At 43.8% G+C, this 144,179-nt stretch overlaps 2 protein-coding genes, 2 long non-coding RNA genes and 1 pseudogene across 7 annotated transcripts; 2 read left to right on the top strand and 3 right to left on the bottom strand.

Annotated features, from left to right (window-relative positions):
• The first annotated feature begins 28,231 nt into the window (after positions 1–28,231).
• On the top strand, positions 28,232–101,786 carry LOC138915083 (uncharacterized). Of its 3 annotated transcripts, XR_011439615.1 has the most exons (13): positions 28,232–28,382; positions 29,468–29,639; positions 29,787–29,991; positions 30,545–30,600; positions 45,052–53,388; positions 56,538–56,632; positions 56,776–56,981; positions 66,080–66,339; positions 67,047–67,189; positions 91,586–91,741; positions 92,989–93,109; positions 99,701–99,750; positions 101,679–101,786. It is a non-coding gene; the product is annotated as an uncharacterized lncRNA (long non-coding RNA). The 3 variants fall into 3 exon arrangements; XR_011439614.1 differs by lacking the exons at positions 67,047–67,189; positions 99,701–99,750; positions 101,679–101,786 and having other exon boundaries at positions 92,989–93,152; XR_011439616.1 differs by lacking the exons at positions 66,080–66,339; positions 67,047–67,189; positions 91,586–91,741; ... (1 more) ...; positions 99,701–99,750; positions 101,679–101,786 and adding an exon at positions 58,829–58,916.
• Positions 84,054–90,346, bottom strand: LOC138924620 (spermatogenesis-associated protein 31D4-like). Its single transcript, XM_070269700.1, has 4 exons — positions 90,118–90,346; positions 89,326–89,371; positions 88,678–88,738; positions 84,054–88,399 (listed from the first exon to the last, which is right to left on the bottom strand). Exons 1-4 carry the CDS (start codon positions 90,313–90,315, stop codon positions 84,193–84,195), a joined length of 4,512 nt encoding a protein of 1,503 aa, XP_070125801.1. The 5' UTR covers positions 90,316–90,346; the 3' UTR covers positions 84,054–84,192.
• Positions 98,981–102,638, bottom strand: LOC138924623 (uncharacterized). The gene is made up of 4 exons (XR_011439617.1): positions 102,509–102,638; positions 101,665–101,733; positions 100,941–101,080; positions 98,981–99,730 (listed from the first exon to the last, which is right to left on the bottom strand). It is a non-coding gene; the product is annotated as an uncharacterized lncRNA (long non-coding RNA).
• LOC138924621 (heparan sulfate glucosamine 3-O-sulfotransferase 4-like) lies at positions 102,166–124,293 on the top strand (annotated as a pseudogene).
• Positions 111,970–140,329, bottom strand: LOC138924622 (leucine carboxyl methyltransferase 1-like). Of its 2 annotated transcripts, XM_070269701.1 has the most exons (7): positions 139,976–140,329; positions 123,360–123,451; positions 121,341–121,462; positions 116,604–116,680; positions 114,794–114,855; positions 112,966–113,094; positions 111,970–112,139 (listed from the first exon to the last, which is right to left on the bottom strand). In XM_070269701.1, the coding sequence occupies exons 1-6, from the start codon at positions 140,083–140,085 to the stop codon at positions 113,087–113,089; spliced, it is 471 nt and encodes a 156-aa protein (XP_070125802.1). In that variant the 5' UTR covers positions 140,086–140,329; the 3' UTR covers positions 111,970–112,139; positions 112,966–113,086. The 2 variants fall into 2 exon arrangements, with proteins under 2 accessions (XP_070125802.1, XP_070125803.1); XM_070269702.1 differs by lacking the exons at positions 111,970–112,139; positions 112,966–113,094 and having other exon boundaries at positions 114,792–114,855; positions 116,604–120,699.
• Positions 140,330–144,179: the final 3,850 nt, after the last annotated feature.

Here is a 144,179-nt window from a genome sequence, read left to right as displayed (position 1 = left end):
CTTTAAAGGATAAAAATCTTCAGCCAAGAATGCTCTATCCAGCAAGAATTTCCTTCAGATATGAGGGAGAAATTAAATCTTTTCCAGACAAACAAAAGTTAAGGGAATTTGTAACTAAAAGCCCTCCATTACAAGAAATCCTCAAGAAGGCTCTCATACCTGAAAAAAGAAAAAAGGGAGAAAGGGGACACAATACACAGACTAGGGAGACCAATGGATAGAACCAGAACAGGATAGCAAATATTCAATTATAGCATTAGAGTAAAGGTAAGGAAACTACCAAAGCAAGGACGATCTTAGCACTCTAACTACAAATTAGTAAGACGAGTTGGAATAAAAAATGAAAATAATTATTTAGGAGGGGAAGAGCAAAGGGTCTAAATCAGTATTGGTCAAGTAGGTAAGAGACCACCAGAGAATAGACTATATTATACACGAGATTCTAAATACAAACTTCAAGGTAGACACTAAAATAAAGTACAGAACAGAGTCACAAATCATAAATAAGGAAAAATCTAAGAAACCCAGCATAAGAAATTGCAGTATTAAATGGGTAGTCTAAAGCAAACAGGAAAAGAAACACAGGAAAACAAGATAATGAGCGACAGATTAACAGCATTAAGTCCACATGCATCAATAATCACTCTCAATGTAAAAGGATTGAACTCTCCAATAAAAAGACACAGAGTGGCAAAATGGATTAAAGAGCACGACCCAACAATTTGTTGCCTCCAGGAAACACACCTCAGCCCCAAGGACAAACACAGACTCAGGGTGAAGGGCTGGAGGACAATACTTCAAGCAAATAGCAAGGAAAAAAAGGCAGGTGTTGCAATTCTCATATCAGGCCAAGTGGATTTCAAAATAAGACAGGTAAAGAGAGACACAGAGGGACAGTATATAATGATCAAAGGGACACTTCATCAAGAAGAAATAATGCTTATAAATATCTATGCACCCAAGACAGGAGCACCAAGATTCATAAAGCAACTATTAACAGACATAAAGGAAGATGTTAAAAACAACACAATAATAGTAGGGGACCTCAACACGCCACTCACATCAATGGACAGATCATCCAGACAGAAAATCAACAAGGAAATAGTGGAGCTAAACGAAAAACTAAAACAATTGGACTTAATAGACATATATAGATCACTCCACCCTGAAAGAGCTGAATACGCATTCTTCTCAAGTGCACATGGAACATTCTCTAGGATAGACCATACGTTGGGAAACCAGGCAAGCCTCTACAAATTTAAAAAAATTGAAATAATAACAAGCATCTTCTCAGATCATAGTGCTATAAGGCTAGAAATTAATTACAAGAAAAAAGCTGAGACAGGCACAAAGATTTGGAGACTAAACAACACACTACTGAACAAGCAATGGATCATTGAAGAAATTAAAGAAGAAATAAAAAAATACCTGGAAACAAGTGAAAATGATAGCATGCCATACCAACTCATATGGGATACAGCAAAAGCTGTGTTAAGAGGAAAATTCATCGCAATACAGGCACATCTTAACAAACAAGAAAAATCCCAAATAAGCAACCTTAAAGCACACCTAACTGAACTAGAGAAAAAAGAACAAATGAAGCCCAAAGTCAGCAGAAGGAGAGAAATAGTAAAAATCAGAACAGAAATAAACACTATTGAAACGAAAAAGGCAGTAGAAAGGATCAATGAGACACAAAGAGCTGGTTTTTTGAGAAGATAAATAAAATTGACAAACCACTAGCCAGACTTACAAAGAAAAAAAGGGAGAAAGCTCAAATAAACAGAATCAGAAATGAGCGAGGAGAAATAACAACAGACTCTGCAGAAATACAACAGATTATAAGAGAATACTACAAAAAACTATATGCCAACAGAATGGATAACCTAGAGGAAATGGATAAATTCTTGGACTCCTACAATCTCCCAAAGCTCACTCAAGAAGAGGCAGACAATTTGAACAGACCAATCACAAGGAAAAAGATTGAAACAGTAATCAAAAACATCCCAAAGTATAAAACCCCAGGACCAGATGGCTTTCCTGGGGAATTCTACCAAACTTTCAGAGAGGATTTAATACCTATCCTTTTCAAGCTATTCCAAAAAATTAGGGAGGATGGAACACTTCCTAACACATTCTATGAGGCCAACATCACGCTGATATCAAAACCTGACAAGGACACCACGGAAAAAGAGAACTACAAGCCAATATCACTGATGAACATAGATGCAAAAATTCTAAACAAAATTTTGGCAACCAGAATTCAGCAATTCATCAAAAGAATCATACATCAGGATCAGGTGGGATTCATACCAGGGACACAGGGATGGTTCAACATCCGCAAATCAATCAACGTGATACACCACATCAACAAACTGAAGAATAAAAACCACATGATCATCTCAATAGATGCAGAGAAGGCATTTGACAAGATCCAACAGCCATTTGTGATAAAAACTCTGAACTAAATGGGCATAGAAGGAAACTACCTCAACATAATAAAGGCCATATACGACAAACCCATAGCCAACCTCATACTCAATGGGCAAAAACTGAACGCCATCCCCCTGAAAACAGGAACGAGACAAGGATGCCCACTATCACCACTCTTACTCAACATAGTACTGGAGGTCCTGGCCAGAGCAATCAGGCAAGTAAAAGGAATAAAAGGAATCCAAATAGGGAGGGAAGAAGTGAAACTCTCGCTGTTTGCAGACGACATGATCTTATATATAGAAAACCCCAAAGAATCCATTGGAAAACTGTTAGAAGTAATCAACAACTACAGCAAGGTTGCAGGGTATAAAATCAATTTGCATAAATCAAGCCTGACTTCTAAACAGTGATAGGAATGTCCAGGGGTCCTGTGGTCTTCACACATCCCTCCATCCCCAGATCCCGAAGCACGGCGTTGGTGTGTGAGGAAGGGCACCATCATTTTTATATCCTAATCCTTCTGGTCTCTAAGTTCATTCATTATGTATGCAAAAATGGTAATATGCTGGTACTTTAATGCTCTTAAGCATAAATATTATTAAAACAAGTGCCTTTTTTTCATCCCTAATTGAATGGTTTGCTTTATTATTGCTTTATAGTGGTGACTTTCCATTTCCATTTTCTATAGAGTGCCTGATTTTACCAGGAGGGCACCCAGAATCAGGAGGGCTGGCTGTACTAATTGCCTTCATTATAAGAGCAGCTAGCATTCAGGCACCAGAGCGATAATGTTCCTGGGACCAGAGTGAAAACACACACGGAGGGAGGTGGATCCCTCTGGCTCCTGGGGATCCAGTATGCCATTTCTTATCAAAACAGATCCTGGATCTGAAAAATGTAACCTCTTTTCCTCAGTGGTGACAGTTTGAACATTAACATGGATCGAGGGTTATTTATATCAGTTTGTACATTTAATCAGTTTTTTTTTTTGCAGTTTTCAGCAAGATGTGAACTCTATCTCTGTCCAAGGCGTTTGGTTCAAATCAGCTGAGACAGAGAATAATCAAGATTTATGATTCTCATTCTGACTCCCACCACACAGTCACTGCAATTGCTACTTGCCAGCTGTACCCTCCCCCCGCCATCCCCAGTCTGACTGACACCCACTTCACTTTCTCTCCAGCAAGTGATTTAATGTCCATCTTGAAAACTGTCAAAACACTTCTGGTGCTCCAGATAACAGCTGTGTGGTTTCTGTGGTCCCCTGACACCCTGCCTCCAGTTACACCCAGCTCCCACCAATCTTCCCTTCCGAAGGCTATAGACATCTGAAGCCAGGGCATGGGGGCTTCTGAGAGGGAGTGTCAAGCCCAGAGCACACGGTGGCAGTCACCTTTGACAGGTGGTAGTGGAATCAAACAGGTGACTTGAGTCAAACCAGGATAATTTCCTCTGGCTTTATCTTGGCCTGAGTGGAGGGTAAATGTGCAAAACAGAGACATTCTAAGGCCACAGCCCCTGCTTCTATTTAAAGAAGTGCTGCTCTTCATGAGGCGTCAGGAATTATAGATACACTAAGAGCCATTGGCACCCTCTGCTGTGTCTGCGCTACCCAGGCGAGAGTCAAGGTCCTAAGAGAGGGAGATCTGACACGGGTTACTTCCACAGGCAAGCTGGGCTCATCTGAAAGGGTGGGGCTGTGGGAGCCCTATGACTGAGGCTTTGCATTTCTAAGCGCTCCAGCTTGCATTAGAACCATCTGGAGGGCGTGGCAAACAGATTGCTGGGCCCCACCCCAAAACTTCAGGTCTGGGGTGGGACCTGATGAATTGCATTTCTAAGGGGCTCTCAGGGGATGTTGGTGCTGCTGTCTGGGCATCACCTTTGAGAACCCCTGGTGAAGTGGTTAGGGGCTTTCCTATGCTAAGTGTGGTTCATGGACTGGTGGCATCAGCATTGCCTGGGAGCTTGTTAGAAATGACCCACAAGCCCCACCCCAGACCTCCTGAAGCGGAATCTGCGCTTAACTAGATCTTCAAATGATCCATGTCCACATTAAACGGGGAGAGTTTCGGCTAAGAACACAAAGTCTGGACCCACGTTGCCTGGGTTCACACCCTATCTCTACACTTAGGGGTTTTGTTATCTTTGGTGAATTACTTAACCTGTCTATGCATCAGTTTCCATGTCTGTACAATGGTGTTGGTGAAGATGGCCCTTGCGTCATAAAGGAATAGATTTGTTCACATATGTAAAGCTCTTACAACAGCGCCCAGCATGTGACAAGCACTCATTAAACATAGTTTTTAATATTTATCTGAGTGTGTGGAGCTTTAATACTTTGAAGTAGACCTTGTGTAAGGACGTGAGTATCCATCAGATATTCAAATCTATGTCTGTCAGGTATACGTCTGAGATCGTTGCGAACTTAATCGTTGTGAATTTAATTTTAGCAGACTTGGACAACTTTTCAGCCTACAGACCAAACTGGTCTGGCAAATTTCTATTGTTCCATGTGGTGATTTAAAAAAATAGTTGCCAACTTTTGAATATGGGGAGATTTTATGTCGCCTAATATCTGGATTTTCAGCTTCCTTAGAAACATTAAAAGATCTGGCCACTCTGGCTCTTCATTCCCACCGAGCAGTGACCAGCCGAGGGTGGGCAGCAGCCTCCGTCATTAGACGGATGGGATGGGCTTTTTTCCCCATTCACTTCTGTGTCTATCACTGCCTGTTGTCTTACAAGCAGCCCACTTTCCTCATTTGCATGATGTGTCTAGCGCCTATAGACATTTGAGTTAGCAATGCCTGCACTTTATTATATGAGTTTCACTGACAGTGATATAAAGTGGCCATTCCTGAGTCTGCAGCAGAAACCCACAGAGCTGCAAGGCAGTGCTCGAGGCCTCTGAACACGACCCATGGAGGTTCTCATCTCAGTAAAACTGGGAATACACAACTCACGGGTGAATCTCGGCTGGATTCAAGAAAGCCAAATCTAAATGTGTTAGTGGGAGGTGATTTCTAACGGTACTGATTTCTACTCTTTATCTGCTGTTCCCACAGGACTAATACTGAGCAATGGGCAAGGGGACATGTTTTAATTGCAGCCCTCTAAGTCTGGGGTCAGCACACGTTTTCTGGAAAGCACAGATAGTAAAGATTTTTAGGCTTTAGGGGCTAAGAGGCCTCCTGCTCTAAACCTTTGTAGCATGAAGGCAGTGACAGAGTATACATAAAGGAAGGCGTGTGGCTGCATTCGCACGCTCTACGAAACAGGCAGCACGTCAGACCTGGCCTGTGGATCTCAGTTTGTTCATCCGCTCTAAGTCGATAAGAAGGCCCTGTTTGCAGAGTTCTTTCTAGTCTATGAAAATGCTTTCTAAATCACTGTGACCATTTCAGTGCACATACCTCTTGGTATTTTTTCTTTTTCGTTATCTCACTTTATTTCTCAAGCATTTTCCTATGTTTTTAAAACATCTTAATGATTTTCATGGTTTACAGCTACAGATTATATCATATTGATGTAAGATTTGTGCCACGTGCTTCCCTATAAAGACAATGTATATCCATGGGTCATATGTATGGGGACCAGATATATATATGTGGGTTTTTCTCCTGCCTCAAACATTGGCACAGCTGTTTTGATAAGAGGAAAGGTATTTAAAGGAACAGAAGGACAGAATTTTAAAAACAATTTTTTTTAAGATTTTATTTTTTTTCCTTTTTCTCCCCAAAGCCCTCCAGTACATAGTTGTATATTCTTCATTGTGGGTCCTTCTAGTTGTGGCATGTGGGACGCTGCCTCAGCGTGGTTTGATGAGCAGTGCCATGTCCACGCCCAGGATTCGAGCCAATGAAACACTGGGCTGCCTGCAGCGGAGTGCGTGAACTTAACCACTCGGCCACTGTTCCAGCCCCTAAAAAACAATTTTGATTGCATTGAAAGTCTAATATGCGTAATAAAGGAGCCATCGGACTTCCTAGCTGATATAGCTCAATAGAGCAGAATGAACATGAGGTTTGCAGCCGGACATGTAAAAGTCTGCACCCTGGCTTTGTCACTTACAAGTCGTGTGATCTCAGCCAGTTGTTCAATCTGAGTCTCCATGTCTTCATCTGAAAATGCTTTTCCTGCAAGGTCATTCTTGGTATTAGAGACAGTGTATAGAAGACACTTGGCTCAGTGCATGGTATCCAGAAGGTGTCTATAAATGAGATCTCTGAGTATTGTCATAGGCCGCTCAGTGTTATATCATGACCCAATTTAATAGTCTATCTTCCCTTTAGAACTATGACACAGTCACATGTAAGAAGAGCGCCCTAGAACTATTTTGTCTGTTTGTGTTTTTTTAAAACAAGTCTTCTTTCACATAGTGCTTCATGGTTTATAAAACACTCTCAATACCTCTTTAATTGATCTTCGTGTAATCCTAGCCTTAGCCAATTGACAGAATATAATCTATCACAGGCCGCGAGTCAAGTGCAGCATTCCCATTTTTGTGGGTATACCAAAGGCCAGATTATCTTAGTGACCTGCTTAGAGTTGTGTGGCCAGCTAGGAGCTTATCTGTAGGATACGACTTATCTTGATTTTATGGACCCCCCTTTCCCCTTCCATTACTAGTAAAGTTGCTAATGGGTAAGATTCTAATTTTATTTTTTTACTTAATTCCATCCTATCCATTCCAGACCGTGGGGTTCATGTTGCTCTTTTATAGATTTGCAGAGAATAAAAATTACACTCCTAAGCCACCTCTGATATAAGAAGCTATGTATAGTATTGCTTTTTAACAAAAAGGTCAAATTTTTCCAACAGGAAAGTACTACCCCATCACCTGGTGTTCAGATCGACCCCACTTGTGGGTGTGGTTGGTCACCAGGTTTCTCTGATTGTCTCACTACCTGTCACTATTTCAATCTTACCCCGAGTTCCCCATCTAATATCCAAAATTCTCCCCAGGACTCAAAGTGGTCTTTGGTCACCTGGCGATGTGCCATTGGGTCTTCAACTGTTAGCTAGCAAAGAGAGGGTGGTGAAGTCAACTCTTTAGCAAGAGTTGAAGGCTAGGATTGACTACTACTGCCACTGTAGTATGGATGGATGTCACATGCAGGATGGGCAATCACAGGGAATCAAGTTTCCTAAGTAATGAAAGGCTTAGAAACAACAGTTTTTGTTGATAAACTTCCTTATCTCTCCTTACGTTTATAGCCAGGACCAATTCTTTGATTTCAAAAGCCGCTATATTAGAGCTTCATCAGAAAGTGTGCTTTTAGCCACACGTAACAAAGAGCTTTGATTCTTTCAGGTTATCCAATAAGAACAGTTCGTTGCTGCACGTAAGGAGAAGTTTGGAAGGTAGGGTGGCGCCAAGGTTGGATAATTCAGCAGCTCAATGATGTCACGGGTGATCTGGTTATTCTTGGCTTTCTCCTCTCCTGTTGTGATAGGTCAGTTTTCTGTACAAGCTAGCTTTTCTTCATGGTTGTGAAGTAGATTCAGCAATATTAGGCATCACACCCAGAATCAACACCATCCAAAAGAACAAGAACGTGAAAAACAAGATATGACACCACATTTCTGGTGCCTTTTTTTTTTTTTATCAGAGAGGAAACCTTTCTCGGAAGCCGCCCAGCTGATTTCTGCTCAAGTCTGTTCTCCAGAATTGGGTCACATAGCCTCCCCTGCATGAATCACTGGCAAGAGAAATGGGATCATCATAATTGTTTTGGATTAATCAGATGTGTCCTCTAAGGCCGATGGGGAAATGGACACTGGTGCTCAAGCCATCAAAGAAGGAGCCACGAGAACCTGCTGCCACAGGGCAAAGGGGAGAGTAGATGTCGTTATGGGTCACTTAAATGATAAATGACAAACCTTTTTATGTGCATACATCTGTGGGCTAAGCATTTAGAAAATATCCTGCGACACATGATAGAATCCTTACTCCTAAGTCATTGTCTTCCCTCCTCGTTCAAAGGGCCCCTGTTTATAAATTTCTACTGCCTAAGTCCCAACTGTAGACCTTTGGAATATGAAAAAATACCCTTTTTAATTTCAGAAGTAAAATCTGTTTTACCTTTTCAAAAGTGAAAGTCAAACTCTGAGCTGGAGAATATTTGCATGCAGCCATGCCGTCTGGGAACTATAGAGAGGTCCATTCTTAAGAGGTAATGTGGCTTTCATTGGCCGGTAATTGAAACACTACCTACTGAGTGCTTACTGTTCAGTCTAACAGCCCAGCTTAATATTTCCTCTTCCAAGAAGACTTCCTTAGTTCACCCAGTCTGAGGTCCTGTTTCCAGTTCTCTGTGAACATTGTTTTCTCTGTAGTCTAGTTATTTAGGTCCACATTTACTTCCTCCTTGCTGACTAGTCTGTGAGCTCCTCCGGATCTGGGCCTCAATCTCAATCTGTTTCTCCAAACTGTGGTACAGAGCTGGACATAGGAAGTATGCAGCAATATTTCTATATGTTGATAAATGAATGAATATGTGACTGAACCAGCAGAGGAGTTAGCTGAGAACAACTTAATAACACTACTGCCAATCACACCACTACTAATTGTTAACACCCATGAAGCACGTTACCAATATGCTGGGCGCTTAAGAGTCACAACCTTATGAACTGGGCATTCCTTTATTACATGATGAAGAAACTGAGGCTCAGGAGAGGTTTGATACTTGCTCGAGTTGACACATCTGGTAACACGAGGGGCTGGGCCTAAACTCAGTTATGCCTGTCTCCACGGTCTTAAGCACTTTGCACATCTAAGGATGTGGTTGGATTATGTTCCATCACACGGGAAAGAAATGACCTGGATAACAGAGTCTTCTTAATTTTGGTCTAAATGGACTAAATATGGTAAAAGAGTGAGTGGGTGTGAACTTGGGGTTCTGTTTTTAAACCCCCTTAAAATTTGTGATAATTGAATAGAAAACTCTGTTGCCTTGAATGGATGTGTTTGGTTATCAAGGAGAGAAGCTTCTCGATCTGATTGTTGAGTGCAGCGTGGAGGCCTGGTCCCTGGGATAGCCCAGGGATGAGGTGGCCTCGGCAGCAACAACAGTTTGTTAAGAAGTTCAGGCTACCCGGCGTCTCCACTTGGGTTTCCTCTCTAGGCTTTGGGAAGATGTTCATGGCACTGGACAGTTGTTGACATGTGTTGATTCCATCTCCCGGCAAAGCCTAACTGGTCCAGGCCCTTTTTACAATCCAGGCGCAAAACCATCTGAAGTCGGGATTAGACACAGAAGCCCTGAGCTGTGGGCAGGAGGCACAGTAGTAGACTGTGTAAGAACACGGGCTTTGGCGTCAGAGGATCTCAGCTTTGAGCCCCGGGACTCCACAAATGTTATGCATTAGTTGTCATTTCATTATTATTCTGATCTTGACATGGTTACTAATTCCGAGAACTTGATCAAGTCATTCTTGGCCTTACAGATTTAGTTTCCTCAGCTGGAACTTGGGCATGACAATACTCAGTTCCCAGAATTGTCATGAAGAAAAAATGAGATAAGGGAGGTGACGTTGTAGCTCAGGGAGACCAGGGGCAGGCCTGGATTTGTGGGCATGTGGCCTGTGCAGTTGCACAGGGCCCTGTGCTTAGGAGAGCTCCATGCTTGGTTTAATGATCTACTGTCGCCATCTTGAAATTCTTAATAATTTCTGAACAGGGGTCCTCACGTTTTCATTTTGCACTGGGCCCCACAAAATCTGTAGCTGCTCTGCCTGGAGATCCCCTGGACATGTTACAGCACCAGTCCCAGGAGGAGAAAGATGCTCCCCGGAAGGAGCTGGCCAGGGAGGGGCTCTTCCTGGTTGGGAGAGCACCGTTTCCACATCTGGTGTCAAAAGGAGTTAGTGATCATCTGGCCCTTTTTTGGGGGAACCAGGATGTGCTCTTCCTTACCCCTGGACCTTTGCACACCCTTTCCTCTTGCCAGTAACACTTTTCCCCTGCATGCCTGTCAAGACTGAACTCCTAGTCCTCCACATCTTTTGCTCTTTATGAGAAAAGACCTTTCAAACTTGCGAGCAAGTGGCATGATAGTATAGCCCTGGGGACATTTGGGAATCTAGGCTTCCTTTAATGCAAGATCAATTTGTATCTCATCTTTGAGGAGTGAGTAGACATAGTGGGGAGGAATTAGACCCGGCACCAGCCAGCCTGGGTTCACATCCCAGCTCTGCCCCTTCCTAGCTCCATGACTTTGGGGGAGTTTCATAAACACTCAATCCTTTAGTCTCCTCATCTGTAAGAAAGAAATAATACTAAAATTACCTACATTCACAGGTCAGCTAGGAGGAGCAGATGAACCCATGCAGACACAGCAGCTGGAGCCATGCCTTTGCAGAGTGGGTACTCTTGTCCATAAGCTAGAATTATGATGCTTTTCCACGCTCTGTGATCTGATTAACTGAAAGACCTTTAGAATCAGTAAGAACCAGTTTGCAACTGCCCCTGGGAACTTGCTAGCTGTGTGAACCCAGGCACAAGCTGTTATATCTTGATCTTACCCCTTCAATCATAGGAATTCTGGGAGTAAGACCTGCGATCAGCTGCAAGAGGTAGGATGTAAGGGAAGGAGCATAGGTTCGGGTCTTAGAAGCCAGCGCTTACATTTCATCTCTTCTCTTTACCAGCTGTGTGAAATTCCAAGTTATGAAAACTCCCAGAACCTTATTTTTCTCTTTAAAAATGGGGGTAGCAGTACCATTTAGAGAGGTGCTCCTCCACAAAAGAACACGAGTTCCACAAGGAGAGGGGTTTGCTTGCTTTGTTCTTTGCTGCATCCCTCGGACAGTGCCTAGCACTCAAGAAATGCAAAATAAACATTTGAAGGAAGGGATTGTTGAGAGAATTAAATAGCATGATTTATGTAAAGTACCTAGCATGGAGACAGGCCCCTACATAGCAGACGCTCAGGAAAGCAATGGCTGTGGATATTTTCAAGTCAGGTGGGTGGGAACACTGTGGGTCTAGCCAAGGGCTCCATTCGGAGCAGGACTGCCTGTCCCTGCTCCTGCCCAGGCATGCTGCTGGGATTGAGAAGAGGGATCTGCCACAGCAAGGATGAGCAGAGTTGCTGAAGTGAAAACGAGGTGCATGGACCTCTCCAGTAGAACGAGGGGAAGGAGATGGCTGTAGGTCACGTGGCAGTTTCCACTTACGCAGCAGCAGGAAGAATGCCCCGCGACTCCCTCAGGCAGAGATGAGGCTCTCATCTCACTCTTTTCTACCAGAGTAAGCTTAGAATCGTGGTAGAGCTTAGCTTACCTGAGGAAGGTGTTTGTATTCCAGCCAGGGAGGGGCTGGGGAAGGCTGGCACCCACTGCAACACGCTGCACAAAAGTAAGCTCTGATTATCACTCCATTTGTTTTGACTAGGCAAGTGTTAGATCCTAATCAAGCAGAGAGGAGCAAATTGGTTCCAAATTTAAAAAATGAAAGAGAAGAATGATCATTTAGAAAGCGTGTCAACAAGGGACACTGGCCTGATTCACCGGCTGCATGGCCCAGCGGAGAGTAAGGTGTGGTTTGAGTTCTGATTTCGACTCTAAGCCAGAGTATCCTCATAATACATTAGAATAAAGTGGCTCTAGCTGAGGTGTTCTCTTTACACTCACTGGAGAGTGTGTATGAGGTGAGACTCCCTCATTAAGACCTTGAAGAGAGGCTGTGAAGTTGAGTGGAATGAACACAGGCTGTGGAATTGGGCTGGTCTGGATTTGGTGCATGCTCCACTGCTTGCAGGCTGGACAATCTCAGCCTCTCTGAGCCTCAGTTCCCTCATCTCTAAGCAAAAGTAATAAGAACGCCAGTGTGCAGTGAGAATTAAGTGGACATTACATATAGTCTTGCTTAATAAATGTTCCCTGGGTCCATACCCCCGCAATCCAGAATCCCAGGTTCCACAGTCAGATTTCAGCTCTGGCTGATTCTAGGAAAGCCAATGAGAGCTGCAATAAATTATTGAGAGAGTCTCACCCCTGATCGCCTCTTCTCTAGGACCTTCCTGGAGTCTCTGCTGTCTGACTCAATTCCACAGGTTCTTGGGAGGAGGGTAGGGTGAGGGAGGGACGGCGGGAGGCAGGCCCATGGATATCTTGATATCAGGGGCAAGACTCTGCTGGGTTCTAAGTGCAGATGCCCAACCACCGAGGCAGCACTTAAGGGTAATATATGCCAGGATGTCTGAATGACGTCTTCAGCATCCTCAGCCAGGCCTCATCACTGCTCCGTATATTCATCATCTGCAGAGTTAACACACATTTATTGAAGCCCGCTTTGTAACAGGCCTGTCCTGGCCCAAGAACAAAAGAGGTGTAAGTCATGGATCCTGCCCTTATTCTTGGGACCACATGGAATAAGTCAGATAATATCCCCAAGTTACCTTGCTCCCCATCCTGCATGGCTTCCAGCCTGCTCTTTGTGCTGGATCCTTGTCCACAGGACATAAACTAGTTCATCCATTCCTGTCCTAATGTGTAATCTCCCAAACTGGAGATGCTTCATGAAGTATGGAATAGGAGGTCTGGACGCATAGAGTACAGGGTTTCAGATTCCAGATGCCTGGTGTCTCCATTTCAAGAACCAATAAAAGACAAAGTAGAATTAGCCTCATCGTCTGCCCAGATCTCTTTTGCCATCTCTATGCAAGGCGTTGCTATGATTCTGCCATGAAAAATATTTAACAAAGTCAAAATACCATCTGCAGAAATTAGCAGGGGCGGGGAAGATTGGGTTTAAGTAGGAACAAGTCATGGGTGCATGCATTTTGAGAGGGAGAAAAACCAAGAGCATAAATGTAAGATGGAAAGAGTTGTCGGAGGGAACACAGAGGGGACAGTTATGAGGTTGGTCTCTGGCTCGCTCTTCTCCTCTCACTGATATAATTCACGTCTTTGGCTTTCTACGTAGACTGGCAAGTTAATATCTCCAACTCAGATACATCCTCTGTGTTCCATATTTGTATATCCAATTGCCTCTTAACACTTTCTCTTAGGTATTTCAAAATACTCCAAACTGAAGCCATGCTCTTCATGACTCCCTTCCTCGAGTCTGCTTCTCTTTCTGATTTCCCTCTATCGGTGAAGTCACCGTGATCCATTCACTTGCACAAAGCGCAAACTTAGGAATCATTTGTGACGTCTCTTTCTCCCTCCGTCCCCCATATCCAATTCATCACCAGCCTGTTGACTTTAATTCCTAAAAGTCACTCAAGTCGATCTACTTCTCTTCCACCTCCTGCCAATATGCTAGTCCAAACTGCCATTTCTTTCCTCAAAACTCCCCACAGTCTTCCAGCTGGTCTTCTTGCATGCAGTTTCTTCCTCACCCTGCACCCAGAGGGATTCTCCCCAGATGCGTCTCTGATCACATCATCCTGCCATTGACTCTGTCCTCATAGGGACATACTAAAACTCTTCAGTGGTGGCTCCTTGCTCATATGATAAAGATATGCTCTAGAGCTGGAGACAAAGTGAGCTCTCCCCAGCTGAGCACGGAAGTGGGAGTGGAGGAAGGGTTCTTTATCAAGGCCAGGTACGAAGCTGTTACAGCACAAGGGGAAGTGGATGCTGGTCATGGAGAGACAGCAGACATCCACCACAAGGACAGTCTCTCAAGGGAGAGTTTTCTCAAGGAAGAACTTTGCAAGGGATTAACAGGATTTCAAGACCCTGTACAGGAGGGCTGAGATAATGGTTTCAGCAAGAGACTAAGAGACCTTATAGGCTTAGGGAAAAGCTGACTGAGTGGAATCAGGGCATGTATATCAAGTTTAGGGCAGCGTTAGTAAGACCGCACTAGTGGTGAGGCCAAGGCACCTAATATGCATCTGACTGCTGAAGACTTCCAGTTCATGGAGCTATACAGGAGCAGGCTGGGGCTGACAGGAGTCTGGCATGACTTGGTCATACTGAACCTCCGTTGGCTTCTCCCTGCTCAGAAACCATCTGTTCTATAATGTCTTCTAGAATTGAACTGGGATTTGATGTTGTACTGCCCGATCTCTAATTCCTGGGAGTCAGCCTTGAATCTTTGTTCTTGCCTGAAAATGAGCTCAATTGCTCATCGCCAGTCTCCTGGTGTCTCTCTCACCTACCTACCCTGAAGATTTCTTCTTTCTTTCTTGAAGTTGAACTTATATTTCATAATAGGTGCCTCTGCTTAATCCACCGTTTGAAGTGCTGGAGGAGCAAGAAAGGCCAGACGAGTTTCTTCCCTTTCAGCCCATCTTCTGTGTCTCTCTAGAGACATTAAAAAAAAAAAAAAAAGCCAGCTCTCTGTTTAAAAGCCTCCAATTTTCTGCAGACTAAAGTTCAGCCGCTCTAATGTGGCACATGGAATTCTTTGTAACACGGCCTGCATCTTGTAGGGTTTCTTGGTTACAGGCACAGTAACTATCTCTGAATGGTGCAAGCCTTAGAAAGCTCATGGAATGGAAGGCATAGCTGATCAAAGAAGCCTAAGAAAGGACTGGAACCAGGAGACCTCCAATAATCCAGAGAATAGGACTTAAGCGACAATCTCTTCAAGACCCTGTGGCTGGTACAAACCAGTTCCAAGACATTTCCCTCAGCCCATCCGTTCATGATTTAAAATCCTAAGAACCACCTCCCACCACCACTGTGTAGCTTCTTAGAGGAAATACCAACCAAGGTGTCCCATGTCCCTTGGGTAAGGAGCAGTGACCTAAGCTCAGCCAGCTTGATTGAGGAGGGAAGCGCCATTCTTAAGCCCATGCAGAAAACATCCCTGCACTGAGTCATCCGCCATAGAAGTCTCCACTCTAGTCCTTCTCCCATCACATCTTCCCAGGGGATAAGGAGGCCACAGGCCAAGGGCACTTGCCCACCTCAACCTGCACCCTCCCTTCTGGACCATTCTCTTGGTCACGGAGACCCTGGACTTCCCTGCCCAAGTTGGCTCTTTCCTGGATCTGTCCTCCCGAGGGCACATGGCACATGAAAGCCAGAGGGGATGTAAAGACTGCTGTCCACCCATTTTCACTGTGCAGGTTATGATGTACTCACACACGTACAAAAAGCCACTACAGTGATGGGCAGAGCTGGGAGTAGGAAGAGAAGTGGGGAACAGGCTGAGGGTAGGGATCCAGGAGCCATAAGCCAGGAGCCAGCTCTCCCTATGCTGCTATATTTTGGCAAGAAAATCTGAGAAGTCAGAGGATTCCAAATTTGAACTTGGCCTTCCAGGTCATTATGAAGATAGGAGGATAGTACATATTTTAAATGACACTTTAATAGATTGCTTTATAACTTTCAAATCCCTGGGCATGTGGTATATGGCCCTTCATTTGTACTCTTCCTCTGGGTCCTGCAAGGGTATAGGCAGGTCGGTCAAAGAGCATCAGGATGCTGCTACCCGAGGAAGAGGCCAGTGATGTCCACGTGCTGTTGAGATTCCGTGTTCCCACCCCTGTATGTAGTGACCCAGCACCCCGTGACTCAGCTGCCCAGGCCCTGAGCAGACCCTGCAAATGCCGGAGGCTCCCAACTGTCTCCCTGCCTCCACGTTAGCCCCCTGGAGTCTTCTCAGTCAAGCATCCAGAGGTATCTTTGAAACATATAATGAATCAAGCCACTTCCCAGTTTAAAAGCCTACGGTGACCGCTCCCCACCCCCACCTACCCCGCCCAGAGGAAAAGTCAAAATCCTTTCCACATTTCACAAAGCTTTGCACGACACCTCCCAGCCTCCATCCACCGTCTCTCTGTCCTCTTGCTGACCCACTCCAGCCATGCTGTCCTTCTGGTGGTCGCTGGGACACGTCAAGCTCAGCCCTGCATGGGGTCCTCTGCACCTGCTGTCCTTGTGGCTGGAACATTCTTCCCTTGGTTGTCCCCATGGCTAGCTCTTTCAGCTCCTTCAGCTCTCTGTTTATGCTACTTCCTAGCACAATCTTCTCTGGTGACCCCAACTAAAGTAGGGGACCCCGTTCCCACCGCAGCATCTCCCACTTCCTTTCCCTGCATTATTCTCCGCACAGCACTCCCCGTCACACTATGCATCTTGATTGTTTCTTGCATGTTATCTATCTAGACAGACTAGAAGAGAAGCAACGTGCGGGCAGGGACCTTTGTCTGTCTGTTCCCTGCTGTCTCTCCAGCACCTGAAACACTCCTGAGCTCAGAGGTGACACTCCACAAATGTTTGTTGAGTGAATAATGGGATGAATGAATGAAAGCATACATGCCATGCCCCTGAGCCCCTGCATATGGTCCCCTCTCTGTCTGGGACGCCACCATCATCTTCTCCTTCAAGGCCTAGCTCAGCTTTACCCTATCTCTGCGGCACCTCCTCCTCTCCATCCCACCCCAGCAGCATTGTTTTTCGTTCCCCCATCATACTTTACACATACTTCTCTAATAATACTCACTACATTCAATTATTGTCTGTTGGTCTTTTTTCTTTTAAAAGATGTACATAAGCAGTACATGAATACATTCACTTTATTAAATATTCAGACAATATAGTAAGTGAAAGATCTCCTCTAGGCTACTCTCAAAATCTACCTTTCCTTTCCAGAAGTAATCTTGTCTGGGAATTTACATACACATACATGGATAAAAAAGTAAAGTTTTGTTTTGAGTATGCATGTGTGTGCTTTATTATACCCATGTGCTGGCATTTTCTATGATTTGCATCTTTGACACAGAGTACTTTGTGTGATTGTCCATTTTGTACCTGTATGCATTTAAATCACTTTAAAAAATACTTTAGCATTGAATTAGATAGAATGGAGGCATGAAGATTTAGTTGGCCATTCCCCATCTTATGGGTATTTAGATGGTTCACATTGCTGCAGCCATGCCACAGTGAAAGTTCCTACACAGGTCTGTTAGAGCATATGTGTTTCTCCAGACTACATACCTAGAAGGGAAATAGAGGATTTGAAAAGTGTGCAGATTTTAACCTGCCAATTCACCCTTTAAAAAGCCTGTAAAAATTATGCTTCTGTGAAGGTGGGATATTTTTAATATTTGCCTATTTGCTGGGAGAAAATGTCTCATTCGAGTTTTGTTTTTCATTTCCCTGATTATTGCTGAAGTTTACATGTTTGTCTATATTTATTAGAATTTAGTTTCTCTTTTGTGACTCGTTTTTCCATCTTCTTGGCCCGTTTTTCTTTTCTCTTGCTGTCACTATCTTACGTGCCTGTTTGTTTTACTTGACTGTGAGCTCCTTCAGGTGGTCATCACATCTTATTTATCAAGGTTTCCCCTTCCAGAGCACACAGACAGTGCTTAATGAATGTATATCCAATTGCATTATTGAAGCCATAGGCATTACCCTCTATCATGGTTATCATCATTATCATCCTCCTCATCACTGCCAGTACCATTTATTTAGTCTCACAGGATGCTAAGCCCTGTCTCGGGAGGTGTGCGTATATTGTCTCTCATCTTCCTAATACCTCGCCCAACAAAGTGACTATTGGTAGCTCTGTTTTACAGATAAAGCAGTTGAGACTCACGCAAGTTACACTGGCTGCCCAAGGACACTCAGCCGGATTATGAAGGGAGGGATTATGGAGCAGAGTCTTTTCAGCCTGGTTCCAAAGTATGTGCAGTCTCCCTTAGAGCAATTGGCCTCTTCCTGGCCACGCATTAGAATCACCTGAACAGGCTTTTAAATGATAGCTATATCCAGTCCTACCCCAGGCCAATTGATTCAGAAACTCTGGGACTAGGTCTGGGGAAGTGGTGTTATAAAAATCCCTACATGATTTTGATGTGCAGAAATGGTTGAAACCCTTTGGTCTACATTGGGAGTGAACCAGCTTTTTTTGTAAAGTGCCAGATAGTAAATATTTTAGACTTTGCCTGCCATACAGTCTCTGTGGCAACTATCCACCTTTGCTGTTGTAGGGTCAAAACAGCCAAACACAAAAATGAACGAACATGACTGTGTTCCAATTAAAACCCATTTACAAAAACAAATGGCAGCCAAATTCGGTCCATGGGCTGTAGTTTGTGGACCCCTAGTCTATATCATAATACTTCGAAGATCTTGGAATTTCGGATTGTCCCAGTCAAACCACGACATCTGGTCACATTAATTACCATGCTAAGTCTCAAGGACAGTGGCATGAGAATCCTTGCCCCACCTCAAGAGATTCTGCTTCAGTAGGTTGGGGCCTGGGCGTCTGCATTTCAACAAGGGATGCAGCTGATTCTGATGTAAGCAGACTTCGTGGGTCCTTACTGCAAGAATCACTGGGCTACCGAAGTATAATGTTCTTGGCAAGTAGCGAAAGCTTGGCTGGAGAAGCAGAAGTGGTTCTTATCCAAAAATTCTTTAAGCTCACGGATAGACATTTTGTGCGTCCCTGCCTTCCTTATGTTCCAGCATCCTGCCTCCAAGGTTCTGGAACCTTTGGTGCCCCAGCATCAAATCTTCCCAGTCTGCATGTTGGCAGAGAAGGAAGCCGTCCTGCCTCTTCAACTCTGAAATTAGTAGAAGACCAAAGTCCTTGTATATTTCAAAATATTGAAGAAGAAAGTGACTGTTTAACCACCTACGTGATAAAACTGATACTGGCATTTATCAGTCTGTGTGTGTGTGTGTGTGTGTGTGTGTGTTTTAATAGTTCAGTAGTTAGAAAATGGAGCCTCCATTTTCCCCTCATCCGCTTTGAAGCTATGTAGTGTGTGAATGCCATCATTTCTGTTTCTGACCTCTTTAGCATCCATTATTTCTCTGTTGTCTACATCTAATAGTCTGGATCCTTTTAGTTGTTGATGGCACAGCGATTACTGGGGCTGCTGCTTTAGGATGACATCCAAATGCCTCTGAACAGTTGAATTTACTTACTGCTTCCCTCCTGAAAGCTTTTTAGCATGATCCAGCTGGGGTGGTTTCATCGGGAAAACCATTATTTGTGGCTCTCTTTTTTTGAGGGGTAGAAATAAATTTCCCAAAAGATGAAAGTGGACGCTGTTCATTGTGGATCTGCAATCTTACTTTTTCTTCTCTCTCCTTCTTACATTTCATTTGCACAGTTTTCCTCAGGAATGACTTCTTTCTGGGGAAATGGAATGTTCTAACTTGTACAATTGAGTCAAATCAATGTTTAGAGTGGTTTGGACTTTTAAGCCTTTTGCTGGATTTTGGCAGTATCATTTTATACTGTAAAACCCCTTTTTCCCAGGTAACCTATAATATTCATATTGAAAATTATTCACAGCTTTCTAACACCCCCTCATTTCACTTAGCTATCAGCTAAGCAAATAGTGCTCAAGAGTTAAAAATATGCTATTCTTCCTCTACAGCACATGCACTTTTATGTGAAAGGGGAACCGCTCTGTGTTCCTAATCTCTATATACATATCTATCTGTGCATGTAGTAGCTTTCAACACTGTAATTAGACACAGAAACCACACCGTGCCAACACAGTGCACACATGCAGGTTTATAGAGCAGTTGTGACAAATATATAATATGGTAAAACAACTTTTCACTAGCTGGGACAAATTCTAGAGTATACAAGGAGAGTTTCAAATGAAAATTAGGTAGAAGAATCTGAACTATTTCATGCAGGAGGACTGCACAGATGAAAATATCTAGGACGCCTCTCTGGAAGAGTGTATTTGAGAGGCAGTGTGCAATACTGGAAGGCTGATAGCTCAAGGAGTCCAATCCTCTTGGATTTAAATCCCAGCCAAGGTGCTGTGTGATCTTGGGCAAGTTGCTTTACCTCTCTGAGACTCAAGTACCCTGTTACATCACAGAGATAATAGCAGCACGTTTACCTCATGGGGCTCATGTGAGGATTAAGTGAGGTAACAAATGTCAGGCTGCAGACACACTTTCGTCATCTGAGGATCGGAACCACAGTGTGGTGATGAAAATGAAAGGAGATATGTCATCATTACAACAGAACTCTCTGGAATATGCCCCTCCCTGCCACACACACAGCAAATATGAGTCTCTTTTGTGAACTGTCAATGTTAATAGCATCCACATTTACTCAGCTACCCTCATAAAAAAAATTAGGAGCTACGCTTAAATGGTTTCTCTCTCCTCCTACCTGTCCTCTTCTTCTCGTGCCTGATCCCCCATGGTCACTTGGTACCAAATTGTGCCATTCAGCCTCTGAAATAACTTTCTAATTCGGTCTCCTCAGCTTCATCCTCCCTGTCACTGCCTCAGTTCAGACCCTTATTGTCTTTTGTCTGGATTAATGCAAGAACCTCTTAACCAGTTTCAGTATCTTCGGCTTGGATCCTCCATGATCCATTAGTAGCCCCATTTTACAGATTAGAAAATTGAGACAGAGAGAGGTTCAATCAAGAGCCCCAAATCACACAGCTAGTAAGTGGTGTTATAGGGATTCCAACCTCAGCAGCCTGGCTCTAGGATCTCTGCCCTTTCCTACCTTGGAGCTTGGTGCAGTGCATTATTTGGTTGTGGAAATCGGCAGTACCTCCTACGTCTGGTAATTGCCTCGAGTGAGTCCTGTTTCCCCCTCACCAGATGTTTCCTTAGAGCTGCTCTAACTGATACATCGATCCTGCAGGAGCTCCAAGGAGCAGCCAAGCCATTCTGCAGGAAGAGAGCGGGTGAAGGAGGAACAGGCAGAAATGTACAAATGAGTTCTGGTGGGAGACCATTAGTGCATCGTGGATGCTGTCCAGAGGCTGACGTGGGCCACGTATAAAAAGAGGAGGCTGAACTAGGGATGGAGAAAGTAGGGATTCAGGTCCATTTCAGCATTTCAGGAGTCTGGTCCAGTGGGTGGGGCCTGGCATGAAGAACTGCCAGGGGGGATGATGCTCGGATTCTGGCAGTAACAGAGGCTGCTGGTTTAGAGCAGGATCGCAGGCAGACGTGATGCTGTGGTACCACAGGGACAGATCATCCATGTTCCCGTGAAGCCACAGCCACTCTGAAGCCAGGGCCAGGGCTTTCCCATGCCCTGTGGTCATAGGCACTAGAGTGGCAGGAAAAGTAAACTGAGAAACTACAAGTTTCTCCTTGTAGAAACCTTACTCATTCTTTAAAGCTCACTTAAAAATTAATATTTATCTAAGGAATCCATACTTGTGCCTTTAAAATCAAATAGTACTGAAGGCTTTATAAAGGACCGTGACAGGCCCTCCCCAACCTCACAACCCCAGTCCTTTCTATCCCCCCAGTTCCATTCCCCATGGAAACCACTTGAGCCATTTCTATCATAGCTGTTCTTGTGTTTACCTCCATTTATATAACTAGTACAAATACTTGTATTTAAAAGTAATTTTAAAATATTAGATGCTAACTTCTTGCCGTGGTAGATAAAATTTGAGTAGGTAAAATTGCAGGTGGATGAAATTTGGTCGACACCCCATTCCCCTCTTCACTCTTCTCAGTCTGTCCTCACTTAAATCTTTATTCATGAAAGTTCATCTTGGCATGGAAGGTGACCCCTTTCCTGGAACGTGTTCAGAGACTGCTCCTCCCCTGCTCCCACAGAGCTGTGTATCTCTCTTAGTGCACTGTTCCCCTTGCCCTTCCACGTTGGGGTTATCTATAGAACAGGTCACACAACTGTGGTCTTTACTGCTGTGTGCCCGATATTGGTAAACCCTGCTCTTCTTCCCTGTCCCTAGCCATCTGTATATCTCTCTGCTTTGCCAGTCTCTGGGTGGGGGGAAACCAAAGTGGGTACTTCATGTGTGCCCTGAAAGGCTGGGACACTGGTCGTTCACTCTGCTCTCTCTTTCCCTGAAAGGAGAGCTCTTTCTAGCTGAGGAGTTCCCTCTTAGCACTGAGTAATGCCAGCTTAAAGGATGGGGTGATGCAGGCAAAATGAAGCTGTTCTTCTTTCTCTTTATGTGTGGTTATTCTCACATTTTTTGTTCTGCTATGTTGCTAAAGTTTCTTAAGAGGGCTTTAGAGCTCTCCCAGAACTCTTTTTGATCATGGGTAGGTAGCAGTCTAATTGTTGATCTTTCTGGGAGGACAGAGGCTAAGATCTCCTACTGCCCCATCTTGGTGACATCACTCACTAACACATCGTTAAGGAATTTTCATTTATATTCATGAGGGATAGTGGTCTTGTCTTTGCATGTGATGTCTTCACTTGCCATTGAAATCAAGGTAACTCTGGCCTAATAGAATGATGTGAGACCAGCTCTCTCCTTCGATATTTTCTGAAATAGATGGTGGGAGATTGGGATTATTTTCTCCATTAATAGTCAATGGAATTCACCAGTTGAGTCATCCGAATCTGGGCTTTTCTTCCCTGAAAGGGTTTTAATTACTAATTTAATTTTCTTGTTTGTTACAGATCTATGGAGATTTTCTATTTCTCTTTGAGTCAGTTTTGGAAATTTGGATCTAAGAATTTGCCAATATCTTATAAATTGTCTAATTTGTGTCATAAAGTTCATAATATTCTCTTATAATCCTTTAATTTCTCTGTGGGTGGCCCTTTATAATTTCTGATTTTGGTAAATTCTATCTTCTCTCTTCCTTGGGGATGCTAGCTAAGGGATTGTCAACTTTATCTGGTAAACAGCCAATTTCTGGTTTTATTGATCTTTGTGTTTTGTATTTCACAGACATGTGTTCTAATCTTTTGTATTTCCTTTCTTTTGCTTGTTTTCAGTTTGGTTTATTTTCCTTTCTTTCCTTTCTTAGGGTAGGAACTTAAATTATTGATTTGAGACTTTCCTGTCTTCCACTATAGGTGTTTAATACTATAAATTTCTCTCTAAGTACTGCTTTAGGCACATCCCATAGACTTTGATATTCTATTTTTAAATTTTCATTCACTTCAAAGTACTTTCAAATTTTGTTCCCAATTTATTCTTTGACTCATGTGTTATTCAGATGGGTGTCATTTAAGTTCCAAATGTTTGTGGATATCCCAGATATATTCCATTCTTGATAGCTCACATTCCATTGTGGTTGGAGAACATATTTTATATTATTTCATTCTTGCTAAATCTGTTGAATTTATTTTATGGCTGAGTACACGGTCTATCCTGGAGCATGTTCCATGTGCTATTGAAAAGAATGTGTATTTTGTAGTCATTGAGTGCAGTGATCTATACACGTCACTTAATTTAATTTGGTTGATAGTGCTGTTCAAGTCTTTTATAACCTTGCTGATTGTCTTTCCTCTTTTTAATCCATTATGGGCAGGAGGTAGTTGAAATTTCCAAGTATTGTTGTTGAATTGTCTCTTTCTCCTTTCATTTCTGTCAAATTTTACTTCATGTATCTTGAAGCTCTGTTGTTACATTTGTAAGCATTGGTAATTTTTATATCTTTCTGATGTATTGACATTTTGTCATTTGGATATGTCCCTCTTTGCTTCTAATAATATTTCTTGTTTTAAAATCTACATTGTCCAGTATTAATACAACCCTCTAGCAATCTTTTGGTAACTATTTGTATGATATGTCTTTTCCATCCTTCTAGTTTCAACTTCTGTTTGTCTTTGAATCTAAGTGTGTCTTTTGTAGATCACATATAGTTGGATCTTGCTTTATTATTCATTTTCCCAATCTCTGTCTTCTAATTGTTTTTTTTAGACCATTCACATTTAGTGCAGTTATTGATAGGATCAGAGTTACATTTGCCATTTTGCTATTTGTTTTCTATGTCTTCAGGCATTTTTGTTCTCTGTCCTTCCTTTATTAACTTCTTTTGTGCTAAATAAATCTTTCAGTATATCATTTTAATTCCTCTATTGAATATTTTTTACTGTTTTTGAGCTATTTTCCTAGTGTCTGTGCTAGGGATTCCAATATGCATTTTAACTGACTATGGTCTATTTCAAACGAATATTAACTTAATTCCTATGAAATATAGAATGTTTCCTCCAATGTAACTCTATTACTTTCCCCTCTTGTGCTATTATTTTTATATATATTATATCTATATATGTTACAAAACCAATACTAGAATGTTACAATTATTTCTTTGTACAATCTCATGTCTTTTAAAGAATTTAACAGAAGAAATGAGAAAATATATTTATAGATTCTTTTTTTAAACCCAGAAATTTATTACTTCTGGCTCTCTTAATTTCTTCCAGCTGATTCGAGGTACTGTCTGATGTCATTTTCTTCCAGCCCAAAGAATTTCCTTTAGTATTTCTCACAATTCAGTTCTGATATCAAGAAATTCTTCCAGTCTTTTTAAATTTAAAAATGTCCTTATTTTACCTTTATAATTAGTGGATAGTCTTGCTGGATAAAAAAATTCTTCTTTACCATTTTTTCTTTCAGTATTTTGAATATGCCATTTCTCTGCCTTCTAGGGTCTATTTTCTCTGATGAGCAGTTAGATATTATTTATGTTGATGCTCTCCTGTACATGTTCAGTTGTTTTTCTCTTTCTTCTTTTAAGATTTTCTCTTTGTGTGTGGCTTCCAACAGTTTGACTATGATGTGTCTAGGTAAAAATATATCTTTGTATTTATCCTACTTGGAGTTCAGTAAGCTTCTTGGATGTGTAAATTAACATTGTTTCATCAACTTTGGGAAGTTTTGGACATTATTTCTTCAAAAAATTACAACTATTAGATCCACAATTTGAGGAGGTGTATTAGATGGGATTTGGGACATTTACTGGGAAAGTCTAGGAACCTGGAAATTGGAATGATTACATGTATTTGGATTCAGTTATAGCTGAACTCATTGGGCACAATGAATCTCCCTTGATTTCATAAGCAGTTGTTTCTCCCTGTGTGAGGCTGTTCCTTCATTGCTGGTATTCAACTATAGGATGAATCTCAAAATCATTATCCTGAGTGAAAAAAAAAAGCCACACAAAAATACACTGTATGATTCCTTTTGCATGAAACCCTAAAAAGATAAAACTAGTCTAATATTGACAGGCATAGAGAGAAACAGTTCCCAGATGGAGGTGTCTGAACAGTTTGAAAAGTGATCCAATATACTGGGGCTCTCAATAGATTGCCTCAATTACTCACTCAGATAAGGTTTGAATACAAGAATATCTTCAAGAGGGACATTATGTTCCTCAGTATTTTATAAAATGATCACTACCCATATGAGGGTGAATGCCAGGTAAGTACACCTCCCCCAGTTACTGCTAGGATGGACTCAGTGTGAGGTCAAGATTAAGGTGAAGAAATTGTATTCCTTCACTTACATGGATTTACCGAGCATCTAGGAAGCCCAAAGTTATTATCAGAGGAGAAGGATATGGTCAAACATATACTACTACTTGGTCAGAACAGATATTCTATACTCTGTGCACTTTGCCTGGCAGGTGTACACTTGCCTCTGCACAGCTTTGAGGCTTATTAGACAGTTCAAGTTTGTTGTACCTGCCACACTCTCTGCAATTTTAAGGCCTTTAAGGTATACTAAAAGTCACTGCTTTGAGGAGCTTAGAAAAAGAAGTGAAGAGTAACTGAATTCTGACAGTGTCTCTCTCACTTCTCTCTCTCTCTCTCCAAATCCTAAGGGGTGATCCTAGTATAAGTTATCCCTGAAGGAGATACACACTATCCTCAGGCCCTGTCCGAACTGCCTTACTGGGTCCAGGCCCATAATGGGAATAAAAAAACAGCTATGTTCAGAGTAAAATTGCAAGAAATCCAGAAATTAAAAAACCAAAAACACAAAAGTAACTCAAGATCTTGCCCAATAAAGCAGAAACTAGGTAGCATATAAGCGGGTGGATCTTACCATATTAGATTAGGAAGGATGAATTATGTTTGGATAGGCTCAAATTAATCAATATGAGTATACTCCCTGTGGACTCAGGAGCAGCCCATGTTGCATTTCAAAGCAATGAAATATGTATTTTCTCTAATGGGATACTGACAAATGTTTTTTAAAACTCTTAGAGTGTTTCTCATGTGCAGCCATCTTTTGTGGTGACATGAAGGGATAAGTGGTGGTGGCTCTTTGATCATGACGTTCATTGAAATGAAATAGATGGGTATTCTACCTTGATGCTTCTTGAGATATATATCTATATACATGTGAAATTCTGGATCTTGTGGGCAGAAAATGAACACAAATCACCACAACAGGGATTCAGATTCTCTGTCTAAATCCTTGATATATCCTACTTTATAGACAGGAGGCTTTGACTAAAGGGAAGGCTGGGTCCCTTTGACAAAATTCCTCATAACTTGGTCACAAGAATATACAATTAAGCATTTCCCAAAAGTCCCCAAGGGAGACCTGTGGCCACATACCCATCAACTCTCCTTCAAACTGGGTTTACAGTGTATGGTGGCATCATTGGAAATTATGGCTGCTACAATTACAGTCTCACTTAGGGGTGGTTCTGAAACATGTGGTGAAAAAAATCTTCCCAGTGGGTAGAGTTTAAGGAGGTATATTTAGTTCACTTTGTGAAGAACTGACATGTACTTGAGTTTCAATTTATACTGATTTATGTCCAGTAGCTCAGTGAGTTGACAGGTAGTAGGGGGCTAAACAAGAATAAGACTGGAAAATTGGTGACAAAAAGGTCTAGAAGAGACATATGTGGATGGAATTCTAAGAATAGGTATTGAATGGGGTTTATAAATGCTTAACAGAGGATAGGATATCAGAGGGAAGAGAACAAGTGAGGTGTTGGGTATTTATTCCTTTGGCTCTCCGTGCTGAGCCATGTAATGGGCATTCACAATATTTCTCTTCCTAAGACCACAGCTCTCGTAAGGGTGGCCTTTTGTGCTAAGTTCTGATAGTGTTACCTACTCTCACTACAGCCCTGGGGGTGATAATAACTCTCTACCAACACTAGTTACAGGATGCTTCACTAACCCTACCCACATTTTTAGAACCCTATTTTATTAGACTCTCCTCAAGTGTCCCATGGTTTCTTGACAACTGACACCTGTTTCTTGAGGGGACCCTGACTAATAGGCCCCACAACAACCCTGATCATAAACTCCATGGCGGTAGGGAATTTACTCTCTTTTATTTGATGTTGCTATCCCAGCACCTAGAATGATGTCGACTGTACAGTCAGTTTTCAATAAATGTTTGTTAAATGACATATGTTGTGACCACTTTCTCTCCTTCGTGATCTTTATGTTAAAGTCTATTATGATTGATTTAATATAGTTTAACCAGCATTCTTGTGCTTTTATCTGTAATTTGCTAAAGAATGACAAAGAATTATAAACGTCAGCAAAAAGCAAGCAAACTTGTCGTTATGTGCATGGCAATCCAAGATATTTAACACAAAAATTTATGAAACAATAAGAGGATTTAGCAAGAAGCAATGTTAATGTATAAAACCCAACAGATTTCCTATAAACATCCACCCCTGGAGCACCTGTGCAGACCCTCAGTAGAATCTGCACACTGGGCCCCAGGCGCGCCAGGATGGGGCTCAGGGGTTGGTGGGTCCGGCGGCTGTAAAGGAACAGGGTGGAGGTCCCAGGTTGAAAAATTGTAAAATTATAATTTTACAGCTATATAATTTAACTACTTCAGTCGTCATGTCTTTTTCTTTTTACAAAGTCAATTTTCCTACATAACTCCAAATTTTTTTCACACCATCTAAGTAATATTTTAATATTTTCCATATCCAATCCGTATTCAAATTTCCCCAATTACCTCCAAATGACTTATGAAAAAAAATGCTATTTTAATCGGGAGCCAATAGCGGATTACTCTTTGCATTTGACAGCAGAGTTCAGGCTTAACCCTTAACCTCTTCGGGCTCGGAGGACCCTGGGCAGGAGTGATTTAAGAACATCGTCCTCCCGCTTTCGCGGAAAGGCCAAGAGTGACTTGAAATGTAGACGCGGAGGCCTATGGGAAATGTAGTTTTAAATTGGTGAGGTTCACGGCCTGGACTCTGGGAAGGGGACGCCACGCTCCTTCTGCGCATGTGCAGCCGTAGCCTCCTCGTTTGTCTTCTCAGGACTCCAGAGAACCGTTGGGGAACTTTGGGGTGTGCTCGGAAAATGCAGGGTGCGCACCTAGGGCGAGGGACTAGCTGGGAAGGGTGTGCCTGTGCTTGGGGATGGGAGCAGGAAGTGTCTGGGACCTCGTCGCCCCCCGCGGCGGTGTATAAACCCGGGCGGGCCGTCAGATCGGGTAAGGTCGATGGGGGAGACCCCGGCCCTCGGGCTCCCGGGGCGCAGGTGTTCGGGGCGGTCCGGGGTGCTCGAGGATCGTGTGACCAGCCCGCCTGCAGCCCGACCGGAGAGAAGCCGTGTCGGCGGCGGTGGGTGCGGGAGGGAGGAGTGCGTTTATCAGGCGGACGGTGACCGTGGGTCTGCGGTGGAGCCCAAGCTCTGGAGAACTACAGGCCCGGTCAGTGCCAGCTCTGTCACCTGTAAGCAGGGGCGACAGAAGGAACCTGGGCGAGAGTCAGGGTTCTCATCTATAACTATTAATAATGATTGTTTCACGGCGGCGTTTGGAAACATAGATCACTATTTTAGACAAGTGCCAGGTAGGAAGCCTTAAGTAAGTGACAACTGCTCTTATAGTTAGAGGACGCTTTGTTTTTTTACTGGATAGTTTAATGTACCCTGACAACCACTTCACCAGAAACCGAGGCTCGGGTCGGTGGCCCGATGTGCTCGAGTCAGGAGCTCCCAGCCAGGGAATTTGGATTCGAGGGCAGGTGTGCTTCGCTTCAGTCTCAGGCTTTGTCTGATGTCACACCTGCCCAAGACTGGCATTACAGCCTTCACAGCACTTAGGAACATGGCCTGTCCCTGCGTCCCCAAGGATGTAAAGGAAAGGATGTGGATGGAATCCCACCGTGTGTCACATGTATCCTGGGATTTCTAGTGTCTCTTCAGGTCCCTTGGGTCAGACAGAGGTGCCTGGCCCCCTCTGCATTGTCAGGCTTTCTGTCCTTGAAGTCTAATGTTATAATGAATTCCAAGAGTCAGGCTTTTTGCCCCTAAAATGAATTTATTTCTCAGATCCATGTCCCAGTTGCCTTGAAACAAACCAGCCCTTGTGAGGCAGGAAGCAGGGGGCCTCTGTGAGGGAGTCTTACCTGGAAGAGAGCGCCCCTCTGACCTTAGACCTCTCTCCAGAGCTTCAGAGCAGAGACAAGAGCCCAGAAAGGAGCAGATGCTAGATTTGCAAGATCAGAAGCAGGTCTTGATCCTCCTGCCCAGAATGAACCAGACTTGATGATGATGCCACCTTCAGGAGCCACCACACTGTGTGACAGTGGGGCATTTGGGCCGTCCCTGGGAAGTACAGGTGAGCTGGGGTGGCCCAGGGGCGGGCTGCTCAGGAAAGGCTGCTTTGTTGGAGAGCTGTGAGGGCAAGGTCTGGGGGTAAGGGACAACCAGGCAGAGGGAGGAAGTTCTGTCTCCAGTCCCCTTAAATGGCCCCCGCTATTTACAGATGCGCTGCTGTCACACATGTCCACCACCACATGTGACATTAGTGACGTTATCCTGACGTCACAGGATCCAAGAATGATGATCTGTGAAGAGTTTTCCAAGGTCACCTACTTCTAACTCTTTTGAAAGATTTAAAGACATTGGGCCTGAAAATTTCAGTGACTTGTCCAGGGAAACGCAGTTTGTGACAGTTCACTCTCTCACAGGTAAGTTACCAAAAGCATCTATCAAAAGGGCCTTTTGAGAAATACTTCCCATCTGAAATGAACAATTAAAAATTCCTGCCTTAAATCCTCCCATCTCTTTTACTAGGCTTTCCGTGGATTGTGTATACCAGGGGTTAAATAATATTACTGAGAAAAATAGATAAATGATGCATACTGAGTATTTTTCTGCTAAGTTAACTTTAATGAAGGAATAGTGTCTTGTCGTTTGGCGTACTTTAATTCAACTAATCGGTTGTTTTTATTTCTTTCTGTTATTCAGAAGGACACATGCGTTATTGTTAAATCAATCGAGTAAAGTTTATGTTCACTCAGTAAAAAACTGCAGATTTCAGCTCCATGGTCATTTCAGAATCACACAAAGAGAGGTGTTGCTGCCTGTCCATGATCCTTCTTGTGCCTTTTCAAGGCCCAGAGGGCCCTGTGCCTATGGGGAGGATGATCCCCAACTGGGGTGCTGAGATTTGAGGAGCTGAATCTAAGAGCTGTAAGACAGCTAAATCTCAGGACCCCTGTCTTCTCTCTGTCCCCTCAGCTGAACCACAGTCCTCTGTACTCGCCCAGGAGCCACAGAAAGTGAACATCCCTCAGGTGAGCTCTTTATTCATTCCCCACTTTATGTTGTAATGGATTTATAAGGTTTAGCAGGATCCATGCATTAAAGGAAAAGGAGAAGTAGAAATAGTAGAAATCAAGTCAGTCTTAAGGAAAAATATACCGTGTTTTACTATTAATTGTGATGTTGGCTGTTAGCTTTGAGTGGGTAACTTTGTCAGGGTAAGTAGTTTCCCACTAAGCTACCTGTTTCAATCTCTTTACTTGTGATTGGGCTATTCAGATTCTGTGTTTCTTCTTGATTCAGTTTTGGAAAGTTGTATGAGTCTTAGAATTTATCTGTTTCTTCTAGATTGTCCAGTTTGTTGCTATATAGTTTTTCATAGTATTCTCTTATAATCCTTTATATTTCTGTGGTATCTGTTGTAATTTCTCCTCTTTCATTTCTAATTTTATTTATTTGAGCCTTCTCTCTTTTTTTCTTAGCGAGTCAGGCTAAGGGTTTGTCAATTTTGCATATCTTCTCAAAGAACCAGTTCTTTGTTTCACTGATCTTTTCTACTATTCTTTTTTCTTTTTTGGTTTCAATTTCATTTATTTCTGCTCTGATTTTTATTATTTCCCTCCTTCAGCTGACTTTGGGCTTTGTTGGTTCATTTTCTAACTGTATTTTAAGATTGCTTATGTGAGATCTTTCTTGTTTTTTAAGCTGGGCCTGTATTGCTATGAATTTCCCTCATAGGACCACTTTTTCTGCATCCCATATGAGTTGGTGTGGTGTATTTTCATTTTCATTTGTCTCCAGATATTTTTTGATTTCTCTTTTAATTTCTTCAATGATCCATTGGTTGTTCAGTAGCATGTTGTGTAGTCTCCACATATTTGTCACTTCCCAGCTTTTCTCCTGTAGCTGATTTCTAGTCTCCTAGCATTTTGGTCAGAAAAGATGCTTGATGTGATTTCAATCTTCTTAAATTTATCAAGGCCTGTCTTGTTTCAAAACATATGGTCTGTCCTTTGAATGCTCCATGTGCACTTGAGAAGAATGTGTATTCTGCTGTTTTTGGATAGAATGTTCCATATATATCTATTAAGTCCATCTCGTCTCGTTTTTCATTTAATTCCACTATTTCCTTGTTAATTTTCTGTCTGGATGATCTATCCATCGATGTAAGTAGAGTGTTGGGGCCCCCTACTATTATTATGTTGTTGTTAATATCTCTTTTTAGGTCTGTTAATAGTTGCTTTATGTACTTTGGTACTCCTTTGTTGGGTACACGTATATTTATAAGTGTTATGTCTTCTTGTTGGAGTGTCCCTTTTATCATTATATACTGCCCCTCTTTGTCTCTCATTGCCTTTTTTATCTTGAAGTCTACAGTGTCTGATGTAAGTATTGCAATAACTGCTTTCTTTTGTTTGCCATTAGCTTAGAGTATCATCTTCCGTCCCTTCACTCTGAGCCTGTGTTTGCCTTTAGAGCTAAGAGTGTTTCCTGAAGGCAGCATATTGATGAGTCTTGTTTTTCAATCCATCCCACAACTCTGTCTTTTGATTGGAGAATCCAATCTATTTACATTTAGAGTGATTATTTATATATAAGGGCTTAATGCTGCCATTTTATCACTTGTTTTCCAGTTCTGTATTTCCCTTGTTTCTTGTCTTGTGTATTTTGGACTGCCAGTTCAGTTTGGTAGTTCTCTATGATGGTTTTCTCAGTTTTCTCTTTTTTGTGTGTGAGGAAGACTGACCCTGAGCTAACATCTGTAAGCAATCTTCCTCTCTTTTAGCTTGAGGAAGATTGTTGCTGAGCTAACATCTGTGGCAATCTTCCTCTGTTTTTTGTATGTGGGATGCCAGCACAGCAGGGCTTGATGAGAGATGCATAGGTCTGTGCCTGGGACCTGAAGCTGCAAACCCTGGGTGGCTGAAGCAGAGCATGAGAACTTAACCATTATGCCACTGGGACAGCCCCTCAGTTTTCTTTTTTTTGTATCATTTGTGTCTCTGTTCTGATTATTTGTTTAGTGGTTACCATCAGGTTTGTATAAAAAATCTCGTAGATGAGCTATACCATTTTCTGATAGCCTCTTATTTCCTTGGTCTAAGCCAGTTCCATCCTTTTCCTCTTCCTCTGATTTGTTGGTCATAACATATTCTGTTTTGTGTTGTGATTTTGTGGTTAAAATCACAAGATTATAGTCATTTTTGATGTTTTCCTTCCCTTTATTTTTAAGGTCATAATTAAGTTTTTGCTAACCTGTTCTGGTAGAGAGCTGCAATTTTCTGACTTTGGCTGCCTATTTGTCTCCTTGCTCAAGGCTTTGTGAACTCTTTTTGTTCTTTTTCAGGTATGAAGGTCTTCTTGAGCATTTCCTGTTTGGGGTGTCTTGTGGCGATGAACTACCTCAGCTTTTGTTTATGTGGGAAAGTTTTTATTTCTCCACCATATCTGTAGGATATTTTTCCCTGGATAGAGTATTCTTGGCTGAAGGGTTTTGTCTTTCAGAATTTTGAATATCTCATTCTACCTTCTCGTAGCCTGTAAAGATTCTGCTGAGAAATCTCCTGAAAGTTTGGTATGGTCTTTGTAAGTTATTTTCTTCTGCCTTGCTGCCTTTAAAAATATTTCTTCTTTGTCACTGACTTTTGCCAGTTTTACTACTCTGTGCCTTGGAGTAGGTCTTTTTACATTGATGTAATCAGAAGTTCTGTTAGCGTCTTTTACTTGTAATTCCAGCTCCTTTCCCAGGTTTGAACAGACTTTCTGCTCCTTTCTCCCTCCCTTCTCCCTCTATAATACCCATAGTTTTTATGTTGCATTTCCTAATTGAATCAGATATTTCTCAGAGAATTTCTTCGTTTCTTTTTAGTCTCAATTCTCTCTCCTCCTCCATCTGAAGCCTTTCTATATTTCAGTCCTCCAGATTGCTAATTCCGTCTTCCATAACGTCAGCTCTGTAATTCAGGGTATCCAGATTTTTCTTTATCTCATTGTGTTTTTCATCTCCAACATTTCTGATTGGTTTCTCTTTATAGGGTCAATCTCTTTTGTGAAGTATTCCCTCTGTTTATTAATTTTATTCCTGATTTAATTGAACTATCTGAATTTTCTTGTAACTCGTTGAGTTTTTTAATGTTAGCTATTTTGAGTTCTCTGTCGTTTACATTGTAAATTTGTGTGCCTTCAGGATTGATTTCTAGGTGCTTTTCATTTTCCTTCTGGTCTGGACTATTAATATATTTCTTCATACTATTTGATGGGGTTGGTTTGTGCCTTCACATAGATAGTATCTGGTTTCAGATTCCACCTGCCACCACTGGAGGAGGTTCAGGAGCTGTGTATTCTGAGCCTGCTGTGATCCCTGGTGTCTGTGCTTGTCCTTTGGAATCTATGCTGACAGGACCCATCTGCGATTGCCTGCTTGTAGCTGCTGCTTTGCTAATGTATGCACGGGCACTCTAGATGGGGTCCCTTGCTCTGGCTGACTGCCTGAGCTTGTGAGCCCAGCAGGGGGAGGGGCACTTCTTTTGCATGTGCCATCCGGTGGGTGTTCTCTCTTTGCCCTCGCTGTCTGTCCTCCTGGCATGCTGGCTTCATGAAGACAGCCCCACAATAGCTTAGCCTCCTCTGTGGAGCTTTCCTATGGGATGTGAGGGAACTTGGAGAGCGAAGGCATTCCCACAGAGTCTCCCCCCCAGGCCCCTCTTTTCTCAGAGCTGTGCATGGTCCTGTGCCCTAGGTCATTGCTGGGGAGGGAGAGGAGATCCCCTTACTTCCTCCTTCTTCCTCCTGGGGGGTCCAGCACCTCCACCTTCAGACATATGGCTGCATGGGTCTCTCAGATGTCTTTTGTGTTCTGTGCCTGTCCTCTGTTGGTTTATGAATGTCCTTTTCATTGTTTCTTAGGGAGGAGAGTCTAAGGGAAGAGCTCACTCTGCCATGATGCTGATGTCATGCCTGGTCATTCTATTTTTAAGTTTTTGACGAATCTCTGTACTGTTTTCCACAGTGGCTGCACCAATTTACATTCCCACCAGCAGTGTATTTCTCCTATCCTCTCCAACACTTCTGTTTTCTTTGTAAAGATTGGCACCTGAGCTAACATCTGTTGTCTATCTTTTTTTCCTTCTTGTTCTCCCCAAACCCTCCCAGTACATAGTTGTATATTCTAGTTGTATGTCCTTCTGGCTGTGCTGTGTGGGATGCCACCTCAGCATAGCTTGATGAGTGGTGCCATGTCCAGGCCCAGGATCCAAACCGGCAAAACCCTGGGCTGCTGAAGTAGCGCACACGAACTTAACCACTCGGCCATGGCACTGGCCCCTCTCCAACACTTCTTATTTCTTGCCTTTTAATAATAGCCATTCTGATGGGCATGAGGTGATATCTCATTGTGGTTTTGATTTGTATTTCTCTAATAATTAGTGATGTTGAACATCTTTTCATGTGCCTGTTGGCCATCTGTATATCTTTGGGAAAATGTCTGTTCAAATCCTCTGCCCATTTCTTGACTAAGTTTGTTCTTTTGTTGTTGAGTTCTTCATATATTTTGGATAGCAACCCCTTATTGGATAAATGATTTGCAGATATCTTCTTCCAATTGCTAGGTTGTCTTTTCATTTTATTGATGTTTCCTTTGCCATACAGACACTTTTTAGTTTGATGTAGTCCCATTAGCTTATTTTTTCTTTTGTTTCCCTTTCCTGAGGAGACATATTCAAAAACATACTGCTAAGAATGATAGCAAAGAGCTTACTGCCTACGTTTTCTTCTTTGGAGTTTTATGGTTTCAGGTCTTACATTCAAGTCTTTAATCCATTTTGAGTTAATTTTTGTGCATGGTGTAAGAAAATGGTCTACTTTCATTCTTTTGTGTGCGGCTGTCCGTTTTCCCAACAGTGTTTATTGAAGAGACTTTCCCTTCTCCATTGTATGTTCTTAGCTCCTTTGTTGAAAATTGGCTGTTCCTAAATGTATGGGTTTATTTCTTGGCTATCAATTCTGTTCCATTGATCTGTGTCTGCTTTTCTGCCAGTATCGTGCTGTTTTGATTAATACAGCTTTGTAGTATACTTTGAAATTAGGGAATGTGATGCCTCCAGCTTTGTTCTTTTTTCTCTGGAGTGCTGTGGATCTTTGGGGACTTTTGTTGTTTCCAATAAATTTTAGAATTCTTCTATTTCTGTGAAAAATGTCATTGGGGTTTTGATAGGGATTACATTGAATCTGTAGATTGCTTTAGGTAATATGGACTTTTTCACTATGTTAATTCTTCTAATCCATGAGCACAGAATATCCTTCTATTTCTTTATGTCTTTAATTTCTTTCAACAATGTCTTATAGTCTTCAGTGTATAGGTCTTTCACCTCATTGGTTAAATTTATTCCTACCCACTTAATTCTTTTTGTTGTGATTGTAAATAGGATTGTATTCTTGATTTTTTATTTCTGCTAGTTTGTTTTTAGTTTTTTGATGGATTCTTTAGCGTTTTCTATATGTAAAATCTCATCATCCACAAGTAGTGACAGTTTTACTTCTTCCTTTCCAGTTTGAATATGTTTTATTTATTTTTCTTACTTGATTGCTCTGGCTAGGACTAAGAAGGGTGAGTGTGGGCATCCTTGTCTTGTTCCTGCTCTTAGAGGGATAGCTATCAGTTTACACCATTGAGTATAATGTTAGCTGTTGGTTTGTCATATATGGCCTTTATTATGTTGAGGTACTTTCCTTCTATAATTATTTTATTGAGAGTTATTATCATAAATATGTGGTGAATCTTGTCAAATGCTTTCTCTGCATCTGTTGAGATGATCATGTGATTTTTATTCTTCATTTTGTTAATGTAGTTTATAACATTGATAAAGAATACTGTTGTAATCCTTTGTATTTCTGTTATATTGCTTGTGATTTCTTCTCTTTCTGATTTTATTTATTTGAGGCTTCTCTCTTTTTGTCTTATTCTACCTAAAGGTTTGTCAATTTTGTTTATATTTTCAAAGAACTAGCTCTTAGTTTCGCTGATCTTTTCTATTTTCTTTTTACTCTCCATGTCATTTATTTCAGCTCTGATTTCTAGTAGTTCCTTTGCTCTCCTGACTTTGGGCACTTCATTTTTCTGATTCTTTTGGATGTATTGTTAGATTGTTTATTTGAGATTTTTCCTGTTTCTCAAGGTAGGCCTGTGTTGCTAGGAACTTCCCTCTTAGAACTGCTTTTGCTGTATCCAATAGATTTTGGTACACTGTATTTTCCTTTTCATTTGTCTCCAGATATTTTTCCATTTCTCCTTTAATTTTGTTGTTGTTCCAATAGTTAATGAATAGCACGTTGTTTAGGCTCCACATATTTGTGACTTTTCCAGCTTTCTCCTTGTGGTTGATTTCTAGTTTCATACCATTGTGGTTGGAAAAGATGCTTGATATCTTTTCAGTCTTCTTAAGTTTATTGGGAGTTGTTTTGTTTCCCAACAAACAGTGTATCTTTGAGAATGTTTCATGTGTACTTGAGAGAAAATGTATATCCTGCTGCTTTTGGATTGAATATTATATATGTATCTGTTCAATTCATCTGGTCTAGTGTTTCATTTAAGGTCAACGTTTCTTTGTTGATTTTTCTCTCTAGAAGACCTATCCGTTGATGTAAGTGGGGTATTAAAGTTCCCTACTCTTATGGTGTTGCTGTCAGTTTCTCCCTTTAGATCTGTTAATAGTTGTTTTATAGACTTTGGTGCTTCTACGTTAGGTGCATATATATTAATAAATGTTATGTCTTCTTGATGGATTATCCCCTTTATCATTATATAATGCCCATCTTTGTCTCCTGTCTTTTTTGGCTTGAAGTCTATTTTGTCTGATAGAATTATGGCTACACTCACTTTCTTTTGGTTGTCATTTGGTTGGAGTATCATCTTCCACCCCTTCACTCTGAGCCTATGTTTTTCTTTAGAGCTGAGATGGGTCTCCTGGAGGCAGCACATTTTTGGGTCTTTTTCTTAACCTGTCCAGCCTCTCTGTCTTTTCATTGGTGCATTCAATCCATTTACATTTAGGATGATTATGGATATATAGGGACTTATTATTGCCATCTTATCTTTTGTTTTATGGTTGCTCTATATTTCCTTTGTTTCTTTTTCCTTGTGTTTCTCACTACAATTTCAGCTTGACGGTTTTTGGTGATGTGTTTTTCAGTTTCCTCTTTTTTTATGTTTCGTGACTCTGCCTTAATTTTTGTTTTGTGGTTACCATGAGGTTTGTATAAAAGGTCTCACAGATGAGATAGTTCTTTTTCTGCTGATAGCATTTTTGCTTCATTTGACTAGGCAAGTTCTGTCCTTTTCTTCTTCCCTTGCTATTTTTGTTGTCAAAATTATTTCCTTCTGTATTGTGAATTTGTTACCAAATTGGAATGGTTAATGTTATTTTTAATGCTTTCTTTCCCTTTAACCTTTGCATCATAATTGTTTACTAACATGTTCTGATACAGAGTTGCAGTTTTCTGATTTTATCTATTTATCAACTTGTTTAAAGCTTTGTATCCTTTGCCTTTTCATTTCAGACAGGAGAGCTCTTTTTGACATTTCTTATAAGGCAGGTCTAGTGGCGATGGACTCCCTCAGTTTTTGTTTCTTCCTCACACTTTATTTCTCAGCTGCGGCAGTGGACCCCCAGCTGTCGCAGCACCCAAGGACACAGAGCTGATTATTACAGTGTTGATTAATACAGTCCCTAAGTAGCTCTCAAATACTTGTACTTTTCTGCATCCTTTCTGAAACCACCCTAGTCGAAGTAAGCAACTAAGTAACTGGATGACTTTAATGACCTCATGTCTCTTCTCCTCAATTTCTTGGTTTGTGAAATGAGGCAGTTAGAAGGAACACCAAGTTTCTTCCTTCTCTATATTCTGTGATTATCAGAATCTACAACTATGGAGAGACTCAGGGAAAAATCAATTCCAGTGTTTTGGGAAACCATCTCATTTTCTCCATTTAAATTAACTCTTGGGGTGACTGAAATTGTGCCTCATATCCTCTCATAACACTGCTCTTAAGGACAGTCTCAGAATCTTCAAGACAACTTAAAAGAAGGCCCTTTCTCTTAAATAGGAATCTGCCTTATGCCATGTTTTGAGCTGTAGAAAATATTTTAGAATGAGATTCTAGTGTTGGTAACAAATTTATCTACATTGTTAATTCATCTGAAAGCTCCTATTCTTGAAAATGTCCCATGTGGGGGTAAAGAAGTTCCATGTAAAGGTTTAGTCCATTTTTGTTGACAATCTCTTGAGTGTATGTTAAAAACCTGGATAACAGGATAATGTTAATGGAGATTGGGGGGAGGGACAGTGATGAATGAGTTTGGTTGACTTTCAGCAGTAGTAAGGTCAAAATGAAAGCATTATAAAAGAAGAGTAGAGATTTAGGTCAGGGCTTTCTATGAAAAAATAGTAAAAACCATAAGCAGATGGAAAAAGTTTAAGTGACACAGTATGGCAGATTCCACTGATGAGTTTAATAGGCAGCCATTTTAGTGGCAGAGAGAGTAGACTGAAAAGTGAGGAGAAGTTTGGAAAATTCAAGGGACAAGAACCAGAAAAGCAAGGGGTCCCATCCTGCCCTGAGGATTCTTTTGTTCTGAAGTGTGTTAGCCCAGCTGAGTGAAGACCTGGGGAGGATGTTGTAGATCCTCTAAAAGGGGCATCCATCAGCTGCAGGAAGATGTGCCATCTCTCCCCAAAGCTCATTAGCAGATTGGAAGTGGGATGCTGCATTACTCTGATTAGCATTAATTTTATAATTCTAGGCAGAGAACTTTCCTCCACATGAGTCAGCCTTCACACAAAAACACAGACTCACATGGTGTAGATAAAACACAAGTAACCTTACTGCTGCTTCCCATCTTCCAAGGACCCAGTGGGAAGGAAAATGTGGTTCCCTAGCAAAGAGGGGAGTTAAGGGCTGGAGTTTTCTAGCTCTCCAAGCTGGGTGCAGGTCCCACAAATCGGGGAGAAGTGCAATGCCATCTTTCTGGCAGATCAAGACTTTGGGAAAACTGGGTCCTTCTGATCTGGTTAGGGAAGACGCAGTACTTCCAACAGCCACTGCAGCAGGGCAACGACAGCATTACAAGTGAGATGAGGAACGTTACCTCAGAGCCTCCCAGGGAGGGAGCATTTAGGCCCCTACCGTTTATTGGGATAACTGGTTCCTGGCCCTTTGGAAAATACCCAGTCATCCCAGGGCTAGACTTCTCAGGAAAAGTAACTTGCCAGTCCCTTTAAAATTTGCAACTAAAACCTATCTACACTTTTATTTGTTACATATATTGTTGGGGCTTCATTTCAAACTGCTATATTACAAAACTGTTTCAGATAACTTTAAACCCATGGCAGTGACTTTCAAGTTCTTTTGATGGCAACTCACAAAATAAATCTATAAATTATTTTTTATCATAAATCAGTATATACGCACACACACCAAAAGAATATAAAAATTTTATGAAACTGTTGTTACCTTTTTACGTATAATACACTCTAATATTATCTATTCCATTTTGTTTCATTGTTTTTTAAGTGCTTGTCACAACCTCTAGAATTATTTCATAATCCACTAGTGGGTCAGGACCTGCAGTTTGAAAAACACTATTTTAAAATTATTGGCTCCAGGTACCCTAGCCGGTAGTCTGGTATCCAGATTTTTTAAAGGCTTATTAAAATGCATCATCAAAAAGCAATATTTGCTAAAGGACACTCAGTTTCTATTAAGAGCACTGTCTTGGGGATTCCAACCATAAGTTACCAGATAAATAACCAGCTTTCCTTTGCAGAACTGAGATGTGAGCTCAACACCAAGTAAAAATGACATAAAATCAGAACAAAGTTGGAAAAGGAGGACCACCTCCAAATGCAATGTGTGGTGCTTCTGGGAAACATGCAGCAGCCTAGAGTGAGGTGAGGGGGACAAAACAGAAAAAAACATTAATGGAGAAAAATCAAGCTCGTAACTGCTGTCTCCAGGCTTCACAAGGTGCACTTGTACTTCCAACCCTAAGAGACAGAGTGATGTTCAGCATGACTCCATAATCCTGTGGCCTTGAGAACCTCAGCAGACATCAGTTAAGTCATTTAAGGATAACTGCAAATTAAATTAGTTCATCCTAATTATGCAAAAATGATAAATTCAAATAAGCAAGGTAATTCAATTCTGAATTAAAAATTTTTTAATCACTTGACATCTCAAATCAAAGCAAATGGGTAATGTTACCAATTATATCAATTCGACTCTATATTTCAATACATAAACATATGATGAACAATTAAAATTCTTATGTGATATGCATTTAACTTGTTAACATTTATGCTACAGTAGGGAACCACACTCGAGAAACAGAGTCATGTCCTTGAAAACCAAAGAAGGTTATCACAAAAGAGTCTTTGTAAGAATCCAGCAACAGAATGAGTCCCCAAAATCTATTAAGTAAACTATCCCACAGGAAAAGTGAGGCAGATCACACTAGTAAAGGCAAGACTATAGAAGCTTATGAAATAGTTATCAAGGGAAATATTTGATACATAATAAAAATATTTAGTTTTAGGAAGCAGTATGATAGGCTCTGATATGGTTGCACTTATGAGTACAGGACTTTCATAGGAAGGAAAGAAATGGAAATTCACTGAATGTCTGTGTTTTGTCATGCATCACTAAATACCTTCGATTACATTATAGCATTGGAAACTAGGAAGCAGAAATGTTAAATAACTTGTTGTAGGCCACACCGTAATAAATGACAGAACTAGGACTTAAACTCCATCTTCTAATTACACATCCATTATTCTTGTCACATCAATACCACTTTATCCTGAACTAGTACTCAAAATATGATAGTGCTTAAAATATTTGCTTAAGCATTTCTTAGGATTTCTGATCAAGGTGGATTCAAATTCCAATTTCAAGGCTAATGAATAAGAAAGTGACCTTTATTTTTTTTTTTTTAGCTTCATGGAATCTGTTTTTTAATAATGATAAAATAAAACAATACTTAGTATACAATTATTATTGTAGAACTGAAATATATTTTAGTGTCCTGATCCGCTCGGCATTCATCTTCCCCTCCGCTAATACATGCTGACTGTCATCGGCTGCCTCTGCACTCCTGGTTCATATGAACCAGCCCCTGGCACACTGGGTGAGCACATGCCCCAGGCTGACCAATGGGAGTGCCACACCTCCACATCCCCAGAGACACACCCCCACACCACAGGGTGGGTGCTTGACCCTAGCCAGGCCAGCAAGAGCCCAGCCCAGAACCAAGAAAGTGACCTTTAAAAGGAAAAAAATACGTAAAAAATATACATGCATTCCGGGTGGCATTATGAATCTTCAAACTTTCGATATTCTTTGTGTCTCGTGTAAGGATGAAAAGAGTTATCTATTGCTGTATAACAAACCACAACAAAGTGGAGTAGCTTGAAACAGTAACTTATTCTTGTCTCTTATTGTTCTGTGGATTGGCTGGGATTCGCTGGGCAGTTCTTGCTTGGGGTCTCCTAGGAAGTACAGTCAGATGTCTGCTTGGGCTGAAATCCTCTTTGCCTCTGTTGTGCTGGATGTCAAGATGGTTCATTTCTGTGTTTGCTGAGGATGCTGGCTGTTATCTTATTCGGGGCTGCCAACTGGAGGGCCTGCATGTGGCCTCTTCATGTGACTTGGGCATCTCTCAAAGTGGTGGCTGGGTTCCAAAAGAAAGCATCCCGAGAGGAAATATTCCAAAAGACCAGGCTTCTTACAGCCTAGCCTCAGAAGTCCCAGAAAGTCACCTCCACAGCATCCTATTGGTTGAGCCAGTCACTGAGACCTAGGGGGAGGGATGTAGATTCCATCTTTTGATATGAGAAGCAGCAGGCAATAAGGGAGGGAGGGAGACTGCCCATCTCACCTTAGTCTTTAGCCTCCCATCTGGCATCTCTACTTTACCCAACTGAGTTAGAAGGGGAAATAGATGATACAACTACAATAACACAAATTATTGTGTGGTGTTTTCTCTATCTCTTTGGCACTCTCTCTTTCTCTGGAAACACAGCACTTCTTGAATGAATGGATAAATGAGTCTCTCCCTTTTCCTCTCTACTCCTTTTTTGCCTCCTCACCTTTCTTTTCTTCTTTTTAACTGCAGATGAAAGGTTAAAAAAAATGTTTTAAGCAGCAACATACTCTAATTAGTAAATCTTATAGTTAGTTTCTACTCAGATCTCCCATTTGATGTCTACCTGCCTAATTCAGTCATCGTCCTATCAGGGAAGGTGATAAGAATGCAAGCAAAGGAGAGAAGAGAGGGAAAAATAGGAAAGCAAAAGTAGATTATCAAGGGAAGAAGGAAAATATAAAGGGGAAGGGAAATAAATCAGGAGCACTGAACACCGTTAAGCCCAAATGGCTGAAAAGACAAAGGGAAAGAAGCAATTTTTTCCCTTATGATGCTGCATCCATCCTTCCTTCCTTTCCAATCCATGGCCGCCATCGCCAGCCTAGTCTAACCTTATTTCTTAATGCCTGAATTTTTGCTATATCATCTTACCTAATCTCCCTGCCTAGTTTTTACCCCTTAGAAATCATCAAAAATGGGGCCAGCCAGGTGGTGTAGTGGTTAAGATTGTGTGCTCCTCTTTGGCGGCCTGCGGTTTGTAGGTTCCCATTCTGGCACAGACCTATACACTGCTTATCAGGCCATGCTGTGGCAGGCAAGCCACGGATGAAATGGAGGAAGATGGGCACGGATGTTAGCTCAGGGCCAATCTTCCTCCAAGAAAAGAGAAAGAAATAAAATAAAATAGATCATCAAAAACACGCCTTTCCTCATGGTGCTCTCATTTACAAAAAAAAGAAAAGAGAACACTAAATGACTTCTGAAGGATTAAGTCCAATATAAACATTTTAAGAATTTTCATAATCTGACCTAACTTTCCTTGCCACTCTTGTTTCTCAAGTCTCCCATACGTGAAACTCTTTACTCAGCCAGAGCACTCTACTCAATGTATCCAAATACACAGAAAAATGAGACTAGATCTCACTACTACATCATGAAAAATACAAAACCTGAATCAAGGAAAATAACAGACAACAAAAATATTACATTACAGAAAGCAGTGTGGTGACATTATAAGCTTATAATTATAGCGGTTATGGTCCAGCTCACTTCTCACGAATACAGCTTTCTCCTTTTGTCTTCTGTCCTTTGCTCTAAGGATCCTATCACCAGGAGCATTCCCTGCCGCTCTCTGCCTTCCTAAATCCTGTCTCATCAGGACCCACAACATTAACTGACTAATTTAGAAGAAGTGTGATTAACAGAATTATTCTGGACCTGAAGTCCCTTGTTAACACTACAGCATCAGATTTGATTCTCGATGGACACCAAGTCACTCAAATTCCATCTCAGTTTTTACTCTGTAGATTTGTTCAGTATACGGTTGATTAAAGGACCATTCACCCCAGTTTGGTAGATAATTCAACCAGCCTCCAATCCAAAGTTTGTACAACTTTGATTTGTAGTAATTACAAACAGTAATTACAGAAACAGTTAAAACATTCATTGCTAATATTTTAACTCTTTGGGAACCTGATATAAATGCAGTTTTTAAAAAACAGGATATTTGAAGATAGTAACGTACACTGTGATTAACAAGATTTTGTGGTGAGAGTAGTTTATTGTCAGGTATAATTAAAGCTGTAGATGCTATTCTGAAAGTACAGACTTTAGGGGGCAAGGGAAGAGAGTTTTTGAAGCAAAGTACAAATTAGGAATAATTACAATGATGGTTATGGAATGTCAACATCCATTTCATCATGATGAGCTCAGTCTCCTTCAAAATTCACTTGAGTCCGGGAAAGCATTAGTGTAAGACAAAAGGCAGCTTTGGGAAAAATACCTTTGAAGTATTAAGGAGTAGAGTGATTGGCAGTCAGCAAACATAAAAATGGACAAAAGAGTAAATGTCTTGATCACCTACGGAAAGTGTACACTTCAAGTATCTTATTAAAAAACCAGTGTTCTTTTTCATGTCCAATGTTGAATGCACCTGCAATTGTTGTTTTTTAATCTATTTTGATCCCCAAACTGGATATAACTAAATGTTTTATGGGAGTTTATAAAGGTGATGAAATTATAAAGAAAAGTAAGTGAAAGATTATCAGACAGGAGAGTGGAGGCTTCTGGGGTGATATCAACATTGTATGATTTGACATGAGTGGTGGGTCTGTGGGTGCTCACTTCATTCTCCTTGTTTATGGTTTATGCGTGTCGCTGTTTACAAAGCAGTTATGTAGAAAATCCGCTGACACTAATACCTTCGACAGTTCATTAGCCCAAGGGTGTCTGTTATGCTTTAACCAGGGCTTTGCTGACGTTCCCTTTTGCCCACATGAAGCCAGTTGTGCATTAAGAGATGACACAAACATCTCTTGAAACAAGAGATTTCTTCTTGTTTTCTAGAAGAAATAGCGAAGCTGGTCTAGCGCTTGGTGATATTTCCAAACAGTCCTTTTGTGAATGGCCATGAGAAGATGTCCTTCTTCAGCCAAGGATGAAGCCTTATACTTTGTATTATTTAAAGTACCTGATGCCATGCTACACAACTAGTGTGTGTGCATCCATTCATCTGACAGATATTTATTGTGACAAATAAAAATGGCAAGCATTAGGATATATTGGAGTATATAAGGAAGCCATTTGGTATAAAACTAATTCGGCCTGATTCTTTTTTTCAAAAGGGCCTGACTGTGGCTATTGAGCACGCATTGCATATCTACTTAGACATTTCCTATGGCCAGAACAAAGGCCCTTGAGATAAAGGTGCAACTTTCCCCCACATTAGCATTTCCTTAGGGATAAGCATTTTTCCTTAGGCTAGGAATTGATTGCTGCACTCACCTCCCAGCTCACCTGTGACCACCCAGCTGGAGACAACAGACTGCCACCCTGCTGTGTTCACCGAGACAGCAGACCTACCTGCTATTTCCATCAATCGCTGTGCCGACAGAGCAGTCTCGCGACTATTGTAAAAGGGACATTTCAATCCTATGTGAAACATTCTCTTTGAGGGTATATAACCACCCTTATACCCCGACTTCTTTGGAGTGCTCTGTTCCTTTGTGGAAAGACTCTCCCGGGTTATAATCCTCAGATTTAAGCTCAGAATAAACTCACCCAAATTTTCATTTATAGATTGGATATGGATTATTTTCGTCGACAGTTCTTGGCGTAGTTGCGGCAGGATTTCAGAGACACCCACCGGAGGCCACCTGGAATCTACACTGAACCGGCATTCGGTACCAATAAGGGCCCATTGAGCCCTCCGGATCACTGCATTCTTCAGGTGACCTTGGTGAGTTCTCCTGAAACCCGGACCTCCTTATTTTAAGTCGATGGTCCAAGAGTTTATATGAGCTGGGTAAGGTCTTAAGACTAGAGGTTTTGAGGGGTACCGGTACAGTTCCTAGGTGGAGAAAAACCTAGAGAGAATTCCTAAGCCTCAGGGGCTTAGAGGAGCTTGGAGTGAGCTGGGTTGGTTGTCCATTTAATTTGGCTTTGAATTGGAAAGAATTGTATTTATAAAGTCTGAACAAACTGCTTGATAGAGAAATGAGAGACTGAATGTCTTCAGCTCCGAAGAAAAGGGACACTTGCTCCTCCCGGCCTTTACCAAAAGGCGCCCTTAGGTGACTAAGGACCTCAGCGGGAGTGTCAGAGGATCAATCCTCGGACATGCAGCGGTCCCATAGGGAACTCCACTCTCATTCACGGTAATTAATTACAGGCTCGTCCGGGGACGCGCACATAAGGGCTGGTCACCTGCGCTCCGAGCTCCCACGGCAGTATTAGGCGGCCGGAGGGAAAAACCGAGGCACGTAAGAGAGTGTTTACGACCTTTCTATGGGGAGTAACACTCACAAGCAGCACACTTCTGACCCACTACACTGTCCTTAGAAGTTGTTCAGACTTTATCAAAAAAAAAAAACAGACAAGCAAAAAGAAAATGGGAAAACCGTGCTTTTTAAAGCCGGCCAGCTCCCGGATGGACGACCTCCCAATGGAACTCCAGCTGGTTTGCTGTATGGAAACAATGCTTGCAAGTATCTAACAAAATGGGAAGGATTAACTAAGAATGACTTAAGTGGCCAAAGTGGGGAACGTTCGATATCTCAAAGCTACTCTATTTGTGCGCACAAGTAGAAAGAGCCGGCTCTAAAACTAAAGCAAAAGAATGTGAAGCTTATTATGATTGGCATTTAGAGGCTTCAAAACGTAATAATGATAAAGTGAATTCTTTACAGGAGACTAACCGTAAATTGGCAGAGACTGTATCTGAATTTAAAAAGGATAAGAAGCCACAAACTGTCCCACCCCGTTTATCCCTTCCATCTCCTCTGCAGCTGCCTTTGGAATCTCAGAGCCCATCTCCTTCTTTTCTAAAGAGCTCTATTCCTTCTATTAAAGTAAGCGCTTACAAAAAGTTTTTCTGAATAGAACTAACCCAAATGTCTTCATCTCTCTTAGAGTTACAATGGCCATTTTCGTCTCCTTTTTAGCTTTGCAACCGGGAAACAAATCTTTAAGGAGTAAAAGGCTCCACCCCTGGGAGCCCCAACTTTGGGTTTCTGGGCCTGATCACCCCAGCAACCCTAAGTGGGGTGCCCTCTCTTGACAGTTGACTCATTGAGTATTTTAGTCACCTACTGAGTCAGTTATAAGGGTAGGAGACCTGTGATTTATTCTGTGAACTGTCCTGGGGTTGTGTGCCCAGCATGGGAACCGTTGTGTGACTCTTATCTTGATAACCCTCTGGAAGAGGCCATGAGGGCGAGGTTTGATCTCATCTCTTCTTTTCTTTGTCTGTTTTGCTCATCATCTCTTCTGTTGTCACCAAGTCGAGGTTAAGTTCAGGCTGGACCTGACCAGAACCTGGACCTCCTGTAAATCGAAAACTTGGGTTTGTCTGTGCCTTTGTGATGCAGTTGGACAGGTAGATCAACTTGGAATGTAATTTGAGTTAAAACCCAGTTTCTGAGAAATCAAGAGTTTTGGCATAAAGTAAGTGCTTACATAAATTCTAAATGTAGTAGAAATTAACCCAGTATCTTTCAAGGTTAACGTCTTGTGAATTAACCTTTGGTAAATGAAAGCTTGTTTAAGTTTGTTGGTTTGATTGAAAATAGTCTTGTTGTCAGAGTTGTCGGTATTTGCATAACGATGCAGGCATGCAGCCTGGGTTTACTAGTCAAATAAGTTCATGTTGTCTGTTAGAAATTCGTCAGCAAAATAATAGCTTTAAATGAGGACCAGTTTTGTCTCATGTCTCATGAGGTTTTCATAGGTAATCTGAACATAAGTGTTGGAAACAAACGGTTTAAATAGATAAAAGTGGGTACAATAACTGTTTTATGGTCTGTATACTTGGAAAAGAAAACACCTTTGAAATTCTTTTTGGTTTTGCCAAGTCAAGTTAAATGATAAAAATCTGAGTATCTGGGTAATTTTTGGATTGGATAGAACAAACGTTGCTAAACATCTAAGTTTATCTGCTTTTGGTTTTTATTGCAGAGATGCTAAAGTCTATGGGTCTTTTACTGTAAAGTGATGTGTTCCTAGAAATTATGAAGTGTTTAGAATGCTGATATAAAAGACAATTTGTAATTGCTTACCTTTTAGTGTTTACTAGGGTCTGTTAATGGTTAAAAGTTCTAATTAACATATGTAATTAAAGCCATTGGAAATTAATAAGGAAAACAGCTCTGCATTCAAGGAAAGTTAAAATGTAAGTTTTCAGTAAAAAGGGTATAAAGAATGGAAATATTTTTGTTTGGTTGGTTAAGAAAGATAAATTTGTCCTAATGTACTAGAAGAGAAGAAAGAAAGCATGGGACAAATTCTGAAGGCAAAAAGAAAGTTGTAGAAGGTTTGTGAAGGAGAAATTCTGAAAGGAGTTTTATGCCTGGTCAAGTAGACTGAGATTAAAGTAAATCCAATTAAGTAAATGAGTTTTAATGTTAAAAAAAAACACAAAACTGCTAACAGAGATTAAGATCAAGAACCGGTTATACAGGACTGAATGAACTGAGGATGATTATAATTTTTACGACTTTTGTTTGAAATATTGTTTTTGATGTGTTGTTTTGTTTTCTCAGATTTAAGGAAATCTTTTCTCTTATGCTAACCATGTCTTATAGCAATCAGTGAAATTATACCTTTGTGAGCAAAACTGAAACATTTGTCTTTTTCTCCCTACCTGATCCCTCCAGAATTTGGAAACTCTTTGTGAGTATGGCTATTTCTTGGCAATATAGTTATTTGCATAAGTTCAATAAGAATCTGTTCTCCTTGTAACAGTACACATTTGTTATCTTACCAAAACTTTGACTGGAATGTCATGTTTGAGAGAAAGACACAGACTCAGATATGACAATACTGCCTTTGAGGAATAAGGTTGACTTTCTGGAAATAAAGCCACTTGGAAATATGGGCCTGGTACCTTGCTTTACAGAGAGAGATTCCAGCAATCTTACCTGGTAAGTAAGGAAGATTGCTTATCTGGCAGGTGCAATGAACCTCGAAATATTCTGGGGAATCTCAAGAAAGGAGAGAAGTCACCCAAATCTAAGGTATTGCAGGCAAGGCCTCATGGCACAAATCCTTGGCTTGACTTTTCTGGCCTCAAGAAGTCTTTAAAGTTCAATCTGAGATTCCTCATGAAAAATTCCAGCAAAGCAGATTTAAGAACCTATATGATCAATTGCTATTCTTGCTGCACTTATGTAAATAATTGGGCCAAGTTTCTTGAAACTAAACTTATTTTGGCAAACCAATTAGTCTTAACTTGACTATCTTTGGTAAAAATGAGGGTGATTTTAGAAAGAAGAATTGTTTCAGTGAAAAATTATAATACGCATTTGTGGATATTAGATCCTAGTTCTGTTAATTGTCTTTGAGGCTTTTTCTACCTGTGAAGTGAACTGCATCCTGAATTCTTCTACTGAAATATCTGGTTACAAACCTCCAAACTAATGTTTTCAATTTTTCCCTCATTTTCATTTGGAATCATTGAGAATTGATCATGCTCTTTTTCCTGAAACCTTGCAAACTGAAGCTGAACAACTTGATAGAAACTTAAGAGAGATTCCTATCTGTTGCTGTGTAAGCTGTAAGCCACTCAAAAGATACCTGAGTGCCCGATGACATCATCAGACATTTCAAGCTGCAAAAAGATGCTTTGACTCTGACATCTAGAAGTCTTCTTGACTGCCTGCCCCTGGATGCAGGAACTAATTTATAATTTGCTCCAACCATTAACCTTGTTACCTTCCAACATCACAAGGGAGAGAAGACCACGACTGCATTCTATTGTTTAATTTGGTTTACAAATGAGTCTTACTTAAGTGTAGGTGAGGATGTTACACTGTCTAGCCTCAAGAATGCCTGCTACTTTCTGTTAACTCTGCTAACCCAGTAAAAGATTTCCTTCTACAGGCTCAAGAAATTACCACAGAACAAGAGAAACAGATGTGGCAGTCAAAAGGGGGAATTTTTGACACCCCCTCTCAGATGTGGTTCGGGCCCAATAAGAAACCCACTCACAAGGCCACTTTCCCTTCCTAAGGGACCCTTTGAGGTATGACAATTGGACTTTGTCCAAATGCCACCATCTCAAGGATAAACATATCTTGTAATGATCTGTATGTTCTCACATTGTTTTGAGGCCTTTCCTTGCAGAAGAGCGATGGCTTTAGGTAAATTATTATCGAAAAGAATAAATTCCTGTTTGAGGAATTCCTCCTGAGTTACACAGTGACTGGGGGAACTCAAATCTATTTGTAATGTTTGGCCAATATTGCAGCATTTCTACTGTGCCCACCATCCTCAATCCTCAGTATTGGTAAAAGGAACTAATGGCACAACCAATAGTTAATTGGCAAGCTTTCAGAAACATTTACTCTCTCACGGCCAAAAGCTCTTCTGCTAGTGCTCTTTAATCTTAGATCTATACTTTTTGTAAACATCGGCTGTCTCCTTTTAAATAATACAACAGCCTATGCAATTAAATGAAGAAATATATGAACCAGCTTTGCTTAAGGGATGTATTACATTGTTTTCATGGTCTTATTGTGGTGCTTAAAAGAAATGAAAGATTTGTAGCTGATTCTTTCACAGAGAAGTCCCAGAACTTAAGGATCATGGACTGTAACCTGAAGAATTTATGTATTGAAAGAGACATCAAATAAGACTGTTTGCAGCCCTGTCGAAAAGGACCAAACCAGGAGGAGAAGAAGACGACATCTGTTGTAGACAGCTGTCCCAAGACTCCGGACCAGGCCTGTATTCCCAACCTTATATCTCCTCATTTAAACCTTTGTTATGCTTAAACTGTATACCTATTTTATAATCGTTTGGAATCCTATCATACTTAAAGTGATTAATTTGGAACAGACTGGTCTTGAAGGCCAGGAATTTATCGAGTGACTCCTAATGGAACTCAATGGTTATGTGGAACAAATCTTTGGCCTTGGCTACTGCCTGGATGGCTAAAACATTGCACCCCGAGTTTCCTTTAAAAGCAGGGAAGGAGTCAGGCTGAGTTAAAACCTGTCGCCAATCTCCCTCTCTTTAAGGCCGGATGGGCTTGTCAGTGCTCCACTGGTATGGCTATATTTGCAGCCATATTTGCTCCTTTGGACCTAAAAGATGTCATTATTACATATGGAAGATCTGACTAAATTTACTCAAGAAGCCCTTAACAATAGTCAAGCAGGAATAGTCTCATTAAATACTGAAATGCCTTTAATGAGAAGGGCTGTCATTCAAAACAGAATGGCTTTAGATATTCTTACTGCATCCCAAGGTGGTACATAGACAATCATTCAGACTGAATGCTGTGCTTTTATACGTCATGAATCTTCCAATGTGTCATCTCTGAAGAAGCAAGTGGATGCCTTATGTGATCCGACACCCAGTCTTGAGTTGTTTGGTTAGCTCCCTTCCGGTATCAGTTCCCTTTTCCAATCCAGATTGGAATTCTTATTTCTACTACTTCTTGGAATCCTTGTACTGGTCATAATATTCAAACTAATTGTTGTTTTCTTTTCTCAGTGTTGTAAGAGTAGCATACAAACTAAAGTAATGATTGCTCGACGGCTTTAGATGGTTGATCTGTCTTATAACCCTGGACAAATTTCCTTTTCTGCTAGAGACTATGACTAAGAATGCATTTCAGACTAATCCTTTCAAAAATGCTGTTATTATCGTTACTGTACTTGTTCTATAATCATATACAATGTAAATGCAAGGTGTCATAGAAAAGCGCATATACAATGTTTGTGCAACAATCTAAATTAATTACATAACATATGAAATGCTTCCTCTGTTAATAAATATACTTCCATGCTTGTCCACTATTTCCCCCCAACGTGGACGACTAGGCAAATAAATAAGATAAAAGCCTAGCACCGAGGGACATGATGGACCCAGGGCAGGCAGCAACCACCCTGGCGCCGAGGGACAATATTTTGATCATCAATGCTTTCTATCGAAAGATTAGAGATCAAAAGGGGGAAATGACAAATAAAAATGGCAAGCATTAGGATATATTGGAGTATATGAGGAAGCCATTTGGTATAAAACTAATTCGGCCTGATTCTTTTTTTCAAAAGGGCCTGACTGTGGCTATTGAGCACGCATTGCATATCTACTTAGACATTTCCTATGGCCAGAACAAAGGCCCTTGAGATAAAGGTGCAACTTTCCCCCACATTAGCATTTCCTTAGGGATAAGCATTTTTCCTTAGGCTAGGAATTGATTGCTGCACTCACCTCCCAGCTCACCTGTGACCACCCAGCTGGAGACAACAGACTGCCACCCTGCTGTGTTCACCGAGACAGCAGACCTACCTGCTATTTCCATCAATCGCTGTGCCGACAGAGCAGTCTCGCGACTATTGTAAAAGGGACATTTCAATCCTATGTGAAACATCCTCTTTGAGGGTATATAACCACCCTTATACCCCGACTTCTTTGGAGTGCTCTGTTCCTTTGTGGAAAGACTCTCCCGGGTTATAATCCTCAGATTTAAGCTCAGAATAAACTCACCCAAATTTTCATTTATAGATTGGATATGGATTATTTTCGTCGACAGTTCACTCACCTACCAGCTGACTCCCTGGGAAGCCAGAGCAGTTTGCCAACTAATATGGTTAATTGGGATTTGATAAGTGCTATGAAGACACCAGAGATTCAGCAGTTTCTCCCAGCTATCGAACTTATTTTGGCTAATGGATATCACTCCCACTCCCATTTCAATCTTACAAAGGGATGCTAGAAGAGGATTGACCAGTCAGAAGGTGGAAACTTAATAAAAATTGAAAGTCAGAGACGGGAGGGAATGAAAGCAGCAGAGGAAGAAGGAGGCAGAGACTGGACGGCCAGCAAGGCCTCAGTGCCCTGCACAGTTTAAGCTGAGCCGGGTATTCTTCCTGTTTCCTTGCTTGATCTTTGCTTGATCCTCCCTCTTGCCGACGCCCTCACCTGGAGGAGTCAAGCCCAGCACAGATGCCACTGAGACAGGTCAAAGCCAGGGAAAGGTCCTGGGATCAAAACTTGGCTAAGTATGATCCAAACTTCCAAGCAGTCAGAAGTAGAAAGAGCCAGAAGATAAACCTAACCCATTTTTGAAGGGGTGCCAAAGGTGAAAAGCAGGAAAACCAAAATTACTCATCAAGTCTAAAGGGGGAGCACAGAGCCAGAAGCTGAGAGGAGAAGAGGAGTCAAGCAAGTCAGTGCCAGGTAAAAACAGAAATAGAGAGTTGAAAAAAAAAACAAAGCAAAGCGAAATGAAGGGTCCAAGACAATAATTGGGAGCATTCCTTGGGGTTTGATAATGGATTTTATGGGTTAGCTTAAGTTAAAAGCAAAAGATGTGAGCGGGTACCTTCCTTCCTTCTGACATTATCTCCCACCTTATCAACAGTCCATTGTTACCAAGGCATTAACAACACTTACCAAACAAAGTCTAGAAGCCCTTTGGGCAGTCTTGCTAAGAACCATTTTAGTCTAGACTGATTTGGCCTTGAGGATGACCACATCTCCTCAGGACAGTTCTCCCTGGATTCCTCCATTGGCTATTTTGGGAAATGACGCACTTGGACAAATGGTCTACCTAAATGAATGGTTCAGGTCTGAGCAGCATGAGACACTGGCAGATAGGAATGCCTCCCTTAGCAGCAGGAAATTCAGCGCTTACCACGTCCCATGCGGCGTGCTCTCCCAGAATACTTTAAATATGATATCCCAGTGTATTTAACATTTTAAAATTACTCCATTTGGTTAAAATCAATTAGATCTTTTTGAGGATCTTGGTCTTTCTCCAGCCCAGTTTAAACCATAATTTCCTGAAGACTAGGATTATCTCGCCGTGTTCTTTTTCACGTCCCCGTCGTTTCTAGTCAAGCCTCAAAACGTGAAGTCTGCACTGTGGGTTCATAGCACCTCAGAGATCATCTCGATTCTCCCCATCCCACGGTGGGAAATTGACCTCAGTGAACGTGGAGTAGAGTGTTTAGTATCAGCCTTAAAATAAGTGTTTTCTTTTTTATTGTCTTTTCTTCCTGTCTGCTTTTCAGAGTAGAAGCAACAGTAATTTAAACTTTTCTGCTATGTGACCTACACTCCACAGGTACCTTATAATAGCTGAGCCAGGGCTTAACAAAGGAATTGGGTGTGTGTGGTATTTGTGTGAGCATGTGCTTGGGTGTGTGTGGTATTTGTGTGAGCATGTGCTTGTGTGTGTGTGTGTGTGTGTGTGTGCGTCACAATCTGATTGCCGATGTGGGATGGGAGATGGGAAAGAATGTTTAGGCACTTGTGTATTTATATCAAAGAGATGGTAGGACCCACAAAAAAGAATTCATTTTTTGTGATGTTAATGTTATATTTTGGGGGGAGGTTTTGGGGGAGGAAGATTTGCTTCTAAGGGGTGGACTCATATCTCTGTGTGGGGAGGCTCAGTTATAACGACAACTGAAGTCTCTCCTGGTGTTGGGATAGTTCATTCTCGTAGGGAGAAATGCAATGCTCATCCCTCCTCCCTCACACCCCCCCCCCACCACTTCCTTGGTGCCCTTCCAAGGTAGGGCCCTTGGTGCTGGCTGCTCATTCCTCCCCCAGGGGTGGCTTTCCAAGGCCAAGAGGGCCAGAGAGGGCTGCTCCCAGAGATGCTTCTGTTCTGGCTCCTTCTCACTCCCCTTCCTGTCTGCTGGGGCTTTTGGTGGCAGCACCTAGTCCTGACGGGGTTAGAGTACCACCCTGGAGCGGATGGTGTGTGCACCAGCAAGCATCCAGTCAATTCATGAGTTATCCTCTGTGTGAGCTGGGCTGTGATGTGCTGTTATCTTCCTGCTCCCATTTTACACTTCACACACCAGCTTTCTCTCCAGACAGTTGTTTGATCACTAACTACTTCGAATATCATGACCATAGGCTCATTTAATTTTTCTGTTTTAAAGGATGGTGCTGGTGTGCACAGGGAGCAGCCACGTCAATTTACACATTTGCCAAGGTATCCGATTGTGAGCTGCCTATCAAGGTGCTGACTTTAATAAAAGCTTATTACCGTGAGCATTATTTAGCATTTATGTGGCTCCTCACAATTGTTTACCCATTATTTCTCAGCGCTCCCCTGTCCAGGTGATGATCAGTGTTAGCAACCCGCATTGTAGAGGCAATAAATCCGGGGTCCTGGAGAGGTTTTAGTAATATCCCCAAAAGGACACAAAGTGAATAACCACAGAACAGTGACTTTCCTGGAACCCCTTGAAACTGGCCTGGACCCCTCTCCCTCTAGCATACTTGGCGAGTTCACTCATTCCATCCTCTGGTTTGCAGACCTGCACAGGGTGGGCTCTTCTCGCAGATTGCAGCTCAGATACCCTGAGGCCTTCCCTGGCTACCTTATCTACAACAGCATCCCCTCCCCAAGGCTCTATCACATTCTTGTGTTTATGGACTCCACAGAGCTTAGTGCCACCTGAAGTTATCTTGTTTATGTGAAGTTGTGTGTCTTTGTGTTTGTTGTCTGTCTGTACCATTCAGGAAGGTCATCACTATGAAAATAGCAGTCTTGCCTGGGTTGTTCATTGCTATGTCTATCCTCTTTGTTGAAAGCAACTGTCATTACAGTAGGCACTCAATAATGCTTGTTGAGAGAATGACAAAGACAGACCCTGTAAATACTGTTACTCACACATCATTTTCTTTGCCTTTTCATCTCTTTCTGGATTTTCTGGCCATAGTCACACATACAGTCAGTTATTCTCAATTACGCTGGAGCTAATGATCCAGGCTGTGGATGGCCCAGGTCCTTGGCTTCCTTCCTTCTCTGGCTTCCTCTCCTCTGGAGATTCCTCCAGATCTTTCGGTCTTTTCTGGCCTTAGTTGAGAGGGGTCGAGAGGAGAGTAGGGCAATGAAAGTCCTATTAGACAATTTTGCAAGTTCTAATAGCTTTTGACAGGTACAAAGTTGAAATTATTGATCTTAAGATTTATTTTTTACCTTATTTGTGGATTCAAAAAAATGCATCTGTTTTATATATGCAGTACAGTGAAAAGTGCTTTGAAGAAGTTAAAAGCACTGTATAAATGTAAGAGAGAATTACGTATGCATGTAGTCCCATTAACCTTGGTAATTGAGACTTGGTTGTAGATTTAAAATATAATTAGTTTTGATAGAACAGTAGCTCACACTTTTCTAATGGGTAGAGCCAGACAAGGCTTAGAAAATGTGCCTTTGGTAGATTTTATTTTTGAGCCATCAAATCAAGACAAAGCTTACAATCCCTTCAGAGGCTAAAAGGGTGGCAGTAGTGGTGATTTCTCATCAACAAGTCAGAATAGGCAAATGGTCTTAAATGATTGAATTTTCTTGCTTCAAATTTCAGGACAATGAGAATACAGTTTCCTCCGAAAAAATCTTAGGCTGATCTTGGAAGAAAGACCCCCTGGATCATCTAAAAATAAAGTTTTCTATTTAAAGGTTGGTTTTAATGTTCATTATAGCCCTATGTGCTACCATAAAATGGTTTGCCTTTTTGTTTTAAACATAAGGAATCAATGTAATGCCTTATACCTGATAACCTGTGCTGTTGTATTTGGTCCTCCCTACAACTCTGTCCATAGATATTATTGTTGCCACTTTATAGATGAAAAAACGGAAGCAAAACCATTAAGCGCCTTCCCCAAGGTCTTAAAAGAAGTCACCAAGAAGGTGGTGTGGCTCAAGTCTCCTGACTCCAGTTTACTATTCCCCACAATAATGTTGGAAAACCACATTGGAACGGGAAGACTCATTCCAAGTACTGCTGTCACACCAGCAAGCTTCAAAGGTCAGGCAGATATTTTACTTTACGGTTAAATTGGCCACATTTGCTCAGTGTGTACTATATCCTAGGCCCTGTGCTTTGCCCTGGGAGGATTCAGAGAAAGTAAAAGACGGATTAGACTTTCCTGGCTCTTACAAGCTGGTGGTAATGGGAGACACATGCATACAAACGTGTAAGGGCAAGGGGGACAGTGCACTAAGAGAGATACACAGCTCTGTGGGAGCCGGGAAAGAGCAGTCTCTGAACACGTTCCAGGAAAGGGGTCACCTTCCATGCCAAGATGAACTTTGCATGAATAAAGATTTAAGTGAGGACAGATTGAGAAGAGTGAAGAGGGGAATGGGGTGTCGACCAAATTTCATCCACCTGCAATTTTACCTACTCAAATTTTATCTACCATGGCAAGAAGTTAGTGTCTAATATTTTAAAATTACTTTTAAATACAAGTATTTGCATATTAGTTATATAAATAGAGGTAAACACCAGAACAACTATGATAGAAATGGCTCAAGTGGTTTCCATGGCGAATGGAACTAGGGGCATAGGAAGGATTGGGGTTGTGAGGTGGGGGAGGGCCTGCCGTGGTTCTTTATAAAGCCTTCAGTACTATTTGGTTTTAAAGGCACAGGTATGGATTCCTTAGATAAATATTAATTTTTAAGTGAGCCTTAAAGAATGAGTAAGGTTTCTACAAGGAGAGGGAGGAGGTGGGTATTTATAGCAGAGGACCCAACATTAACAGAGAGAGGTGGCAGGAGAGCAGAGGGAAGAGCAGGTAACCCATTAGGATGACTGTGGAACACACCTCCCTGCGTGGGGACACCTGAGCTGGTGCTTGATTGCAGAAGGCCTTGGATAGAAGGGCGCGCACAGACATGCACACACACACACACTCATGTGTTTGTCGGCAGGGAAGCAATAAAGGGTATTGGGCAAAGGTGTGATATGCTCAGAACTGAGCTTTACGTACAGCAGTGGTTCTCACCTTGGAGATTACCTTGCTTGTTAAAATTGCTGGGCCCCACATCAAAGTTTCTTCTTGAGTAGGTCCAGAGTGAGGCCCGAGAATCTGCATTTCTAACAAGTTCCCAGGCAATGCTAATGCTGCTGGTCTGGGAACCACAATTTGAGAAGCAATAATAGAGTAATCTGGCAACAAGGAGAAGTCGAGACTAGAGTAGTGGGAGAATGAAGGTCAAGGGACTGTTCCACTAGGACAGAGCAGAAGGAATGGGGCCCTGATGGGGAGTGATGGTGAGAAAGTCCAGAACAGCAATCAAGAGAAGAGACTAACTGCTTCAAAGGATAGAGGACCATTGGGCCATGTTCTGTGTCACACCAAATCACAAATCACTGTTAAATCTCCAGTGCTTGGGCCAAGTATGCCAAGAAGCACCTGAAATTCATTTTTTTTTTTAAAGATTTTATTTTTTCCTTTTTCTCCCCAAAGCCCCCCGGCACATAGTTGTGTATTCTTCGTTGTGGGTTCCTCTAGTTGTGGCATGTGGGACGCTGCCTCAGCGTGGTCTGACGAGCAGTGCCATGTCCGCGCCCAGGATTCGAACCGTCGAAACACTGGGCCGCCTGCAGTGGAGCGCGCGAACTTAACCACTCGGCCACGGGGCCAGCCCCTGAAATTCATTTTTAAAGCAGCAATCCTGTCTAGAAATTAAGCTGTGAGTTTTACCTTACTTTCCCTTTCTTCCCCATCTCTAACCTCATTCTAGTGCAATTTAGGTTACAAAAGCATCTTCCAGGGAGAGCATTCATATCTGCACGTGGTCAGAAAGTGTATCTGTCTGTATATATAAAATAGTATTAAAGCTGGTTTCCTTATTATTTCATTTTAGAACATCCCTGTAGCTAAATGGTGTTCAAAGTAAACATGGAGAACAGAAAGCATCCATCTGTACCTAGTGAGGCAAAAAATGACTGAATTCCCATACCATATAAATACCCCATGAAAACACAGAGGAATCCTTGATCCACCCAGCATTCACTGAGTATCTGCCTCGTGGCAAGCACTGCGGATGTGCTTGGATACAAAGACAAATAAAACGTGGGCTCCACTCCCAGCAGTTCAACATCTAGCAGTCTTTGTCCCATGCTCTTAAATCTTGCTAAGGATTGGGTTTTGTTTGTAATAGAAATTCTAAAGCAGGGACAGAAGAAGTTATCTTTTCTAAATTGCCCACCTCTGTTGTCTAACTATTCCACTGAGGAAAACACTTGGTCCTGGGTTACTTCGCTGAGCTGATATGTTTTGCTGACACACAGAGTCTGGGCAGCATCCAGCCCCCCGTTTACTCCCTGGTCTTTAAGTCTAGTAAGTATTTTATCATTTACACCTTTCGATGTCCAAAGAGAGTGCCGCTCGGGGTTTAAAACATGTAATTTCCTTTACTACCTCCCCAAATAACGGGGTCATTTCAGGACCAGGACAGTTTGGCACTGGGACGTGTTTCCCAGAAGTACTAATAGTTCGAGAGAGGAGCAAGTGTCTTCACATCTGCAGGTCTGGGTGCCGAACTTTCTACTGTCTGTGAGAATCATGTCCCAGTGAAAATGTAGAAGTGAACCAACCCTCAAAGGGATAAGGTGACAGGGAGTGGTGTTTACTTGAATCAGAGAGTAACTGAAAATGACTTCTGCAGCTGGAATAAAACAAAGGGTTGAAGGTCAACTTCCTCTTTGATTTTGGCTAGTCAGCAGTTCAAGCAGCCTTTTCAAATGTTTCGTGTCTGCTGACTTGTTCAACTCTATAAAAGACCCCACATCTTGCACCAACCTGTACCTCTTGGGCACTGGAGCGAAACAAAAGGAAAAATGTTCCGTCTTATTAGAATTAATGAAGTCATGCCACTCACATCCGTCCACGTTACTCCACTTTGGCCACCACCATTGTGGTCCATGCTGACATCATTTCTCTCGTAGATTACTGCAGTGGCCTTCTCACTGGTCTCTCACATCCTCTTTACCCCATCCAAAGCATTCTTCACATTAAATCACTGTAATTCATTAATTCACAGTATTAATTCACAGTAATCTTTTGGAAACTCAAATAATACAACTAAAATCTGAATACCCTACACATATAAATATATCCTAACTTAAAAATTTCCCCTGGCTCCCCATTGCTCCAAAGACTTAACTAGTTGATTTGGCCCAGAGAACTCTGCTTAATCTGTGCCTCCCACGCTTTTCCCTCTTCTTGTTGCATCACATTCCTCCCTCCTCACTCTCTCTGCTCTCATCACCCAGATTCCTCTGCGTGGAACACTTCTCCCTCCCTGCTTTGCCAAGTTGTCTCCTACTCACCTTTTACCTCTTAAGCCTTATCAGCTCCTGAGGGATGAGTGAGGAAGACCCTCTTCTCCTTGGTTAGGCCAAATCCCCATGTTTTAAGCTCCCTTGGCACCGACAACCAGCTCATGAACCCTTCATAGAATGTAACATGGGACATTTACACAATCTTGTATGATTAATTTCTGCCTGATCTCCCCTCTAGACTGTAAGATCCATGAAGGCAGAGACTCTACCTTTTTGCTTACCATTGTATTCCAGAGCCTGGCATAGTGTCTGGCACATGTTAGGTACTAAATAAATTCATTCTGAAGGAAGGAAGAATGCATGAGTGGTAAATTGATACTTCTAAAATAATAAACAGGAAGCCTAGCATTTTAAATGAGTGATAATAATGGGTAGCACATATTAAACTTCTAGTGTTAGGTAAACACTGTTCAAAACTCTTTACTCAGTCATTCCAGTTCCGAGGACCAACCCTATCAGTACACATCAGTATCTGCACATAATAGATGAGATCTGAGACTCAGGCTACTTGTGCAAGGCCAGGCAGCCAGTGTAAGGTGAAGCCTTAACAGTTGTCAATATTGTTACTCTATTTATTACTATTCTCACCTTGGTGGAGTTCCTAAGAGTGCCATCGTCAAAGGGGGTGGTGTTGGGCAGGCACAGCCCTGCCCCCAGGCCTCTGAGCACCTTCTAAGGCTGGGCCTGGAGTGAGAGTTTGGGGGCTCAGGGGCTGTGAGGGCCTGCCCACCACAATGGAAATGGCAGATGGAGGAAAGGATCCTTCAGGCTGGGCAGTGGGGAAGGTCACTCAGGCATCCAGAAACCTTCCTCAGAACCTGTCTTTGAATTAAATCTCAACTCATATCTTCCAGAAGCCTGAGGTGAGATGTCTGGCCATGTTGCTGGTGCCGTCGCCCTCAAGAAGCCAAACAGGCTCTCAGAGTCTCTCAGGCCCTGCCCCCGGACGTGGCCCTCCCCAGAGCATGCTGGGCAGGACCTCCCCATAGATCCCTCCCATTGCCAATGTATTCCTCCAGAGGATTCTGAGCTCTGCTTGGTGTTTCCAGCTGTGATGAGGTAAATGTAGTCTTGGTCCTCTGGAAAAGTAGATAATTAAGGCAGATAGTCCACACATGTGAAAGTGTTGTGACTTGGAAAGGGTGGGCAGATCCCAGGTTGGGAGGATTAAGGAAAGCATTGAGGGAAACCTTTCAGTATGGTGGGAGGGAAGGAGGAAAGATGACATGGAGGACCTCATTTTGGTTTTGGTTTTGTTTTGTTTTGAAGTTTTTATGAAGAAAAGTTCCCATCTGATGACTTCTCTGTTTCCCTCTGGTGGTCCAGCACATATGATCAATGAGCGAGGAGTGTGGACAAGGTGTAGGAAAGTGGAATTGTTTTGACAACTTAGGCAAGCGAGTTGACTGAGAAAACAATCACAGAAGCTCCCCCGAGACAGGGCCTCTGTTTGTTGCCTCCACTGGGTGTCCCAAGTGCTTGGAAGAGCGTCTGGCACATGGTAACACAGGAGGAATGACTGGATTCTGAGGCAGTGGTGGAGCTGAGCAACAGATGTAGAACAGAAGTTTATGGGGCACAAACACACTTGTGTGATTTTATCCAAGAGGAAGCAGGCCCTTATTTGAAGGCAGTTCTAAAAAAGGCAGAGTTGGATTTTGCTAGACAGGACGAATGAAAGAAGGGGGTAGGCTGTTTAGAGCAGAGCAGTATATTTAGGTTTAGGATTAAGTGATGCCCCATGAAGTTTTCCTTGGAGAGGGAGGAAATGAAGACAAATGTTGTCAGGTGAGCAGGGGAAAGTATAGAGTGGCTTGTAGTTCCTGAATAGGTTGAGGCATTAGCATGCTGAGGGCAGAAGCTGAGAGGATAAAGGGTGGAATGTCAGACTGTATTTTTTCAGAACACACAAATGTTGCTGGTGATAAGTTCTAGGATATGGCCATAACTGAACTGGAATGAAGGTAAAGGACTCTAAGATGAGAAGGAGCAGACAGTGAGAGATCAGATCATTGGATGGTCTATCCGCATGGATGTTGGGGCCTCTGATTGATTCCTTCCACTTTGAGTTCCTTTCCTGTCCTCCACAGAATTGGCATTTCCTCTAACTCTAACCTTCAGTCCATGGCATGACTCTGGACAAGAAGGCAGAAATGGGGTGGTGAGAGAGAGGGCTGAAGCAGACATCCGTTTTGTTTTTGTTTTTATTTTGACACTCAGCATTCACTCACCTTCTAAAAATAGTCCTTCTTTTGCCCTCTGGGGATCTAACCCCGTTGTCAGTTTCAGTCCATGTCAAGTGGAGTTGTTTATCACTAACGCTCTTACTTTAAAGGAGGGCATTGAAGTCAGGCTTGGCCAAAAAGATTGGTCCATGCTTTTGGCAACAGTGATTGGTCACGGATGGGCATGTGACCCAACTGGAGACAATAAGGCACAGTGGGACTTTTGAAGGGACTAGTGGGAGAAACAACCCATTTTTAGCTGCGCTTTTAGTTTGGAAGATGTAGCTACGAACTTGCCAGACAGACTTACAAGGTAGCCAGTCCAGAATCTAGAGCAGAGAAATGGATAGAAACTGAAACTTGATGACATCAGCTGAGCCCCAAAATGAATCCTCCTGCCTGAGGGCAGCCTTACTCCCAGAGCTTTTTCAGGTGCCTGAGTTAACAGATCCTGTTTTTAAAGTCAGTTGAATTGTACTTGCCATCATTTACATCCAAAGAATCCCTCACAGCGTAAGGGGTCTCTCCATCCCTGGCTCCCTCTTCTGTGCTAGCACTCTGAATATATATTACCTTCTCTGTCCTTCAGGTCGTGCCCTTCTATAAAAGAGGGTAAAGAAACCTACTTCAAAGCATTGTAAAGTTTAAATGGGATAACGTACGTAAAAAGCATAAATTTGTTTCACAACATTGAAGTACAATAAGCAGTACTTAATTTTTCTAAATTAAATTAAATCTGGCTCAAAGACCCCATTTTAAAGGGTAGGAAGATATACAATAGTAGTCATTAATGGGAGCTTTTTGCCTATATAGTTAAGTATTCACCATCAAATATGTAGGTAAGAGCCTGTGATCTTGAGTCCATCTTGGTTGCCCCTGGGATTTTCATTGCCCAAGCCCTTCAGGCCCATTGAAAGGCCAGTGGCTGCACAGCCTCTGTGCTAAGTGTGAGCAATGCCGTGTCTTGCGACAGCTCTCAAGATGATGGGGCTTGATGATTAGTCATCTCAGCATCATCACTTCATCACTTAAAACATTGTGCTGTCTCCTAGAGGACTTCCACACAGAACCCGCCCACCTAAGGAACTCGTCTCTACATGCTGATTCTCAGGGTCTTGGAGCCACTGCTACCTTTAGGCAACTCTCCTTCTCTCACCCCAGCACTTGTGTCAACCCCTATCTCCTCTCTCCTTGGAGCAGCCAGCTAAAGTCTCCTCCCACATGAGGGTCTGGACAGGACTGTACAACAGGTATCTCACAACTTCTGCTTGGGTTCAGGAAACATGAAAGCCATTAATAACTCCTGAACCCAGAAGCCCAGAACTTCCTGTAAGACAAATGAGGAAAGGTAACTTTTATTCCTTCTGGAGTCCCCTCAGGTGGAGGGTAGAAACAGCATTATCCTGTTTCAAATGAAGGTTGCCTCAAGCTGGGCAAGAATCCCTGCAAAGGAAAATTACCTACTCTTGTCAGCCCAACCCTCTCCCACAGTGAAGCATTGCTAAACTTGCATAATACTCAGTTCCTTCTCTACCTCCGGGCCCCCATAGAAGGAAGGAACAGACGCCGAGTCTCCTGGGAGAGATAGGGAGGCAGCCTCCACAAATCTCTGAGCTTCCACTTGGCCTCCCTAAGGAAGACCAAACGTGTCCTTGTGACCCCAGGAAAATAGCCTAATTTAGGCTCTGATCCAGGGCCAATGGAAGTTCCAGAGGAAAGGCCTCAAGAGGAGCCCCGGGGCCAGCCCCGTGGCCAAGAGGTTAAGTTCACACACTCCGCATTGGCGGCCCAGGGTTTCACTTGTTTGGATCCTGGGTGTGGACATGGCACCGCTCATCAGGCCACGTTGAGGCGGCGTCCCACATGCCACAACTAGAGGGACCCACAACTGAAATATACAACTATGTACTGAGGGGATTTGGGGAGAAAAAAGAGAAAAAAAGAAGAAGAAGATTGGCAACAGTTGTTAGCTCAGGTGCCAATCTTTAAAAAAAAAAGAGAGAGAGAGAAGAGCCCCTTCTCATAGCCTGGGCCCCTTCATTGTGGCTGCAGATTAGGGCACAGTTCAGAGTGTTAATCCATGTGAAGGCTGCCTCAAGAAAGCTGATTCCCTTAGGCAGCACCTGGTACCAGAGAAATTCACAGTGCCTGAAGCTGGGATCTGGGGTTCCCATACCCAAGCCACATCAAGGTACCAGTCAATTCATGCATTTTATTCGCCCTGACATTAGGTTTGGAGTGTGGGCTTGAGGGTATAAAAATTCAGGTAACCCATTCCCATCCCATTCTATGTCACTGAAAATTCTTCAGGCGCCACAGAATATCATGTAAATGAGACCCCCGCGCCCCCCAAGCTGCACAGCACTGATCCCTGGGTATAAGCAGCAAGCCCATGAAATCCGTTTCTAGAGAAATTCATCCTCATCTCTCCAGTCACTGTTCAGCTAATACGTTTTCCTTCTTTTGGTAAGAGTCCTGCTTTCCCATAGGAACTGGAATCTGGGAAAAAGGAAAACAGTACTAGAAGCAGAACAAGAGTGTGGGATCACTCCTGGGTGGTACTGTCACCTCATTTGGACAGTTCACTGCCTAGATGTGCTGAGTGTGCAAATTCTGTCTCGTTGCCTCATCCAGTGTTTCTCTGAATAGAAGCAAATATCTGGGCACCAGGTATGACTTGTTTTGTGACCCCAGCCAGTAAGTCAGCCCTTTTGAGCCACCACCTCTCTCTTGGTTAGAAGCTCTTTGGCAATGGGTTCATGCAAAACATCCCAGAATGGGAGCTACATGCTGAATTCCCTAGTACTGGCTTTGCCATCGATTGTGTGATTCATTCTCTCTGATGTTCAAGCTGTGAGAAGCAAATTTGAAATGCTGGATGTGCTATATTAAATATATCAATAAGAGCAGAAGTTAAACCTTGCAAGCTGTAGGGTTTGCTTCCTCTGTAAGCCTGGCTATCTCTATGGGAACTGAAGGTTGCTTCTTTAGGCCTATAGTCGGGGAGCTACAGCAGAGTGGAGATACGGTGGCGCAGCGAGGATGAGCCGTCTTGCACCTAATTTTTCCTCCCCTCTAAGTCTGAATACTGGCAGTGGTGAGGCAGGTGGTTCTAAGGGCTCCTTTCACTTTACCATTCATGATGACCCCACACCACCTTTCCCTCCATGCCACCTTTCCCTCCTTCTTTGGATGCTTCAATCTCTTTGATCTTTTTCTTACCAGACGTTACTCCGCTTAGCCATTAAACAGCTTTAACTTTGATGACGTGGATATGGGTGAGCACAAGGATCCACTTGGTCCCTTTGGTCACTTTTGCTTCAGTGAACTCAGTGGGATGTCCAAGAAGAAACCCTTGTGTTAGGAAGAGTTCTAAGAAGGTTCCAAAGATCCCTTCTTTTGCTAGTCACACCCTTGTATAAACTGCTCCCCTTGAGTGTAAGCTGGACCTCGTGATTTGCTTCTGACTAAGAGAATAAGGGAAAGGTGATGGGATATCATTTCCCCCATTAGTTTACAAGATTGTGACTTCTGTCTTGCTAGCAGACTCTCTCCTGGCTTTGATGAAGCAAGCTGCCATGTTGGAGAGGCCTACATGACAAGGAACTGAAGGTTGCCTCCAGCCAACAGCCATCCAGGAATTGAGGCTCTCAGTCCAACAGGCCTTGAGGAACTGCATCCAGCCAGCAGCTATAGAAGTGAGCAAAGAAGCGTGTATTTCCCCAGTCAAGCCTTCAGATGAGACCCCAGCCCCAGCTGACACCTTAATTGCAGCCTTGTGAGAGACCTTGGAGCAGAGAAGCCAGGTAGGCGTTGCCTAGATTCCTCACCAACAGAAACTATGAATTAATAAATACTTGGTTTTTTAAGCCACTAACTTTTGGGGTATTTGTTATATAGTAACTAACCCACCCCTAAATTACTGTAACCTTGGTGTAAGATGTAGCATGGCTGGGAAGGCAGGCACCAAATGAGAGGACAACCTCCTTGACAACATTCCTGGAGATACTGTCTTCAATCTCGAAGACTATCCCAAGTTCTCTTAGATGCAGTGGTATCATTGTGCTCCCCCCAGCCCTGATTAGTCTCCAGGAGGTGAGGCCTAGGTAAGGTAGTGCTGGGTGGAGTGGATGGCCAGGATGTGGGGTGTTAATCTGTCTGGAAGGGACATTTTGAGCTCGAAGTGACCCTCAGGGATCATGAGGAGTGATGATAAGGTCATTCTTCCCCTCCTCATTTTTTCCTTCCTTTTCCACTCACTCCACCATTCCTTTTTCCCTACTTGTTGTCTCCTTTTGCCCCAAATTCTGGGTGGCTGCCCGATGACCATTCCTACAAATGATAGCCAGGTGATCTCTTGGTCTTGCAATAATTCTACCAAGCTGGGCATCCTGAGGCAGTTTCCCTCGGGAGCGGCTCTTCCCATTCCTTGAGGTGTCCTCACATGCAGGGAGACCTCATTGTTGAGCTCAGAATGTGCCTTCCAGACAGATTAACACCCCACATATAACAGATTCTTCAGCGGGACCCACCCAGTTCCTGGACCCTGCCCTGGCCACGCCAGTGTCCACAATCGCAAAACCCACCCATACGCACACCTGCACTGACTGCTCACCTGTGAGATACTCAGGAATCAGCAACTTTTTCTAAATGAAGGTAAGTTACCGTTTTCAGGAAAATATTCCTATCTCTGGTCCTTTTCAGAGCTGCGAGTTCTCTCCTCCCTTCTGCTCCAGGAAGGGTAGAGGAAGGGGAAGGGTGGACTGCTCCCCATTTTCGTTAGGGTCAGCTGAGGCGTGGGGACGTGGCCCACCACCCAGACTTCCTGAGGGAGAGAAAGGCTCTTAGGAGCAGGTGACATTCATTCCTCACCAAGAGATCCAAGAGCAACATTTCCCCCTGCCACTCACCTCAGGGCCTAAACACCCCCACACTTCCAATTCCAAAACTTTCTGAGGCAACAAGGGGAAATTCTGGCTGTATCCCTCCAGAGGAACGCATCCCACCCTGCAGCTGTGTATAGTTCAGGATAGTGAGGGAGCAGATGGAAAGACAAGTTGAGCCAAGTTCTGGACTTGAAGGGTTTTTCTCATTTTGAAAAGGCCCGGAAGTTTTTAGAGTAAACTTTTTGTACTTTTTATGAAAAAGTAAAATGTTTTCAGTACAGGACATCTGAGTAAGGTCAAATACAGGACCCAAGATAAAACTGAGAAAGCCACTGTCAGGCCCCCTACAAGGGACTGGTCGTCTTGCAGAAACCAAAAGAGGAAATCAGTCAGAGCTGACTTCCCTCCTTCCTTTCCCTGAGCATAAGCACTGCGAACCCCAAACCCACTCCCCCAAAGCACCACACAGAGAACGCTACTCTCTCCTAGCAGAAACATTTATTGAGGACGATCAGTATCCTTGGTTGTGCTAACCATGGTTCTCATCAGAGGATGTGTTCTCGTGAAAACTGCAATGCTTTCTCAACAAGGACTGAATGATTTCTTTGGGGACATTTTTCCTCCCTGGAAGTGTTGGAGAAGCATTTCCTGTTTGAATAGAAGAGTCAGATCTCTGAACACAGTGCTTTCATTAGAGGTGAGCGTGGCCGGAGGGACGTGGCATACATCATGCATGCAGGTGGGTCTTGGATGGGGCACAGACTCCCTGTAGGGTGGGGAAGGGTGTTGACTCTTGCATAAATGCTGGTCCTTGAAGGCCACAACTTTCCAGGGCTGTCTGATCCTGTCTCTTTTCTGTCTAACCCTTGTACGAAAACTCTTGTCAGGAGGGACAGCATCTTGGCTGCAGGATGTGGTCCTTGCCCATTCCCCTGGCTGTGGGTCAGAGAGAGCCCCGTAGTTGGAGGGACGTCCCTCGTCAGGCTCTACCTGGGCCTGCAGTTCCCCCTTCTGCTGACTTAACTCTGCAGCCTCAGGTTCGTATCTCCATGCCAGTTTCTCCTCTAGGATCTTCCCGATGGCTGCCATGAGCTCATGAGCTTCAGGAGGCCCACAGCTCATGAGAGCTGCACTTTGAGCTGGGTCTCGGAGCGGTGCAAAGGTTGACGTGAACTTGGCTTTTTGCTGGGGAATTTCCTGCCCTGTGATTTTTTTCTTGGAATTAATCCACTGAAAAAACTGCCTCATTATTTTTCTGAAGTAACTTTCAGGAGGAAACTGTTCATACTGTGACAGATACGGGGAATTGAGGTGTCCTCAATAGAGTGGCTCTTCTTTCCGACTTTAGAGGTCCCAACTCCTGAATCCTCGCTTCCACATTCTCCTGCTCTGGAGTCCAGAGGTCTCACTGTCTTTGCAGCTGGTGGGAAATTCCTATCCTGGCATTTCCATGAGACATGCTTAGAGGCCCAGGGTTCCCGCCAATCCCCATTGTCCTTCAAGTGGACTTGCAGCACCTGGGAAGCTCCCATGTCCCCACTGGAGATGCTCTGGGACTGAGTCCATGAGGAGTCAGAAGGCAAGCTATCTGAAGTAAGGGATATGTCAGCAGCAGAGCCTTTAGGCTGGCTATGTTCCTTGCTCTTCAATTGAAACTTCAACTCGGTAAGGAGCTGTTTTTTAACGTCTGATGGTTTGGAATCTTGGGGAACTGGTATTTTTGGTGAGGGACATTCACTGGTCAGGGTAGCTTCTACTTTGCTCACATTGATATTTACCATTTGGGAGCTTCCCAACTTGTTGGTTGTCAAGATGTCACAAGATTGTAATGTAAGAACGCACAGCTCCTTAGCCTTGAATATCTCCCTGAAGTTCATGGTGGACGTGGAAAAATGTTTTCAATTCTTCTCCACCATCTTTTGGCCCTGAATCATGTCCTCACTATCACTGGAACTCACATTCTCATCCCTTGGCACTTGTCCAGCCCCAGCTTGCCTTGTGGACACCTCTCAGCTGCATCTGTTATTGTCTAGTGCAGTCTTACTCTGACTCACTTTGTCTATAAAGCTGTGTGTGAGGATCTCTGAAGTCTGTCTGCCATGCTCGATTGCCTGGATGTCCTTGGCAAGCTCCCGGTCGATATCAGAGTGGGATGGTTTTAGGGCCCCCTGTCCTTCGTTGCCCACAGATGAGGTAGCAGGGAGTGGAAGATCCAGGATGGGGACTGAATTCGTTGTTTTCACCTTATTTCCCTGAAAACTTTTAGAGCTTTCCTCAAGGGGCTTGGAAACGTCAGCTTTGGAATCCACCCCAGAAATATAGGTGGCTGAGGAGAGAAAGTCAAATTGGGGAAGAGGCCATGTTTTGGCTTCTCTCAACTTATAGGATTTTATGGATTCAAGAACTTTGAGGGGTAGGCCCCACCTCTGACTCACGCAAAACCTTATAATGTGGGCTTCTAGCACTTGTCGGGTGTTGGGATCCAGAAAAGAAAGCTCTGGAGTGGTCATCTGGGGGTGGACCCCAGCTACTGTTATGTTTTTCAAATTTCTGTTTTCCATATTGTTCTGGGGACTTCCAGAAGGAGGGGATGGGTTGTCCTCAGCCAGCCATGAATGACACACCCCGAGGGGGCTCCTCCCCGCAGTGATCCGCCAAAACTTCTGGCTTAGATGTAATCTAAGAATGGTTTTCATTTCATTCTGGTCTGTGTCCTTCCTTGAGACATTTAAGAGTTCATTCCCTGAGTAATTCCTTGAGTGACACACACAGCTACTTTTTGTCTCTGAGGCAGCCCTCAGACTCTTTAGTAGGTAGCATTCTGAGACCCTTGGAGGACTATCTTCTGGGCTCTTCTCTAGGATATATCCAAGATTCCTCTTCATGTCCTGCCTTAGTTGAAACTTTGTTGAGATCGTCTCATGGAAGCTTCCTGGGAAACTCAATTCAGTCTCTGCTAGATCCCTGCTACTCTGGCCCTGAAGCTGAAGGAGCTGTGAGTGAGAATGTCTGCCTTTTTCTGAGTTGTTTCTGTGCATTTACACAGAGACTCCAGATTCCTACTGGCATGGAGGCAGCAGTGTGAGAATAGCCTCCTTGGAATGTGGAGTTCCATTTTATCCTGGGGTTCACTGGTGATATGAAAATGGCCAGGAAGGACAGAGACTGGTACATAGGCATGGGAGGACTGGCTGACCAAAGGAGGGGTGAGAGCTTGAGGACAAGTGGCTTCTTGAGATTTTTGGAATGCAGGGACTAAACCCCACAGACTTTCTTGTTGCTTCTGCAACATGTGCCATTTCAGGTGTTGATTTTCAGTTGAGATATGAGAGTCTGACTCAATCTGGGATCTATGGAAAGACACTCCATGGTCCCTAATCTGGGATGGAGAAGAAGATGGTAGGATTGAGAGTGGGGGTTGAAGGTGGGCATGGGGCTGGACCTGAGTGAAAGGTGGGGGCTGGGATTGGGAGTTGGTCTGAGAGAAGGGTTGCGGATGTACATCGGGGAAGGGAGGAGGGTGAGAATGGGGAAGTGGTGGAGATTCTTGATCCCACATCTTGACTGCAGAAGCATTACAGATTCCATTGAATAAGACAAAATGCGACCCTAGTGGGGCACTACTACTAGAAACCAGGAGTGGCCAGCAGGGACTCACTGTGCAGAGAGGGAAGACCCCAAAAGAGCTGGGTATATTTCTGCTACAAGTTTTCTCCCAAAGCCTTGACATACAGTAGCTGTTGACGAATGCTCAGCTGCTCTGGTTTGCCTGTGATGTCCCAGCCAGTTTTGGGGGCTGTGGTGTCTTGTACGTCAAGTGGCTGTAATGAATTCCCTTAAGACATCCGTTGGTTTTCTGAGCACATTTGATTTGAAAATAGTCCTTCCTCCTTTTCTTTCTTCTCTAAAATCTGGAAATCCATTCTCTTTTTTATTTGTCTTGCCAAGAATGACTGACAGTTAAGGCCAAGGAAAGAATGGCTGCTGGCCTCCATGTGATTGGTAGCAGAGTCTCCCCAGAGACAGGTCTCTGGTAGACGGAGGGAAACTTGCTCTCGTTGAAAATCAGAGTGTGATAATGTGGGGAGGAACATGTTCTTGGCAGGAGCCTGACAACAAGAGAATTCTGAAATTGACAGACTTGAATGGTCAGTGCCTCTGACTGTTGGGACATAAGTGGACAACCCACCAGGGCTATCTGGAGATGAGTTCTCTGGGACAGACTTCAATAAGATGGAAACCGATTTAGAGTGAGTCACAGTTAAAGGGTGGTCTGTCGGTGGTGAGACAGACAGGCTTGGTGCTGCGTGATGACAAGCCAGTGAGTCATTGGGATTCATTATCTGGGACAAATTTGGTAAGGGGTTAATATCTTGGGAAAGGGTGCAGTCAAGAGAGAAGATCGTATTCAGAGACAGAGTGGCCTCTGGTTGGAGAATAGGATCCATTGCCTGGGTGTCATGCGGTGGGAGAGGGGGAAGGTCAAGGGGTTGGGGTGGGGAATGGTCTCCTGGGAGTTTGGACTCCAAGGGAGGAAAAGGCTCTGGTGGCATAGAGTGAGCCGGTGGTGAGGGTGAAAGAAAGTCAGCTAAGGGTGTCATTGGGTTAGCTGACAGAACGGAGGGGGGCGGTGGGGAAGGGTCAGGTGGAGGGGATGATGTTAGGTCTCCTGGAGGGACTTCTGAGAAGGCAGAGGACAGAGTGAATGATGACTCAGTCCCAGAAGCTGTGGAAGCCAGAGAGGACACAGAGGCAGTATCATCTTCCAGGTCCTCCAGGAACGGCAGCCGATTGACCTCCACGGTTGTGCTATTACACACCTCACAGGAGGGGTCTGGACATAGCAGATGACGAAAGCAGATGGTATCGCGATGCTGGCCCCGGGGACTGAAGGAGACAGGATATACATAGCTGCAGCCAGGACCAGAACAAATATATGGGGCCCTGGCAGGTCTGACAGAGGTAGGGGCACCCATTGCATACTGTCCTTTCACATCCCCCCACTTCCTTGAGCTCACAATCTATGTTGTTTCCTTCTCCCCAAGACTTTCACAATCTGGATTTCAAAATCTGAGGATTTTCCCTCCCTTATCAATCTCACGTTTCACTGAGGCCCTAGAAATTCTTAGACCCTGCTAAGAAGCGGGATACAGGAAAGAAGGATTGTGTTTAGTCACCTTTGCAGCAGAGAAAGCACCTTCCTTGCCTCCTCTGCTTCGCTCTGGCAAGCTCTCCCACCTGGGAAACCAGGAAAGTGATGAAGACAGAAGCAAAGAGATCTTTTAGGAGGCAGAGTAGAATGTCCTTTATGGTACCCTTGGTAGATTGGACTTGGAGAGCTCCAAGAATTAGGATTCAAGATTGCACGGTTAATGATAATAATAAAGCTCACGTATGTATGTTGCTTTATCATTCACAAAGGGCTTTCATTCATATATGTATGTCATCCCATGTGAGGCTCAAAAACACCATGTGAGGAACATAGGTCACTGGTTACTTCAAGGAAGAATCTGATCATCCAGGAAGTCAAAGTACTTTCACAAGGTCAGGAGACAGAAGTTCTGACTCTTGACATCTCATATGGCCACTTATTGGGCAACGCCCATTACCCAGGTCCATCACTGCTTCATGCCCAGAGCTGGGCAGAGCAGGAATCTGAGAAGTGTTTCAGGTTCTGACTGCTTTCCCATGAGCCTCTCCTCTGAGGGCTCTGTTTTCTGAGAGGGACTGTATCTAGTGACTGACATCCTCAGAGACCATGGACCTGGGACCTCATGGAAAGGACAGGAAGGGTCACCCTTGGAGAGCTCAGGTGGGATAGGTAGAACCTTACCACTTGGTGTTCCACCTTTTCTTCTCCTCTTGGCTCTGCCCTGATACTGAGAACAAAAAGAAAAGAATGAGGGGCTGGGACTCATTGGTCTCACTTCTCTGTTTAGGAAAGTCAGATATTTGTTATCCAAGAATAATATGACTCTCTATTTTAATTCCTATAATTTTGCGTTCCTTCCTTTTATTAATTTTTAAAGGTGATAAGATACTTTCAGTTTTTCCTGCTTTGAAAACCTCGAAGGAGGACTTTTGGCTAGAGTCCACACTTGATATTCTCAGTCAGAAGTCCTCTGCTCAAGGAGGGCATACACTCTGAGGCCCACAGTCACATCTGTGCTTCCTCAGATAGGCCCCTGTATCCTGGGACAGAGCTCTTGCTCCAGCATCTGCTCGGAAACTCAGCTCTGTTCTCCTGATCTGCCCAACACGAAGGAAGGCTTGGCAAGTGGCACCTGACATGGCAAGATGACTCATGATCAAGTGCTGGGAACGGTGTTCTCCTACACAGATCTGAAACGCTAAATAACTGAATCAAGGCCTACAGAATCACTGTTTGGGATTTTATTGGGGAACCTACCAGCACACCCAGATAGTCTGTGAGCTTTAAATGGAATCCTTAGTCCTCCCTGAAGCCCTAGTTCTGCCTATTCTCTTCCCCTAAGAGAGCAATGGTCTGTCCTCTCCTCACACTTCCCATTTTAGGTGTCTCTCTGGCCCAGCCAAACTCGTTTAAAAATGTGAGAAAGGGAACAGGAAAATAAAGAACTATTCTTTGAGGAGTGACTTTTGGTTCCAGCTCCAACACTTAAAGAGCTTGGGAGTCTTTACTACGGTCTTTAGGAGAAGCAAAAGCTGAGCAAACTGAAAATCAATGGCTTTTCTTGAAGTCACCAGAGAATTGAGGTTGCAGGGCAAACTACTACCCAAAATCTTCAGAGAGGGTGAATGCAGAGAATCACAGTTAAGATCAGCTTACCTGGAGCAGAAGCCACTAGAGCCATAAACTGGTAGAAACACGTAAAAGACACTGACAAACTGCTGAGGATGCATGTGGGCTAGCATGAAAGTGAGAAACTCCTGGAGGACCATTTAAGGGGAGGCCCCACCTACTCGTGAGTTTTACTTCCAGGAACCCTACTAAGTTCTCACAGTGAAGAACCATGAAGAAACTCTGATGTTTCTGGCACGGGAGGGTGGGGGAGAAAGGTTACCATTTTGAAAGGATTTTGAAATATCCCCTGAGTGTGCTCCGTAATAGAAGCCTCCTCAGCAGGGGAGGAGACTACCAAGCCTTATCCCACGTGGGGGAAGGGCAATTACCCAACTGCAGCCCCCTGTAGCCTTCCTGTCTCATCTAAAGAGTTCAAAGAAAAAAAAAAAAAGCTTAGAAACACTTGTGAACAACCCAGGGACACAGGCCCACTAAAAGATTTAATTATATCCCCTCCCTTAACACCTTCCCACCGCTTCCCCAGGGCTGCAGTATAGTGATGGGATCATAGCTGAAAGAGTTGCAAGGCATAGGCTCTGTTTAAGGAGGAGATTTAGGGGAACCTAAAGACACAAGAAACACAAAAACAAGGACACTAGAGGAAATTGAAGCCTCTGACATGCACAGCTACGGTAAATATTAAACACAGCCCAACACCTAGCCAGATGAGCATAAAACTTCACACTAAAGGTTTATTTATTTCCGTTCCTATTTCCTAATACAGCATGTCTGGCTTTCAACCAAAAATTACAAGGCATGCTAAAAGGCAAGAAAAAACAGTCTAAACAGACAAAGCAAGCATCAGATCCACATTCACATTGACACAGGTTTTGGAAGTATCACACATAGAATCCAAAATAACCATGATTAGTATGTTAAGGGCTCTGATGGAAAAAATAGATGGCACACAAGAACAGATGAGGAATGTCAACAGACAGAGGGAAATTCTAAGAAAGAATCAAAAGGGAATGTTAGAAACCAAAAACACTACAAGAAATGGAGAAGGCCTGTGATTGGCTCATCTGTAGACTGCATACGGCCAAGGAAGGAATATGTGAGTTTGAATATATGTCAATAGAAACTTTGCAAACTGAAATGCACAGAGAAAAAGAAAAAAAATTTTAAAGCCCAGAATATCCAAGAACTGTGAGACAGTTTCAAAATATGTAGCATGTGTAATTGGCATACCAGAAGGAGAAAAGAGAAAGAACAGAGTAGAAAAATATTTGAAGTAATAATGGCCAAGGATTTTCCAAAATTAATGACAGGTTAACCATAGATTATAGAAGCTCAGAAAAGACCCCAAGATAAATACTAAAAAAGTCTATACTTGGACATATCGTCTTCAAACTGTAGGAAACCAAAAGATAAATCTTGAAAGAATCCAGAGGAAAATAAACACCCTACATCTAGAGGAACAAGGATGAGAATTGTGGGATTCTCATCATAAACCATGCAAGCAAGAAGAGAGTGGAGTGAAATATTTAAAGTGTTGAAAGAAGAAAAACCACCACCCACCTAGAATTTTATATCTAGTGAGATTATCATTCAAAAGTGAAGGAGAAATCAAACCTTTCTCAGACAAACAAAAACTGAGGGAATTCATCAGCAGCAGACCTGCTCTGCAATAAATATTTTTTAAAAGTTCCTCAGGGAGAAGGAAAATGATAACTTGGATCTTCATTAAAAAGAGGAAGAGAAGGAATAAATTAAGGTAAAATGAAACTTTTATTTTTCTTATTCTCAATTGAGCTAATAATAATAGTGACAATGTATTGGGTGATTATAGTATATGGATAAGTGAAAGGAATGAAAACAATGTGACAGAGGACTTACATTAGTTATAAACGTATATTACAAACTCTACGGCAATGACTGAAATTTTTTTTAAAGAACAATTGATATAGTAAGAGATGAGAGAAAATGGAATCATAGAAAATGCTTGTCTAAAACCAGAAAACTCAGAAAAAGAGAAGAAAAAAGAATAGATATAATGAATAGTAAAGAGTTATAGACATTGTAGATATGAGTCCTACTGTATTTTTAAAAAATCACTAAATATAAATGGTGTAAATTCACCAATTAAAAACAGAGACTGTCAGTGGATAAAAAAACAAGACCCAATTAAATGTTGTATACAACATGCCCACTTTAAAAATAAAGATACAGATAGATTACAACTAAAGACAGAGAAAAATGTACCATGCCAACACTAACCAAAAGAAAACAGGAGTAACTATATTAATTTCAGACAAAGCAGACTTCAGAACAAGGAAAACTATCAGGGATAAAGAGGGGTATTACATAACCATAAAGGGTCCATGCTCCAACAAGACACACAGTCCTCAACATGTATACATCTAACAACATAGTGTCAAAATATGAGGCAAAGACTGGTAGAACTGCAAAGAGAAATAGTTGAATCTATTGTTATGTTTAGAGATTTCACCCTCTCTCTCACAAATGGACAGATTCAGCAGGCAGAAAATCAGTATAGATGCAGTTGACCTGAACAGCACCATCAGTCAACGTGATCTAATTGATATTTTGTAGAGTACTTCATCCAATAATACACATTCTTCTCAAACTCTCATGGAACATTCACCAAGATAGACCACGTTCTTGGCCACAAAACACACTTTAACAAAAGTAAATAGAGATTGGACAAAGTATGTTTTCAGACCATAATGGAATTAAACTAGGAATCAATTGCAGAAGGATAGCTGGAAATCCTAAAATGTTTGGAGATTAAACAACACGCTACTAAACACATTGGTCAAGGAAGAAGTCTCAAAGTATTTTAAACTAAATGAAAATTAAAATAGAACTTATTAAAATTTATAAGGTATAGCAAAAGCAGTACTTAGGGGGAAATTGATAGCATTGAATGCATCTATTTGAAAAGAAAGATTTGATATTTCTGAGGGACCTGATTTACTTACCTGATTGATGTCTCTCTCTTTCCGAAATATTGGGAAACATGGACTCCTCTTTAGGTAGCAGAGTGACAGAAGAAGGAGCCCCCCCCACACAGGAAGGCAGGGATGGGAATACCTAGGAACTCAAGCTGGAGCTCAGCCGTGGTGCATTAACATTCCTCAGACAAAGAGGGTGATCTGCATCACCAGAAGTGCACTGCCACCTCAGGCAGCTGGGCGTTAAGAGTGCACATTCTAGACTAGAGTTCCAGGCCCGCATCACAGAGCTTTAGCATAGACACCAAAGGTTCTTGATGGTCGGGGAGGGGAAAACACAGAAGTGATGAACCCACAACCCTTCCCCCACCATCCAGGCCAGCAAATCAGTCCACCCCTCTGAGGCCCTTTAGATCCTTCCAACTTACCTTCCAACTCCACATATTCACCATGGCATATATTTCACCTTGGTGAAATTTTCTATTTATTCTGTTACCCAGCTGTTACCTAAGAGCCTTTTATTGCTTGGTGATCTCCTTTTGGACCCCCACCTCATCTTTGAAAGTCGGTCCTGTGCCCAGGGATTTACATCCCCAAGATCTACTCGGCCTTCAACTAAAACTTCCCCTCATACATAATGTGTTTTTACCTGTATGAAACCAGAAATACACTCAGCAGCAGCCCCACCTCCCGTTATCTCCTCAAAAGAATCCACTATCACCAAAAAGCATGAGAGAACAGAGTAGCCTGTATCAACCAACAGAAAGCATGAGAAAGAGGGCCACAAGGGCGTGGCACATCCGTGGACCCAGGGCAAACAACTTGAAAATGTTTGGTAGTTCTTCTTTTCCCCGAATCCCTCTTAGGCTAGTCAGCCTCTAAAGGTTCTCAAATCTGGCCCCTTCCACCCATACGGTGTCTCACCCTGCTGCTCCCTCTTTTTCTCTGCCAAATCCCCTCCTCCCAGCAAAATTTTAAACTTTTCCATTATTTTACAGAGCAATTGTGCTGGACCATGACCTGCAGGGTCAATCTCATCTTGATTTAGGACTAGGCTTCTCTTTAGCATAACTTCTAGTGAGCACAGTTGTAATCATATTTGACAGTACCTTTAGATTTTTTTTGAATCACACCTATGGTTACTTCTTCCATGAAAGGTTTTATGATTTTTTTCCCCATCTACTTTCTATCTTTTCCCCAAAATTCCCATTGACATCTCTGTACCTTTTTAAACAATAATGTCATTTTTGTTGATGGTGTATATATATTTATTTCATCTCCCCCCACGCTAGCTAGTCATTTAATAGGTATAACTTTTACAGCTTCATTGTTTAGTGCTAAACTGCTGGAATGAAGCCCTGTGTCATGTCCTCCCTTTGCCTGCCCGCATTCCCTCGCTGAGTCTGATGAATCTATCTTGGCCGCAGACACCCAATCCTTTCCCTCCCATGTGAGAGGGTTTACCAGTAATGACAGCTCCTTTCTTTCCCTGTCTTCTCCCTCATCCACAGCTTCACCATCGTCTCTACCCAAAAGGAAGGTACACTTCAAGCCCACCCCTCTCATGTACCCTCCCTCGACTGCAGGAGGTCTCTGTTCAGACAAATCCCTCTATGTATCTTTGCTTCTCTGGCATTGTTTTTTTTATAGCAAGTCTGGTCCTGACTGCCCCTAAGGTCCCCAGGACTCATGATTGTAAAATCATCCTTTAAAGTCTGAGCAAGATAAGCTCCACCAACAATAGTTTCAGGTGGGGCCGGCCCCGTGGTCGAGTGGTTAAGTTTGCACACTCCGCTTTGGTGGCCCAGCATTTCGCCGGTTTGGATCCCGGGCGCGAACATGGCACATTCATGGACATCCGTGTGTGTGTGTGTGTGTGTGTGTGCTGATATAGAGAGAAAGGGGAGGGAGGGAGCGGAGACAGAGACAAAATGGAGAGATATCGAAAATGGGTCAAAATACTAACGGGTACACCTGGATAAGGGGGGGAAGGTTGTTTACCATCCATGCAACTTTTCCACAAGTTTATCTTTAAATAAATACATTTTAAAAATGGACTGTTGGCTGTTGTCCCAAATTTTGCCTAACCTTTGAAATTTCTGGCTTTTATTCCCGCACCTGCCATCGCTAGCCTACCCAGACCCCAGAAGTGTGCAATGGTGACTTTAAAACAGTTGTCGCAGGTTCTGTCCCAGGCAAGAAACCCTGGATCCTCTTTGCACATTTAAAGTGTGCTAACATTTCAACAGGGTTTCACAAAATACTGGAAAAGAGCATCCCCCCCAAAATTTTTTTTAAAAAAATTATACATAATATAAAACAAGAACCAAAGGAAAGAACAAAATATTCAACATGTGTACAGCATGAAACCCCTAATTTCTTCCTTATCTGGTGCCACTGGGTCGTCCATCTTCTGGGGTTTTGTGGTGTGAGTTGGTTTGCCGGCACTTCCTCTGCTCTGCTAGTCAGTTACCACTCCTGCACCGGATTTCCGTCTTCAAAAATTGTGTTGACATCTTTTGTCATATCTTCTCCCCTTCTTGTCATCCTCAAGGGCCTTGTTCTTTTTAAATCCTTTGTTTTAGCAGCTTTATTGAAATATAGTTCACATACTATACAACTTACCCATTTAAAGTGTATAATTCCATGATTTTTAGTGTATTCACAGATGGGTAACCATCACCACAGTCAATTTTAAAGCATTTTCATGACTTCAAAAAGAAACTTCATAACCTTTAGCTGTCATGCCCCTGTCCTCTCATCCCCCCAGCCCTAAGCAACCACTAGTCTACTTCCTCTCGCTCTAGATTTCCCTGTTCTGGACATTTCGTATGAATGGAATCATATGAGGTTATTTGTGACTGGCCTCTTTCACTTCTGCATAATGTTGTCAGGGTTTGTGCATATTGTAGCATGTATCAGTACTTTTTATTGCCAAAAAATATTACATTGTGTGGATATACCGTAATTTATTTACCCATTCGTCAGTTGATGGACGTTTAGGTTGTTTCCGTCTTTTGACCGTTATGAATAATACTGCTATGGACATTTGTGTACAAGTTCTTGTGTGGACATATGTTTTCATTTCTCTTGAGTGTCTAGCTAGAAGTGGAATTTCTAGGTAATGTGGTAATTCTGTGTTTAACTTTTGAGGAACTGCCAGACGGTTTTCCAAAACAGCTGCACCATTTTTCATACCCACCAGCAGCATAGAAGGGTTTCCGTTTCTCGGCCTTCTAACACTTGCTATTATCTAACTTTTTGATTCTAGCCATCCTGTGTGTGAAGTGCTATCTCACCGTGGTTTTGATTTGCATTTCCCTGGTGACTAATGATGTGGAGCATCTTTTCATGTAATATTTTACTTTTGGGGAAGGAGAGGAGATAAAAAAGTGTTTGATCTCCTGTGTTTAACTCATCATACAGTAGCTCGTTTTAAATGTATTACAGGAAAGAAACTTTCTTCTAAATATTTGAAAACACTTGCATGGTGATGTGAAGTCCTTATCACATGTACAGTTTTCTCCTTCTGTGCTCTCTACGTGCTGCAGTCACTGTGTGACTGAGGGACTGCAACACCGTGCACTGCATTTGCTTAGGAAGATTCCTTTCTGCGTGGGGTGGAGGGAGGAGTTAACTCAGTGACTTCTCAGGCTTGACTACAGGGCTGAGCAGAACTGATGGCCAGAGCATCTGAAGCTCAGTGCGTTTCCTCCCCATGGCTCTGTCCATCTGTTTTGGGTCAGTGAGCTCCACAGGTAGTAAATGTCAAAGAAACGTGAGAGCTGTGACATGGGCACAAAGCATACACCTGAGAGACGGATGGCAGGATGTTCCCATGGGCTTTTGCCCCTTAACCGTAGTGTAGGAGACGGGCCGTATCACACGTGCCAGATGATAACTGTGAAAGTGGGGTAAGGGGTACATGGGAAGTTCCACTGCTCTCGTGCATGTTTAAAGATTTCTGTAATAGAAGCTTAAAATAATGAAAGAAGCTGGGTGCCTCCTAAAGAGAGGGAGGGGACGAGAGGATACCTGGCAAGGGGGCTCAGTCCGTCAAGACGAGGGTTTAGCTCTCTCAATAAGGACATTTCAGGAAGTGTAATCATTGAGGTTAGGAAGGAAACCTCTTTTCATATAACAGGAAAGAAGGAAAGGAGGAACGGGAAAAGGTTTTTGTGAAGCTTTATTGATGGAAAGTTCCTGTCTCATGACTTCTAGTTCCTCTGTGATCAGTGGTCCAGCACATCTACTGAGCAAATGGAGACAGCCTAAATTTGAGGAAAGTGAAGGAGATTTGAAATAGATTTGAGTGTCCCTGGAGAGAGAATGGAATAAGGAAACAGCGACCTAAGCTCCATTTGTCTTGTTCTCATGTTAGTAAGCATGGGATAATTCTTTGTGGAATGAGTGAGTGATTCCCAGCTAGTGCTGGGGCTGAATTTACTGTGGCATCGGTAGACTCCATTGTGAGATTTAATCCAATAGTGATCAATTAGTTATAGGAAGGCATTTCTGGGAAAGGCAGAGAGATGGGATTTTGCCAGACAGGCAGGATTAAAAGGGATTGGATGGGGCCCATTAGTAGCGGAGCTTTTTAAATGTTGGTTAGCTGACAGACCATCGAGTCTACCCCGGAGAGGGAGGAAATGTAAACAAGAGCTTGACCGACAGACAAGGAGCAAGTGGAAAAATGAAGGGCCTGGAGTTGAAAAGTTAACAAGGGGCATATGAATCAGAAGAATGAGAGACGAGGCCAAGGGGTGGAATGTCCGACTGTAATAATCTGGATGGCTGAAGTCTTCCTGGTGATAAGCTCTGGAGTGTGGCAGTAACTACACTGGAATGGAAGGAAAGGACCCTAAGATGAGATGATGCAGAAACTGAGAGGCTGGTCTTTGGCTGGTCTATCCACATCGATGGTAGAGCCCTCCATGGCCTCCTCACCTCTTCAAGTCTCCTGCCCTGGGCCCCATCCCCCTCCCAGGACCTCCACAGAATCTGCATTCTTTCTTTGACCTCAAGTTTCAGACATTGTGGGTTCAATGGCATAACTCTGGACGAGAAGATACAAGTGTGGAGTGAGAGAGGCTGTAGTGGACACCGGTTTTGTTTTTGGTTTTTGTTTTAACACCTAGCATTCACAAGCCTTTCTGGGAAAACTACCTCCAGTGCCCTCTGGGATACCCCATTTGTGTAGAGCTTGTGTGTGTGTGAGTGTGTGCGCGTGCGTTCGGTTTTGTTACAATAGTTACCATTATACTTTTATCTTTTCTAACGTCCTCAAATACCTTTCCCTTACTTGGTGTCTTATTTCGTTTGTCACCTGTATCTTGACCCCCTCTTATTACTTACAGAACAATCATTTTATTCTATTTTTCCCTTTTTCTCCTCCCTTCCATTTTTAAAATCATGTTGTTTTTAGAAAACAAAATTGGTATTTTATTTTTCCACCCTTGTAACCATCTTTATTTTACTTAGACATCTGCAACTTAATGTATTTAATGCTCACCATCATAATGCTTTTTGAATTTTGCCCCAGTTGACACTCAGCCAATTTTTGAGTCCCAGTCTGTCTAAGTGGAGTTGCCTTTCCTCCAAACCCCTATTGTAAGGGTGGGTATGTGTGCAGTCCATGGTGAGACCCCCATATATCTGTAACCTGGTGCATAGTCTGGGACTCACCTCTGGTTCATGAGCTGCAGGTGTTCTGGTGGAGACCAGCCATGGCTCCACCAAGGCCGTGAATATCAGAGGCGGCACTTCCATCCCGATAGGTGAACTGTACACACTAAGGGCAAGATCTTGTATATTCCTATTAAGCATAGATGGAAGGAAGGCAGCAAGATCACCTTCCCCATAGAGGGGGATGCCATGCCTGATGACCTCCCTGCAGATATTGTTTAGTATTCAAAGAACAGCCCAGTGCCTTTTTGGAATAAGGCATCAGTGTGCTGTGCAGTGCCTGGATCAGCCTCAAGGTGGTGATGCCTGGATCAGATTGAGGAGGGGGCGGGGGGAACAGGACAGGGTCACCATATGGATGATGAGGCATAAAGCTTTGTTCTACCAGCAAGGTCCTTCTTTCCCCTCTTCATTTTTTCTTCCCTCCTCGCTTACTCCAAGTCATCTTTTCCTTACTCTCAGCTTTATTTTATCCTGGGAGGTAGGTGGCTCCCCGGTCAACATTGTTACTACTGGCAGCTGAGTGATGCTTTTGCTCTGCAACAAAATATCATTTGGCAGTCTGAAGAAATACCTAGAGAGGGGAACCACTTCCCCCAGGTTCCTTTCCAGTAGGGAAACCTCAATGTAAAGTTTAAAGTATTCTTCCCTAACACATTAATATACTCACATGACAGATTCTTAAGGAGTGTCTGTGCTGTTCCTACCCCCTCCCCCACCAGCCCAGGATCCACTGCAGCAATACCCTCCCCCACCCCCCAAATCCCATTCAGGGTTCACCCACCTGTGGGGTCCTCTGGTCACTGACCTCTAAATCATGATGAAGCCACTGTTTTTTCTTCATTGTTGTTTTATGAACTGCATACCTATTCTTGACCCTCTTCGGAGAGAGAACACCTGTCTTCCCTACTCTCTGAAGGATGTAAAACATTCAGTGAGCGGAAGGTGTGGGCTGCTCTACACTTTCGTTAAGGCTAAGCGAAGAGGCAGGAGGCAGAGCCCACCTCCTCAAACTTCATCAGGGAGGAAATGGGCTTTTGGGGGCACGTGATATCTCTTTGTCAACAAGAGCTCCAGAGCACTGGTGACCTTTTAGAAGCCAGAGGAAGCAATCAGTAAGAGCTGAACTCACTCCTCCTTTTCCCTAAGCACAAGCCCTGAGTTACCTGAAACCCATGCCCCCAACACAGGACACAGAAAAGACATCACTATTATTAGAGAATCATTTATTGGGGAGAATTAACATTCTCCACAAGAAGGAATTATTTTGCGGTGGGAAATTTTCCGCTCTCGAAACGCTGGAAAAGCGTTTTCTATTGACATAGAGACGGATCCCTAAACATAGTGCCTTTAGCAGTGGTGAGAACAGCTGGAGGCCCCTGGGCCGGCTTGACGCCTGCAGGTGGAGCTTGCATGGGGCACATGCTCCCTGCGGGGCACAGATAAGGGACGCTTCTGATCCAATAGCTGATCTTTAAACGCCACGGCTTTCTGAGGGTGTCTGTTCTGGTCTCTGATCCGTCTAGAACATGTAGGATAATTCTGGCCAGCAAAGACAACTTCTTGGTGGCAGGACTTGGTGCTTGGCACTTTACAGGAGGGAGCCCTGTAGTTGGAAGGATGCCCCTGGACGGGCTCTGCCTGGGCCTGCTCTTCTGCCTTCTGCTCAGTTTTCACAAACTTCCTCAGGGAAGGAAGGGGCTCTTGAGGGCGGGTGACCTCTGCTGCACACCGCTGCCCCAGTTTCTCCACTGGGAACTTCCCAGGGACTGTCCTGGTCTTCTGAGCTGTGGTGGTCCCAGTAACGGCAGCTCTCCCTTTAACCAGGCCTCTGCTCTGTGCAGATGATATGGGGCTGCCCTTTTCCTGGGGATGTTCTTGGTTTTTGCCTTTTGTCCCAGGACGAAGCCATTGAAAAATGTGGTTCATCTTTTTTCTGAACAGACTTTCAGGAGGAGGCTGTGCCTTCTGTGATGAGGTCTGGGAAGACTTGCTCCCAAGCGTCTCCTCTGATGCTGTGATCTGAGTAGGGAAACTCTTTCTTGTAGGTTGGCATGTCCCCAACCCTGCATCCCCTCCACCAAGCTCTTCTTTGTTGGTGCCCAGAGGGCTCACTCTCATTGTAGCTGGTGGGAATTTCTTATCCTCGTACCTCTTTCGGTCTTTCTTAGGGACCCAAGGCTCCTGCCGCTGCTTCCTGCTGATCCCAGTGTCCTCCAGATGGACATGCAGCACCTGGGAAGCTCCCATGTCCCCACTGGAGACACCGTGGGCATGAGTCGGTGAGGCCTTGTAAGTCAAGCTCTCTGAGGAAGGGGACCTGTCAGTGTGTTGGCCTTGGACCTGGCTCTGATTCCTCTTCTCTAGTTTCGACTTTAATTCCCCAAACAGATGTTCCTTAAGATCCGATGACTTTGGGTCTTGGGGAACTTGTCTTTTTGGTGCAGGGCTTTCAATGGTCCCAGTAATTTCTATTTTACTGTGATTCTCACGTATCCTTTGGGAGCTTCCTGGCTTGCTGGTTGTCAACACATTACCAGTTTTTGACTGCAGAGCGTTGAGCTCCTTGGCCCTGAATATGTCCCTGGCCGTGCTGTGCACGGAAAAGGGTTCCGACTTCATCTTTTTGTCCTGTCGCCCTTCTCTTCTATCACTGGGACTCACTCTCTCATCCTTTGTCTCATGTTTGGCACCAGCTTGCCTTGCAGGCAGCTCTGGGGGGCATCTGTTGCCTAGCTGAGTAAATTTCTGACTCGCTTTGCCTGTGATGCCACATGTGACAGGCAGATGAGTCTGCCTGGCACCCTTACTCCTCTGAACAACCTTTGCAATCTCTTGGTTGATACCAGAGGGTGATTGTCTCGGCACCCCTTGTCCTTGCCTGCCCATAGGTGAAGTAGCAGGGCAAAGACGATCCAGGACCAGGGCTGAATTTGTTGTTTCCGCTTTTTCTTGAAGAACAGATTTAGAGCTTCCTCTATGGGGCTCGAAGCCCTCGGATTTGGAGTCCACTTCCAAAGTTGGGTTATTTGAGGGGGGACAGTAGAAATAGGTCAAGGACTGGGATGCAGCATCTTCCAATTTAAACGCCTGTATGGATTCAAGGACCCTGCAGGGAAGGCCCCACTCCATTCTCATACGAAAGCTTTTAATATGGCTTTCCATCATCTGTTGTGCACTGGAATCAATGAAGCAAAGCTCCTGGAAGGTATTCAGGGAGGAGTCCCCACCCACTGAAGGTGGCAAACTCCTCTGTGTTATTTGGGTGCGGGATTTGTCAGAAAGCAGCAATGTCTGCTTGCTGGCATGCCATGAACTGCGCACCGTCCCAGGGAGCCGAGCCTCACTGATTTCCTCAAACTTCTTGCTCAAATGTGCTTTCAGGACATTTTCAAGTTGTTTCTGATCTAGACTTTCCTCCAAGGCCCTTGAATTTTTCCCTGACAGACTTGCCACGTGACTATTTAGGTCTTTCTCAGAGTCATATGCCGGATCCTTATCTGAAGAGCTCTCTGGGTCACTCAACAGATGAGCTTTTGGGCCGTTCTCTGGGCTGTGCCCCCGATCCTTCCCCATCTCCTTCTCTACCTGAAGCAGTTCTGAACCCCTCTCATGGAAGCTTTTGGATTGGCTCAATCCAACATTTAGATCTTTGTTCACCGAGATCCATGAGAGTCCACAATTGCTCTCTGACTTAACTATCTCTGAGGAATCTCTTGGAGGCATCATCAGTGACAGACACTCACAGATCCTGCGGGGCAGGCCCCACCGGTGTTGGATGAGCCTCTTTCGAAGGTGATGTTCCAGTTTCTTCCTCAGCTCATCACTGAGAGGAAACTCTACGGGAAGGATGGAGATGGAGGCATGGGCCTGGGAGGCCTGATGGTAAGGAAAGTTGGGAGCTGAAGAACAAAATTCTTCCTGAGATCTTTGGACTACAGAGGGGGAACCCCACAAACTTTCCTGTTGCTTCTGCAACACTTTCCATTCCAGTTGTTGAATTTCAGATGAGGTGAGAGACTCTGATTCATCCTGGGGTCTATGGTGACACACCCCACAGATCCTTATCTGGGGTAGAGGACCAGATGGTAGGATTGGGAGTGGAGATTTAAGGTGGGCCTGGGACTTGACCTGAGTGAGAGGTAGTGGCTGAGATTGGGGCAGGGTTTGAGGCAAGTGTTGGGGCTGGATCTCAGGCAAGGATGGAGGTGGGCGATGGAGAGGTACTGGGGATTCTTGGCCCGTGGAGGCATTTGGGATGGTATTGAAAAGGAAGATTGTGGTGCAGTCACTTGAGTCACGGATAGCAGAGGGCAAGGACTCGCTGTGCAGAGATGGAAGACCCCAGAAGAGCTGCATACATTTTTCCTGTAAATGGTCCTCCAAGATTTTAGGATATGGGGGCTGCTCATGCACGTGCAGCTCCTTTGGTTTGCCTGCACTGCTCCAGAAAGGAAGGGAGAATGCTGAGTCACACTCATCAGCATTTGACTCTAACGTTTTCCCCGAAGGATTTAGTTGGTGGCCTGGCCTAAGTTTTTTTGGAAAAGAACCCTTCTCCTTCTCCTTTTCTTTCCACATCAGGAAATCACTCCTCTTTCGGACTTGTCTCTCCAGGAGTGCCAGGACATGAGGGCTGAGAAATGAGAGGTTACCAGGCTCTATAAGGTTAGCTGTAGGGTGTCTCTCCAGAGAGGACTCTGAAGAATGGAGGGCAAGAAACTCTCGATTAAAATCACATGGTGCCAAGGTGGAAGGTGCTAAGAACAAGTCTTTGGCACAAGCTTGCCACCAGGATAATTCTGAAATTGACAGGCTTGAATGGTCAGTGCCTCTGACTGTTGGGACATAAGTGGACAACCCACCAGGGCTATCTGGAGATGAGTTCTCTGGAACAGACTTCAATAAGATGGAAACCGATTTACATTGAGTCACAGTTAAAGGGTGGTCTGTCGGTGGTGAGACAGACAGGCTTGGTGGTGCGTGATGACAAGCCAGTGAATCAGTGGGATTGATTATCTGGGACAAATTTGGTAAGGGGTTAATATCTTGGGAAAGGGTGCAGTCAAGAGAGAAGATGGTATTCAGAGACAGAGTGGCCTCTGGTTGGAGAATAGGACCCGTTGCCTGGGTGTCATGTGGTGGCAGAGGGGGAAGGGCAAGGGGTTGGGGTGGGGAATGGTCTGCTGGGAATTTGGACTCCAAGGGAGGAAAAGACTCTGGTGGCATAGAGTGACCCGGTAGTGAGGGTGAAAGAAAGTCAGCTAAGGGTGTCATTGGGTTAGGTGAGAGGACGGAGGGGGGCGGTGGGGAAGGGTCAGGTGGAGGGGATGGTGTTAGGTCTCCTGGAGGGACTTCTGAGAAGGCAGAGGACAGAGTGAATGATGACTCAGTCCCAGAAGCTGTGGAAGCCATAGAGGACATAGAGGCGGTATCATCTTCCAGGTCCTCCAGGAGCCGATTGATCTCAGCAGTTGTGCTATTACACACCTCAAAGGAGGGGTCTGGGCATAATAGTTGACGAAAGCGGGTGATATCGAGAGGCCGGCCTAGGGGCCTGCGGGAGACAGGAAGTAGAAAACTGTAGCCAGGACCAGAACATGGAAAGGAGGACCTGCTGGCCTGTCAGGGGAGGGGCCACCTGAAGCCTGCTGCCCCTTCACAATGCCCCACGTCTATGACTTCACCATACACTCAGCAGCCCTCACCCCAAGGCCTTCATTCACATACCCGTTCCTATGGCAAACCCCTCCCATGACTACTGCAGGCTGTACTGAATCCCTGGAATTGCAGAGAACATGTTAAAGAGGGATCAGGAAAGAAAAGACTAGTCACCTTTTCAGAATAGAAATTAGCCTCCTTTTCTCCTCTGTTTCCCTCTGGTAATTTCTCCAACCTGGGAAACCAGAAGAGTGAATTACATGTAATAAAGGTAGAAGCATAGGTGTTACACAGGAGTCCCTTTATGGGAGACCCTTGGGATATTAACGGGCTATTAACTCTGAAAGCCCCAAGAATCAGTAGATGTGGTCAAACGGTCAATGATAATATTAATAAGGTTCACATGTGTTTGTTGCTTCATTTATAAAGTACTGTCACATACATATATGTTCAAAACCACCATGTGAGGAACAGAGGTCAATGGTTACCTCGAGGAGTCTGATCATCCAGGAAGTCAACGTAGTTTCTACAAGGTCAGGAGACAGAAGTTCTGACTCTTGACGTCTCCCACGGCCACCCACTGGGCAACACCCATTGTCCAGGCCCATCACTGCTTCATGCCCAGAGCTGGGCAGAGCAGGAATCTGAGAAATGTCTCGGGTTCTGACTACCTTCCCATGAGCCTTTCCTCTGAGGTCTCTATCTTCTGAGAGGGACTCTATCTAGCGACTGACATCCTCGGAGACCATGGACCTGGGACCTCATGGAGAGGACAGGAAGGGTCACCCTTGGAGAGCTCAGGTGGGATAGGTGGAACCTTACCACTTGGTGTTCCACCTCTTCTTCTCCTCTTGGCTCTGCCCTGACGCTGAGAACAAAAACAAAAGAATGAGGAGCGAGGACTTAGTTGGCTTGCTCCTCTCTCTAGGAAACTCAGATATTCATCCAAGATTAATGTCACTCTCCATTTTTATTACTAGCACTTTGTGTTCTTTCCCTTTCTGAATTTCTAAAGGTGATAAGATACTTTCAATTTTTCCTTCTTTGAAAAACTCGAAGGAGGATTTTTGGCTAGAGTCCACACTTGATCTTCTCAGTCAGAAGTCCTCTGCTCAAGGCGGGCATAGACTCTGAGGCCCACAGTCACATCTGTGCTTCCTCAGATGCGACCCTGTATCCTGGGACAGAGCTCACACTCCAGTGTCTGCTCAGAGGCTCAGCCCTGCTCTCCTGATCTGCCCAATACAAAGGACAGTTTGGTCGAATGACGCCCGACATGGGAATGTGACTCATGATCCAGTGTTGGGAACAGTGTTCTCCTACACAGATCCCAAACTCTCTAAACAACCTAATGCAGGGCCGTGAAATCAGTGATGGGGTTTTATCCAGGAATCCTCCACCACACCCAGATGGTCTGTGAGTTTTAAATGGGAAACAGTCCCAGCTGAACCCCTAGTCCTGCCTGGCCTATTCTCCTAGAAGGATGATGTTCTATCCTCTATTCAGACTTGCCATCTTAGGAGTCTCTCTGGACCAACTCATTTAAAAATGTGGGACTAGAAATGGAAACAACAATAAAAAATCCCTGTTGGTGGCTTGCCCAGGGATCCTTACCTTTTGGTAGATTTTGGTTTTCCAGAAGGTTGGTAAAGATGGAATCCCCACCAGGAAGCACAGGAACAGAAGAAGCAACCACAACCCACACACGATGGTGAGGTTGTGGTCACTATCTAAGAATGTTGAGCAGATGCTCAAAAACAACTCAATATGGCTATTCAGAAATGAGAGAACATTCCATTGACTGAACTCCATTTTCTGAATCGCAAGGCTGCCTGAGGCAACTGAGCTCTGAAAGTGTCCACACTTGCCTATAATCCCAGGCCTGCATCACAGAGCACTGAAGAGTCACAAAGGGTTTCAGAGGGTGGGGGAGGGGACATGCAGAGGGTGTGCCCATGGCCCCTTCCCCCCACCAGCCCAGCTGATCTCTCCATCCATCCTGGGCCCTCCAGGTCCCTCTGACCTACCCTGCCATCCTATTTTCCAACTCTGTCCGTTCATCATATCATACAATTACATTAATGGAATTTTCCGCCTGTTCCACCTGTACTCCAGATATTACCCGGGCCCCCTTTACTGTTTGGAGAGCTTGACTTTGGTTTCACCAATTCCACTGCCTCGAAGTCTGAAATGCTCCCTGGAATTTTTGCTAGTACCCAGACATTTACACTCAGAATCATATATGTCCTCAAATCCATCTTTCCTTTAGAATGTTTTTGCCTTACATGAACCCTGATATAGAACTTAAAGTTCTTTACTCATTTGGTTTTGTGAATGTTGAATAACAAATTTTAGTTTTTTGCTTCAGTCAGCCTTTACCGTCTTCAGCCAGTGGGGCTGACTCAAATAATTGAAATGAGTAATTCATTATTCAACACTCACAAGACTAAAATCAGTACAGGCGTACCTCACTTAATGAAAGGGACATGTTTTGAGAAATGCATCATTAGGCACTTTCACTGTTGTGTGAACATCAAACAGTGTACTTACACAAACCTAAGTGGTAGAGCCTACTACACACCCAGGCTATGTGGTGCTACCCGTATGGGACCACTGTCATACATGTGGTCCATTAGTGACCGAAACATCGTTAATATTGTTACATGGTGCGTGACTGTGGTGGATGACAATGACAAAATGGAGTACCATTTTCAAGGCTTCTAAAATGGAGCTGGGAGGCCATTAAGGAAGTGGGGCTTATGCTTGTACACCACATCCACCACCAGATGTTAACTGAACTTTTGAGCTTTACCTGACAGCAGAGGTCACATCTTGAAGTGTTTCCTCATTCCAAGAAGGGGCAGTCTGCCTAGGACCAACTATGTTCTGGCAAGTCAGCTCACCCCATGCCAGAACCAGTCAGTAACTGTTCACTGTAGACCTTTGTAAGCCTGTGTCCTTTCCTTTCATCTACCCCTGCCTCCTTTGTCTTCCTAGGAGCACATTTGAGCTTCTACTCGAATCTACATCTCCTGAATTGCAATTCTTGAGACCCCAAATAAACTTTTTGGTTCTTTTGCAGTTTATGCCTCTTATTTGCTGACTTTACATGGTGACAGAAGTGGGATCCCTAGCTACTGACCTTCAATTCTGGTGCCACTTCACAGACACAAGCAAGGTGCCTGCAAAGAATCTTTTGTGCTCTGTCGTCTCCTCCTGGTGGCTCTGGTTCCTGGTGGTAAGTCCTCCTGGGCCTGGACCTCCCATTTTTGGTAGAGGTCCAGACTCTTTATGTAGGCGTCCTTTGATACTGGTTCTGGCCATCCTTCCATTGTCAGCTTTGTTAGAAACTTCTGTTTCTTTCACTCCTTTTTTGGGCCTTTGATCCTTGGGTAAGTTCATACAAATGAGAAATCCATTTTCTAAGAGGACCACCAAAGAACAGCCCCACTCTGGGACTCCTGCTGGTTTTGTCTTTTAAGAATACAGACCTTCTACATGTAGATTTTTGTCCCACTGGGCTCAGATTACTCAGGGTGATTTAAAGCTTCACTGGTCTAAATGGGGCTCCTTTGAAATTCCTAAATTGGTTTATCTGTGCACTCAATTGGAAAAAGCCTATCAAACCAAACAAATAAAATGGGAAACTTTTTAAAATTGGTATCTTGAGGCCTCTAAATGAAACACTGTAAAGGACACTTCCTTGCAAGCCATAACAATGTCGTAACTAAGAATTTCAAATGATTAAATGTAAGTGCCATAGATAAAAGAATATTAACTCCTCCTGTATTCGTCAGGGCTCTCTGGAGAACCAAGGAGATTATCTATATATATATAATATATATTAATATTGATATATAATAGAATATATAATCCATTGTATCTATATTTAAATTCATTTATTTAGTTCTATAAATTACATATATACACATAAAATTTATATATAAAAGAAACTTTGGCCTCGCCCCTAACTGCCTCAAAGAATTTAAGACAGAAGGCCTGTTCCAGGAAGGAGCTGTCAACGTAGGGAACTCTAGATGTGGTAGAGAAGAAGGTACCTAGCCGGGCCCATTTTACACAAGTTCTCTCTCATTTGTTTAGAGATGGCCCAGCAAACATTTGGTTTTCTGTCTCCTTGTGAATTGGCTTCCTCCTCTTTGAAGTCCCAAACCATGACCCCCAACCCCGCGCCTTTGTAAAATATCTAAACCCTAACCATAGGCCTGGCAGACACGCTGTAGACTGAGCAGCAGCATGAAGACCAGGGTCAACCTGATGACATTGTGGGTGGGACTACTGGCTGTTTGTCCACATCCTTGTCCTGGGTGCCCAGGAAGGCAGTCACCCAGCAACTTGCAGTGAGGTGTGGCGTGTGACTATGTTTCAGCCAATGCAATGGGAGTGGAAGTGGTGTGTGCCATTTCCAGGTTGGAACTTTTGAAAGCAGGTGTGTCTTCTCCGTGTTCCTTCTTTCTCCTTGTGCAGATTGGTTGCAGACAATGATACGGGCGTCAGAAATGGCGGAGCCAAGAGACGGGAATTCATGGGTGACTGACACACCCTGTGGAAGAGAACCACCTGCCCAACGCGAAACCCACCTTGGCCTGTAAGGCAATCACACATAAATTTCTACTCTCTGGTTATTCTTTTTCGGGATCTGCTTGTTATTTTCTTAACTATTATGGAAATATTTCAAATAGCAGAAGAGTACATAGTATGACCTCTATCTCCGGCCCCAATACCCAGAAAGAACAGACGTTCAATTCTGCCCTATTTGCTTCCGATGTTGCATTCATTTTCTGGGGCTGCCATGACAAAATACCACACGTAGGGTGGCTTAAACAATAGAAATTTATTTTCTCACGGTTCTGGAGGCCGAAGTTCAAGATCAAGGCATTGGCCGGTATAGTCTCTTCTGAGGCCTCTCTCCCCGGCCGTTTCTCCCTGTGTCCTCACATGGTCTTCCCTCTGTGTGTGTCTCAGTTCTAATCTTCTCTTCTTACGTGACTATCAGTCACATTGGATTGGAGCCTACCCATGTGACCTCACTTGACCTTAATTACCTCTTTAGAGGCCCTCTCTCCAAATACCGCCCTATTTTGAGGTCCTGGAGTTAGGACTCCAACATATGAATTTTCAGGGACATGACTCAGCCCACAACGATATCTCTGTTTTTAAGAAGCAAAATGTTGCCGTCACACCTAAAATTCACATTTCCATCCCGTTCTCCTCCCTCCCTCATCGTAGGTATCAATATCCTAAAATTAATTACATTCTTTATGATTCCAAGAATATCCATGTGCATGGCTCCATTAACAAAAGATTACATTTTTATGCATAGTCAAGACATACATGTGTATGTCTCCGTTAACAAATTCTTACGTTGTTATGCACTTAAAAAATGTACAGGAACAGCATCACACTGCACATGTCCTTCTTTGATTGGCTTTGGGCTATAAATGGGGAAGGAAAAACAGCAGCTGAGGGTAAGAGAATAAATAAACGGCTTATGCATAAAAACCCAAAAGGACAGATTTCCAAGAGCGTCCTGGTTGGTGACCATGTGCAGGTTCTGGGAGAGTGGTTACCTGGAGAGGGCGTGGAAGCTCAGTGCCCTTTCCCCATGTCTTGCCCTATGCGTCTGTTCCATCGAGCTATTCCCGAGTCATATCCTTTTCTAATAAACAGGTAATCTAGTAAGTAAGAGGTTTCTCTGAGTTCTGTGAGCCGCCCTAGCAAATTCGTCGAACCGGAGCAGAGAGTCTTGGGAACCTCCTACTGACAGCCAGTTGCTCAGAATCATAGGCAACAACCGAGACTTGCTCTTGGCACCTGCAGTGGGGGCAGTCTTGTGGGCTGAACCCTTAACCTGTGGGATGTGATGCTGTCTCTGGGTACATAGTGTCAGAATCGAGTTGAATTGTAGGACACTCAGCTGGTGTCCCAAGAATTGCTTGTTGGTGTGGGGGACTCCCCCGACCCCCAACCCCACACACATTGGAATTGGTACCACAACCTAGGAACAAACTGTGAAAGATAAGCATCTTAGCTTGGGTTCCCATAACAAAATGCCATAGCGTGGGTGACTTAAACAACAGAAATTTATTTTCTCACCATTCTGGGGGCTGGAAGCCTGAGAGTAGGATGCCAGCATGGTCAGGTTCTGGCGAGGGCTCTCTCCTCAGCTTGCATAAGGTCCCCTTCTCACTGAGTCCTCAGATGGCGGGGTGTGTGTATGCGTGTGAAGAAACAGAAAGAGAGATCTCTTCCACTTCTGATGAGGCCACAGTCCTATCTGATTTAGGTTCCACCATTATGACTTCATTTTCACCATAATTACTTCCTAAAGACCTTGTGTCTGGACATGGTCACAAGGGGGGTCAGGGCTTCCATATATGAATGGCGGGGAGAGAGAATTCAGTCCATAGCAATAAATAAAGAGCAAATAAATAGAAACAAAGGTTTGGCATTTCTCTTTCTCATTTCCTTTCTTCCTGACTTTACTGTCTTGCTCTTTGTCTAGCTTCTTGAAAGAGTAGCTCATTGGTTTCTAATTTTTCTTTTTAGATACGTATGTTGAAGGTATCTTTCTTCTAAGTATTGTTTAATTCCATCCACCAGATTTTGTCATGTAGTGCTTTCAGCTATAAATATTTCCTGAGTTCCATATGAGATCCCTTTCAATGCAAGGTTCTATAAGTTCCCAGCCATTATTATTATTTTTTCATCTGTCGCTCCTTTTACAAGTATGTAATGTTCCTCCTTATCACCATGTTGGTTTTGTCTGGAGCTTTACCTCCAGATTTCTATAGATATACATTTTTGTTGACAGGTAAAGGACAAAATGAGGAAATATTTTTGCTATATATAAGCATGGTATCTGTCTACACTCCTGGGACAGTGTAGACTTCTAATCTGTCACTTATCCACCTTTGTGAAAAGGAATTCTAATATTGGCTCACTGAAGTCATTTTTGATGAGGATTTTTAGGCTGCTTAATTTTAAAATGGCTTATGATGAGGATTTTTAGGCTGATTGGTTTTAAAACTACAGATGAGATTCAGGCTCCAAGGAGTGGAAGTTGTTTGCCCCTTTGTTGGGAAACGTTTACATTTCTAAGGGAAACCTCTATCTGTGAAGATGCCTCCCTCTCTGTGCCAGGAAGAAGGGGGGATGGTCTTATCTCTAGAAGCTCTTAATCAATGCCAGAGGCAAGAACTTAAGTTGGCTACTGTCTGGCAACCTCATGTAACTGACCCCCCCCAAATCCTCCTTTGTCTTTAGCCGAGGATAAAATTCAAGCGGTGACTTCTGCCATTTACTCAATCCGGTTTGATTCTTGTCTAAAAGTCATGGGATTGATGAGGATTTTTAGGCTGCTTAATTTTAAAATGGTTTATGATGAGGATTTTTAGGCTGGTTACTTTTTAAAACTACAGATAAGAAGCAGCAGCAGCAGCAGCAGCAGCAGCAGCAGGAGCTCTGACTGCCCGTGGGTCCTGTCCCCACGCACCAGCTCTGCCTGCCCATGGGTCCTGTCCCCATGCCAGCGGGGGCAGCAGCAGCAGCTCTGCCTGCCCATGGGTCCTGTCCCCATGCCAGCGGGGGCAGCAGAAGCGGCGGCAGCAGGAGCTCTGACTGCCCGTGGGTCCTGTCCCCACGCACCAGCTCTGCCTGCCCATGGGTCCTGTCCCCATGCCAGCGGGGGCAGCAGCAGCAGCTCTGCCTGCCCATGGGTCCTGTCCCCATGCCAGCGGGGGCAGCAGAAGCGGCAGCAGCAGGAGCTCTGACTGCCCGTGGGTCCTGTCCCCACGCACCAGCTCTGCCTGCCCATGGGTCCTGTCCCCATGCCAGCGGGGGCAGCAGAAGCGGCGGCAGCAGAAGCTCTGACTGCCCATGGGTCCTGTCCCCATGCTATTCCACACTATTTTCTAAATAAAGGAGCACTACTGCCAGATCTTGAGAGTCTAAGAAATCTTTCTTTCGACTCCTCGGCTCACCGATCCCGCATCAGGATCACCCAATGACCAGATCCCACCTGCACTGATACCATTTTAACTTTTTTTTCATGTTCTTTCCTTTGTCTTGTAAAGAGATAACTCACATACCTATGCCTTAAATTTAGCCCTAACCCTCAACTCGGGGCAGCAGCAGGAGCTCTGACTGCCCGTGGGTCCTGTCCCCACGCACCAGCTCTGCCTGCCCATGGGTCCTGTCCCCATGCTATTCTATACTATTCTCTAAATAAAAGAGCACTACTGCCAGATCTTGAGAGTCTAAGAAATCTTTCTTTCGATTCCTCGGCTCACCGACCCCGCATCATTTCGGTCAACAGCACAGGAAATTGGTAATATGTATGTGTGGGGACCTGGAAATGGCCACCCCAAGATATGTCTCTTTGGCATCAGGATTATTTGAGGCTGATTGCTTTTGATAAACTGGGACAGGGAAGGAGGAATGGAACTTGCCCTTTGTTAGGGCACATTTACATTTGTAAGGTAAATCTCTATCTGTAAAAGTTGCCTCCCTCTCTGTACCAGGAAGAAGAAAGGAGATGACCTTCTCTCTAAAAACTCTTAATCAATACCAAAGGCAAGGACTTAAATCTGCATTTTATTGTGCTAGTCTGGTAACCTCCTGTAACTGACTTCCCTCCCTCTCCCAACGTTGGCATTTCTTAAGGATTAAGCATCTTTCCTTAGGCTAGGAACTGATTGCTGAGCTCACCTGTGACCGCCCAGCTCCAGACAATCGACTTGAGTCCTGCTATGCCCACTGAGATAGCAGACCCACTACCTGCTGTGTCCATCAAGTGCCGACAGGGCAATCTTGTGACTATTGTGGGAGGTGATGCGGGGTCGGTGAGCCGAGGAGTCGAAAGAAAGATTTCTTTAGACTCTTAAGATCTGGCAGTAGTGCTCTTTTATTTAGAGAATAGTATAGAATAGCATGGGGACAGGACCCATGGGCAGTCAGAGCTTCTGCTGCCGCCGCTGCTGCTGCCCCCGCTGGCATGGGGACAGGACCCATGGGCAGGCAGAGCTGGTGCGTGGGGACAGGACCCACGGGCAGTCAGAGCTCCTGCTGCTGCCCCGAGTTGAGGGTTAGGGCTAAATTTAAGGCATGGGTATGTGAGTTATCTCTTTACAAGACAAAGAATATGTAAAAAAGTTAAAATGGTATCAGTGCCCGTATGGTCTGGCCTGGCCATTCGGTGGTCCCACAACTTTTAGATAAGAATCAAACCGGATTGAGTAAATGGCAGAAGTCACCGCTTGAATTTTATCCTTGGCTAAAGACAAAGGAGGATTTGTGGGGGGGAGGGTCAGTTACATGAGGTTGCCAGACAGTAACCAACTTAAGTTCTTACCTCTGGCATTGATTAAGAGCTTCTAGAGATAAGACCATCCCCCCCTTCTTCCTGGCACAGAGAGGGAGGCATCTTCACAGATAGAGGTTTCCCTTAGAAATGTAAATGTTTCCCAACAAAGGGGCAAACAACTTCCACTCCTTGGAGCCTGAATCTCATCTGTAGTTTTAAAACCAATCAGCCTAAAAATCCTCATCATAAGCCATTTTAAAATTAAGCAGCCTAAAAATCCTCATCAGGAGGGACATTTCAATCACATGGGAAACACCCCATTTGGCGGTATATAACCACTATGTGCACCCCACTTCTTTGGTGCCCTTTCTTCCTTCAGGAAGAAAGGCACCGGGCCACGCTTCCTCATAAAGCTTTGTTTAATTTTCTCTTGCTATTCTGTCTCATGTGAATTTAATTCGTTCTTCAGCCAGACGAACCCAAATTTGGGAAGAGGAAATGTCTTCCTCCCCTACATATGTTTTCATCAGTCAGATAGTCCATGTTGTGCTGTATTCACAGCAAACTCCTAAGTCTCAGCTAAAAATAACCAAGGTTTATTTCTCGAACATGCTCCATGTCATCAGGGGCTGGCTCTGTATTATCCTTGCTCAGTCTGGAGGATTGAGTAGATGGCAGCTAAAAGATGCTCGATCCAACTTCTTGCACAACTGCCAGGCAGGAAAAACACACTCCTACTGTTTGCCAAGGTTTGTCTGGAAGAGACAGCCTCATTTTTGCTCAAGTTTCATTTGCCAAAGGCTCACAAAGTCACATTTGACTTTAAGGGGCCAAGAAGATACATCTCTTCTGTGTGCCAGAGAAGAGCCGACAATATCTGGTGAACGGCAGTAATAATAACTATACACTGTGCTCTATTGTGCCTTCCAAAGCTTATTTTTGCTTTTTGTTTGTTGATTTTTTCAAAAATTCCCTTCAGTTATGTGAGTTACCATAAATCCTTCTAGTCAATTTCTTTAATAAGAAAACTGAAGTTAGCCAGAGTTAGCTTCTTTTGCTTAAAAAAAAAAAACGATCTAACGCATTAGACTTTGTGTTATAAATGTCACTGAGCGGCTTAGGAAAGTGAACTTCAGTTTACACCTTGGGCTGGTTTTCAAGAAAGGGTACACACCGATTTTTGAAGGATAAGGTTTTAATAGGAAAAGAAGCAGGGCATGGCATGAGCCAATATTTAGATCCAAATAATTATTGGTGACTGCAGCATGTCAGGCAGGGAGCCAGCTGTTTTTGCATATGCTCTCTAAGTCAATTTTAATTCTTTATAAGAACAATATGAGGTGAATCTTACTATTCATCACTTACATATGCAGAAACTGAGGGTCAGGGAGGTGAAATGACCTGTGCAAAGTCACTTAACTAGCAAATGATGGCTTTGTTTCAACTCCATCATCTGATCAGGCAGAGGTGAAAGAGAAGAATGCAATGTGTGTTTTTGGGTAGTGGGTACTGTTCGGTTTGGCAGGACTGTGGGATACATGAAAGGCGGAGGGGCCCTTGAGTGCTAATGAAGAGAGTTGGAGTCTATCAGGTAGGCAGTGAGAGGAAGGTTTCCGCATCAGAGAGGGCACTGGTGGAGCCATGCCTCAGAAACATTGATCTGCTATTGTCCTCTACGATGAAGAGAAATGAGGCACGCTGGAGGCTTGGAGACCAGTTGGAGGAGCATTGTAAAAACTCACATAGGCCTGAATGGGCATGGGTGTTGGCAATGGAAAAAGAAAAAAGTATTCTATCCAGTCTCCAGACACGCAGGGAATTGCTGAACGAAGTCTGAGTTCTCCCTATGTAGATAGCTCGTACTTTTCATTATAGGTTTCTCAAGAACTTGCTCCCAGAAAAAACCTGGATAGAGAACAAAACAGGTAAGTGCCCAAGTGAGAAATCTACAAAGCTCCTCTCCCCCAAAATCACCTCTTCCCCATCAGTTGTGGGGCCTAACATTTCACCAATGGGGTTCCGTTCTTTCAAGAGTCTCTTATTTAAGTAGGACTATCTGTGGACAAGAGGGAGAAGGGACACTGGGAAGTGTCCTCATTAGCAGCATCCAGGCAAGTAACATAAATGTATGAGGGCACTCTGGGGCGGGGGTGGGGCACCATGAAGAACAGGGCACATGCTCCATGTCAGGGGGGTCTTTCAGTTCTGGCTGAGGGGCCCAAAGTTGCTGGATCCACTATTTCAGCAGAAACCTCATAGCCAAATTTTTTGGGAAAGTCCTCAATTTTAAAACATGGCAATCAGTTTAAACTTCTAAATATCACTGCGCTGGCCACATTCAGCTCTTAATTTGTTACCAGTTTGCCACCTCTAGGTTAAATGTTAGTACCATTTTATCAAAACCTTTCCAAATTTGAAAGCACATGTTTAGTAAAACTAGCTACAGAGCAGGTTCATTTGGATTGCCGAGAGCGGGCACAGAGAAGTCTGGGAGCCGGGCAGGGACTGTAGGGAGGCCCCTGGACCACGTGCTGGGCATCCTGGCGCCTGAGCTTTGAAAGGGAGATGGACCACGGCAGTGACAATATTTGCTGCAACCGGGCCCTCCTGGGCGACCACCCAGAGCTGGGCTTGGAGCCGAAGGAGGGATGGGCAAGCTGTGCTGCTCCCAGCTCCAGTTGGCCCCTTCCCATTAACATTACAGGAGTGCAGTCGCGTGGAGTTTGAAAAAGCATCCCTAGTTCCACGAAATGATTTACAGGACACCAGACTCTGCATTTCAGAGGTCTCCGGTGTACCATAAAAAATATATTCTAAAGGAATAATCTTTATCTGAGCTGAAGCTGCAGTGAAGGAAGCTCACGTCCAGCTGAGAGCAGCCGTGAGCTTCTGTTCACTCAGGGAAAAGTCTGTGTTCATGTTATTGGAGTAGCATTTTTTTCTCTCTTTGGCACTAGGTATCTAGTTAATATTTAGACATTATATACATTTTCTTTCAACCGTTGTTCCTGTTATGTGATCAAACAAAACCGGAGATGCCAAGCACATCAGCCCTGTAGGCGAAAGCAGACCCTCCAGGCACCCAGCTGTGGCTAGCAGGGTAAACAGGACTCACTGGAGCCAGCCTCTGGGAAAGACTGGGGCCAGGTGTGTGCAGGGCCAGCCCCTGCCCCCAGGAAGCAGAGTCCGCTGGAGTGCCTCAGTTGACCGCTCTGCCACTTCCTGCCATTCCAGCCTCGCGTTTCCTCCACCTCCCTGAGCAAAAGGAAACAGGAAGCAAAGTCTAGTTTTGAATGTTCCAAAGCCTTCTGATGTTTACCATTCCCCCCAGGAGAGGGAGGTGAGGGACGGAAATCTCTCTGCAAAGAAGATACTTTTTAATTCAATGAAGCGATGCACAGACACAGCAACACAGCTTCTCTCTGCTTATAAGGTGTTCAGAGCGATGATAGTCTCAGTCTATTTTGGTCCAGGGAAATCTGAACTCCTTTAGCGGCAATGGCCCCCAAGGGGCGCATGTGCATCTGTGGTTCAGGGTGTCGAGGAGGAGACAGCCTCTCTTTTTGGAGCAGAAAGCACAGTCAACCAGTGGCGGGACAGAGGCAAAAGCTCTAGGGCAAGGAAATCTGGGGGTTTGTGTCGAAGCTCCACCAATCAGGAGCTTCAAGCTAAGATGGGGAGGCTGGAAAGATGGAAGTTGGGATGGGAAACCTGGTACGGACAAGAAATTCCTCCTGGGTCAAAGGCAGGACGATGTCCAGGGAGGGAGAAGGGCGGGTCACGGATGGACCGAGTTTGCCTGGAGTCCCATGAGAAAAGGGGAAGCGAGAGCTCACCACCTTGTGGCCCCCAGCTTCCTGTTGGGCGGCACTGGAGGCAGGCGTCGGGCTCTAAGTCCCTGAAAGTATCTGGAGAGAGAAGGAGAAACTGGCGTCCCAGGCTCCCAGGTGAGGGGAAGCACGCGGGGTTGGGCGGGGAACCTCTCCAGCATGAATGTGGTGCGGGGCGGGGGGGGGGTGGCGGGGGAGGGGGTACGATCTCCGCTTTGCCGGGTGCCCCAGGCGTAGCGCACGCCTCTGTTCCGCGTCCCCCTCCGCAGGCGCGCGCGAGGCGCACTCCCCCTTCCCTCGGCGGCGCGGACCGCGCGCCCGGGCCCCTCCGCCTCCCCTCCGTCTCCCCTCCGCGCCTCTCTCTCCCCGCAGAAAGTTAGCAGCGGGGAAGGAACTCGGGGCTGCAACAGGGCGCGGCGGCGGCGGCAGAGGCTGAAGCAGGAGCCGCGTCGGAGCCGGGGAAGCGGGGGCGCTGCAGACGGAGCAGGTGCAGCCGGTGGGTCCGCGCGTCCCCCTCGGTCCCCTTGCCGGAGGCTGAGGGAGGTGGTGGGGGGTCACCCGGACTGCGCGGGAAGAGTGGGGAGGGGGATCATGCAGCCGGGCTCTTCCCCGGCGCAGCGAGACAGCGGCCAGGGCCGGGGGTGCAGTGGCGTCGCTTCATGCAGCCTGGGCGTGCGGGGGCGCTGGCGGCGGCTGAAACCATGTCCGGGCAGCGCCGGGGTCTGCCGCCGCGAGCCCGGAGCCGCGATGACCCCGTGGCCCGCACCTCCTCCGCCTCCACCTCTGGCCGCGCCGCCGCCGCCTGGCGCGCAAGCTGCTTTTTCTCTGCGCCTTGTCCCTGTCTGTCACCTACCTGTGCTACAGCCTCCTGGGCGGCTCGGGCACCCTGCAGTTCCCCATGGTGCTGCAGGAGCCGCCGAGCCCGCCGCCACCCTCTCTGCTACCGCCCCCCGTGCGCCTCGGCACCCCCTCGCAGCCGTCCGCGCCGCCGCCGGACAACGCGAGCCGCGGGGAGCCCCCGGAGCCCTCCAAGCAGCCCCCTGCCCCCGTGGCCGACGGCTGGGGGCTGGCGAGCGGCAGCGGGGGCGCTCGGGACACCTGGCTCCGGATCCCGGTGGCCCCTGTCGAGATGATCACGGCGCAGAGCGCGCTGCTGGAGAGGGAAGCGCAGGAGTCCAGCACCACCCACGACGAGCTCGCAGGCCGGAGAGCGGTCAACGGGAGCAGCGAGAGGGGTGGCGCCCTCAGCACCCCCAACTATGGGGAGAAGAAGCTGCCACAGGCCCTCATCATTGGGGTCAAGAAAGGAGGCACCCGCGCGGCTGGAGGCGATCCGAGTCCACCCGGAGGTGTGGGCGGTGGGCATAGAGCCGCGCTTCTTCGACAGGAACTACGAAAAGGGGCTAGAGTGGTACAGGTAGGACTCTGAGCTCGGCGCAGGGGATAGATGCGTGGGGAAGACCCAGAGGGAAAGCTGCGGCTTCCCATGCCCTTCGACATCCAGGCACCTCCCCGAGAGCCCTTCGCCCCACGAGGCCTCTGCGGACCCTGGCGGGGCTGCTCGGGGGAGCGCGGAGAGGGCTGGAGGCTGGCCAGGGATCACTGTATTTCAGGGCTAGGGGAGCTGGTGTCACACTGCCCTGCCTGCCTCAGTCCCCTCACCCAGGGAGGTGCTTTCTGAAGCTGCCTAGCTCCACGCCTGGGAATCCCCAGCCCAGGTGCCCGCGGGGTGTTTCCCAGCCCAGGCTCTTGTGGGGCTCTGCTCTGCTGCGTTGGGGACGCTAAGGCATGAAGCAGGATAGCTAGATTGACTGAAGGGCTTTGAGTTCTCCTGGAATCTCTCAAAATCGCCCTCAAATGTATTTGCGTGTCTGGAATCCGACTTTAGTATTTTCAGGTTAGAGCAAAATGAACAGGGAACGGTTAAAAAGATGACGCTGGTGAGTTTTGGCTTGCTAGAAAAGACTGAGGATGTTCCCCATCTCCAGGACTTTCTATCCCCAGGTGGCTGCAGGAACCCTGGGTTGATTTTGCATCAGGAGCATCAAGGTCTGCAGGACAGTCGGTGCCCTAAGAGTTTTTACATCCTGCACCCCTGCCCTTTCTAACCGGCGCCTCCTTCGCAACAGATGTTCATCTCCCTTCTCTTCCACGGTCTCCTAGCGGTGAGGGAAAGGAGAGGAGAGTAGAAAGTTAAGTGCAGGTAAAATAAATTAGTAATCTGGCTTTCTTGCCAGCCATAACATTTAAAAAACACTGGAGCAGATGCCCCAAAGGCAAACATCCTTTGCCCCCCCCCCACCTTTTATCTCTTTCTGGAAAACATCTGGATGGCTGGTCCCATCTCTGTTGCATCTCAGTAATTAATTGGAGTTGTCAGCCAAACACAGGTTTTGTCAGCTAAAGTGATATTATCATCTTCACAAGGCCAATAGGTAAAATAAGGATTTTTTTCCTGACAAGGTGCCTTGCTGTTGAAGAGATGTGCTTTCTAAGTTTAAATTACAGCCTGCAAGAGTTTTAGAAATAACCTAACATCATAAATATATAGTGTGTATTATATAATAATATATATTACTATATGTGTGTATTATGTAATATATATTATATATGAATATATAATATGTATTGATTGATTTCTTCCACTTTAAAAAATACGCCTTATGCTTTCAAAGCTTGAGAGAAGTACATTTAGGCATAAACATTCCAGCCGGTTAAATGGAAACAGTAAACGTGTCTGTCATTATCTTGTCTGTTTCAACAGCGAGAACTAACTAATTGCAACATTTTAGGAGGCCTCAAACAGCCCCTTCCTATCAAAACAGAAGCCAGTCAATGCCTACTTGAACTGGAAAATCAGTATTTATAACATTGCAAGTCATGGCTTCCAGTTTGCGATTAGAATTACAAAAGGTGTTAGGAGGATTAATGCAACAACAGCAAGCCAGAGAAAGGAGGAGATGTTTGGGAAGGTTTCGGTTGTTTAATCGTTGGTTGTAGGAATGTTCTGCTTTCTGCTATGGGGTTGCTTCAGCCCTCTGAGGGTCACTGTGCTCTTTTCCAGTTCTAATTTCAAAGCTGTGTATCTTGTGAGAAGTGTCAGATGCCCTTTGGGGGAGAGGAAGGCCTGAAGATCAGACCTTTCCAACATGTGTTGTGTTGCTTTGTGGCAGCTGGAAATAGAGATGGGGTGTTTGATTCAGGTGACTTGAAGTTGATGTAGGGTGCATGGTGGAATGCGTGTCAGGAGGTCCCATCGTAGGGTCTGGAGAATTTTCTGAATGAAAGGATAGAAGATGCCAGATTTTCTCATGTTCTTAAATACTGCTGTTGGGAAAAGAAGGTATGAACCGGCCTCGCTGTCATGACATGGTTACTGAAGATGTCATTCCAGCTTTATGGTTCTCTCAGCCATCACTTGTGATATTTGGGGCATGGTGTCAATATTTGGTAGCCGCCGTATAACTGTTACGCTGAAGAGACATGGATAGAGCTAGATTCCCTTGATCCTCACTTCAGAGGACCACATGGTATCTCTGTGTCCTCGATCTGCGACTCCAGAAACTCACCCATGCGAGACCCTTATGATGCTCAGTGGTGCCGACTGGAAGTGCTGGAGGAGAATCTCTCCAACATAGAGGGAATCATTAGCCACCCAAACCTGTCTGTTGAGAAGACTCCCAGAAACCCCTTGGACCCACAGTTGCTGAGTGTGCTGGGACTGGCCTTGGATAGCTCTCCAGCCTTACAAGGGACAGCAGTGTTTTGAGGACATTTGTGGGATTTTCATTAGCTCTGTCTCTCCTCTCTTTCTCCCATGTAGGAAGAGGGGATGACAACCTCACTCTGTTGTAGAAAAGGAAACAGTGGCATTGATTCAAACCAGTAAAAGACACCTCTTGGTTCCCTGGTACAACTCCGTCTTTTAAATGGTGACATCTGTACTTAAATGGTTATACCAGGTATTCTGCCTGAAATCTTACTCTACTGTTTGAGTAGTTAGAGATCCACAGGTTAATTAAAGACTTTAATTTTCCCCCCATTTATTTGTTTTTGTATTTCTTTTTGTTTTTGGTGTGCTTCCCAATAGCCTACTAATTCTGCAAGTGTTTCTGGTTGCTGTGTTTTCAGCAAGAGGGAGAGCAAGAAGAAATTAGGGCTGCTCCCAGAGCAGCTGGCTTTGGGTTTCCTCATATCCAACCAGGCAGCCCTAGCAGATTTATTTCTGGTGTCACTCCAGTTATGTTTAAATCTAGGTTTTGCTTTCTCTCATGCCATCAATCTAATGTGATTTAAAAACACATCTGAGACGAGACCATGTGCATTTGGTTTTCAGGGCAGGATAGACTGATGGATTAGGATGTGTGTGTTAAAGCTACGGAGAAGCAAGCCTCACTTGGTGGATGGACACAGGCCAATGATTAATAAGTGGGAGTAGGCTGAACTCTCCACTCCTTCCTCCCTTCACCCACCTCCCCCAAGTAAAAGGGTAAAGCCACAACACATCTTTCAGTATGAGCTGATACACAGTGTCTGGGCAGAAAACTTAAACTGATCTAAGGGATGAGACCTTGTGGCAGGCCAGCTGGCTGCCACGGCAGAACTCATCAAAGTGACAGAGACGACTCGAGCTGTGGTCTCCCTCGTGGTTTACAGACTGTACAGTAACCACGACCGCTTTGCTTTGGAAACCACTCAGCTCCAGGGCAATGGGAAGTCACCCTCCATGGTTTCAAGTTGTCTTCATTGGGCCGCCAAAGAGGAATGTGGGAACTTAACCACTGCGCCACCAGGCTGGCCCCAAATTTATCTTTCTGAACAAAACAAAAATATTTCCATTGTTTATACCTTCTTTACTGAAGCATACACCTGGCTTTTGTTGAATACAAAGATGTTTTCCTTATTAATTTTTAGTAGAATTTTGAACCCTTACAGACCTTAGTGAAAACTAAAAAGTAAGCAATTATGTACTATCTTTTATATTAGCATTCTAAGCGCTTTTTATAATTTCTAAAAACATGTTATTTCATAGTACAATCTTTAAAAGAATACAATATCTAAGCATATTTTAGTTTCTCTGTAATAAGAAGCCAAAAGTAGATAAACTTAGACATGTTTAGTGACAATGTTTCAATAGGTTACTGTATTTGAAAATTACCCAGATATCTAAAGAGTTTTTTATCATTTAATTTCACCTGGCAAAACTTCAAAGTTTCAAGTTAGCAGAAATATTTTGGAAGTGATTTTAAATACACATGCCATAACACATAATTGTTAAAAAGTTCACCCAACACTCTTATCTTTTTCGTGTCTATTTAGTTTACTTGTTCCCAATAATTATTTAGGTTGCCTGCAAAACTTCATGAGACATTAGACAAAATTAGCCATCATTTTAACTTATTACTTTGCTAACAAATTTGGAACAAGGATAACATGGGCTTATTTGACTAGTAAACCTAGCTGCCTGTCTGCATCATATCCAATGTTGATAACTTTAAGGGCATGCTTACTTTAATCAAACCAACAAACTTAACTAAGCTTCTCTTTACCAAAGATTATTTCATATCATGTTAACTTGAAAGACATTTGGGTGGTTTCTAATCCATTTAGAAATAATTTATGTAAGTGCTTACTTTAAACCAACTGCATATAGTTCTTTAGAAATTATACCATCTGGAGATAAAATATTACACATATAGCACACATAGAGACAAAGAAAAACTCCACAGCTATTGTTTTAAAATTACAGCTATGAATCAGGTACAGTAATACAAAGCTCCCTGGCTATGAATCCAAGTTTTGTTTTAGGCCTTTTACTAATGTTTTGTGGAGAAGACACTCAAGATGCTAGATTTTTGGCTAAGCTGCTCTTATGGCCATTTTTCTTTCCTTCCTTTTTTACTTTTTTTCCTCAGTCCTAGGAATTAATGATGGGCTAGATATTCCCTGGAGGGTTGGCAAGCTCTTTGAGGTAACTGAAATGGGTGGAACCTGAACTGTCTCTAGAGCTGCATTCCCAGTCTTGCAAGGATTTTTTTAAGGACAGTTGCTCTTGATTTCTGAGAAATTGGGTTGTACCTCAAATGACATTATAGGTTGATCTACCTGTCCAACTACATCACAAAGGCACAGAGAAACCACTCAAGTATTCTCCAAGATGGAGTTTCTGAGGCATAACTCATCCAATTGAAAGTGTTTCACCCAAGTGGTGAGTCTCCGGGGATGCTTGGGTTGTCCCCCATGATGGTAAAGCCAGTGTCAAACTGACAGTGGGCCTGGAGAAGGGTGCAGAGCCCAACTGCAGGTGTCAGTATACTTATAAGATTTAGTCAAGTCCCATTCAACCTAGGCACTTAGTCCCTGAACCGGCACGAGGCAAGCCAGGGAGGCAAGAGCCAAAGGCTTGGAGAAAGCTGGGAGCTGGGGCTCCCAACGCCAGGGTTGAGAGTTAAGTCCCTGGTAGAAAGTTTTTCAAGATTTTGATTTTTCAGAAGTTTCAGGTTCTGCTCAGGTCCAGCTGGAATTTAACCTTGACTTGGTGACAACAGAGGAGGGGATGAATGAGATAGACAACTAAGGGAAAGAGGTGACCAGGCCTCGCCCTCATGGCCTCTTCCCAAGGGTTATCAAGATAACATAACATAACAAACATCCCTACAGAAGTAGGGGGCCGGTGTGGAAAGGAAAGGGGCCGGTGGCTGGCTCCCTTGTGCCTCCCTTGTGCACAAACTAATAAACTTTTACTTTTCTACTCCCATTTGTTGTCTCTCTTGATTTCTATCCTGGGGGACAACAAGAACCCAGTGCGCTGGTAACAGCTTCAATAGTCATGCTCATGCCTCCCAGAGGAAAGTGGTCCCCAGCATTTTTCACACATGGTATCTGGAAAGAATGAAAGAAGACAGAGGAGAGGCACTGGCATTTCTTGAACCCTTGTGATTGTGGTGGTGGTTGCTTTATAGATATGTTATCACATCGGGGTGTCATGATGAGGCTGTGAGTTAAACAGCAACAATCCTGGTTTACAGGTGGCTCCTGGAGGGTGAACCACTTGCTCAAGTTTGCTCAGCTGGTCATTGGTTGAGTTGACCACATCTGTCCAATTTCAGAGTGCTGGTTTCTTTCCCTGTACCACGCTGCCGCACAGAAAGTACTAGAATGTCTTTTCCTTCTTTCATTCTTCAAACATTCAATAACGTTTACCAGGTGCCCAGTACTGTTTTAGGTACTGAGGATAAAGTGGAGAACAAGACAGAGGGAGGACCTGTTCTTGTGGAAATGGCATCTTTTAGTAGGGTGGTAGAGGAGACAGCAAACAAACGAGTCTTTCTTTTAACCGTTTTAATGTGGCTATAGAAAACTTAAAATGACACTTGTGACTCCCATTGCATTTCCATTGGGCAGGGCTCCTGTAGAACAGTGCTTTTTAAACGTGAAATGCACATGGATCACCTGCGGTGTTGTTAACATGCAGATTCTGATTCAGCAGGACTGGGGAGGGGCCTCAGACTCTGCATTTCTAACTTCCCAGTTGATGCTGATGCTGCTGATCCCTGAACCTCACTTTGAGAAGCAGGAGTCTAGAGAGTAATTGGGGGGGGGGGTGTGTGTGCATGCACAGATATTATTTTAAGTGAAATGGTTAGGGGAAACCTCTCTGTGGAGGTGATGTAAATGAAATGAAAGAGTAAGATCCTGCCATGTGAAGATCTAGGTGGAGAGGTTTCCAGTAGAGGGAACAGCAGGTACAAAGGCCCTGAGGTGGAAACAAGTCTCATGGGTTTACAAAAGCACAGTGTTTGGAGCTGGCTAAAACTGGGTTCATAACCTGGTTTTGCAACTTAATAGTTGGATGATCCTGGCTGGATAACCTATTTAAGGTCACTCGGTTTCAGGTTGTTGATCTGAGAGTAATTTCTTACTTGCAGGATTTTTGGAAGGAGTAAATGAAGTAAAAGTGAACGTATTTTCTAAACAAAAAGTGAGTATCCTAGAGCAGAAAACCAAATGGACCCAACTACTGGGTTTTTCCATTTCTCAAATCATTTTGGTCTCATATGCTTTACCTTCTATCACTGCTATCATACTACTGACTGAAGAGTCTCTTATTGGGAATATTTTTGGGAAAAGTCTAATAATGATTGGCTTTGCAATCTACATCTTCTTAATGTCTTAAACAAAGGGTCAGCCACTCAGATGCCTTCTGGGCCCACAGCGATTATATAAATGAATGAAATAGACCAGGTGGGGAGAAACTGGGACGCACATTCTCTGTCTAAACCGGCAGCCACTGCTCCGTTCCAGCTACTCTTTTCCACGTGCAAATGTGGCGTCAGGGTTATCAGATCCTCCACTTAGTAAGAGAAACTGCAAAGCCAGGTTTAGACGTGAAATTGTCTGGTTCTTAACGTTGGCAACAGATCGAAATTTCTTCAAAGCGTGGTGTGGGCCAGGACTGCGGACAAACAAAACCCACCTGTGGGCTGGATACAGCCAGCCGGCCACCAGTCTGTGACTCTGGCTTAAACTCATTTCAGAAAGTAATTGGCACACCTGTACCCTTTGTAGTTGTCAGAATTATGGCTTCCACGTGCTATTTTAATTTAGTTTTTTTTCCCCTCTTACAGATTTTGCAACAGCGTGGGGGAAATACTCCCAGATATATTGCAACCCCAACAAAAGGAGCCCGATAGAAACAGAAGCATTGAGGCAGAAAAAGACAATTCACAAATAACTATCTCATTTCTTCCCAATGAACATTTTCTTGAAGGCAGGAAAATTCTCAGCTGTTCACTCATGAATCAGGAGTCCCATATTTGATCCATATAAACTACTTATAAAACAGATTCTGGTCAGGTGGACTGAGTATGACATGAGAGTTAGAAAAACTGGGTCTGGTTTTGCTTTGCCAGATAGTTTTATTTGATGCCAGGTTACTTAATATTAATCTGTTTCCTTCTTTCGTTTTTTTTAAATCTGTTTCTTATCTCATGAGGTTACATTGTCTCCATAGGGTACATGCACCCACTATAATACTATGGTTCTAGAACAAACCTCTGTTAGACCCTTCAGAGGAAGGAAGAGAGCAGTTAGAGGCAACATTGTTTGGTGCCTGTTTTTGTATCTCTGAGTCAGAATCCACTGCATCCTCTTTGTGTGACCCTGGACAAGTTACTTAATATCACCAAGCCTCAATTTCTTCATCTGCAGAATGGGCTCAATATGACTGATTTGCAAGGGATTATGTGAGGATGAACTGAAATGGCATTTAAAGTGCCCCCACGCAGAGTATGTGACATAAATTTCTTCCTCCTCTTCTCTCCCCTTTGTCTCCTAATTTTCCTTTGCTTTTCTTCTTCATTTTTCTTAGTTCCTTCCTTCTATCCTGCCTATCAGTATGGAAGGCCCAACAGAGAAAGCTGTAATGCATTTTTCATTAGGATATCATCTTTTATTTCAAGATTATGTCTGAATGAGGGATTTCAAGCCCTTAAGCAGCTCTTAAGTAGCTCTCCAGAGAATAATGCAAACCAGATTCCAGAATTTGGTGTACTGTAACTTGAGCCAAAGGAGGAGAAGAGTCTGATTTCCTGGGGTACCTGCAGCCAGCCTTCTCCACTAAGGGGACGGGGTATGGAAGGGGGCAGGCTCTGCAGGCTTTCCTGCTGATGTTTTCTTGAGCCCACAGTAGGAATGGAGGCCACCTGCCCTGGAGAGGGACTGAGGCATTTAGAATGCCGAGGGCATGCTTTGCCTTCCATTTTTCTGCAGAGCTGAAGGCATTTGAGAAGGTAGGACTGTTCTAGAAGACCCTGCCAAACTCCCATTTGAGATCAAACTATGTTTGAAATCAAACTATGATGAGATTTGGCCAATTGCACTGGTGTTCCCCAGACATCATAACATGATTTAATTATTTTTACATTTGTAAGTCATACCAGGCATTTTTCATTTTAAATTGAGTCAGGAGAGGGGCCTTGAGACTTTAGGTGAATGAGAGATTGCTAGGGTTGTACGTTAGAAAGTTTTCAAGGTTTTGGGTTTGCATAATGGATGGTATCTCTGAAACGGATTGAACCACTGCCCAGTTCAAGTCATCTCTTGATTCCATTGGTTTCTGTGGTTTGACAAGCTCCTCTATAACTGCCTTGGGAATTTCAATCTAAAATTATAATTCACTAAATCAGCTTTTCAGCCCATTTGCCATGAATTAAAAGCAGGCGCTTGATTTTTTTTTTCCTTAACACTCACTAGTTAGGGTTGCTGTTGTCCGCAGCCGCAAAGGGTGAGGAATGATAGGTACCGCCAAGGCTATTTGGTTGTTTGAGCAATCAGAGTTTATTGATAAAGGGAAAGAGAACAAGGAGCGGGGATAAAGAGGAACAGAAGAAGGAGCGGGGAAGCACACAGCAAATTGGTACTTACAACATCCACACCACAATCAGCCAGGAAGTCCCAATAGTTTGTACAGCGGGCGGATTTGCCTACAAAAGACACACACAGAGTTACAAAATCAAATAAAAGATTAACGAAAACATCTGCAATAGAAAGGTTGACAAGGGACCTTCATCAAAGAACATATCTTTATGTCATAAAGGGTTCCTATAAATTGAAAAGAAAAGGAAGCAATTCAACTGGGAAAAAAAGGGCAAAGGAAATAAAAAAGGAAATTTACAAAGTCATCCCAACAGCCATGTAGGGGCACTACCCTGAGTGCCCTTTAAGAGCCATGTGTCGTCCTGGGCAGGATGCCAACCATCTGGACAGGACGCCCAGCTGCTGAAATTTGTAAGGATTCCAAGCCTGGCCAGCCTGGATCTTACTTTATCTCACTCAAAGACCATCATGTCTTAAAGAAACACAGAGCCCCTCCACATGAACTACTGTTCCTGCGAATGCTGGCCGTAACAGGGACAGCTCCTCTTGGCAAGCATATAGCCTTTGTGCCCCTTCCTATAGAAGCAACCCCCTCCCGACCTGAGGTAGCAGGTGCACACTTCCATCTAGCCGGCCACCACTGGACATTCCCTGTAAGTAACTCCTAATAAACCCCTATGTGTTGTTTGCCATCTCCAGGTCTTTTCTTTGGTCTGTCTGCAGCCTATCCCACACCGCTCACGCAACTGGGCATGGGGCCAGGCAGGCCAATAAAACTAAGGAAAGCTACTCCAGCCACCTCACTAGCCTTCAAAGTGATAGAAAGCTTTAAAATAATAGGACATCATTTCAGCTTATCAGATTGGTAGAAATTTTAGAAAATAACAATACCCAGTGTAAGTGAGGGTGTAGGGAAAGAGAATCTTGACCCACCTTTGTGAAAGTAGGAATTCATAAAGAGGTCTTGAAGAACAGTTGGGCAGTAGCTAAAATTCATAATGGCCAATTCTTTGAGCAAACAGTTCCTGCAGATATGCACATATACATATGTTTCCTACAATCCTGTTTAATACAAAAACATAAAAAAGACAGCAATCTAAATGACTATCGGTAGGAAAGAGATTAAATGGAATTTCCACGCAAAGGAGTACTATAAAGCCATTAGAAATAATGAAGTAGATTCCTACAGGCCGACATGAAAAGACAGCCATGATTTACTGGGTATGAAAAAAAGCAAGTTACAAAACAGTATGTATAAATTATTCACTGTTAATTAAAGTTCCATGTAATCTATAATTCAACAAATACACAGTGAACTACAACATATATTTATTCGATGTGTATATACATTCATTCAAAAAAGGAGTACTGAACCTCTTATGTGCCAGGCCCTGGGTTGCATTTAAGTGTGCATCTATTTACCTGTCTCTGGGTATACTGCTTATCTGTAGGAGAACACACTGAATAGTGGTTATCTTCTGGGGGTGGGTGAGATTATGGAGGGTCTTTACTTTCTATTTCATATATTTCTACATTATTTCATCAAAAGGAACTCAAAGTATTAGATCTTTTGTTACAGATAACCATTCTGACACAAATATTAACCAAATATGTAGAAAATGATAGCAAAAGTGTGGAAAAGCAAAGAGGCCAGCAAACGGCAAAGCCTGAATAGGTTCTACTTCCAACTGTATGAGGGAAACCAAGGATGGGGGAGATGTTTTCTGTACAAACTTAATTGTGAATGTGATTAGCAGAAGGAAAGAAGGACTGAAGCACTGTGGCTGTGTGTAAAAGGCAGCTTATCGAGCTGTGATGTTCCTGATGTTATTGTGTTGACCATCCGAGAAGACCATCCTCTCTAAGCATGTTTTCTGACCTGATTTTTTTTTTTGAGGAAGATTAGCCCTGAGCTAACTACTGCCAATGCTCCTCTTTTTGCTGAGGAAGATTGGCCCTGAGCTAACATCCGTGTCCATCTTCCTCTACTTTATACGTGGGACGCCTACCACAGCATGGCTTGCCAAGAGGTGCCACATCCGCACCCGGGATCGGAACCGGCGAACCCCGGGCCGCCGAGAATATGCGCACTTAACCCCTGCGCCACCGGGCCAGCCCTGATCTGAATTATTAATAACCCCATTGATCTTCTCTCTGTCAGACAAAGACTGAAAATGATGGAAGATTCTGGAAGAGGTTTACCATAAGTTGAAAGGCTTAGAAATGAGGAAGTGTTGTTGGAAACACTCATAATTAAAACTTGAGGGGAAAAGTTGACTGCAGGGGCTGAGGAGGTAACAGAAGTGAGGGAAGTAGGTAAAGTATAAGACAACGGAGAGGGGTGAGGACAGAAGTGGAGAATGCACGACCCCTCCCAACGAGGCGGCCGCTGCTCAATTATTGCCACGTAGGAGTTCGGGTCTAATGTTGCCAGATGTAACATTTCCAAGGAAAGCTGGAAATCAAGATTCTCATGAAAAATCTCCTGTTTTTGAAATGTTGGCAGCTAATTTAAATTTTTTTAAAAAGATTTAAGATTGGGGACCTGTGGACATTTAAGAAGAGTCATACGAGCAATTGTTCTAAATTCCTCCATGGTAACTGCAATGAAAGTCTAAATGTATCAGCAGAAGCACATGCTGTATGACATCGTGTATGCACACACATGCCCACAGATACAGACCATCTTTAAGAAGGAAAGGGGGGAAAGCCAAAACAGTTACATAGTCCGTACTGTATCACTTAGGTCAAAGATACTTACCCATTTGAAGTGTCTCCTCTGAATGTAAGTCTAAATTGGTTTTTGATAGGAGAGACTTGAATCTATGGGAAGATGGGAGAGAGAAGGAGAAGTCAAGCAGCTCATTTACTCTAAAAATGCAGAGGCCCACTACAGAGATGGGACTTGTATACTGCTACTGTTCAAAGCAAGGGCCACTACAGAAGGCCTTCTGTTTAATTACATTTGACCACGTACAGCAAAAATCCAGCGGATACAGCTCTCGGGTTAGGTCAGCTAAGCATTACACTCAGAATTTGATGTCAAATTGCAAACTGATCATGAAATACTTAGAAATAGCTACAGATAGGCTAGCACGCATTTTCCAAATGTTCCAGCGTTTTTCAGGTCATCCCAAGTTTCTTGCCTCTTCTCAAACAAAATTTTTAAGATAGCTATTGTTTCTCACAGATAACAAAAATTGACTTTCACTCAGACCTAAAGTTCAGTAACATTTATGTGATAACTCCCTCAATGAAGAATATGTAAAAAATCAGAAATCCGAGAGCCAAATTCATTATACCAATAACCATACACAAACGCCACTGCGTTTTTCACCCCAGGAAACCGTGTCTGGCCTTGATTTAGAGCCTACTTACTCTTACTTCACTCAGAGTTTTAACAAGCTTAGTAGTACTTTGCAGTTCCCAGAGCATCAGAATTGCCATATATTATCCAAAAAGCCTATTTAATGTAAAATGCAATTTTATATTTGGAAAGGGTAAAAAACTTATTTTCCTAGGATAAACTAGAAAAGAAAAAAATTTCCAGTTTGTGAGGATTAGACATCTCTAAAGGACAGGTAGAAACTTTTGCGTTTATTAAAATGTTGTTTAAATATAAGAATTAGAATTTTATTTAAATAATTTTAAAAGGAGGGAGTACAGGTTAAAACTAAGTCACACCACATAATGACGTTTCAGTCAACCACAGACCACATACGTGCTAGTGGTCCTTCAATATTAGCAGCATACAGCCCAGATGTATAGTAGGCTACACCATCTGGGACTGTGTAAGTGTAATCCACGACGTTCACATGACACTGAAATCACCTAGCAATGCATTTCTCAGAACGCATCCCTGTTACTGTTAGGGGACACACGACTGTACTGAGAAACCTTGACCTTGGGCTTGAAGTCAGGGTTTAAAGCTCAGCTCCACCCCTTCCTAGCCAGGTGACTTTAGGCAAATTAACTTAACTTCCTTGAGCCTCAGTTTCCTCATCTGTAAGAAGGGGCTAATAATAGCACTAATTCATGAGTCTGCTCTGAGGATTGAATGAGACAATCCAAGTGAAGCATTTAACACGGAAAGCTCTCGGCAAAGATGAGCAAACTCATCATCTACAACTTTGCTAACTCCTTGAAACCTCGACTCAGAATGGCCCCCACATATCTCATATATAATAAATGATTAAGTTCAGTTTCCCATTCATTCATTCATTCAAAAAATATTTACTACATATCTTTTCTGGACCAGGTACCTTTCTGTGCCCTGGGATAAAGAAGTAAACAAAATACACATTATGTGAATTTTAATTCAGATTACTAAACTATGATAGGTCACTTTTTAAGTGTTCAGAGAAGTTACATGAATGGAGAGAAGAGTCACAAGGGAGGGTATTTTTCATTTTGAAGACTGCAAGACACACTGGAATGAGGGTCTCGGGGCAAGAAAGCAAGTGAGGAGAGCAGGGCCCTAAAATGAGGTCTCTGGCACTCAGACCTGCTGTCTACTGAAGGCTGGTTCTGAATTCTACCAGGCTCTCTCTTCTGGCCAAAGCCACACTTACTTGATGCTGTGTAGCTTTCTCGTGACTATCACCGGAAAGTCAACTTCAAAATATTTCCTTGGGAGAAGACCCTCATCCTGAGAAAAAACACAGTTATCTTTATAATTATTTATTCAGTCATATATTCACTGATCATCCTCACAGACCAAGTACCAAGGCCCGAGGAGCAATGGGGTATTTAAGGATTTTAAATCAGGGGATGATATGGTCAGAAATGCATTTTCTAAATTACTTTGGTCTCAGTATGAGGAACAGATGGCGCAAAAAATTAGGAGGTTACTGTGGTCACCTAGGCAAGAAGTAATGGGCAGCCAGAACTGGGGACGCGTCCACTGGGATGGAGTGGGGAGGAGCAGGAGGCACTCTGGACGTAGGATGTAACAGTAAGCAGCTTGAGACCAATTAGAGAGAGTCAGGAAATCAGTGTAGTGGGTATGGACAAGAATCTTTTGGATGAAATGAAATAAAATAGCAAATATCAGAAAGCATCACATGAGGTGAGGGTAAGTACTATTTTGTAATATATTTACTTTTTTCTCTGACAGTGGAGTATACTGGGGTGGTAAAGGACAGGGACTCTGCAGCCCGGGTGGACAGGGTTCAAATCCCAGCTCCACCACTTGTTCACTCTGAGGCCTTGGGAAAGTCACTAAACTCCCTGAGCCAAGGCTTCCTCATTTGAAAAGTAGAGAAAATGATGCCACCTCGTGGGGTTGTGAGGATTAATGAGGAAATACAGCAGTGAGAGAACAGGGCCTGCACCTAGTAAGCACCATGTGTGTGCCCTTATTATTTACAGACATCAGTACATAGATGTGGGTGCTAGATTGGGATATACATTTATTTTTTACTGTGAGCTGCAGTAAAAAAAAAAACTGTGAACACCTCACACATAGAGACACACACACACGGCCCTGCTTCCCCCTTCTGCTTTCCCTAGCTTGGTTGGTACTATCCCCTCCTCCCCACAGTCACCCACTGGTCATCCTAGAATTCTCTCCATCTCCACCCTGTTTGATCAGTCACTCAGCCCTGCCTGCTGACTATCCTAGAATGCATCCTCTCCTCTTCCGCTCTATCCCCAACTGCACAGACTCTAACAACATCCCTTTCTGATCTCTTTCAACGACACACTTCATGTTGCCTGCAGCAGCCCTTCCCACCTCTAAGATTGAGCTAAGATGCTGGGTGCTCCACAACCTGGCCGACCTGCCCACCTTCTGGCCTAGTACTCTTTTAACATCCCTGCTCCCATCTGTGCTTATATTCCAGAAATGCAGAACTACTTATTTAAAAAGAAAGTTGCTGATATCCAGAACCTGGTGGTGGTGTCAATAGAGGGTGGGATAAAGAAAAAGGAGGAGTAAGGATGGCACCCTTGTTTCTGCCCTGAGCAACTGGGCAGGAGAGAGAACCATTTATGTAGACAGTAGTAAGAGATGGAGAGCAGTATGGAGGGGCAGCAGACCCCCTGATGGGACAGCATGATGGGAATGGAAATCATGAGCAAGCATTTCCTAGTAGGAAGGTGACCCCTAAGGGCAAGTGTCAGAATGTGAGATCCAGCTCCCCCACCCTATGCAGACACTAGTCCTCAGTTAAAGTCCTAGGGGATCTGGAGGGGTGGGGGAGGAGGAAGGAAGAGAGGGAGGGAGAGAGGGAAGGATGGGGCAAGAGAAAGAGAGAGAAGAGAGGAAGGAAAGGAAGGTACGAGGGGGGCAGTGGCGGAGGGTGGGGGGAGGAATAAACAAGACAGTTTCCTGACATCAGAGGAGCTCCCGCCTATCAGCAGAGTAGGGCTATGTAATCTATTTGAAGATCCGTGGAGGACGTGTTTAGAGGATGTGTGGAAATCGCACCTCCCACCTGGCATGGTTCCCTGGCTGCACCAGCAGAGGCTTAGCTGCGAGTCAAGGCCTTCTGCTGCCACTGCTACATGAACTTGATCTGTATGACCTCAGGGGCCCAGGACTGGAGCGTTGAAGACTCCCATGTTCCGGCAGCGGGCAAGGGAGAGCCAGCCGGTATTGTCATAAAGAATAAGGAGTGAGTGAAACCCATTAAGGGGTTTCCTGACTTTCTCTAGGAAATTCTACGAGACCTTTCAAGAACTTTTACTCGCAGGGTATGGAAAGTTAAAGATAGTCTAAAATTCCAGAAGACAAAGAGAGCAATTAAAAGCAAATGAATGACAGATAGCATGGAGTCCTACAACTCAAATGGGTCTTCTGATTTTGTAAAGAGCTTTCCCTGCAGTAGCTCACTTGATCCTCCCAAAGATTCTGAATAAGAGGGCACTGTGGAAGGGAAGCTTCCAAAAGGCACACCTGGAGCTTTTAAGAAACAGACATCCTCTTTCTCGGCTTTCAGAAAAGGGCAAAATGGCTGTGGGAAGTGATACTTTCACTTTTTAGTCTGTGATTCTCTAGGCCCTTCTGACACTCCACTCCCAAGTAGCTCACACGTCTCAAGGAGGCAGGGGAGACACCCAAGACTGACTATAAGTACCAGAGGGCAGCCAGGAGCAGCCAGGAGGAAGGGTACCACTTAGTCTCAAAGCAGATCCAACATGGCCGACTGTTTCACAGGCCAGCAAAATTGACAATCCTTCCCCTATGTACTTGACCTTTCAGTTTGTAGAAACAGAATTCAAGAGACACCAAACAACTGAGGCCCCTTAAGAGTTTCACTCACTCCTTATTCTTTGTGACAATACCGGCTCTCCCTTGCCCTATTCTTGCCCGCTGCCCGAAGATGGGAGTCTTCAACCCTCCAGTCCTGGGCCCCTGAGATCATACAGACCAAACATATAGTAGTGACAGCAGAAAGCCTTGACTCACAGCTAAGCCTCTGCTGGGGCAGCCAGGGGACCATCCAAGGTGGGAGATGCATGAGACAACAAGACCAACAGACAAGATTTTCCTCTCTCTTTTATAGGAGCACATATATTTCTAAAACAGGGATTAGCAAATTTTCTGTAGAGTCAGAAATAAGTATTTTAGCCTGTGAACGCCAGACGGTCTGTCATAACTGCTGAACTCCGCGGTCACAGTGCTAAAGCAGCCACAGAGAATATGGAAATAAATGGGAGTGGCTGCATCCCATAAAACTTGATTTCTAAAAATAGGTGGCAGGCTGGATTTGGCCCATGCAACCTCGGCTCCAAAAGAGCAAACATAATAATTATTTTTCAAAAAAGGAGGAACATTAGATTTTAAAAAATCCCTTCAGACCAATATGATTATCAAACAAAACAAAAAACTTCCACAAAAGACTTTCAGACCCTGTGCTACTCTCCTTCCTCACTACTGCCAGACAGCCTTTTCCTTGGAAGGAGCACGTAAGCCTCTGTGTACCTTGCTCAGAAATAAAAATCTCAGATTTATTAATTATCAACTCACTTGCAAGACGGGGAAAAAAACAAACCATGTGACCAGTCAAAAAGGTGTCAGGCCCAAAGGAGGGATTTCTCCAGCGGCCCCTGTGAACACTGACACTGCACATTCGCTTACGCTGCATTCTCTTCCAGTTCCTTCTGCTACACCATGGTCCCCGTGTTCCACAGGCACAATCAACCTACAGAAAAGAACCGCTGGAACACCCACAGGGCTGTGTGTAGAGGAAAGGGGAAGGAGTCTGCAGTTCGATGAGCTGGGCTCCAATGTTTGTTCCACATTCCAGTGCCACCAGATATCCAATTTGGGGAAAGACACAAGCTCTCGTAGCCCCACTTTCCCCATCTGTGTAAAGCTCTCCCCTCTCACAGAGGTCTCATGTTAATTCGTGAGGCCATGTATGTAAAAGCACCTCATAAATGTTAGTTATCTTATCCTAAATGAAGAATGCAGAGGCAAACGTTTAATACTAAGACCATGTTGATGAAACCGACTTCTCAAGAGAAAGGCTGGGAGCTCTGATGACTAAAGGCCATCTTATCAGGTGAGCTGATTAGGGACAAAACAGATATGCAGGTCGGGTTATGCCCTCACACTCTAACTTATCTTGGTGGACATCTGGAGAAATCTGGGGAAATGCACATACCCATTACTGCCACATGACTGACCTGATAGAAGACCCTAAAAAAATCTGTACAAACCTACAAAAAAGAAAATACGATCAGTGGAATCTTCGTAGGGCAAAGGTTTGAAGGCAAAATTCCACCCCAGGAGTCAAAGCCCAGTGCTTTAGTCCTGCTTCTGCCTGTAATGAGACCCAAGTTTCCTGTCCTGTGAATGCAATTACACCTGCTCTTGAATCCTAACAGAGCAGGTAAGGGATCAAATCACAGATTGGCTACAAAAGGGCTTTGTATCATATTATCATCGCCCAGAGAAATTTTACCTAAACGCTGCTATGCTGACAATAAAATCTTAGTTATTATCAAAATTACAAAGGCATGTGCTCTTTGTCTCAGCAATTCCACTGGCAGAATTTTCTCTCCTGATATATTTCCACACATGCAGGGGGAAATATATACAAAGATTTTTTTTATAACCCTGTTTGTAACAGCAAAAGATGAGAAACAACCCACATATCCTTCACCAGGGCCCCGGTGAGATAAAGTACGGGGCTGATGGGGGTAGTGGGGGGGGTGTGCAAGCAGGTGGGGACAATGGTGGGAGACAGGCTGTCACTGCATCCCTTTTAATATAGTTTTAAAAGTTTTGAATATGGTGAAAATCTTCACAAAATCAAATTTAAACAACTGGGGAAAAAAGAGGGGGGATATTAACTTACCTTTAATGTCCAGAAGGTGGTATCCATCCCAGCCCCCAGGTTTATAATTTGGCACTGACATTCTGTCTTCTGTAGAAATGCCTTTATAAGCTGCCTGATGCCATGGACACGAGCAAAATATCCTAACAGAGAGAGACAGAAACAAGCTGTCATTCAGCGATGAGAAATAATCCCCGCAAAGCTCTCTGCAGCAGGAGAGCCAAACAGCACTTCTGCCCTTCCTCGGGGTCAGCGGATTATCCGTGACTTTATAGGAGAAATAGCAAATTTTAAATTCTTTTTTTTTCAGCCGTCTGAACCAAAGTAAGTACAATCTATTTAATGGCAGAATTAACTATCCTAAGAAAAATAAAATGCACTATAATTTTACTTACGAAAGACAAGTATTTTACATGAAAACATCTGATCTAAATGTTCCTCTAGGAAGTGTGCCTTTTCATAGCTATAGTAAAAGCTACTTAGTTCTGTGGTAAAACTCGAAATTGCAAGGTCACATGGAAAATAATATTTTTAGGTCAGGATATTGGATGAATGAGTGTCGAAGCAAAGAAAGCCACACTTCTTATTGTGTTCCTGTCATCTCCACCCTGTATAGGTTAGAGCCTCGGTGTCTGTAACATGGCATCACAGATTGGGGGAGGAATGCTTGTCTAACAAATTGACTTAAGCTCTGGGGTGGGGAGCTGGGCAAAGGAGATGAGAAATAAAGAAGAACAAAGGAAGATAAAGTCTGTCTGTGTTGTAAGGCTGGCTGCTCTAAGTGTGACTATTTTAAGAACAAAATTTGAGAGTGGCATTTAGAAACTTTTATTGTGGGGCTGGCCCTGTGGCTGAGTGGTTAAGTTCGCATGCTCTGCTTTGGCGGCCCAGGGTTTCACCGGTTTGGATCCTGGGTGTGGACATGGCACCACTCGTCAGGCCATGCTCAGGTGGCATCCCATGTAGCACAACCAGAGGCACAACTAGAATATACAACTAGGTACCGGGGGGCTTTGGGGAGAAGAAAAAAAAAAAAGAAGACTGGCAACACATGTTAGCACAAGGTGCCAATCTTTAAAAAAAAAAAAAGTTTTATTGCAATTTGACACAGGAATCTTATGCCTGTTGAATCTACTAATAAATAATTTGGGCTTGTATTTTGCATGTCTTATTCATTTTATTTTGCTAGTAAATCATTTTTATTGTATTTTACAGAAATGTCATCCACAATGGATTGGATATTGGGGAAAAGAGATCCTCACCACACACTGTTTGGGAAGCACTCTCCTATTGGGCTGCAGGTCCCCAGTACAGAGGCAAACCCAGGCAGAGGAAGAAGGAAGGAAGGAGGGCTGACATGCTGCCCGAAGCACAGAGTCAGGCACCATGGTGCGTCCCTCTGCAGCATTCCGAAGGAAATGTGCCTCAAGAGCACAGGAGGGAGGCTTAAGGCCTCTTTGCCAGGCCTCGCCCAATCTTATGGATGCCTGGATTCACCCTCAGCTCAAAGGAAATACCGTGTCCTTGTTCTCAGGAACCTCCACTTCAAAATTTCTTTGTATTTCTGAAAGAACCTACCTCAGGATCCATCCTTAGGGCCAAGATTTCCAGCACACACAGGAATTACCTGGTCAGTTTCTCAGTCTGGCTGAGGCTACGCCACACTCCTGTCTCAAATTCTGTGACTTCTTTGATGGAAATTATTTGCAGAGCCTAATACTGTTACTAACACTTTAATACGGCAGCAAAATAGACCATTCACAGTAAAAGATATATGAATGGCTTTTAAACATATGAAAATGATCTTCAATCTTACCCGTAAATAGGAGGAATATAAAATAAAATTACTATAGCATTTTTCAAGTATCAGATTAACAGATTAAACAGTTCCATAATACACTGTGTTGGTGAGGATGTTGGGAAATTAGCACTCCATAGACTAGTGGAGAGAGTGCACACCGGAACTCTCTAAGAATGAGTCCCTAAAACCTCAGGCCTCTCGGCTGATGAGGAGATCCTGGGAGGGGGATGGTCACTTGCCTCTGTTAATCTCAGGGGCCTTCCTCTCTTTAGACAGTCTCACAAAATGCTGGAGGTAAGGGTCATGCCAGTAGCCAATGCTTACTGCAAACCTGAAAGGGATGAAAAAGGAGGCAGATGAGTAGAGAACAGGTTCAGGCCAAGTTCCCAGGAGCCAGGTCAAGGAATCAGAGGAAAATTATCTCCCTCAAAAGGCCAATCAATGCACATAGAGTGCTCCTCTACAAATTTAAACATACTCATCCATCCATTTTTTATTCATATACATGCCCATCACGTTTCCCATAGTGGTCATTTCTTACCTCTCTCTTTCCTCATGTCGCTAATTCCTTTCTCAGAAGCCTAAACAGCAAATAACCTCACCTCATACTTCACACAGATCACTTACAACTATTTATTTACTTAGCAAGCTCCCTGGCCAGATCTAGTCACATAACTCCACTCAACCAAAAGTTCTGGGTCCAGAGAAGGGAGACCCAGAAGTATCTGGCAAACATCATTACTAACTCCCTAAGTACTTCTCCCAACTCTGTGCTAAGTGCCAGTCATTTCACGTCCCTTAAGGAGGTCATAGTGGGGAAACCAGGGGAAAGTAAACAAAACAGCTACAACCTGGCAAATGCTATGGTAGCCTAAACTCTCTCTCAGTGTACATTACAAGGAATTAAGGTTTTAGTGTTCCAAGCCTAGGAGCTGAAGCCCAGATTACCACTGGAAGTCTTCTGGCAACCATGAGTGGAACCAGCATCGGGACAACTGAGAAGTCATGGAAGGAACCTGGATCCCTAAGGCAATGCTATGCCACACCCCTGTGGACCTGGAGCCTGCTCTACCTCTCAAGGGATAGTTTGTGAGATAATAAACGTCTTCACCATTTGAGTCAACTTGAGCCTGGCTTCTGTTACTTGCAGGCTGTAGCATCCTAAGTGATATCCCAAATAATACACCCATCCCCATGTTGCTTGATAAGTAAGCTGAAAATTAAGATATGGGTGTGTGCGCGTGCGCTCGTGTGTGTGTGTGTGTGTGTGTGTGTGTGTGTGTGTGTGTGTGTATGGGATCTCACCCAGCTGGATTCTGAGGCCCCAGAAGCAGATACTATATCTTTTCTTTCTATCTACTCACAAGGCTTGCTGCTGCCTTGACTGCAACAGGTGCTGACTTCCCTACAAACATGTCCCCCACAGTCTCTCCATCCATATTTGTACTTCCATAGACACTCCTAAGGAAGCACATGTTCAGCTACTCGATGCAACAACTCAGCACAGAAACACACAAAGACTCACTAAAGGACACAATTTGCTAAAAGCCCAGATGTCCGAGGAAAACAGCAGACCCACAAGTTTTACAGAGTAAACCTGCTCAGTTATCTAAAAGAGTGCTTTTCAAACAGTGAGCTGTTTTAATATGAAATCAGTTGAATACTATGCAAGTCTGCATTTAAAAAAACAAAGTAAAACGGAAAATATAAGCATGCATTACACATAGTAAGGGTTAAGACTGTTTCGTGAAGCTTTTGTTTCAAGCACATGTTGGGGGTCTAAGTGCAATGAAATGGGTTTTCTCACTGTTGGTGGCCATGTGATGAACACTGATTTCAAAGGAATCCTCTGGTGCCATCTGGCGGTAAAAGCCATACCTGCAGTTGAGGCAGGAGTGGTAGAGCAGTGATGAGAACACAAACCAAACAGGTTAAGGGTAGGAAGCGGACTTAGAAATGATCTAGTCAACTCCAATATCCAGCGCAAGAATGCTTTCAACAGTATTAAGCCACTGCTTGACTACTCCCCACAAAGAAGGCACTCACTCCACTGCTAAGCAACTGCTGAAAAGCTGGTCAATTTGCCTCCCTCTAAGCGCTCCTTCCTGGACTTATTATTGCCTCTTGGATAACAAGGAGCAGTTTCTATTCCTCTCAGTTCTGTATTATCAGTCAATTAAATACTATTGATTCAGTCAAGCAACATTTATTGAGTGTCTGCTAAGTGCGAGGCATTGAGGATACAGTGGTGACAAGACAGAGAAGGGACAGAGACAAACATAAATAAGAGATTATAACAAATGAAGGATTCAACAGTATGGAGGATAGAGGGACCTAGTTTAGAGAAGGTGAAAGGGAAGGCCTCTCTGAAAAGGGGATGCTGAGTTGAGTCCTAGGGAATTGGACAAAGTCAGCTGTGCAAAAGGCATTCCAGACGGGAGGAACAGCAGATAGAAACGCTGCGGGGTGGGAATGGACTGGGAGCGTTCTAGTATCAGAAAGTAGGCATGGGGGCTGGAGAACAGTAGAAAACAGGAGAAACCAGAGAGGACTCTAGAGAGAGAAGCCAGCTGAGGTCACAGAGGGCCTGGCAGGAGCCTGGGACTGATCTCAACAGCACACTGGACGTGGTCAGTGATGCGCAGCACAAAAGGTGGGGAGATGCAACAGGACGGAACACAAGTACATCTGATCCTAGTTCCCACAATTCCTGCTTCCTGGTGTTTCTAACACGTGTTTCTTTCTGATCTTCAAATCAAGATGACTGACAGTGGTTCCCCTGTCTCGAGGAAAAAGGACCTCACTGATTTGCCTATGAGATTGGCCAAGATAAAAAGCTTTACAACACACTGTGGGAAAGAGTAAGGAAGAGAGTGCTGCTGGGCACTGCTCATGGGAGTTCTGAGGTGAATGAGCATGTTTCAGGACTTACAGGCCATCAAGTGGCGATTAGCTGAGCAAATCACAGTGCATCCACGCAATGAAATACTAACCAATCTTGAAAACATAAACTAAAAGAACTGGACATGGCAAGATGGTCAAGATACGCTTTTCAGAGAAAAAGGTAAGACCAAAAATACATGTAGCGTATGTGCCACAAATAGGTGTGTTACCGTGCCAGGCTCACTTTTGCCTGCCACCTGGAAAGCCAAATACAGAGATGACGAGATTGCAGCAGAGAGAGAGTTTAATCACAAGACAGCCACGTGAGGAAGCGAGAGCATGTCTCAAATCCACTTCCCCGAAAATAGGAACTCAAGGATATTTATGGGATGGGGGGCAAGGTGGTCTGAAATGTGGAGATAAGGAGAGGTGAAGTAATTGATGATGTGTGCATGCATAGTCAGACTTCATGCCTCTTTAGAGGACACATGCTCACAAAATGGCAGTGTGAACATGATGTGAGGATGGAGTTTTTAGCCTCCTGACATCAAAAGGTCGCCTATCAGATATCTGCGTGGGTCCAGCTGATGAGTTGGTGGTCTCAACTGGCCTGGAGTGGACAAAGGGGTTCTAATTCCTGAAAAACAGTTTAAACACCCATTACCATGGTGACCCAGGCTCCAGGGAGATGTTATCTATAGGAACCTAGAGGGAGTCAGATAGCATACTGCCTAAACAGCACAGTTAACAATGGGTAGGATAAACTGCTAAAAGCTATAATCAGTAATTGCAAAAAGGAAAAAGAATATTAGTTCCTAGCTACTTAATCATCAATGGCTAACTGGTTGCCAGTTTCATATGTGTATGTCTGTAAATACAGAAGTAGTGGAGGACTAATTGGTATCAAAATGTTAATGATTATCTCTGAGATTTCTGGGTTTTTTTAAATGTATCTATGTTTTTAAAATTTGTACACTAACAACTACATGCCATATCTCATTATATCTAAGATGCAATCAATTGTAAGACTGAAAAAAGAAAGAAAATACACTGCCGATTAGTTTTTCTTATCGCTTAGAATTTTAATTTTGTGGTTATTGAAAAAGCTCCTTTAGACTTCTTTAAACAGATTACCATCATCTCTCTCTCTTGTACACACACAAAAAGAAAAAGATGAGGGAAATAAGTTGATTAAGTTTTCACTTTCAGGATATCTGTGAGTTTCCACACAATAGCGACCTTCATACCATCGAGGGTGTTGGTGACGCCGCATTTCTTAAAAGACCATCATCATCTTTCTCTGAGATTTTCTTCCAAGCTGCTGCCCCTCACTCTGTAAGTTTTGATACCTTTTCTTGATCCCATCAGAAGGTATCAATGGATGGTTTTCAAACAGCAATCAGGATCTGTGCTCCTTCTTCAAATGGCCTTTAAATGGTATGGGGACAAAAGCATCCAGGGGCTGTGGTTGCAGAGGTCCAGCCCTGCCACCAGGAATAAGGACCATGTCCACTTGCACAGGTAATGACAAATCTAACACAACCTGACAGTGACTGCAGGACACATCAAGAATAAATCACATCTGATTTCAAAAAAGTTAAAAGGCAAGAACACATGTGTCACAGAATCAATCAAACACAGCATTGCTTCACAAGAAGAAAACAGTAACAAACATAAAAGGCAAATATTAAACTAGGAAAAATATCTGTGACACACCACAAAGTATTAACATCCTTTCGGTATAAAGGACTAGTAAATTAGTAAGAAAAAACCCCTAATATCCAAGAAGGAAAAAAAGGACAAAAGACAAAAAAAAGAACAATTCACAAAAGAAATCCAACTGATCAATGAACACACATATCAGCTCTATCAATAATTTTTTAAAAAGCACAATGAAAGCAAAAGCAGAGAGCAGTACTTCTATCAAATTGGCAACAGAACTATTTTTTAACAGAAGCTGGCGCTGGAGAGGGCTGAGGAGGATGGCACTCAACACCACCGCCAGAACAATCAACTGGCACAGGCACGTCCAAGGCACCGTGGCAACAGGTACAGAAAGCCAGAAAAGCATGTGTACACAATGACAGAACAACCCCACTTCTGGGATCTTATCCTAAGGAAACAAGAATGGACACAAAGATTTTTGTACAAGAATACTGAACCTGGAATTATCGCATCAGGCGAACAAAGCAGAATACAAAATTACATATACAGGATGTTCCCAATTTTGCTAGAATGAACATATACATATACATAAAGACTGTCCAAAGTAGATACCAAAAATCTAATACTACTTATCTCCATACCACGATCCTGTGCATCTTGTTTGCTGTCCATTCCCATTAGTCCTCTGTTCCCAAAACCCAGAGAACATCCCTTCTACTTGTATGTCCTAATTTCATGTTTGAAACCCAGATGCAAAGAATCAAATATCTCAGATTTAGACAGACCTCAAAGATTTTCTCAATTTCATTCAATCCACTACTACTCTAAAAATTTTCATGACATTCACATACCACATGTTCAATTTAATATGTCTTGAAATCAACTACCTTTTTGTTAATACTCAGAAGAAGATATCTGGTAGCATATCAGACCTAACGCATTCTGTAATAAATACCTAATTATTTAAATTTAAAATACCAGTCTGTGTACCGCCTGAAACCATCTCACATTCCTCCCGTGGGAAACACTGACCTGGCCCAACCTCTGTCTATTCATCCAAGAAAGATTTACTGACTCTGTCCCATCTGCGTGGGTGTCAACTGCCACAATGGGAATTTCATGGCAAAGGTGTGAAAAAGCCTCCCATAGGCATCCCTTCATCAGAGGGTTCAGGGCACGAGAAGGTGCCCTCTCTGCTCGCTGTCTGATGAGGATCAAGGCTGGGTTGGTTCATTTTACTTCTAATCAACACTCATGAGTGCTCACTAGGCGCCAAGCATTATTCTAAACGCTTAACACATAGGAACACATAACCCTCCTAACAAGCCTACAAGGAAGGCACTGCTTTACAGACAGATGTTAAGGTAGTTTCCTCAAGATGTGCAACCTTGCAGAGAACTTCATTCTGCTGCTTTTCAAACCTACTTACCCACCTGATCTAGACCCCTCTTCCAACACTTCAGTTGTTTACGTCATGTGTATCTGTTTGTGAGTGTGCTTGTGTACCTGTTTGTATATACATACACATGTACAATAAAACACATACACGTATATACACGTGTGCATGTATACATCATCAAAAATGCGCAGTTTTGGAAAGACAGTTCACAAAAGAAGATACAGGAATGGCCAACAGGCACATAGAAAGATGTTTAACATCGTTAGTTGCCAGGGAAATGCAATTTAAAACCATAATGAAATGCTATTTCACACACACTGACAATACCGAATGTTAACAAGGATATGAAGCAATGGCAGTTTTGATATATTGCTGGTGTAAACTGATAAACCACTTTGGAAATTAGTCTGGCAATTAAAATACATACCCACCTTCTGACTAAGCAATTCCACTCCTAGACATTTATCCAAGAGAAATGAAAGACATATAAAATGTCCATTGCAGGCTATTCACAATGGCCAAAAACTGGATACAACTCATCCATAATCAGGTGAATGGATGAACTAATCAGAGTATATTCACACAACATAAAAAGGAGCAAACTACTTTACACTGACAAAGGTTCTCTCCCTGACCAAACTCTAGCCAGGCTCCCCTGAGCCCTCTTCTCGACAGGCCTCAAACTTGGTTTATTCTATAAAGACTTGAACAAACACTAAGATAGCTTCTAACAGCTCAAAGCCACACCCCTAGGATGACGCTAGTCCCCCTTGGAGTGCCCGCCTAAGAAAACTCAACGCTGGCAAAAGCATTTACTGTTTGTTCCAAGCAACACTTAAAGATAGGGCCCCAGTCTTCCAGTTAGCAATTTCAGATGGTTTCACATGGACCGATCCCTCTTTCCCACTTTGCGTAATTTTTCTCTTCTCTGACTCTACTCATTATTCTCCTTACTCCCTCATTCTCCCTTTAAAATGCCCTCTGGACAAATCAAAGTTGGGTTTAGTTCACACTGGAGTCTTTTCTTTATTGCAGTAGTTATTAGTGATTAAAATCTGTCCTTACCACTTTAACTACTATCTGGCTTTGTTGATCTTTGACAGTGCACACAACATGGACGAATCTCAAAGAACACGTTGAGTGAAAGAAGACACAGAAAGAATACATATCATATGATTCCACTGACATGACATTCAAGAATAGGCGAATCTAATCAATCGTGGCCGAAATCAGAAAAGGACTGTTAAGTGGAGGTTGGAAGACTAACCAGAAAGAGATACAGGGGAAATTTCTGGAGTTTCAGAAATATTTTATATCCTGTTTCTGGTGGTGGTAACAGATATATACAGTTGTCAGCACTCATCAAACTGAACACTGACAACTTGAGCTTTTTATTATATAAATTATCTTCCTCTCTCCCCCTCCCTCCACCTCCCTCTTCTTCCCCGCCCCCCACCTCCCACCCCCCAATTTCTCTTAAGAATACCTGGGGAAATTTGGGGGGAAAAAGATAAGATGAGAAATGTAGTTGACCCTCCAAGTTCCCTTTTCAATATCCACTCACCCCTTTCTCCTTACGAAGAGGACCCCAATTTTGTTTGAGGTGTCAATCTACCCAAGTAGAAATTCTCACCTCCCCACGCATTCCTGCAGCCAGGGGTGGGGCCACATGTCCTAGTTCTGGCTAAGGAGAAGTACATAGAAGCCTACAGGGTAGGGTTTCCCGTAAAGCTATTGCTTTCCTGATGAAAAGGGACAGACTCAGACACATGTCTTTTGTTAGCACCCCTTCCTTTTCTTTCTTCCTGGAGCACAGCTGCTCAAACAGACTAAAAAATTCTGATATTCCCCGGTACAAACCTATTCTTACCCTGTGAAACAAGCTATGGGAGCTCTGAATCAATTCACAGCTAAGTAACTTTGTGAGTCAAAGTTTTCAGGCATCAAAATGAAAAAAAAGCAATTTCAACTGGAACTCAAGAATGACAAATGCATTGCTGTGTTAAAATATATATAAGAATTTAGTATATAATCCAAGTGATGTTTCAAATCAATGGGAAAATAGAGACCATTCAATAGATGGTGTAGGGACAACTGGCTAATAATTTGAGACAAAATTAAGTTAGACTGCTACTTTATAATATATAAAATAATAAAGATAGATGAATGATCTAAGCATAAAAGTCAAAAACATAAAAGTGCTACAAGAAAATGTTAGAATGATCGAGAATATGGTCTTTCAAAGCATTACCTGAAATCCACAAGCCATAAAGTTAAGTTGTCAGATTCTGCACCGTAAAGATTCACAATTTCTGTATTATGAAATGTACCATACAAGCTAAACTGAAAGACAAGCATGAGTTTGAGAGAAAATACTGCAACAAATACAGAGGCAACAGATTACTATCCCTGACATAAAAAGTTCTTACAAATCAATAATAAAAACACAAATAACCAAACAAGTAAAAGACAACAGCCCACTAGGAAAATGATATGGAGAGAGGGCTCACATAGAAAATATCAATCATAGTGAGCAGATTAAAAATTCTGCCTCACTAGTGATTATAGTAATACAAATTAAAAAGAAGTATTATTTTCCAGCTGCCAGTTGATAAACAATTTAAGAAACTAAGAATATTCGGTGATTAGCATCTTATTCACTACAGATGGGAATGAAAACTAACATAACCTCTTTCAAGAACCATTTTACAGAAACTTCTCCCCTGAAATCCATCTCATAGGAAAACTCAAGCCACGTGCAAAAATCCAACAGAAGAGCAGTCAAGTAAATTACAACCACACTGCGAATACTGTGCAGCCATTAAAAAGAATGAAGTGGATCTGTGTGAAACTACATACAATAGGTTCATATTATGCTACTGAGGGGGAAAAAGTGTTCACTTTTGTAATTAATTAAAAAAAGTTTTTAAGAGAAAAAAATGATGTGATGCTAATATTCTAGATCTAAGATCATTATCTTTCACAGATATTTTCCAAAATTTAATTCCTCTTTTTAAAAGGGGAAAAATCCACAATTTATTTGACTTTCTTGATGGGCAACTTTGGCAGCTAATTTATCCTCAATAGAATGTTCTAGTTCTAAAGTGACATATCATCTCCAGGGAGGAAAGCAGCAGCCACTGTCGTCAAAATATTTCTGATGAAAATTTCAGCCCTGCTCTCTGGGGCACAGCTGTGAAGATATGATTAGTGTGCTGGAAAGGCCGAGGCCCCCAGGAAAAGGCCGCCTTTCCTGAGAGGTGACACTGTGGCCTGCCTGCATGTCAAGAGGGGCATTTTTCGATTCCATTGGAAAATCAAATTAAACTCTGTAATATTCACAATGGAATTTCAGATTTACAGCCCCTGGACTGGTTTCTAAAACATACAGATAACTGAAAACCAGTAAAACAGAAAACCAGAATTTTAAGACCTCATCAGGAAAGGTAATCTTGACCATCTACACTGAGTTCCTCTTCACTTCAGCCATCTGACAAATTATTATGCGTCTACAATGCACACGGCATTAAGGCAGACATGGTCCTTGCTCTGTACCACATTTACTCTAGTCAGAGAGAAAAACATGAAACACTATGTCTGAATTACAACTGGGCTGATGACCACAGAGGCGATGCAGAGAGTGTCATGAGGACATATAACAGGGGCAAGATCTTGACTGCGGGCATCAGAGAGGCCTCCTTGAGGGTTCCTCATCTGAGAGAAACCAAAAACCTTGCAGTCATCATTGACACTTGAGTCTCCCCCGACATCCAGTCTGTCAACGCATTCCATCAGCTCAATCTACCTTCAAAGTGGACCCAGAATCTGACCGACTCTCAGCACTTGCTCCACTACCATCCTGATCCAAGCCACGAGCATCTCTGACTTGGGATATTCCAGTACCACTAACTCATCTCCCTGTTCTATCCTTGTCCTCTACGGTCTGTTCTCCACAGAGAAGCTGAAGCGATCCTGTGGAAATTCAAGTCACGTCACCTTCTTCAGTTCAAAATCCTCCAGTGGCTCCCATCTCAGAGCACAAGTTAGGGCCTTACAAGAGCCTGCAACATCTGTCCCCACGGCCTCCCAGATTCCATCTGCTACTCTTCTCCCTCTCACTCATGCTGGCCTGTGGCTCCTAGAACAGGGGAGGCCAGCTCCTGCCTCAGGGCCTCTCTGCTCTCTGTTCTGTCTACCTGGACACTGTTTCCCCAGATATCCACAGGGCTCACTCCTCACCCCCCACAAGTCTTTCCCCAGCATTGGCCTTGTCAGCAGGGCCTTCCCTGGCCATCCCATCTCCAGTGACAACTCCTTCCAACACTCCCACTACATCTACCTCCACCTGACATGCCAGGTATTTTGGCTTCCTTTCTGTTTGCCCCCTGGAAAAAAAATGCACCATAAGAGCTCCAGTTTTGCTCACTACTATAACTGCACTAGAACAGTGTCTCCAGAAACTGAGCAGGCACTCAATAAAGAGTGTTGAATGGATGCCTCCATCTGAGAGATGATGTAGAACTACTGAGACAGGAAGGCTGGGAGAAAGCCTTGTGGGCAGAGGGAGCAGCGTGCTGAAAGGCCCCACAGAAGGCAGGAACAGGGCATATCTGAAGAACAAAGGAGACCCCAAAGGGAAGCACGGAGTGATGTGAAGTGAGGCTGGAGAAGTACGACGGAGCAGGCAGGGCTGTGGAGAACACGTAGGAATCCTTGGTCTTTTTCCCACAGCCACAAGAAGTCATTAAATGAGGGATTACATATGCCCTTTACAAACCTCTGGCTTCAGTGGGAGATATGGATTTGGGGGAGGGAAGAGTGACTTAGGGTCCTCAGTTAGCGGACTAGTGCCATAGCTCAGACTACAGGTGACCTCAGCTTGCAGTGAGATAGAAGCAGCAGAGGTGGAGAAAAAGAGTTGGTTCCAGAAATGTTCAGCACACGTAATCAACAGGTCTGGGGGACTGATCGCATCGGGGTAAGTGAAAGGGCAGTTCCAAGCTGACTCCTACCTTTTGCACTTGGGAACTGAATGAACAGCCCATTCACTGGGTTTGGGGAGGTGACGAGGAGGAGAGCACATGAAGATGATCTTGAAGACAGTTTTGGAAATAATGAGTTTGAGATCATTCTGAGACCTCCAAATGGAGTTTTCCAGTCAGCGGTGGGTATCCAGGGCATGATCAGATCATGAAGGGTGTAGTGTCATGCAACGTCGTGTAGGTTTTTACCTTCTGGTTGATGGGACATCCAAAGGTTTTAAGTGACAAAGTGATAGGACAAGATTTGTGATTCCCCAAAATCACCCTGGCCACAGCATAAACACTGGGTTGGAGGAGGGGGTTAGACCAAAGCAGGTCCGACAACAAGGACGTGGTGCAATAGACCGGGTGAACGAGCAGACGTGAGCAAGGGCTACGGGAGTGGGGAAGGAAAAGAGCACAGACCTTCTCTTTGTCACCACCCCATCTCCTGCACGGCTGCTGGGGATTTTTCTACAACACACACCAGATCATGTCAGTTCTTCCACTTAAAACCCCTCAGGACCTTCTATTCACCTTGGGACTTCTGCATTTCATTCTCCGACAACCTCTCTGGAGTTCTCTGGCCACCCACACCCCTACTGAAAGTCCACTTCTCCTAATACTCTGCATAATCTGCAGATAATCCTCTGCAAATAATCCTCTGCATCAATCTACATTGCTGTTTAGGTCATGTTGTCTTCTCCTGCCTGACAAACACCTATCTTTTTAAGACTCACTTCCTCCACTGTGAAAAGAAGAAAAGCAGTGCTGACATCCAGGAGCTAGCCCGGTACCATTGATGAGGATTATTTTAGGCTGGTTACTTTTAAAAACTGCAGATGAGGAAGCTCTGAGGAGTGGAATTTGCTTGCCCTTTGATGAGAGACATTTGTATTTGTGAAGGAAGTCTCCATCTGCGGGGAGTGTCTCCCTCTCTGCACCAGGAGGAAGGGAGATGACCCTATCTCTGGAAACTTTTAATGGGGAGGCAAGGACTTAAGTCTTGTTTATTGCACTTGTCTGGTAACCTCATGGTTACCCACCACCACCAACATCCTCCTTTGTCTTTAGCTGAAGATAATATTTAAGGTGGTGGCTTCTGCCATTTACTTAATCCTGTTTGATTCTTATCTAAAAGTTATAAGACCACCCAATAACCAGACCCCACCAGCACTGATACCACTTTAACAACTTTTTTTTACATATTCTTTCCTTTCTCTTGTAAAGAGATAACTCACATACCTATGGCTTAAATTTAGCCCTACTCTCAACCCATGTGTGCAGCAGCAGCAGCAGCTCTGACTGCCCATGGGTCCTGTCCCCATGCAGCAGCTCTTGACTGCCCATGGGTCCTGTCCCCATGTTATTCCACACTATTATCTAAATAAAAGAGCACTACTGCCAGACCTTGAGAGTCCAAGAAATCTTTCTTTTGACTCTTCGGCTTGCTGACCCCACTTCACCATGAGCCAGGCTTTCCTGTTGTTAGAAGCTGGCCTCATGCTCACACAAACCATGCTGTTTACCTATTGGACATAAACTTCTCACAGACACCAGCACAAGGTCACGCTGCAACAGCGATGATGTGAGACAAAACAAGACCACTTCATCATTTTGCCTAAACAGACAAATAGAAGGCCGTCATGCCATCCAGAAAATACCAAACATCCCTCTCTCCTGGCTGAAGCGAGCAACTGTGGCTTCTTTATGAATTATAGCGTTTGTCTCACTCTAGTCACAATTCCTTCTAGAATTGATTGATTGAGCTACACGATCACAGAATCGTCCCTGCCTCCTGTCAGCACCCAGTCCAGAGCAAATCCCTGCTTCCTTGAACCCTCCCCAAACTATCCACCCAAAGCCCAAATCCTGTAAGTTCTTTCTAACGCCCTCATCCTGATAGGCCCCAGAGTTCCCTATGATGTGAGGCCTCCCTCATTACAAAGAGTAATTAAACCCAACTGGTTTACCTACTGATGTGTTTCTGGTGGTCTTTGCTGGAGGACATTGCAACTCTAACAGTAGGATAGGTTGGTTGGTTAAGTTTCTTGTAGGAAGTGAATGGAGTTCCAATCTGAAGGCTTCTATTTTCTATGTTAAGCATGCTCAAAACATCACCCATATTATCTTGAGAATGAAGGGTTGGGGGGAGTAAATCAGAAGTTTGTGGAAAACGTCTGCATTAAATATTCTGGAGCATGGGAGAGTGACTTGACAAGAGAATCATACTAGAATGGTCAGGCTCTGTGAGGGCACAGGTGAGGTGGGGTGACATGAATTCGAAATAGTACCCAGCTGCCCTGCTCTGTGAGTCCTATCACCAGTACTCAAGACAAAAATGGGTAGTTTGGTTTTGGGTTTACTGGGACTGAAGGGCAAGGGAGAGGAGGCATTGCCAAGAGAATTCCGGAACGATACATTATGAACCCCGAGCTCAACTGAGAGGTAAGAGCCTAGAGGAAGCGTCTAAAGGATAAAAAATACCATGGAGGTCCTATGGAAAAAGATGCTGAGGGCCTCAGAACAGAAATCCAGGCTATCATGGTGGGAATGGCGACAGGTGGATGAGAAGAGGTCAGCACTGCAGATGAGGCTTTGAAGAAAATGAGTGCCCTGGGTGTACACTGGGTCCTCCACATGCACACTGATGTGAACTAGGATAATGGCAAGAATTGAGGCAGAGAGGAAGGCTGTGGGCCAGGCACCCAAATCTTCAATGAAATAGGGGAGTAATCAGGCAGAAAAGAGTAATGAGGAGGAAGAGAGGGTGCTCCAGCTGAGGACCATGGATCTCAAAGAAATGGGGCAGGGGACAAAGAGCAGAGAAGACACAAATCTCCAACCTGCTAATCCTGAGATCTGCAGTGTATGAGAAAACAGAAGCACCACTTGACAGGGCCTCAAGAAAAGGATATTCCTAGGGAAGGGCCAGGGTCAAGGCAAAGAGAGGGAGGGAAGGACTAAGGAGAGGCTGAGGAAATAGAGGTGGCTGGTGATTATGGAGTGGTAATTTCAGAGGACACTGGGAGGGTTTGGGGGGATCATGGGTAAACAAAAGAGTAGAGAACTGACTAGGGGCACAGCACGACAGGGAAGATAAGGAGAGAGAATGGGGAGTGGGGAGAGTTAGCTATCATGGTAAGTGCTTGACAGATATCTGCTGAAACAAATGGAATTATTAGGTATAAACCTAGTATATCCAATCTGACGAGTCCTAACTATCAGATTGTAGGAGTGATAGCACGAGGCCATCATGACAACAATGATGGTGATGGTCTGATGACACCTACTGTGTGCCGAGCACTCCACATTTAATCCTCACAACAACCCATGAGACAGATGACCTCATTAGGATCCCCAGACGGGCTCTGTTCCAAAGGAGGGAGCAAGCAAAAACAGAAGTAACGGAAGTGTAGGAGCCTCGAGAGACTGACAGGCTTTTTTAAAGTTACTTTAGGGATTTTTATGGCTTAACTCACGGCGGCAGACACCAGCCTGACCCACAGCTACAACATATTCAGTAACTTCAACCAAATACTATTCAGACTGGAGGAAAATCAAAACTAATATAATAATAACTTATGGAAGCCTTGACTTTGTGCCAGATCCTGCGCTACCTGCTTTGCATCGATTATCTCACTTAACCCTCACATCCAAAAGGTAGGTTACCACTATCATCCCCACTTTAAAGGTGAGGAGACTGAGGCAGAAAGTGGGTAACTTGCCCATGATTCACACAAGGAATCCTTCTTTAATAACATGACTTTTTCACAAGATTTAAAGTTTTAATACATTACAGTAAAAATGCAGATCACAGTATCACAGAACCTGAAAGACACTGAGTCTTGCAAAAGATCTTAAAACATTATATTATAGATTCTCACAATTTCTTTGCATGTTTTTTCAGATGAGGGAAAACCCCATGCAAAAAACCTTTGATGAAATGCCTCCGGATGACGAACGTGTGTGGTCTTTTCAGTTAGGACCTATCCCAGAAGATTCTGAGTCAGTGGGTCCAGCGCAGGCCCTGAGCATCTGTGCTCTTTTAAAAAGCCCCACAGACAACAGTGATGTGCAGTGTGAGTTGGGAACTACTGCCTTAGATTCCCCGCAGTTCCAAACCCAAACTTCCCCTACATGTTTAGACATCTGCAGACACAGAGGGCATTGGAAACTGAGGCAGAGAAGAGCTGAAATTATAAAAACCATCCAACAGAGAGTCAAGGAAAAACATACTCTAGTTAAACTATTTCTCTGTACATTTCTTTGTGTCTGAACTATTTTATAGCTAGTTTACTTTAAATAAGTTTACAAAAAATGTTACCAACAGATATTAAATAAACCAATAAAACCAATCAATATCAAATAAGCCTAACCCTAATGTGCTACTGAAAACTATTTTATTTCCCTTTGATAATTCTGACGGCACTTCAGATTTTCTTTGCAAATAGCAGTAGATACGAGAGATACTATTTCCAATTCAACAGTGCTACAGATGTGATCAGTAGCAACTGCAAGCTGGAGAAGAAATAAAGTTGGGTATAATCCATTTAAGTCCACACATTTCACCACTAACGGTCTCCAAGCCTTTAACACCTATGTACGTATTTATCCATTCATTTAATCAACCACTACTAACAACTACTAAATGCCAGACACTGCTCTAAGTACTTTATTAATAACGAAATATCATTCAATCTTTACACTCACCTATGAAGTACCGATTATGATCACCCCATTTTACAGATCAGGGAAGCGAGACACAGAACGGTTTAGTAACTCGCCCAAGTTCACACAGCTCCTAAGTGGCAGAGCTAGGGTCCGTCTGACACAGTCTGGCTCCAGAGTCATGTTCTGAAGCACTTTGCTTAGTCTCCAAGAACGTACAAAAAGTGCCAGCCTTTGTTTTCCCCACCCTATAGTCCCTATGCGGGCCCAGCTTCCAGGGCATTCTTTCAGTTCCTCTCCTTTCTTGCTCTCTCTGAATGCTCTCCTGCACTATTTATTTATTTTAGTTCTAACCTTAAACATCATCGTCTAAAATACGACCTCTAATGGTAAATGCTGTATTTCCCAGCACTCAACACAAAATTGTAATTATCTACTTTATGTACTTATTTGCTCCCTGTCTATCCTTTCCAACCAGGCTGTGAGGTCCACTACGTCATACACCACGTCAGTCTTGCTCATCATGTGTCCTGATCACTGAATACCCACCAACCAACCAGTAGAAAGGAAGGGCCTGGCACAGAGTGAACTCTCAATAATTTCTGTGGAAGGAAGGAATGGAGTGAGTACCCTTGAGCCTCATGCTTTCTTTTTCATGCTTTCAAGTGCAGGATACATACCTGTGCTCACAATGCTCCCCACACAGCCCCCTAACAGGTAGGCTCTTGTGCACACACTCAAGGGCTCTGGAAAGCTTTGGGCTCTGCACACAAATATTATGTGGTCTAGACAGGCCATTTTCCCCTGAACTGACCTGAGCTTCAGGTGCACAATGGGGATGATGACAACCCCAGTGGAATGTATCCTCTAAAAGAGGGAGACCTGCACTCCTCAGAACCCATCGAAACCAACGTTATTATTATCTACTTCACCTCTGTCTTTCCAGCAAGACTTGGTTCCAAGAAGCCAAGACCACGGGTGCCGCTTCAGCGTCCCACTCCCGGGCACCGCATCCCCAGGCTGGCCCCGTGCCCGGCACACACCGCCCGTTCCATGAACGTGTGACGCGCACGAAGAGACCCCCCTCGCTCCCCGCGCCGCACAGCTGTCTCGCGACCTGACGGGCACCTCTTGGCGCACAAGCCTCTTCCTCAGATACAGGCTCGCCTCCCACCAGCCCCCAGCCCCACGCCCCCAGGCCCCAGCCCCCAGGCACCTCTTGCAAATAGAAGCATCTTCACAGGTGCTGCGCACGCCCTCGTCTTCTGCGTCGGGCGAGGAGGAAGAGCCGGAGCTGAAGGAGGGCCTCCTCAGGCTAGTGGCCATGGGCGTGGAGGGCCCGGGCTGCTGTGCCCACCGGGGACACGGAGCGGCGTCCACGGACGCCGGGGGAATGAACGAGTCCGGGAGAAAGCAGGGGTGAGCGGCCGGACTCCACCCGGCTCGGCTAGGCTGGCGAGGCTCAGAGACGCCTCCCACCACGACGGCCCCGCAGCTGTCCCCTCGTCGGCGCTGCCGCCGCCGCCTAGACGCTCACCGGACCATTTCCCCGCCCCGCTCCGTCCGCAAGCGAGCTCATTGGAGAACTCTTTCGGCCCCGCCCACGTAACCCGGAAGTTCACCCGGAAGGAACGTAAACTTAAATGGACGCAAGATCACCGAAGTGCTTTCAGGGAATTGTAGTCTTAGGTGCGTAGGCAGGCCGCCGGGTTTCTTGTTGCTGGTACGAAATTTTATAACTGCAATTAACTCAGGGCGGAAGAGCTGGCAGGATACTCGGGACTAGGGCGAAGGGCAGAGAATCCAGCCTGGGGAAACAAATGTCAGCATTACAGTCAGTCGGGACTCAATCTCATTCAATAATGTAACAAATATTTATGGAGCGCCCAATCTGCGCCAGGTACTGTGCAACGTGCTTCCCACGCGTAATCGCATTTTTTGTGAAGGAAGGAATGTGTGGAAAAGTAATACAATGGAAAACTATGTAGCGCCGAAAATAAACCAGAGCTCCCAGTTACAAGCATCAATGGCTGAATTTCAGCAACATACTACTCAGTGAAAGAAGGAAATATAACGTTTTTGTAAAGTTCAAACCAAGCAAAACTAATATTGTTTACAGAAATGCACATATGTGGTAAAATACTATACAGGAAGGTAAAGTAATGAAGGGAAAAACAGGAATCAGGATATTTGTGACCTTTAGTAAGAGAGGATGGTAGGACACTGGAAGACAAAGATGGGAATGGGGAAGGAGTACAGAGACGACTCAACGACTTCTCTAGTTGGGGTGCGTTCACATGTTTGTTTCATTATTATGCATATTCAGGATGTTCACAACATATATTTTATACTGTGTTTATTATGAAACATTTTATAAGTAAATAAAAAAAGATGTATGCTTGTATATTTCATTTCATTATCTGTTGGGTACCAGGGAATAGATATACTCAAACTTTAACAACCTTGGATCACACACACACACACACACAAGCAAAACAAACAAACAATAACAGCAAAACCCAATACACATATCTTGTGTCAAGATCAGATATTAAAAGCTATTCAATGGAGAAACAAGAGCTCACTGATACGCAAAGTAGAAATGACAGTGGGGAAGGCAGAGGTTAGGGAGTTTAGCCAGGGGGAGTCGTGATAAGATGAAATCCACCACTCTCCTTGACTCATTCTCAGCCTAGAGGGTATTGCAAACCACTGAACAATCACAGTCTTCCAGCTTGACAGTGTACACAGTCCATGGGTATTAGTGGGTAGTAAGTGTCACAACACGTAGTAGAAGGTGTGGATCCCATAGCTCTGGATGGTGAGGCTGAGGGTGACTGGAAGAAAGTGGAGGCAGATGCATTGATATACCTCTATTGATTGATGAGCAAAGAATGCTTGTGTTCTTTGCCAAGACTTTGAGTCAGAAAAACCGGTGATTCAGAGATTTTGGTCAGTTTTTCGGTGAGGGGCCACCCCAAAGGCTTCCTGCAGACAGGGCCAGCTCATTCCATTTAAGCTCCTGATCAAGGGGCTGGAACTTTACAACTTAGCAGAGGCATCTGGAAGTGGCAAGCTTAGCTATCTCGGGCTGCACGATGTCTGCAAATATGTGACTGCTCTGGGGTAGCCGAGAACAGTGTCCCAGCCTGAGAAAGTTCAGTGCCACCTAATTTGCATCCTCTGACAAAGTCAAAAAAAGAGTGACTGGAGTTTACAATCCACATGAACATTAATATTTGGAGAGAAAATCTGTGTATTAACCATGGAACTTCTCCCGGAGAGGCTAGAGAGGACATTTGTTGCATTGCCTGTCCAGGATTTCATGCTTCTATTACAAGAGCTAGAGTTTATTCTGAAGAACTAAACTCTCCTTTCGGTCTACCTGGATCAGGTGAGGCTCCATGCCTGGCACTGAGGGCAGACCTTACCAAGGCCTGTCAAGCACATACAAAGCACCCCAGATATACTTCCAGGGTATGTATGTGCTTTTGTGTGTGCAGAGTTTCACCAGGTTGGTCCAATCAGAATGAATCCCAGGAATTGAATAAAAGTTACAAAGTCTGGAAGTGCTCTCTTTCCTGCCAGACTTGAACCTGGGAGGAGGTAAATTTGAACCTAATGAGAGTCCTCTTGCCACCTTATATAGCCTGAGAATGATGCTAATGGGAAGGCTAATGGAGTCTGAGGCAGTGTATGCGTAGCTAGGGGTGACCTGAGTTTAGAGTGTGTTAACTGATGGGAAAATTACCAGAGCCTATGGAGCTCGTCTGTCAGAAACAGGAGAATTCAGAAAGATGAAATAAACTGTCACCTGGCAATTGCAACTTTACTCCTGAGCTGGGCACAGATTATCCCTCCCTTCCCATCATCACATCCTAGCACCTCATTCAAATCATTATCTTCCTTCTTTGTGGTTCCATCTTTGGCCTGATTTCCCCAACAAGCCTTAAACAGCTGTAGTCTGTTAGAAAGGTTATCTTTCTTCCATTGAGTTACTATTGCAACTTTGTCAAAAATCAGTCGGGCGTATTTGTTGGGACTATTTCTGGGTTCTCTGTTCTGTTTCATTCATCTATGTGTCTATCCCTCTGCAAATACTACACAGTCTTGGTTACTGTAGCTGTATATAAGTTGTGAAACCAGGTAGACTGATGGCTCCCACTTAGTCTTCTTTTGCAAAACTGTTTTAGCTATTTTGGTTCCTTTGTCTTTCCATGTAAATTTTAGAATTATTTTGTCTATAGCTACAAAAAAATCTTACTGGTTTTCTTTATTGCGTTAGATCTCTATATCAATGTGGGGAGAATTGACATCTTTACTGCCTTTAGTCTTCCAATCATGAACATGATCTGTCTCTCCACTGATTTAGATCTTTGATTTCTTTTCCCAGTGTTGTGTAGTTTTCAGCATACAAGTCCTGGACATGTTTTGTTAGATTTACATCTAAGTATTTTTTTTATTAGTGATCCTAAGTGTATTTTAAACTTTGCTGTCCACATATTCATTGCTCGGACACAGAAATACAACTGACTTTTGTGTGTTTATCTCCTTCCTATGACATTGGTGAACTCTATTGTTACTTCTAGGAAGAATTACTTTTTTAATAACTACTTGTGGTATAAGGCATGATATTAAGATGCAATATTATGAACTGTCTTGATATCCGGTAAATCTGGGGGACCTCAAATGGCCTAACTGCAATTCCCCACTCCTCTTCGCCCTCTCCTCCCACACGTAAGGTCCCCTGGCCAAACAACCCTTCTCATCACAGGGAGCAGACACAGTGCCTGCTTGTTCCCGACCTCAGGCTTCAGTTCCCTATCATGGAATTATTCCAACAAGCCCATCACACCCTCCTGTGGGAACCAGGGCTCACCTCACCCTCTTGTTACCACAGAGTCCTGTTACTACCCAAACCTCTGCTTGTTCAGTCAGCCCCCAAGTGCGATCCCCATGTGGCCCTGCATGGTGTGTGTTGTCCTCCTCCCCAGGCTGTGAGTATACATGATAAACTAACAAACTCCTGCTCATCCTGTCTGTTTGTTGCCGAGTGTCCTGTGTTCTGTGTTCAGACATCCCCATGAGTCTTGGATGGGAATCTCTCTCTCACCAATGGAGTAAAGAGGAGGTGACTAAAACAGCATCATAAACAAGATGACCCAACCTCACCTGAGGACACCCAGACAGCTTTCACTAACTATTCCTCTTCTAACTAACTGGGTCATTGGCAGGAGTTACCATCTCGGGTGTGAGGGCCGATTGCCGGCCAGCTTGAGCTTTAGCTTGTGTTCTGTTCTCTCAAGTGGATGCTGCCATCTCTTCCCACCCAAATGTCTCATTCTTGCCCACAAGGCAAAACATATTCTTAATTTACTGTATACTGGACTGAGGTGCCATCAGGTGTGGCCTGTGTCTGG

Source organism: Equus caballus, chromosome 6, assembly GCF_041296265.1.
Source record: "Equus caballus isolate H_3958 breed thoroughbred chromosome 6, TB-T2T, whole genome shotgun sequence".
NCBI classification, from domain to species: domain Eukaryota; kingdom Metazoa; phylum Chordata; class Mammalia; order Perissodactyla; family Equidae; genus Equus; species Equus caballus.
Note: the sequence above shows the minus strand (reverse complement) of the source record. Positions and strands in the feature narration are given on the sequence as shown.

Bases quoted from the DNA above. Each gene is read 5' to 3' on its own strand.
- LOC138924620 (XM_070269700.1), bottom strand. From the start codon at position 90,315: ATGGAGTTCAGTCAATGGAATGTTCTCTCATTTCTGAATAGCCATATT. The intron at 88,739-89,325 runs GTAAGGTTCCAC...CTGGTTTCCCAG, and splicing joins AAGAGGTGGAACACCAAGTG to GTTGGAGAAATTACCAGAGG. The intron at 88,400-88,677 runs GTGACTAGTCTT...TGTCTCCCGCAG, and splicing joins CTAATTTCTATTCTGAAAAG to GCCCCTAGGCCGGCCTCTCG.
- LOC138924622 (XM_070269701.1), bottom strand. From the start codon at position 140,085: ATGGCCACTAGCCTGAGGAGGCCCTCCTTCAGCTCCGGCTCTTCCTCC. The intron at 116,681-121,340 runs GTAAGTTAATAT...GTTTTTTCTCAG, and splicing joins CCACCTTCTGGACATTAAAG to GATGAGGGTCTTCTCCCAAG. The intron at 114,856-116,603 runs GTAAGTGTGGCT...ATCTTCCCATAG, and splicing joins AGAAAGCTACACAGCATCAA to ATTCAAGTCTCTCCTATCAA.